The 139,312-nt window shown below is 50.8% G+C and overlaps 4 protein-coding genes, 1 long non-coding RNA gene and 3 other non-coding genes across 18 annotated transcripts; 1 reads left to right on the top strand and 7 right to left on the bottom strand.

The window, feature by feature from the left end:
* Positions 1-9,734: 9,734 nt before the first annotated feature.
* On the bottom strand, positions 9,735-25,622 carry MYO1G (myosin IG). Its single transcript, XM_043873108.1, has 22 exons — positions 25,396-25,622; positions 23,721-23,929; positions 23,453-23,546; positions 22,488-22,653; positions 22,161-22,214; positions 21,437-21,532; positions 21,067-21,186; positions 19,714-19,938; positions 19,473-19,618; positions 18,662-18,776; positions 18,327-18,497; positions 18,058-18,128; positions 16,601-16,675; positions 16,283-16,415; positions 15,343-15,509; positions 14,727-14,934; positions 12,971-13,194; positions 12,250-12,394; positions 11,456-11,560; positions 11,138-11,251; positions 10,051-10,205; positions 9,735-9,969 (listed from the first exon to the last, which is right to left on the bottom strand). Exons 1-22 carry the CDS (start codon positions 25,488-25,490, stop codon positions 9,813-9,815), a joined length of 3,045 nt encoding a protein of 1,014 aa, XP_043729043.1. The 5' UTR covers positions 25,491-25,622; the 3' UTR covers positions 9,735-9,812.
* Positions 25,623-28,348: 2,726 nt separating this feature from the next.
* On the bottom strand, positions 28,349-31,434 carry LOC122674641. 2 transcript variants are annotated; one of them, XR_006335012.1, is made up of 4 exons: positions 31,298-31,434; positions 29,381-29,470; positions 28,853-28,975; positions 28,349-28,539 (listed from the first exon to the last, which is right to left on the bottom strand). It is a non-coding gene; the product is annotated as an uncharacterized LOC122674641 (long non-coding RNA). The 2 variants fall into 2 exon arrangements; XR_006335011.1 differs by having other exon boundaries at positions 28,853-28,972.
* On the bottom strand, positions 30,381-30,512 carry LOC122674989. The gene has a single exon (XR_006335146.1). It is a non-coding gene; the product is annotated as a small nucleolar RNA SNORA9 (small nucleolar RNA).
* A 7,708-nt stretch (positions 31,435-39,142) lies between the features above and the next one.
* On the top strand, positions 39,143-90,634 carry CCM2 (CCM2 scaffold protein). 8 transcript variants are annotated; one of them, XM_043872014.1, is made up of 15 exons: positions 39,196-39,332; positions 39,819-39,911; positions 40,453-40,509; positions 40,601-40,688; positions 41,738-41,801; positions 55,147-55,302; positions 61,050-61,223; positions 80,884-80,967; positions 81,460-81,643; positions 85,495-85,631; positions 86,477-86,612; positions 87,897-87,954; positions 88,279-88,417; positions 89,090-89,228; positions 90,121-90,634. In XM_043872014.1, the coding sequence occupies exons 6-15, from the start codon at positions 55,204-55,206 to the stop codon at positions 90,399-90,401; spliced, it is 1,431 nt and encodes a 476-aa protein (XP_043727949.1). In that variant the 5' UTR covers positions 39,196-39,332; positions 39,819-39,911; positions 40,453-40,509; positions 40,601-40,688; positions 41,738-41,801; positions 55,147-55,203; the 3' UTR covers positions 90,402-90,634. The 8 variants fall into 8 exon arrangements, with proteins under 8 accessions (XP_043727952.1, XP_043727955.1, XP_043727947.1 ...); XM_043872013.1 differs by lacking the exon at positions 40,601-40,688; XM_043872015.1 differs by lacking the exons at positions 40,453-40,509; positions 40,601-40,688.
* Positions 90,598-103,111, bottom strand: NACAD (NAC alpha domain containing). Of its 3 annotated transcripts, none has more exons than XM_043872009.1 (8): positions 102,208-103,111; positions 93,643-100,101; positions 93,386-93,510; positions 93,242-93,316; positions 92,695-92,841; positions 92,474-92,617; positions 92,245-92,367; positions 90,598-92,156 (listed from the first exon to the last, which is right to left on the bottom strand). In XM_043872009.1, the coding sequence occupies exons 1-8, from the start codon at positions 102,272-102,274 to the stop codon at positions 92,142-92,144; spliced, it is 7,155 nt and encodes a 2,384-aa protein (XP_043727944.1). In that variant the 5' UTR covers positions 102,275-103,111; the 3' UTR covers positions 90,598-92,141. The 3 variants fall into 3 exon arrangements, with proteins under 3 accessions (XP_043727944.1, XP_043727946.1, XP_043727945.1); XM_043872011.1 differs by having other exon boundaries at positions 93,398-93,510; XM_043872010.1 differs by having other exon boundaries at positions 92,245-92,370; positions 92,471-92,617; positions 93,398-93,510; positions 102,208-103,110.
* A 2,551-nt stretch (positions 103,112-105,662) lies between these two features.
* Positions 105,663-116,830, bottom strand: TBRG4 (transforming growth factor beta regulator 4). Its single transcript, XM_043872696.1, has 11 exons — positions 116,680-116,830; positions 114,682-115,146; positions 112,575-112,898; positions 111,798-111,969; positions 111,363-111,520; positions 110,651-110,761; positions 109,545-109,689; positions 108,941-109,189; positions 108,683-108,794; positions 108,454-108,568; positions 105,663-107,847 (listed from the first exon to the last, which is right to left on the bottom strand). The coding sequence occupies exons 2-11, from the start codon at positions 115,093-115,095 to the stop codon at positions 107,746-107,748; spliced, it is 1,902 nt and encodes a 633-aa protein (XP_043728631.1). The 5' UTR covers positions 115,096-115,146; positions 116,680-116,830; the 3' UTR covers positions 105,663-107,745.
* On the bottom strand, positions 111,615-111,749 carry LOC122674985. Its single transcript, XR_006335143.1, has one exon. It is a non-coding gene; the product is annotated as a small nucleolar RNA SNORA5 (small nucleolar RNA).
* LOC122674986 lies at positions 112,137-112,272 on the bottom strand. Its single transcript, XR_006335144.1, has one exon. It is a non-coding gene; the product is annotated as a small nucleolar RNA SNORA5 (small nucleolar RNA).
* Positions 116,831-139,312: the final 22,482 nt, after the last annotated feature.

Here is a 139,312-nt window from a genome sequence, read left to right as displayed (position 1 = left end):
CTTCCTAAGTAGTTTATTCTCTTTCGTGATATTGCATATCATTTGCTCTACCACTGTATATGAAGGCTGTTTGTGATTTGTGTATGTGAAGGCTATTATGCATTTCTCTGTGTTAATCTTATATCCTCTCACCATAGTGAATTCTTATATTGTCTCAGTTAAGATTTATCATTGCATCTCTAAACACAGTCTTGATCCTAAACTAACCTTAATTCTAATCCAACCTTCAACACTAAAACTCAATTTAACCCTAAATCTAACCTTAATTTTTTTAAAGGTACATTTTGTTGTTTTAAAAAATTTTTCTGTCTTTATTTATTTTAGCAGTGCTGGGTCTTTGCTGCTGCGCACTGGCTTTCTCTACCTATGGCAAACAGGGGCTACTCTTCACTGTGGTGCTCAGGGCACCTCTTGTTGCAGAGCACAAGCTCTAGGCACATGGGCTTCAGTGGTTTCATCACGCGGGCTTAGTAGCTGTGGCGCACAGGCTTAGTTGCTCCACAGCATATGGAATCTTCCCAGACCAGGGATCAAATCTGTGTCCCCTGCATTAGCAGGCAGATTCTTTTTTTTTTTTTTTTTTTAGCAGGCAGATTCTTATCCACTTTACAACTAGGGAAGTCCTAACCTTAATTCTAAACCTAGCCCTAACCTGAAAGTGAAAGTCACTCAGTTGTGTCCGACTCTTTGCGACCCCAATGGACTATACAGTCTGTGGAATTCTCTAGGCCAGAATACTGGAGTGGGTAGCCTTTCCCTCCTCCAGGGTTTCTTCCCAACCCAGGGATCAAACCCAGGTCTCCCACATTGCAGGCGTATTCTTTACCAGCTGAGCCACAAGGGAAGCAACCTTAAACTTAACCCTAATGCTGAACCAAACTTCAACCCTAAACTTTTACCACCCTAGCACTAAGACTTACCCCGTACCTAATGGTAACTAGCATTAACCCAAAAGTTAAGGCTGTCATTAACTCTAAATTTCATTCCTACCCTTAATCATAAATCTAACTATAACTATGACCCTGATTCCAGCCTAATTTAACTCTGACTTGAACTCTAACCCTAATTCAGGCTTGGAACCTACCACTCACAGTAGATGAAACATTGCCTTCCTGGGACTTCCCTTTTCAATGAGGGCACATGAGTACTATCTCTGGTCAGAACTAAGATCCCACATGCTGCTGGGCCACTAAGCCTGTGGGCCACAACTAGAGAAAGCCCTCACTCTGCAACGAAGACCTAGGGCAGCCAAAAAAAAAGAGAAACATAACATTCCCTCAAACCGAGTCCTAATCCTAAAGCTCTCTCTAATCCCTGGCCTTAATAGGCCCTCCCCGCCCCTAAAATTACCTTAATCCTAACAGTAGCTTCCTCGCTCTTATGTGAGTCTAACATTACCTCTAGTACTGACCACAGCCCACCCCTAACCCTAACCCTAAGCAGTCAACCATTCCAAACCCTGAGACTAACTAAGGCTGAATGTTTGTGTGTCCCCCAAACCCACATGTTGAAGTGCCAGTTTCCACTGTGGCTGTATTTAGAGATGGGCCTTTACAAACGTAGTGAAGGTTAATAAAAGTAAAATGTTAGTCTTGTCTGACTCTTTGCGATCCCTTTAATTGTAGCCCACCAGGCTCCTCTGTCCATGGAATCCTCCAGTCAAGAATTCTGCAGTGGGTTGCCATGCCCTCCTCCAGGGGCTCTTCCTGACCCAGGGATCGAACCCATGCCCCCTGTATTGCAGGCAGATTCTTTACCGTCTGAGCCACCAGGGAAGCCCGAGGGTTAACAACGCTATAAATAAGTAAGTGTGGGCCCTGTTCCAGTAGAACTACAGCTAAAACAAACTCCAACCCTAAAGTTAAGTTAACCCCAAGCCCAGTGCCGCCTCTAGCACTAAATTTATCCTTAAACCTAATACTACTCCAACAGGAAACTTAACTCTTTTACTCTCAATTTTGATTTGAATAAATAATCCAACTCAAATCTCTGTCACTATGTTTATATTCCACTATGTCATAAGACGAAAAAACCATGCTGATAGGCACATTTCCCCCTAACCTTCTGTAAATGCTGAAATTCTAAGTAGAAGCCATGTGATGGTTTTCGGAGAGACTGGTGCTCCTTCCAGGAAGGCTCCCTGTCTGATACTCTGATCCCATTACCAGATCTTTGTGTGATCTTTCTTTGGAACCCCTGCCAGAGTGCACACAGAGGTGACTTGAGTTTTGGGGACTGATTCATACTAATAAAAATCTAACAGGTAAATGTATAAATCAAATCGCTGGCCTTTTAATTTACTAGGTTCCATTTTCCAGTGGGGTTGCCCATTTACTAGTGATTGGAATAGTCGTGGCTACCCTTCACGAGACCATTGCTAAAAAGTGTCTTTGGAAGACTGCTCTATGTGACCACTGCCCCACTGTTTTGATTCTTGTGTTCAGATGTCCCCTGGACTTGAGGCAAGGGTCCCCACAGCCGAGGACATGCCGATTAGCACCAGCCAATGAGAGACTGAATATACAGACAATAGCCATGCTGTTTATAAAAACAGTCCTCTCACCCACAAGCCGCAGTGGTCAGCCAAGGGAGTCGGCTGCTAAGTCAGACTTGAAGGAAGCCAGCCTACTGTCTCTAGGGACAACCCAGGAAGCTAAACAATAACCCCTGTAATGATTGGCCCCAAATGGCCAGCACTTTGTCAATAACTGACAGCTTATTTCTGTCCCTATTTCCAACTCAGGACCAAGCAGAGAAAGCCAAGCATATGCCCCCTCCCCCAAACCAATCACATGAGATGTCCCCTTCCAGTGATGGTGCCTCTAGCTTCCCCAGGACCCCAGCTGCCACCGGGGCACACCTGCACCCCTTTCTCCCCCAGGAAGCGTGCCCACTCCCTTGCTGGCCCATGAGCCTCTGCCAGACCAAGTGATGAGGGCGACTTCCTCAGTACAGGCAGATCTGAACACACACCTCTGCCCTCCTCCTCTGGTTGGGCTTTGGGTATTTGCACCCCAATCAAGGTCTTGCCATCTTCCCAGCCAACAAGAGGCTCAGGCAATGGCACAAGCCCAGTCCCTGGCCAGGGGTTCCTGGGAGAGATTTTCTCCTTGACTAAAGGCTTCAGGGTGGGCACACCCTCACTCCCTGTGAGCACTGAGGCTTGAGTAATGCATCTTGGGGGCTGAATCAGACGCCCGTCAGACAGGCTGCCAGTACTGGGTTCTTGTTGCCGAAACTCTTCCAAGACTCTGGAAAGACTACGCCTCTCCTATGAACACTTACTTATTTCCAGACAAGACCTGAGTCACCCTGACGGCCTTGTGTCCCCAGGCCTCCGCTCCACTCTGGCCTCTAACTCCATCATCCTCTCTCCTGTCCCTTCCAGCCTGTGTTGCCCGTCACCAGCTTCAATCCCAACACTTATGGGGTTTTCAGATCCCTGAACTACTCCTTGCCCTGGCCTCTCCCCTCCATGTCCAGCCTGCCATTCAGACCAAGCCTCTCTCAGCTCTCTGGTCCCCTCGGTTCCACATGGGGTCATGACAGCCAGCTGGTGCGGCCCATGCTGCTTTGGGGAGGAATCCAGCCTGCCTGACTGCAGGGCGAGAGCAGGAGAGTGGAGGGTTTCTGTCCTGCTTTCTTCACTTGGGAACTGTATGGACTGCTTGATGGCATGTTTTTGACCCTGGGAAACTGAGGGCAGAGTGATGGGTGGAGTTGGGAAAGTGGGTTTGGGGCCGTGACTGCACAGTGCTGTGATGGGGACCTTTGCATCATGCCCTTTCTCCACCTGTAGCATCGTTCGACTGTTTGCTCAGCTCAGTGAAGATTTAAACAGAACAGATGGTCTGCTCGTTCAGATTTGGTTTCTGGAATATTCTGTCTTTTTGCAGGCCAGAAGGGTATTTTTCCCTCAAGCAAAAGTAAAAAGCATAGTCTGCCAACTAACCTTGGGGGAGAAAAGAACAGGGCACAGCTCTGGCAAACCAGACAGTGGAGTGCCTTCACATAGGGAGCTGCCCTCACCCCATCCTGCATCTCATCTCTGGGCTGCCTCCATCAAGACCCCGTGCTGAAACCCTGGGCATCTGCAAGAGGCTCTCAGGGAAGGTGTCAGGGGGTTGACAACACTGGCTTCGCTTCATGGATCTCATAGCAGCCTGCCCAGGGCCCTGCCAGTCAGGCCAGCTCAGGTTGGTGATATTTATTGTGGAAATCGGGAGAAAAATGAAAAGCACCTGCAAAAATAAGCTAGAAATCACCTATAATCCCAATAGCCAGACCCAAGCACCCTTAACGTTTTGGTATCTCCTCCCATCTTTTTCTACACAAGAGACACAAAGACAGCGCATATTATTCTATCATAACAAATGTGGACCACCCCCTCCCTGGCTCCGGCTCTACCATCTCTTACTATTCCTGATCCATCTCACTGGCCCAAGGCCTTGCCTGGGCTCCCGGGAGGGAAGCTGTGGGGGGTGCCTGCAGCGGCTGGAGGACTCTCAGAGATGGGATGGCAGACCTAGGAACACTAATCATCCTACCTGGGATCAAAACAGAGCTTCTAGAAGATACTGCTGCATTCTCAAGCATGGGGGCTGAGCACACTTCCTGGTGTGGGCAAAGTTTCATCCCTTCTGGGGCTCAGGAGGGGGCGGTAAGATCACCCATTACCTGTGCCCACCTGCAAGACCACATACACCTGCATGACCTGCTGTCCAGACAGACCTCTGGGTTTCCACTCCACATGGCTGGCGAGGGGTCTTGGTGAACAGGGGCCAGACCCAGCTGCTCCTGGCTTGGAGAAGCACCGCAGTGACCACCAGGGAAGGGTCAACAGCCCACACATCATCTCACAGCACACACCTTTCTGAGATAAATGGTGCTCACATGAGTCCACCTCTCCCCGCAGACTCGTGAGGCAGAACACCAGCTCTCAATTTATTAGGGAAACACTCAGGTTAGGCATTCACCCAGAATCAGGATGAGGTTCATTGAATCAGATTGAGCTGAGAAGTTGGTCTCTCCTAGTACTTCAGACACACATTTGTTGATGTGCTCCCTCCCAATAGTCAGTGTAACTCTGGTTTTAGCCTATGCACGATATAAAACAGGGACTTGCCCAATGGCTCAGTGGGTAAAGAATCTGCCTGCAATGCAGGAGACACAGGAGACGTGGATTTGATCCCTGGGTCGGGAAGATCCCCTGGAGAAGAAAATGACAACCCACTCCAGTATTGTTGCCTGGAAAATCCCATAGACAGAGGAACCTGGTGGGTTATAGTCCATGAGGTTGCAAAGAGTCGGACATAACTGAGCACATAAACTCATTACTCATTAATATAAAACAATGAAACCTTATATTGTTGCTTATTTTAAAAGTGGCAGAGGGACTTCTCTGGTGGTACAGTGGATAAGAATCTGCCTGCCAATGCAGGGGGCACAGGTTTGATCCCTGGTCGAGGAAGATTCCACATGCCAAGGAACAACTAAGCCCATGTCCCACAACTACTGAGCCTGTGTGCTGCCACTGCTGAAGTCTGTGTCCACCAGAGCCCATGCTCTGCAACAAGAGAAGCCACCACAGTGAGAAACCTGTGCACCACAATGAACAGTAACTAGAGAAAGTCTGCATGCAACAACGAAGACCAATTAATTAATTTTTAAAAAGTAGCAGAGTATCTGGAATATATAAAGAACTCCTACAACTCAATAATCAAAGACAAGTAACTCAATTTAAAAATGGGCAAAAGGGACTTCCTGGTAGACCAGTAGTTAACACTGCACTCTTCTACTGCAGGTGGTGCTGGTTTGATCCCTGTTAGGGGAACTACAATCCTGAATGTTATGTAGTACAGCCAAAAAAGAAAAGGACCAAAAACTTGAAGAAACATTTCTGCAAACAAAGTACACAAATGGCCATAAGCACATGAAAGTTGCCCAATATTATCAGTCACGAGGGAAATGCAAATGAAAACCTCAGTGAGACATCACTTCACACTCTTCATGATGGCTGTTAAACACAGAAAATAACAAATGTTGGGGTTTCCCTGGTGGTCCAGTGGTTAAGAATCTGCCTTGCAATGCAAGGGACACTGCTCTGGGTTTGATCACTGGTCTGGGAAGATCCCACATGCTGTGGGGCAACATGTGCGCATGTGCCACAACTAGTGAGTCTGCACTCTGAAGCCCTGAGCTGCAACTTCTGAGCCCACATGCCACAACTACTGAAGCCTATGTGCCTAGAGTCTGTACTCCACCAGAGAAACCACAGCAATGAGAGGCCCAAGCACTGCAACTAGAATAGCCCCGGCTCACCACAGCTAGAGAAAGCCCGTGAGCAGCAAGATCTAAACACCAAAAATCAAATAAATGCATATTAAAAAAAAAATCTGGGACTTCCCTAGTGGTCCAGTGGCTAAGATTCTGAGCTCCCAATGCAGGGGACCCAGGTTTGACCCCTGGTCAGGAAACTAGATCCCACATGCAGCAACTAAGAACCAGTGCAGCCAAATAAATGAATAAATATTAAAAAAGAAAAATTCTCAAGTGTCTGAGCTACTTTGTTAAAAAAAAAAAAAAAAGAAAATAACAGATGTTGACAAGGATGAGGAGAAACTAGAACCCTTATACTCATTGGTGGTGGGAATGTAAACTGGTGCAGTCACTTTGGAACCATTAGGGGTTCTTCAAGAATGTTAAACTTAGAGTTACTGTTTGACCCAGCAATCCCACGCCTAGGTACATATGAAGAGAACTGAAAACCTATATCCACACAAAAACTTGTGCACAATTACTCATAATAGACAACCAAATGTCCATCAACTGACTAACAGATGAACAAAATGCAGTATATACTAACAATAGAATATTATTTGTCTGTAAAAGAATAACGTACTGGAACTTCCCTGGTAGTCCAGTGGCTAAGACTTTGTGCTTCCAATATAGGGGGACTGGGTTCAATTCCTGGTCAGGGAAACAGATCCCACATGCAGCAGCTAAGACCCCATGCAGCCAAATAAATAAATATTTTTAATTAAAAAAAAAAAGAATGAAGTACTGACATGATACAATGTTACAATATGGCTGGATTTTGAAGACATTATGCTAAGTGAAAGAAACCAGACAAATGAGATTAGATATTGTACAATTCCACTTATGTGAACTGTCTAGAATAAACCAAATCTATAGACACAAAAAGTAGGTTAGTGGTTGCCAGAGGCTGGGGAGAAGGGAATGGGCATGACTGCTAGTGGGCGGCAGCTCCTGTTTGGCATGATGAGAAGTTCTAATATTAGATGACGGTGCTGGCTGGTTGCACAACCTTGTGAATATACTAAAAATCCCTGAATGCCCCAAATCAAAGTGGTGAGTTTTGTGGTGTGTGAATTATATGTCAATCGGAAAAAAAGTGGCAGAAGTGTATGCAAGGTTAATTGAAAGAATTAACTCTAAGCATTTTTTGAGGGGAGACCAATATAACTTCAAATTTTGAAAAAGAAAAGAAAAATGGCCACCTTAATGGTTCTGTTTCCTTGTCTGCCAAATGGAGATCACCTTTTCTGCTCCTGGGGTTGTGAAGGGGCCAGACACACTGAGGGAAGCCACTGATCGAGCCACGTACGAGATGTTCCTGTCCCTGCATCCGGATAAGGCTCACCCCTGCGTGCTGGGCATCTTCCCCACAGCCTCATGTAGTCCTCCAGACAACCTGAGAAGGAGGTTCTAGCAGACTCACTCTGATGACAGAAGATGTGAGGGCGGTATCCATGCCTGGGGAACACGATTCTAACAGAAAGAGCCGAACCTGATGCTGCTCTGTGGAACTTTGGGGTGGATGCTCCAGACCCTCACCTCAGCGTCTTCTCAGGGAATGGCCCTCAGAGCCAGCAGGTTTGTTTTGTGGGAACATGGCCCTTCTGGGCAACAAAACTCTTTTTCGTGAACATGTCCCATCCTCTGTGGGAAACCTCAGCAGGTCAAAACACAAAACTGCGAGAGCAGCCCCTTCTGTGGATGACGGCCCTCCTGAGACAGGAGGGGCTCAGGGGCTCTTGGGACTGACCCCCTCTTGGCAAACCCTCTCCAGACCCAAGCTTAGGTTTGTTTTCATTTTTTCACTGGTGGGGGCTTTCCCTGTCAGGATGCCACTCAGCAAACACCTCCTGTCGTTGGTCAGTGAGTGGTCCCTAAGTGCCCCACCATGACCAGCCCTGAGGACTGACTTGAGCAAACAACAATAAAACCAATGAAGTGTTTGCAGGTGAGCGGGATGCTGCATGAGAGATGCACTGTGTGCATGACTATTTCATGACAAGGTGCTACGCAGAAGGGGGCCAAGGGGGTGGGGCAGGTGGGGTTCTCAAGGCATAGAGAACATGTAGGAGAGGACCTGAGGAATGAGGCTCAAGCAGGTGAAGAGAGGCAATGGGGACACTCTTCCCAGAGGTAAACGCATGTGCAAAGGTCCCAAGGAAGGAGGGGGCTGGGGTCCTGCTGCCTGAAAGGGCTTTGAGCTTGTGGTGGGGATAATTCTGGAAGTCCTATCTGATTAGGATTTGCCATCTTCCTAAGAGCAGTGAGAAGGGGGGCCTCAAACTAGGCAGCATTCTCCACAGACAGCTGGTGGCCACGGGGAATGAGACCACAGGTTAGAATTTGAGAGAAGGTGGAAGTCCAGGGTGATGGCTGATAAGTGTGCTGATCTCAATGTTACTTAAAGGTGGAGACAGTTCACCTTGATGGGGGCCCCAAATAATCAATGGAGGTGAAGGTAGGCTGCAGGTTTATGGTGTGAGCCTTGGGGCAGGTGCCTGCCCTAAGACAAGAATGCTGGAGGGAAGGAGCCAGCTTAGCCATCAGCACTGGGGAGAGACTCTGGAGTAGGCCATGTGGGGGCTTTGGGGGGCCTCAAGTCTGGGTTCCGAATCAAGCTGCTCTTCCAGGTCAGGAGCAGACAGACACAGACCTGCATGGCAGGGAGGTTACCCCACCCACCTCCAGGAGAGGAGAGGTGTGACAAGGGGAAGCCTTAGTAAGTTCTGAGCCCTTCCATGACACAGCCAGAGTCCACAGCAAACAGAGGTCAACCTCTGTCCACACCAGTGGATCACAATTAAACAAGGATTCCCCCCAAATCAGAGTGGCCCAGGAAGAGGAAGGGAGCAGCTGTGAGAGCAGAGAGGCCACCTATCGAGAGAGGAGAAGGTCTGGGGCTGGAGAAGGGCTGGAAGGGGAGGGGCTGGAGAACTGGGATGAAGGGCTGGGGGGCAGGAGGGTGGGGAGGACCCAAGGGGCTGGGGAGGGGATCTGCTGGTCAGAGCAGGTAGAGGTGTATCCACTCTAACCTTCCCTGGGTTGGCTTCCTGGAGAAGCCCGGGCACAGGGATGCCCTCCCAGACTCTGGAAGGTCCTGGCTCCCAGCATCCCAGATGTAGGGTTCTCAGGGCCTGGGATGGCCACACTCAGCACCGACACAGACAGCAGCTGGGACAGTGTGTTCTCTGCCCAAGCCCTGCCCCCAAGACAGCCCTGGGACCCTCAAGCTTCCCCAGTGGCCCAGTAGGAACAATGGGCCTACAGGAGTGGGGGAAAGAGAAAGAGACAAGGCTGTGGGGACAGTCAGAAACCCAAGAGGGGCAGCCTCAGATGTAGGGGTCAGCAGAGGACACGGGTGATATTTGCCACATTGGCGGCGGCTGGAGACTGTGTACCCATAGACACAAGCCATGCCCATCACAGACTCAGCATCCTTTATTGCACAGTGAGACTGCGATCTGTCACTGGTGTGGGCGCAGGTGGAGAACCTCTCAGCAACTCGGCCATAGGAGGGTGAAGGCACCACGGCTGCAGCGGAAATCCGGCTCTGGCTGCTCTGATCTGGGCTCCACAGAGACCAGGCGCCGGGCCCCGCGCTGGGTCAGGGGGATGCAATCGGACACACGGACCTCCAGGGCCCGTCCCTCCCTGAAGGAAGGAGGTCAGGGTCAGGATGGGCCAGGTTCCTCAGATAGGCAGCCACCGCCCTGCCCGTGCCCAGGGACTCACCCCTGGCAGTGCGCGGCCAGCACCCCCACCAGCTCCCCGATGCGGTTGTCCAGTGGCGGCTGGGAGCGGTGCAGACACACCACCAGATCATCATAGCCCCGCGCATGCAGCACCACCAGCTGGTCCCGCCCGCTGGTCACGCTCAGCCCAGTCACCTGAGGGGGGCAGGGTCTCAGGGTCAAGGGTGCGGCAGGCCCTCCACCCCAACCCTGCATTCTGGAGGGCCCAGCATCCCAGGAACACATGTCCGCCCTGGTGTCTTCCCCTGCCAGCACTCTGCTCTCTTCAGACAACCTCCTCTAGCTCCAGTCCTCCGTCCTCCCTGCAGACTCTACAGTCCTGCTGTAGAGTTGAGGTCCCCTTCCTCCCTTTCTGGTCCTGCCCATCAAGGAGAGGGTTGGGCAAGGTGCATCGCACAAGAGGACTTTTGCCGTGATGGAATATTCTAGATCTGCGAAGTCTAACATGGCACCATTGCTCACCTATAGCTTTCTAGCACCTGAATGTGCTGGTGCGACTAAGAAGCTAAACTTTCGGTTTTCTTTCCTTGTCAATTGCATTTAAATGATCACATTGGTAGTGGCCATGGTACTAGATGGTCCCTCACCTTGGGAGTTATAAAGACCTCCAGCCTCAATTTCTGCCCTGGGTTGTCCCTTGTCCTGAGGGAGTATGAGCTGTGACTCCAGGGAGTAGGTGGGCCATAGAGCTGGGCAGAGGGGTGAAGGGAAGGGACGGGGTCCCATGGGTGGAAGCCACACACTGCAGCCAGGACCATGTGGTCCAGGTAGGGAGGACCCCCAGGCAGGCTCAGGCGCAGACGTGGGGAAGTGGGGCCGTTTGGCTCTGCCCAAGAGTACAGTAGGAGGTGGGTGAGGAGGCTGAGCATGGAGTTTGAGGCCTTATACCCATGGGCAGGCTGTTCAGTGGCGGTTGAGGGGAAGCTGCCATCTTGAGCCGATGCTGAGTTCTAGATAGCTCTGGTCATCCCAGGGAGGCATGAGGGGAGGGGCCCAGCAGCAGTGCCCAGCAGGACACTGGGCCCGCTGGAGCCTGGCGAATGCCTCTGCCCTCCCACAGGGCTCACCGCATCCAGGGGCACGGCCCGCATCACCCGGTACTGCCGGCCTGGCTCCAGCTTGTAGAGGTGCCGATCTGTGAGCAACAGTGCCCGGTCCCGGCTTTTGTTGAAGCGATTCACCTGCAGGACAGGTGATTTCAGGGTCACTGCCTGGCCTGGGGGGCTCCCCAGTAGGTGTGGCTGGAGGTCTCCCCTCTGTGAAGCCATTCTCTCACTAACTGGGTTGGAGCTGAAGTTTTTGAAGTTCAAGAGTAGTTGTGAAACCTCTTAGCTGGGCCTGGCCCAGGGCTGTCATCAGCCAGCAGCCCTGAACCCACTGCTCACCTTTCGGACGTGGCTGGAGAAGAGCACGGCCCCAAAGCCGTCTTTCTCCCGAAGCGTCTTCAGTCGCTGAGCAAACAGGCCCGAGGCTGTGGGGTTGTCTGTGGCCTGGGGACAGTTGGGGGTTGCTTGGGGTGAGGTCGTGGGACCATGTGTGATTGACCGTGACTCCTGAAGAATCCGCACAGCTATCCTTGACCTCAGAAAACCTTATCAGGTCATGCACGATGACCCGGTGGGCCCAGCCACCACGCTGGGTTCCCTGAGGCCCGCCACACAGCCCTGCAGTCCTAAGGTTCTAGGCACACGTCTGAGTCCTTCACACCCACCCACCCACCTACTCAGGCCAGGCCTGGACGGACACTGAGATGTAAGGGGCTGGGCGGGAACTGGCTTCTTCATGCTACGCCATCCATTTAGGCCAACCTCACACCCCTGAGGCTTCAGTCCCTGCAGAACTGGGGTAGCGGGCCACTCACAGCGCCCGCGGTGGGCCAACGGGAGCCAGGGTGCCAGTCAGGGGGCTGTGCCTAACAAGGGGGCCTGTGCCTGAGAATGGGGGGCTGAGAACATAGGAAAGGGAGTGGGAGTAGGGTAGAGGAGGAGGCTCTCAGTAAAGCCTAGGTCAGCTTGTTCTGAGTGAAAACCCTTAAACTGTGGAGGGAAGGGGCAAGGACACGGGGACAGCCCACAGGACAGCCAGGCCCAGAGACAGGACAGCTAAGGTGGACACAGGCAAGGTCTCAGCCTGGAGCCCCTCCTTGGCAGCCAGCAGCCCCCGCAGCCCCAACACTTACGGAGGACAAGTAGTCCCGGACCCAGGCCCGCCGGCAGCCCCAGTCCTGCCGTAGCTCCTGCAGGGACGCCATGGCAGCCACCTTGGCCTTGATCTGAGCCATGTCTGAAGGGGGGATGTTCTTCACCAGCTGCCGGGCCCGCCACCTGGAGAGGGCCAGGTAGTCAGATGGACCGCTGTGAAGGCCTTAACCCTGCCCACTCCTGGTTCTGCTCCCTTTCCTGAGAACACAGGTTAATGACTTTTCCCATCCTTTACACAATAGGAGAAGGCCAAGCCCCTCAGCCTGGCACTGGCTGCCCTCTGTGTCCCAGCCTCCCTGGTCTCAATGGAAGGTGGCCTCTCCTGCTCTGAGTACACTGGTTGCCCTTCACACCTTGTCCTAAAGAACTCCTACTCAGCCTTCAAAGCCTGGCTCAGTTGCAGAGTTTCCCCCATTTCTAGCTTCAACCCACCACCCACCCTGCAGGGCCCTAGGAAGGAGATAAAGGCCTGCAAGCCCTCTGGATGTCCAGAATGGTGCTGAAGACATTAGGAATCTTCTAGCGGTTGTGAGGTATAGGCTGTCAACTGATGCTCAAAGCCCTCTGTCTTCCTGTTTATCCAATGGGACTGTGTGTCTCTTGGTTGGCTCCGTGGGGTTCAGATGACCTGGTCCAGGTGTTCAATGGGCTCTAGCTGAGCGGAAAAGACCAACAGGGGTGGTGGCGGAGAGCAAGTACCTGGAGAAGAGGGCCTGGCAGATGTCCTGGAAAGGCTGCAGCACCGTGGGCGGTGGGGGCCAGACGAGGTCACGGCCATAGTGCGGGGGCTGCCGCGCGGCCTGGAATCGCCGCTGCAGCTCTGCCAGGTGAGCACGCACCTTGTGCCTCCGGAAGCAGCGCATGATGGTGTAGATGGCCCTGAGTCGCCGGCAGCGCCTCCTAGCCAGCGTGCCCCGCCATGCCTGGGGGGGCCAGTAGGGGGTGGTGCTCCGTTAGGCCGTGCCAGGCCCCTCCTCCCTCACACGTGCTGCTGCGCTCTGCTTAGTCTCCCAGTCGAGCCCCACTCTTTGCGACCCTACGGACCGTAGCCCTCCAAGCTCCTCTGTCCATGGGGATTCTCCAGGCAAGAATACTGGAGTGGGTTGCCGTGCCCTCCTCCAGGGGATCTTCCCAACCCAGGGATTAAACCCAGGTCTCCCACATTGCAGGTGGATTCTTTACTGTCTGAGCCACCAGGGAAGCCCTTCCCTCATATGGGGAGACCCCAAATTGGAGGAGTACCCTGAGAATGTGACCATCAAACCCAGACTGGAGACCCTACAAGGTAAGCAGCCCAATGAACTCACAGATTAAAACCTGACTCGAACAGACTGAGGACATGATTGGGGACATGTGGTTACTGACTGGACAGGACACAGGAAGTCAGTAGCAACTTTCTAAATCCTATTTCTGGGATGGTGTGGTATTGTGTCATGTTCTTAAAAATAACCCCTGTGTGTTAGAGGAGATATCAGAGGTAACAAAATGCAGTGTGTCATCATTCACTGGATTCTGGGTTTTTAAAAGACATAACGGGTCATAGTGGGACCCTTTCGGAAATTTGAATACGGCCTACATGTTAGATATTCAGCTATGTAGGTTATATTTTATCAGTGTTAGTTTTCTTGAATGGGCTAATGTCGGTGTGATTATAAAGGGGAATGTCCTTGTTCTCAGGATACACGCCTGATGAAGGATTTAGGGGTCATTACTTTATGTGGCTAGGGAAAAAATACAAATATATGGGTATCTTTATGTGGATGTGGAGAGAGATAAAGACAGACAGAGATGGGGTGGTGAGCAAGAACACATAACTGTAGCCATCCAGGTGAATGGTACATTGTACGAATCTTTCCAGTTTCTATAGGTTTGAAATGTTTAAAACGTTATGAGAAACAAACAAACAAAAAAAAAACGTTATGAGGAGAGGTGGGAGAGTCCTTATTCTTTGGAAAGGCATAATGAAATGATTATAAATGAAATGATTTGATTCAAAATAACAGGAATGAAGGTGAGGTGTCTACACAAAACCACAGGGGTCATGAGGCAGGGCAGTCAGAGTGTGGGAATTTAGTACACCATTCTGCCTGATTTTCTCCAGGTTTGAAATATTTCAGGATAAATGGAAGAAAGGAAGGGACAGGGAGGAAGTAAAGAAGCCAGATTCCTGATTCTCTTGTTCTGAGCACCTGGGCCTGAGGCTGGTGGCCACAGGACAGAGGTGACCTGAACACAAATCCAAACGTTTTGCTTGTCAGTTTCAATCTCCGTTTGTCACCTGTGAGCAGGGGACTTCTCTAGTACTTGGAACAGTGTCTGTGGTCCCCTCAGTGCACGCACCCCCCCCTCCACCTCGGGTGGTGCACCCCCATCTCTCCCCTACCCCCAAGTAATGCTCAGAGCACTCTCCGGCCCCCCTCCACACCGGCCCTGGCGGGCGTTCAGCCGGCCGCACCTTCTGCAGCAGCAGCACGATGATGGGGATGAGACAGGCGCGGCTCTGCTCCAGCGTGACCAGCGTCCGGGGCGAACGGATGAAGAGCTTGCTGTGGCCAAAGGCCACGTCCCCCTGCAGACCGTGCTGCTCCAGGAGGGCGCCCACGGCCGCCTTATCGGAGCCCAGCAGGTGATTGGGCCACGTGTACTCACAGGTCATCTTGTACCTGTCGCGGCAGGACCGGGCTGTGGGCTCTGGGCCCTGGGGAGGGGCGTGGACCTAAACCCCCATCCTCCTCCCCTCTCCTCCCCCTGACCCTCTCCCCCTCCCCCCTCCTCCCTCCCACCCTTTCCCCCAAGCCACTCCCACTCCAACTCCAGCTCCCTGCCACGCCCACACCCTCAGTGCCACGCCCACATCCCTCCGTGCCACGCCCACATCAGTCCACCCTGCCCAGCCCCACCCCTTGTGTCATGCGAGGGGCCTCCAAGACTGGCAGTGTCCCTGCGCAGCAGCAGCGTGCAGGCTTCCGCACTGACGTCTGAAAAGCGCTCGTTGCTTTGGGCACCCCCTGCCGGCTGATGGAACTTCTCAAGGACCAGTCCCCCGCCACGGGAGAAGGGGCCGTCTGTACCTGAGCAGGAATCGAGGATAGGGCTGGCGCGAAGCGAAGCCTGCCCTGCGGACCCTCACGTTCTCCAGCAGCCCCAGGTATGCGACCTGGTGGCGACAGTGGCCCTCGTCCAGCTTCCCAGCCACCTTGTCCTCATTGGGCTTGATGCAGCGGACGTAGAAGGGCTCCTGTGGGGACAAAGGACGCTCGGAGAGGCCAGTGTCACAGCCCTACAGTTACCGGACAGGGGCAGCGAGGAGCTCAGGCCTGTCTCTGTCCCTCCCACGCTGCCATCCATAGAACAGAGGCTCTCTCAGGGGGACGGGGAGGCCAGGGGGCCAAGAGCAGGCAGAAGGGCAAGGCCAGCCAGGAGGAGAGTGGGGATGAGGGTATGGTGGGCAGAATGGGACCTGGGAGCTCCAGTGCTGGGTGTGGGCAGGGTGCTGGCCCACATTCAGGTTCTGACAGTGCAGCAGAGCCCCTCAGCCCTTCCTCTTGCCTTCCCAGAGGCCCTGCAGAGTCTCTGGACATTCCACTGTTAGGCTGGCCCTAGCATCCTCCCGCTGCCCTCTCTGACTTTGAGCCCCAATCTCTGCAAGATGTGAGTGCCACTTTCTCGTCTTGGTGGCTCCAGCTTCCAGAAAGCTAATCCTGACTCCAGGCATGACCAGAGCTGGGCCAACTCAAGTTCTGGGTGAGGTCTCCCCTGGCCCATCCCTGAGAAGCAATGGGGCCGGGGGAAGGCTACAAGCATCTTGTGTTTACTCAAGCCTTGGCTCAGCCCAGGGCATCTTAACCTGAGCAGTGGCAGGTCCCTTCCTGCTGGAGGAGGTATGGCTCACAGCAGACAGGAAAGGAACACCTCCTCATGATGCACGGATGCAGTGGGGGACCCAACGTGACATCCAGGCACAGACAGAAGGATCTGGAAGGATCCAGACTCAAGGTGGGGGGGATGTACCTTGGAGGCCAGGTTTTCCACCAGGGCCACCATGGAGTTCTTGAAGAGTGTGCCGGCCGTCAGGGGGCGCTTGGTCACCTCTGTGATGTCCTGCTGCCCATCTGGCCACATGGCCCGCAGGGTGGGATCCGTGCTGTGGACACAGGCCGCATGCCCAGATGCCCTCCAGGAGGATAGCCCCCACCCCAGCTCGTCCACGTGTAAAATTCATGACCTTGGGCTGTGAGGGTCAGACGGAGTGTCTGAAGGCCCTTCCAGCCAGAGTGCCTGGCCTTCACCGTCTGGCGCCCACACCCGTGCCCAGAGAGCCCCCCTCACCTGTTGTATAGCAGCCGCTTGAAGTCCTGAAAGAGGAAGTCTCTGTTCTTATCAATGAAGCCCTCCACAGAGTACCTGGGGGAGGGCCGGGGGAGGGCCAGTGAGGAGACCAGGGGCTTCTGACCCCCCTAGCCTGCCCCTCCCCCTCCCTCCACCTGGTCAGCCTCCCTTCCTTTCTCCTCATGTGCTCCTCTTCCTTCCCCTCTCCTGCCTGCTTTCCCTCTCGTCATATAAGACCTCTTCCCTCAGGAGTTTCTCTCTTGAAAGATGAGTTGCATTATGCCCACGGAGACAAATGTCACATCACTGAATCCTAGCTTTAGCACATACATGCTGTGTGACCTGGGACAAGTGACTTAAACTCTCTGTGCCTCAGTAGACATCACACCCTCAGAACAGTGCCTACTGAGTTTCCATAAATAAATGTCAGCGATTGCAGTTACAACCAGGAACTCCTGAGTCATTGGTCTGTTTGGCTCCTTGGCCTGGAGAACCTCAGATTCATCATTCTAGCCTTTGCTAGAAAGCTCAGTGCCAAAATCTTGGCTTCATTTGCAGTTCCTAGAAAGTCTCAGGGCCATAGGATCTGACTTCTGGCAGCTTTGTCTTTTCGATTCTATTTCTTCTCCTCATGAAGGATACGTGGGACACTTGTGCCTCTCTCTGTGAGTTACCTCAGATCCAATTCCGGGTGAGGTGTGTGACAGGGGAATTAATAATAATCATGGTCACTTCTGGAAGACACTAGGGACTTTGGTGCTCAGTGTGTGGCCTGAGGACTGGCCATGTCCACCTGGCCTGGGAGCTCATTAGAAACACATCATCTGGCCTCTCTGCTCCTCCTCGCTGACAAAGGGTGACAAGAAATGGCCCCAGGGCTTCCCTGATGGCTCAGTGATAAAGAATCTGCCTGCCAATGCAGGGGACATCGGTTTAGTCCCTGGTCTGGGAAGATCCCACACGCCGCAGAGCAACTAAATCTGTGCTGCACAACTGTTGAGCCTGGGAGCCGCAGCTACTGAAGCCTGTGAGCCCTAGAGCCTGTGCTCTGCAACAAGAGAAGCCACCACAATGAGAAGCCCACGCACTGAAACTAGAGAGTATCCCCCGCTCTCTGCAACTAGAGAAACGTCCACCAAGCAATGAAAATCCAGCACAGCCAATAAATAAAGAAATAAATAATTTTTTTTAAAATAAAAGAACTGGCACTGGGCTCAGAACAGAGGTCCCACCCTAGCTGCACCTCGGAATCTCCAGCCCCTCTACCAGAAATTGGCTTTTTCTTTTTTAAAGCTGCCCAGAAGATTCTAGGATGCAGCCAGGGCTAAGAATCACTATCTTAAAAGCCCCACTTGACACTTCTCATTTGTGAATCTGGTGAAGAGCATATTTCCAGTGTCTTAAAAAGGGGAGGGGCGGTGGGGGGGAAAACCAGATGCCCAGTGGGGGGCCCTTACGTGACATCCCCTGCATAGTGCTTGATCCGGAAGTCTCGGCCAAACTCCATGGTCTTGTCTGTGGGGCAGAGCTATGGATGGGGACAGCCAAGGTCAAGACCTAGAAGGTGTGGGGGGGATCTGGGGGAGAAGGGGGAGACATCCCTGCAGAGGAGGCTGAGCCACCACCAAGACCCCCCGCCCACCCAAGACAGGCAGTGTGGCACTGTGGGCCGCCTGCCAGTGCCAGGACCAGCTGGAGGGGCACAGGGTGGGGGCCGCAGGGGCACCTGGCGGCTGGTATAGTGGGGGTGGTGGCGGTGGTGTGTGTCCAGCGTCTGCAGGAAGATCCGGTCGGTGATGGGGCCCGCGGTGCTGCAGGCCTCATCCAGCACGGCCAGGATGCCGCGGTGGGGCCGCTCCACCAGGTCCACGATGGTGGCGTTGTTGAAGTACTCCACCTGCGGCAGGCAAGCAGGGCAGCTCCCGAGCCCCGTCCGCCAGCCTCCTGCCCGTGTTCCTGCCCGGTGTCCACATCTCGCAGCCCTCCTCCGCACACCCGCCGGCCCAGCACCACCGCCCCCGACCCCGGGACCCGCGGGTGCAGGGAGGGCCGGGCACCCACGGTCTGCCAGGCGATGCCCTCCCGCTCGTATTCCTCCTGCTCCTGCTTCAGGATGAGCTGGATGAAGAGCTGCTGCAGCTTCTCATTACAGTAATTGATGCAGAACTGCTCAAAGCTGGGGGAGGGGTGGGTGGAAGGGCCGTTCAGAGTCACGCCTCGACCACCCACTCTAAGGCTCTGGCTCGGTGGAGAGTGAGTGCAACCAATAGCAGCTGTGCTGTGCTGTGCTTAGTCGCTCAGTCCTGTCTGACTCTTTGTGACCCCGTGGACTGTAGCCTGCCAGGCTCCTCTGTCCATGGTATTCTCCAGGCAAGAATATTGGAGTGGGTTGCTATGCTCTCCTCCAGGGGATATTCCCAACCTAGGGATCAAACCCAGGTCTTCCACATTGGAGGAGGATTCTTTACCATCTGAGCCACCAGGGAAGCCCAGTGAATAACAGGGTTCCCCCCAAATAGATGCCCTGAAGATTGCCTGAGGGGTCTGGAACCAGGCACCCCAAGTGGCCTCCCAGTAGGGGTGCATCTCCCACTCTGGGCTGCTCTTTTACCTGGTTGCTACCCCCCAGCCCACCCAGCACACACACCCTGAAGTGGATTGGGGAGTCCTGTGAGGGGAAGTAAGCCAAGGTCTTGCCATCCCAGGCACCAGTGGGTGGTGGCACAGCTGAAGCAGGCTTGAAGACATGAGCCTAGGGGCCAAGGACCAACCATGATGGACACTGGGCATCCTGTTCCTCTGCCCGAGCTCCCCAGGACTAACAGTTGTGGTGAGGGGTCAGAGTGTGGGATGTGGTGGCGTGGCTACCCACCTATTGACAGGGAACACCTCAAAGCCATAGATGTCCAGCACACCGATGACCGTGTCCTTGCCGTCACGCCGTGGGTCCCGGTCCCGGGGTTCCATGACACGATTGATCCGGTCCACCACCCACTCAAATAGTCGCTGGTACACTGCCTGGGGAGAGGCAAAGAGCCAGCTGCTTCTGATTGCCTCTGGCCTTGTCTTCTCCAGGAAGGCCTCCGGGGTTCCCCACCCACCCCCTAGAATACCTTGGCACAGGCATCCCGGGCATAGCTGGCCTCGGCCGCAGTGTGGCCCTTCTCAATGACCTCCCTGCCTCCGGAGGCCACAGTGCGAGCTAGTAGGCAGCGCAGCACTAGCTCCCGGGGTGTGGCCGTCAGCTCAGCCACGTGGTCCACCAGCACTTCCTCAGTCACCGCCAGGCGCCCCTGCTCCAGGCTGTCCTCCTCCAGCTCCACGAACTCAATGTTTCCCTGGTGATGGTAAACCATCAAGAGTCAGGCTCTGTGTCTCAGAGGAGCCTGTACACTCATGTCCAGGGAAGGGAAGGCAGGGGCATGGGGAGCGGCTCCTGGAGCACACCCGAGCCTTCCCCAAGGCTTCCCACTGGAAATGTCATGTGAGTGGTCCCACCGTGTCCTCCTGTAGCTGGTTATGTGCTGCCCATATCTCATGTTTCCTCAGAGAGAGCAGAGGCTCAGAGTCACTGAGTAACCTGCCCAAAGTCACTCAACTCTTAGGTGACAGAAGCAAGAGCCAGGTCTGCATGTTTGTTGTCGGTCGCTAAGTTGTGTCTGACTCTTTGCAACGCCATGGACTGCAGCATGCCAGGCTTCCCTGTCCTTCTCCATCTCCCAGAGTTTACTCAAACTCATGTCCATTGAGTCGATGATGCCATCCAACTATCTCATCCTCTATTGTCCCCTTCTCCTCCTGCCCTCAGTCTTTGCCAGCATCAGGATCTTTTCCAACGAGTTGGCTCTTTGCATCAAGTGGCCAAAGTATTGGAGCTTCAGCTTCAACATTAGTGCTTCCAATGAAAATTCAGAGTTGATTTCCTTTAGGATTGATTGGTTTGATCTCCTTGCAGTCCAAGGCACTCTCAAGACCAGCAGTTCAGTTTGAAAGCATCAGTTTTTTTGGTGCTTAGCCTTCTTTATGGTTCAACTTTCACATCTGTATGTGGCTACTGGAAAAACTATAGCTTTGACTAGATAGACCTTTGTCGCAAAGTGGTATCTCTGCTTTTTAATATGCTGTCTAGGTTTGTCATAGCTTTTCTTTCAAGGAGCAAGCATCTTTTAATTTCATGGCTGTAGTCACTGTCTGCAGTAATTTTGGAGCTCAAGAAAATAAAAATCTGCCACTGTTTCCATTTTATTGAGCCCAAACTGCCCTTACCTGCTAAGTACAGGCTAATCTACCAGACATGGACCAGGCATATTATGGGAACCCATAATCGAAACAATCTGGGTTTCAGCAGAGGGTGGAGTGGGCCAGTTACGCCACTGGGTTGCTAGAGGTCAGTCTTCCCCTGCAGGGGAGGTGCCCAGTCAGGCACCACATGGGTAAATGGCCACAGTGCCCACAGGCAGGCTCACCAGGTGCAGTATAGCGGCCAGGATCCGGTGCACAGAGGCCACCTCCTCAGGACTGAAGCCGATCACCTGCATGGCCTCCGTCACCGCCTGGTGGTGGCTCTTCTCGTCGATGTCCAGGACCTGGGGGAGAAAGGGCTCAGCACACCACTGCCACGCTGAACCTCAACTCCTCTGCCCCAGTGCACTTGCTCGCCATTGCACCCCTTCCCCACGCTGAGCCCTGATTCCTCCAACTGAAAGCCTGCAGAATCAGGCCCCACCAGTCCCGCTGAGCCATTCACACCACCCTGGGCCCAGCTGAAGCCACTGTTCACCAGCCCCAGAGTCCTGGGACTGGGAGTGAGAGCCTGGGCTCCCTGCCCCCACTCACATTGAGCCCCGCCCCTTGGCGGGTGAAATTATACAGTGCAGGGTTTCTCTGCAGGTGCAGTTCTTGCAGCTCCTTGTCCTCACAGCCCCGTAGCACCTGGAGGACCCAGACATCCCTCTGTTAGGCTCCTGAGCTCCAAAAGACTCCCCCCGCATACACCCTACCTGGAAACAGATGGCGCCCTTCAACCACTGCTGACCCAACGAATGCATGACATGAGTCAGCATGGTGATGGTGTGGACAGTGCCTGAGCCCAGGGAGAACCCACTTCTAGGTCAGACATGTAGATCCTGAACAAGTCTGATGAGAACCCACTCGATGTGGTGTAGACACCACTAGAATCCAGGGAGATCCCATTTTGGTGTCAGACACTGTGTAGAAACTGCCTGTGTCCTGGGAGGACCTACTTCAGTGATCAGACATCTGTAGGTATGGCCAGTGTCTAGGCACCCACTTTGTTGAGTCAGAAATGATGTAGATACCACCTCCAAGTCCAAGGAGATCCCACCTCAGTGGGTCAGACATGGTGTTAACATCACCTGAGTTCTCAGTGGGTCTCACCCAGTGTAGACACTACCAGTGCCCAGAAACCACCTCAGTGTCAGACACAGTGTAGACACTGCCCTGCCCAGGTCCAGGGAGACCCCACGTCAGGGTCAGATGAGGTACACACACTGCCATATCCAGAGAATTCCCAGCCCAGTAGGGGTGGGGGATGGCTCACCTGGTAGAAAGCGTGGAAGTTCCTTTCACCTACGTGCTGCTTAAGGACCCGAGACTGTGGAGAAAGGAACAGCTGGACTCATGCCTGGGACTGGCCCCATCCCAGGGACCTGTCCCAGAGCCCCCAGGACAGGGCAGGTAGGGGGTGGTGGTGGACCTGGCTATGGAGGAGCCCTGCCCTGTGAACCTGAGACATCAGAGAAGGTATGTTCCTGCCTCCAGGGCGCCAGGGCTGGGAGACTCAGCAGGGTGGGACAGCTCTGCCGGGTCCCCCTGAGGGAGGCCAGTGTGCAGCCCACCTGCCTGGGGTCTTGGTAGCAGGGCCCACCTTCTCCAGCAGGTAGCTGTGGATGTGTCCCCCCACGGGGTCTCCTTTGAAGTCAAAGTTGATGTCCATGTACTTGCCAAAGCGGCTAGAGTTGTGATTGCGGTTGGTGCGAGCATTGCCGAAGGCCTCCAGCACGCATGTGGACTTGAGCAGCACGTCCTTGACCCTGTGTGGGGTGGATAGGTGGAGGGGCCAGGACTATAACATGAAGACCTTGCACTCGGGACTGTGTCCCCGTCCAGGATCACTGCCTGAGGCTTCCCAATCACAGGAGGAGAGGGAGTCTGAGGGCCTGGTCTCACCCTGCGCTGCCCCTTGCAGGTGCTTGACTCTGAGATGCTGGGAAAGGCACCTGCCAGGCACTCACGCTGGGTCTCCTGTAAAGCCTTGAGCCTTGAAAGGCGTTGGCCCTGCCTTCCCAGACCAAAGCTGTAGCCCGGTGAGGAGCTGGATCTGGACACTTGGCGCTGCCAGGCACGTGTGCTTGGGAATTTCCATTGCTGTTGCCACCCCACTCCTACCCCGAACCCCACCTTACCCCACCTTAACAGGAAGAGGCAGGGCTCTCACACAGGAAGCTGCTCCCACAGATCCCTGTTGGTGAGCTGCTGGCAGGTAGATGGGTCCTGGTTTCTGGGTTTCTGGCCCAGCCCTGACACTGGCCTGGCATCCAGGGCTTTTCTTATGGGCAGCCAACCTCTCTGCTTCCGTTGGGTCCCCGTGAGGGGCCAGTACCTGTCTGTTGGCCCTCTACACCTCCTCCCTTTCCCGTCCCTAGGGGAAGGGCACCCCCATGCTGGGCCTCGCCTCTCCTAGGGTAGAGAGGTCCTAGATGAGGGTCACTTGGAGTCTTACTGACAGCCTCTGAACTTGGCCTCAGCTGGGCTCCACTGTGTTTCTTGTCCTCCATCAGGCACAAGACACAGGCCAGCTCTTCCCTACCACCCCCGCCTCACTGCCCTCACCTCTCCACCTCGGCCCTCTGGCTTGGGTTGGTAACGGCTGCGATGTATTGCATGATGTGCTTACTGGCTTCTGTCTTCCCTGCCCCACTCTCTCCTGCCAACAACAGATGGACAGTCAGAATTTTTGGCTGCTCCCCCTTAGCCAGCAACCTGTGCCCACCCGTACTCCCAGGCACTCCAACTACCACACCATCATTGACAAATGAAAACACTGGGACCCAGGAAGGCTGTGAGCCTGCACCTGGGCCCCCGAATGCTAGGCAGGTACCTGAAATAACAATGCAGGTGTCCCTGGACCGCCGCTTCATCGCCCTGTAGGCGGCATTGGCCACAGCGTACAGGTGGGGTGGCCTCTCATAGAGCTCGCGGCCCTGGTACCTGGCGATGGCTTCCGGCCCGTACAGGGGCAGCTCCTGGTAGGGGTTCACAGACACCAGCACCTCACCGATGTATGTGTAGATGCGGCCTTTCTCGAACCTGGCACAGGCAGGGCAGGGCCTCAGTGTTCAGGGCCAAGGGGACACACACCTAGGTCCCGGGGCATTGGGCCAAGGTGGGAAGCCTTGGGGCCCTGGCCCACCCCAGGACTGAGGGCAGAGAAGCGCGTGGCGGGGAAGTGGTGGGGTTGACTTGAGTCTGCCGGTGCCGTCTTGCTGGGAGCCCCACCCACACACAAGGTAGTGTTGGGATCTAAGCTGCTCTCCATGGGGTGGAGTCACAGGAATCCTGACTCTCTGTTTTATCAAGGGACTGATTTGCCCAAGGCCACACTGGGCCAGGCAGAACCGGCAGCTTAGGCGATGGGGTTGAGCTTGGGGAGGGGATGGGGGTGGGAGGAGGAGGGAGGGAGTTGTTTCCGTCTCAAGACCTGGGCGGGGACGGAGTAGCAGAAGCAGGACCCGCCCAGCCCCACCCAGGCGGCAGGGACTGGGAGGCCCTGGGTGGGTGCCTGGGGCAGCAGTGCCGCCAGCCTCCCCCTGCACTTCCTCAGACCTCTCGACCCTTGACGTGAACCGAGTCACCCACGAGGGTGCCTGTGTCTCCTGACCCTTCTGCCCTGGGAGGAGCCCTAGCCCGCCTGCTCCCCGTGGTGTCTGGGACCCGCCCTGCCCCTGACTGCCGGTCCCGGGTTCCCCTTCCTCCACTGCTTCGGACACAGGAGTTCTCCGGCTTGGCTCCTTGCACACCCAGGACCTGCTGGAGACAGACTCTCCATCTGCAAGCTCTGCGGCCCTGGGTTCAGGGTCCCAGTGTTAATATGGTGATGGTAGTACCTATCTCAGAAGCTGGTTTGTAATCTGCTTAGTTCTGTGCCTCATACAACAGAGAAGCTCATTTCCGGTCTGACTCTCCATCCCACAGCCCTGGCCTTGACTCAGGGCTGGTGGTGTCTGACTTCAGCCATCTGGGCTCAGAGGGACCTGTCCCTAGGCTCTGCACAGGGGGTTACCATCAGCTCCTCGTGGCTGTCCAGGGATGAAGCCAGCTCCTGCTGCCATCCCTCGTCACCACCAGCTCCTCCCTGCCCTCTGCCGTCCGGCAAATAGGGCCCCGTGTCACCTCTGCCAGCCACACCCTGAAGCACCCCACATGTCCCCTTGAGAGTGTCATCTCAGTTTGCCCACCTGCACCCCAGGGAGCTACCTGACCACTTCCCTTTGAGCCCCCAGGGCTCAGCACAGCCTCACCAGGAAGATGCAGTGGCCACTCAGCCCAGACGCCTGGCACCTGCCTGCCCCTGCCAAGAGGAAGGCTCAGGAGATACCTGGGCTGTGTGGGGGGCGCGGGCCTGGGGAGCTTGCTCTAGCATTGGCTGACTGTCCTGGTCCTGAGGGGACAGTCCTCCCAGCCCCGCATCTCCCTGCGGTCACCCAGATGGTGGGCTGATGGAGACCAGTTGGGGATGGGGACGGGGAGAAGGGGAGCCCATGCCCTGGGTCTACCTGAGTTTCAGATTCTCCATGAAGTCTTCCATGGTCACCTGGTCCAAAAGCACAAAGTCGGGCTTGCCGCACTCAGGGCCTTCATCGTCCTCCATCCTGCCGGCGCGAGAAGCACCCAGGCCAGGTTGCCCCAACCTTCCTGTGCAGAGCGGCTGAGGGGAGGGGTGCTCTCGCACAGGCCCAGCCCTCCCTGCCCGCAGCCTCCCCGCCTGCCGCCCCAGCAGTGTGGTGAAGTAGGAAGTGGGTTCTTCTGGCTCCGGGAAGGGGTTGCCCTCCCCACTTGCTGTCCCCTCCCAAGGGGCTCTGACCCCTGCTTCCTGGTTCCCTCCCCTCCGGGCGTGCCTAACGGTTGAGGTTGAGGCGGTCAAGGAAACTCCGACCCTCTGTGATCTCACCCTCACCCCAAGCAGAGGAGCCTCTGCAGTCCCCGGCCCTGCTGGTCACTTGTGGGACCCTGAGGAGAGATTTCTTGATGTGGTCCTGGCTACAAAACTCTTGTGTGTCTGTCAACTCGGACCTCAACTCTAGATGGATTTTAGGGTAGGCACATTGTACCTTGAGAAAAAGCCAAAGAATGCTGTGATACCCAGGCCTTCAGGGCAGAAACCTAGGCAGTAATCCTTCAACTTGTTTGAGACCACACCAGGATAAATGACAAATGACAAATGACAAAGCCAGCTTCACGACATACCCCGCCACGACCAGGGGCCTGATGTTTTGGGTTCATCATGCTGATACTCAGTCTTCCAGGCTTCTGGATGCTTCCTGGGAGGGTCCTGTGTCCTTGAGGCCCACCTGCCTGTCCCTCTAGTAGTAAGGACAGGAACTGCTCCAGGCCCCCCGTCCCACCTCGGTCCTCACCTCACAGAGGTGTGGCCTCACTTTGCTCTATAGACCACGCAGCACCTTTAGAAGTGGCCAGACTGGCCAGCTCAGATTTTGACCACATGGCGTCTGGATTAGGGTTGGGGAGGGGACAGTTCTCATCTCTCCCCTCACACGGGGAGGACGTTTCCCAAATTTCAGTCATCTCTCTACTACCTTTGGGATTCTGTACTCAAAGAACTAGTTTATTTTGAAATATTGCTTGATATGTAAGGCTTTTTTCTCTTCAAATACCTTAAAATGACTCAATAGATGTGAGTTTGAGTAGACTCCAGGAGATAGTGAAGGACAGGGAAGCCTGGTATGCTGCAGTCCATGGGGTCGCACAGTCAGACATGACTTAGTGACTGAATTAACAACATCAAAATTGTAAAGTGCTAATTTTCAAATGCCTGAAAAAACCAAGCCTCGCATTATTACGCACCACTGTTCTGAGGGGACCCTTCTGTTAGGATCAGGCTTTGATTCCACCCTGTGCCAGGCCTGGAGCTTCTTTTGAGCAAAGTCTCCTCAGGTTTTATCCTCCCAGTCTCTTAAAAACACCCTCTTCATCCCCTGCCTCTTGGGCTGGTGCTTTTGAAGGGTTTTCCAAACCGAAGTTCAGGAGTATCTGGGGAGTTCTCACAGAGCCTCAAGGTTTCACTTCCCCAAGTTTTGGGCCTCCCCAACCTCCTGGGCCAGGGTTTACATTAAATTAACACGCATAAAAAATGATATGGTTGTTCCAGTGAAACTCGAGACACTGAAACCTGAACTTGATAAAATTTTCATGTCACAGAATAGTTTTCCCATGTAAAGATGTCAAGATTGTTCTTAGGTTGGGGATTGGCCCGTGGGTGGAGCTTGCCAGATCCTACTGCTGTGACCCTGAACTGCAATCATGATTACTGTCTCCACTCTGACAACTCGCAAAAGGGCTTCCCACTCAGTACCTCGTTTATCTCACGAGGCTAATGACAGCACACCAAAACTCCTTTCCCCTCCTGAATCTGGCTGGACCTCCGGGTCTGCTGGCCCCTGCCTCTTCTCAGGCAGGGAAAGCGGCAGCCCTATTTGCCACTTCCCAGGGGAAGGGTGTGACAAGCTGGGGCAGTTGACTAGCTAACAGGTGGGTGAGGAAGGACAGCTGGGAGGGGCTCCTGGGGGCTGAGGGTTAACAGTTTCACTGGTTATCTAGGTCAATTTCAGGATGCCGCCCTCTATCCAGTCCCTTCAATGACCCCCACTCTGGCTCCCCTTACTGGTGCCATTGACCTATGTAGCAGGACTCCAGTTCCTGTTTCTTAGCTCTCCTACACAGCTGTACCCATTTTAGGATTTGCTTTTACTTTTGCCTTGTCTCAGAGCACACTAGTTTTGAGTTAGTTGCAGGGAAAGGTCCATCCAAGGGCCCTGGAACCGCCCACATCCGCAAAGGCCACATGACCCAGCCTGAGGGTGCTTGTGAGGAGTTGCTACCTCTCACCAGGGAGGATGTCAGCAGGGTTTCCCCTGGTATGCGGTTCTGAGGTGTGAGGCTTTCTGCCTCTGCCCTCCTCAGGCTGTAGCTGCAGTGACTCAGGGTGAAGGAATCTTTGGGTACTTTTCCATTCATGACATCAGTAACAAACTGAACGTAAACGTGGCTTACTTAACTTTTTCTGGCTCAATCAGCCTTGGCCTAACCTGCTGACATTCCTTGAAGAGATCACCAAAAACAAGCTAAACAGGCTTCCATTACAAAACAGTTTATGAGATGAAAAAGATCTTGAGGATGGAGCAACTCATCCTAAAAGTATCAATCCACATGCTGGGGTCTCAATACTTCGGTGTGTAACCAAGTCTGACCCACACTGGTGTAGAGAACAAGAGCCAGAGAACCCTATTAAGTCAGTGGAACCCACTCTGGGATCTCAAGGTACAGCTCTTGATGACAGGTCCTAGTGCTCTATCAATCACTCTGCAGTCTCAAAAGCAATGGGAATGAGAGACACCTCAGGGGCTCCTCAAATTTGGCTGAAACTCCTTCAGGAAGGGCAGGGCCCTCCTCTTTGTATCTAACACACAAAAAAGAAACAGAGGCTGGGCGGAATTACAAATTTTAAACTGTTTTATTAAACATCGCTTTTTATTCAGGAGATGTCAGAGCGGCCTGGGTCCCAATGTATAGTGAAGATCCTTGTTCTGGAAGCAGACAATATGGCATCCAAACCTGGGGTCAGAGGAGGTCAGTCAGATGTACACATGTCAGCTGGGCCAAGAACCAGAAATTCCTGACTCCTGGAAGGGGAACAAGTGAGGATTTAAACTTCTTCAGAAAACTGGTGCAAAGGCCTGGGTTCAAATTCTGCTGCACCTTCACCAGGTGCATCAATGTGGGCAAGCCACCACCTCAGTTCCCACTTTTTCAACTGTTAAAACAAGCTGGAAACAGCATGGAGGCCTATTGTAAAAATACCTGTTGTAAAAATAAAGTGATATAAGGATATGGCCAGGGATTATTGAATTAAGTGGATGGTTTTGAACCTCTTGGCAGGGAGACCTACAGCAAATGAACAGAAATGATCTGCTAGGACAGACCCGGCATACTTACCACTGCGGATTCCCTGGAAGAATCTATCATCCACAGAAGGAATAACCTCTCAAGTCTCTTCTAGTTCTCTCATCCTGGGATGTCTGCTGCTGAAGCTGGAGCAGGAACACAGTGCAGAGCCTGCTGGGTTGGGGGGCAGTGCCTGTCAGGAACTGTGAAGGATCTGATATACCCACAACCAAAGGCAGGTGACAAAGTAGCCTGTCAGTTACACGGATGCTGGTAGGAGTTGCTTATTCACCACAGCAACATCTAGAGCGTCGGTGTTCTCCAACCGGCCCCATTTCCCACAGGTGACACAGGGGAGCCAGGAGGCACCTGCACATGCAGTGGGCTGCATCACAGAACAGGCTCTCTGAGCACAGGAAAGCCAAATCCTTTACGTCGGACAGAAAGCGTGCCTGCTGTCTGCCCTGGAGGCACTACGTCAGATGTCCCAAGGCTGGCTGTTACCTGAGTATCTTTGAAAATAAAGTCAAAAGGCAGCTAGAATCTCACTCTTGAGGACTGCAGAGACATGAGACTCACCTAGAAGTGCCTCAGACAGCAACTTCAGGAGACGGGCGTGTTCAACGTTTGCACTGAAGAGACGGATCCAAATTTGCTAGAAGCTTTGACCTTCAGGGGAGAAGGTGTGGTGTGATCTCACTGTCCAGGAGCACAGGAGCTCTGCTATGACCATGCTGGCCGCTCTCTCCATCCTGGTGTATCTGTGCCTGGACCCTACAGCCCTCACACCAATGGCATTTCCCTCCAATCCAAACTTCCTACCCATTTCTGGATTTCATTCCTCTCTCCCTGTCTGGAATTCTGGAAAAGAGCAGACTGTAGGATTGGAGAGGCCTGACTTGCCATTTTCTGGCTAGGAAAGCCGGGCACACAATTCTGACCATGACTCCTTCATCTGCATTGGACCTAAAGCTACCTTATGGTGGTCCTCAAAGATTTAAATAGGATTTACAATTAAGTTGGGCACAAAACATAGTTCAACCAACATTTGTGCCCTCCTAGCCCACGAGGTCTTCCTTTACAATCAATGCATACTGACCTCACCCTCTGTAAGTTCCATGGGCACCCAGCACTGTTGCAGAACTTAGCCTTTGGTTCTATCTTGTTTACCAGCTAATAGTAACACCCTGTATGTCAGTCCCTCAGGGCAGGGCCTATCCCCATTATTTCTTTCTACTCTATATTCCCTGCTGCTGGGCTAACTCCACCTTTAGCACTCCCTCTGAGCTTCATTTTCTTCTGTGAGAGTTTTGTTGGAAAGATAGAATAAAATTTTCAAAGAGCCTGGAACACACCTAACACCCAAAGTCCAAAACAATTTCTGCAAAGATATCAATGTTCTCTAATCTGCATGGTTCAATATAGTAGTCGCTTGCCAAATGTGGCTACTGAGCACCTAAAATATAGGTAGTGTGAAGGAAAAACTGAGTTTTAAATGTAACCATATGTGTCGAGTGGTCACATCAAACAGTACAGGTCTGTGCGCTGCCCAGAATGCCAGATAGGGAAAGGAACAAGCAACTGTCTGAAATTTCTATAACCTTGCTCTGGATGGAGCAGGGCAAGGCCTCAAACCGTTTCGAAATTTTCTTGCAAGCACTGTAGGAATGCACAGGGTCACCGCAGACCCAAGCACGCTGGAGGCTTGCGGCCCACATTCCTTCAAGTTCCTAAAGCTCTGGGCAGACAGCAGTACTTTCACTTAGCACCAGCCTGCACCAGAACCTGGAAGAGATCATGAGGTTGAATTAAGCCTACTTGGGTTTCTACGGACACAAATAGACCCACAGTAGGGAAGAACAGACGAGGGACAACAATCTTTTCTGGCTCAGAGAGTGAGGGAAACGGTCCTGGGGGAGGCAACCTGACAGAACAGGGTTAACTTTAACTTCATTTCTTACGAGCCTATAAATATCCTCACCATCACATCATTAAACAAAATAGCTCTGTCTTCCATATTCTCGGTATTTTTCTTTTTTCACTATTCAGAGAATACTTAGGAACTGCAGACCAAAAACAGGGACCCACTTCTGGGAGCGGGGGGCTGGGCCGGGGTAGCGTCACTTACCAGCACATCTTAGAGGAGCTCCGCTGCGGAGCAGCCGAGGGTCGTCCACCTGGAGGGGGCACACGGTCAGCTAGAGGCAGGTCTCGTATCGCCTCCCTAGTTCTCGCCCCTTGGGAGGTCATACCCAAAACCTTATTCCTCCCGGCGCCGCCCGCCAAGCCCGCACGTATACTCCGAACAAGACTCGAAGATCGGTTAGAGTCCCCCTGCAAACGCGGGATCGAACCGCCAGGGCCGAACACCCGGAATGCGCACCGGACCGACGGGCCCAAGCGCTGGACAACTTGGGGAGAGCGCGCCAGCTCCCACTGAGTCCAGCGCCCGGCAAGTCACACCCTAGCAGGGCCTCCAGCCTCCACGATCCTCACCTGTACTTAGCAGGTCGCAGGCACCACCTGGGACCCTCGATGGCAGTGGATGGTAACAACATCCAGGAGCACCCTTACCACCGCAATCACACTTGCCTGCAGTAGCGCACATTCTACTTGCGTCACCACGCTTCCCGCCCGCAGTGGTAGGTGCATCACGTGACCCGCGGTCCTGCGCGGCGCCAGGAGATGACGTCACGAGAGCGCCGGAGCGAGGCGGGGTGTGCTTTAGCTGCTCCTTTCGGCTGAATTGAGAAGTGGATGGGAGGCTCACCGCCTTACTGCTACCTCGGGGCGGAGACTGAGGGAAGCGGGCTTCGTAAAGGAACAGGAGTACCAGAGCCGGCGGGGAGAGGGGCGCGGGCAGGCTGGTGCAGGCCAAAGGCAGCACACAACTCAAGATTATGTTTCAAAGGACCTGGGAACCCTCTTTCTGAAATATTGTCAAGGGACTGAAACTCTGATCTCCTTGTGTCTTGGAAGGTTAAGAGCCCACTTGTCGCCTGACTTCAAATTGCATAACCTGCCTAGGGTAACGGGTTATGTGCTCTTAGCTATATAGAAGAGTAGGATTTCTATGTTTGCATTTTTCTTCATTGTGATGCGCATCACATTCTGGTTTAATACTTACCCGATAATAAAATTGTTTTCTTTCTCTTCTAACTTTGTGGAGAGGTTCTCTGAGTTGAGAGGAAATTTTGTTTTTTGTGTGTGTATTTTTTGACTGTACTGCGCAGCTTGTGGGATCCTAGTTCCTCCACCAGGGACTGAACCCCGGCCCACAGCAGTGAAAGCACATGAGTCCTAACCACTGGACTGCTGGAGAATTCAGCAAGTATTTCTGCCACACTGGCTGAGAAAAGCACATTGGAAATTACTGAGACTAGCAAGGGCGTGGCTTGTTGGAGATACAGTAAGTACTAATGGGGTTTTAAGAGTCTTCTACATAAGGAGATGCATGAGAACTACATACTCAAGTCTTGAACATTAGGCTAGGAAAGCAAGAACTTGGTTCTGTAAAGAAAAGCAAGCAATACTGAAAACTCATATTTTATGTATGTCTGCATGCTAAGTAGATTCAGTTATGTCTGGCTTTTTTCGACCCCATGGACTGCAGCCCGCCAGGCTCCTCTGTCCATGGGATTCTCCCGGCAAGAGTACTGGAGTGGGTTGCCATGCCTACCTCCAGGGGATCCTCCCAACGCAGGGTTCAAACCAGTGTCTCTTACAGCCCCTGCATTGGCAGGAGGGTTTGGGGGAGTGGCGGGGTGGGGTGAATCTTTACTGCTAAAGTTACCTGGGAAGCCCTTTTTTATGTCTAGTACCTAGTAAATATATTCAATTTGACTTGGAGAATTTTGAGCATTACTTTGCTAGCGTGTGAAATGAGTGCAATTGTGCGGTAGTTTGAGCATTCTTTGACATTGCCTTTCTTTGGGATTGGAATGAAAACTGACCTTTTCCAGGCCTGTGGCCACTGCTGAGTTTTCCAAATTTTCTGGCACATTGAGTGCAGCTCTCACAGCATCATCTTTTAGGATTTGAAATAGCTCAACTGGAATTCCATCACCTCCACTAGCTTTGTTCATAGTGATGCTTCGTAAGGCCCACCTGACTTTCACATTCCAGGATGTCTGGCTCTAGGTGAGTGATCACACACACCATCGTGATCATCTGGGTCATGAGATCTTTTTTGTATAGTTCTGTGTATTCTTGCCACCTCTCCTTAGTATCTTCTGCTTCTGTTAAGTCCATAACATTTCTGTCCTTTATTGTGGCCATCTTTGCATGAAATGTTCCCTTGGTATCTCTAATTTTCTTGAAGAGATCTCTAGTCTTTCTTTTCCTCTATTTCTTTGCATTGATTGCTGAGGAAGGCTTTCTTATCTCTCCTTGCTATTCTTTGGAACTCTGCATTCAAATAGGTTTATCTTTCCTTTTCTCCTTTGCCTTTAGCTTCTTTTCTCAGCTATTTGTAAGGCCTCTTCAGACAACCATTTTGCCTTTTTGCATTACTTTTTCTTGGGGATGGTCTTGATCACTGCCTCCTGTACAATGTCACAAACCTCCATCCATAGTTCTTTAGGCACTCTATTTATCAGATCTAAGCCCTTGAATCTATTTGACACATCCACATCCACTGTATAATCACAATGGATTTGATTTAGGTCATACCTGAATGGTCTAGTGCTTTTCCCCACTTTCTTCAATTTAAGTCTAAATTTGGCAATAAGGAGTTCCTGATCTGAGCCACAGTCATCTCCCGGTTTTGAGCAAATGCTCAAAATTCTCCAAGCCAGGCTTCAACAGTATGTGAACTGTGAACTTCCAGATGCTCAAGCTGGATTTAGAAAAGGCAGAGGAACCAGAGATCAAATTGCCAACATCTGTTGGATCATCAAAAAAGTAAGAGAGTTCCAGAAAAACATCTACTTCTGCTTTATTGATGACACCAAAGCCTTTGACTGTGTGGATCACAACAAACTGGAAAATTCTTAAAGAGATGGGAATTACAGACCACCTTACCTGCCTCCTGAGAAATCTGTATGCAGGTCAAGAAGCAACAGTTGGAACTGGACATGGAACAAAAGACTGGTTCCAAATGGGAAAGGAGTACTTCAAGGCTATATATTGTCACCCTGCTTATTTAATTTATATGCAGAGTACATCATGTGAAAAGCCAGGCTGGATGAAGCACAAGCTAGAATCAAGATTGCCAGAAGAAACAGTAATAACCTCAGATTCACAGATGACACCACCCTTATGTCAGAAAGTGAAGAAGAACTAAAGAGCATCTTAATGAAAGTGAAAGAGGAGACTGAAAAAGCTGGCTTAAAATTCCACATTCAGAAAACTAAGATCATGGCATCCGGTCCCATCACTTCATGGCAAATAGAAACAATGGAAAACAATAGAGAAACAATGGAGAAACAATGGAAAAAGTGAGAGATTTATTTTTGAGGGCTCCAGAATCATTGCAGATGGTGACTGCAGCCATGAAATTAAAAGATGCTTGCTCCTTGGATAAAAAGCTATGACCAGCCTAGACAGCATACTAAAGAGCAGAGACATTATTTTGCTAACAAAGGTCCATCTAGTAAAAGCTATGGTTTTTCCAGTAGTCATGTATGGATGTGAGAGTTGGACTATAAAGAAAGCTGAGTGCCAAAAAATTGATGCTTTTGAAGTGTGGTGTTGGAGAACACTCTTGAGAGTCCCTTGGACTGCAAGGAGATCAAACCAGTCCATCCTAAAGGAAAACAGTCGTGAATGTTAATTGGAAGGACTGATGTTGAAGCTGAAACTCCAATATTTTGGCCACCTGATGTGAAGAACTGACTTATTGGTAAAGACTGTGATGCTGGGAAAGATTGAAGGTGGGAGGAGAAGGCGATGACACAGGATGAGATGGTTGGATGGCATCATTGACTCGATGGACATGAGTTTGAGTAAGCTCTGGGAGTTGGTGATGGACAGGGAAGCCTGGCATGTTGCAGTCCATGGGGTCGCAAAGAGTAGGGCACGACTGAGCAACTAAACTGAACTGATGATATTCAGTTTATAGTATTCAAATCCCATTATTTCGTTAAATGTCATGTGACAGAGTAGGAACATGGTTACTTTCTGCTAACATGGAAAGTAAGTGTGAAAAATGTGTAAGCATTAGTTGCTCTGTCATGTCTGATTCTGCGACCCCATGGACTATAGCCTGCTGGGCTCCTCTGTCTGTGGACTTCTCCAGGCAAGAATTATGGAGTTCGTAGCCATTCCGTTCTCCAGAGGATATTCCTGACCAGGTGAGATCCAGGTCTCCTGCACTGCAGGCAGATTCTTTACTGTCTGAGCCACCAGGGAAGCCCCAACATGGAAATTAACCTACAGAAGTTAAATGGCTTGCTGAAGATCTCACAGAAGGCTAGGGCTTGATACAGGTTGTTTAAGCTCAGAATTTACTGCTCTCCATTCTCTCATTAGCTCCATGTTACTCTGCCGTGAGATAATCAAAGAGAACCAGGGAAGTAAATGGTTATGAAGGGTCAGAGTATGGATGTGAGAGTGGGTGTGTTTGTGTGTGTGTGTGTGTGTACGTGTGTGTGTATGACCAAAAATGGTGGACTTGCCAAGGACTGAAATAATTTTTTTTTCTGAAATGATAACCAACAAAAGTCACTAGAAAGGGCAAGATGCTCCAAGTAATAAAAAATGATACCAAAACATTAAAAACCACACAATCAAAGCTCAACTTCCTTATACAAGGAGGCTGCATGAGACTGGCTCAAAGAGAGACAGACCTATGAGCAATATCTTAACTACTTCAAATATTGAAAAGAACTTTTTCTAAAACCACATCTCCAGACTTTCCCAACGGTCCAGTGGTTAAGAATCTGCTCGCCAATTCAGGAGACAGAAATTTGATCCCTGGTCCTGGAAGATTCCACATGCAGTGGGGCAACTAAACCTAAGCTGCACAGCTACTAAGCACACACACGAGGGCCCATGAGCCACAACTACTGAAGCCTTTGTGCCTTAGAGCCTGTGTTCCCCAACAAGAGAAGTCACCACAGTGAGAAGCCCAATTGCTGCAACTAGAGAGTAGGCCACACTCACGGCAACTAGAGAATGCTGGCACACAGCAACTAAGACCCAGCACATCCAAAAACAAATAAAAATAAAACCACATTTCCGAATAGTAACTTCTTTATTCTTCCAAATCAATTGGGATGTATGCCTGGAAATAAAGTTAGTGATTTGGCTCTGAAAGAATATATAGAGAGTAACAACCACCTGGAGACTTCACTGGTGGTCCAGTAGTTGACTCCACGCTTCCACTGCAGGAGGCCTGGGTTTGATCCCTGCTCAGGGAACTAAATCCCACATGCTGCAACTAAGACCTGGCACAGCCAAACTAACAACCCTGAAAAAACAATAAGGAATCTGTCTTCCTGAGTTTTGTGAGCCATTCTAACATTATTTGCATTCAAGGAGTGGATCCTGGGAACCTCCAATTTATAGCTGGTTGGTCAGAAGTACAAGTAACAATATGGATTTTTAATTGTCATCTGAAGTGGGATGCAGGGCAGTCTTGTGGAACTGAGCCCTTTACCAGTGAGATCCAATGGTATCTACAGGTTGCTATATCAGAATTGATTTAATATAGGACAGATAGCTGGTGTCAAAAAATTGGTGTGGGAAAAAAGCCCACACATCTGGTGTCAGAAGTGTGAGTATGGTAGTGTGAAAGCAAGGGAGAAATATAGGAATTGAGTGAGATTTTCCTAACATTAGGTTAAGGGAAGTTTTAGTAGGGTTATTGACAGCATTATAGCAGGATGAGTATGCAAAGGTACATTAGTGGAAGATCTAAAATATCAGGCCTCTTTTCAGTGAATGGTGGGGGAATAACCACTGAATGCATTGCATTATTTGTGTCTGTGAATGTGGGAAGCTAAATTATTGCCGGAGGGAGATTGAAAAGTCATTTCCCACACTTCGGCTTTATGTGCCAAAGGGACTGGAATACCTAATACCTTTAGGGAGTACTAGAGACCACTCATTTCTTTGGTATCTTTATCAAATAGGGTTCAATCAGGAGATAGAAACAGTGTAGGAAACATTTACTATAAAGAATTATTAAGTATAACAGAAAATTAGGGTAACAAGGGAATCGGTATTAAGCGTGAAAAGAACTCTGAATACAAGAATAGTAGATACAAGGAGCAACTACTGTACTGAAGGCTACTGCAGGGAACACAGGCTCTTCCTTCCCCTGGGGCTGAGGTCCAGACTTTGTCAGAGATAGGATAGCTACAGCTCACCGAATGGCAGAGAGGTGCTGGCAAAGCTTGCTGAAGTGAACCCTCTACTGCAGTGGCCCCCAACCTTTTTGGCACAGCACCAAGGACCAACTTCGTGGAAGGCAATTTTTCCACGGGCATGGTAGCTGGGATGGTTCAGGCAGTACTGTGAGCAATGGGGAGCCATGGGGAAGGTAGATGAAGCTTGGCTTGCTGGCCCGCTGGTCACCCCCTGATGTGTGATGGCTTCGTTGCTAACAGGCCTCCCAGAGGATTGGGGACCCCTGCTCTAGAGTGCAGGGAAAACTGTTCTTGGAGGGGGTCTTGCTGACCACTCCGGATATAAAACTTCTCAAGATGAGTGCTGAAGGAATCTGCCGGCTGCTGGGTGTTGCTGGCAGGCCCCCACTGCAGAGTCAAGTGCTTGGGAGAACCCAGAATAGGAGAAACTACCCCTGACGTAGGAAGGTGCACGCTTCAGAAGCCTCTTTAAGCATGTGCCTGCCAAGAAAACTCACTGAATCTAGGTAACAAAGCCCCTTCCCTCTCACACTGCCTCCAAGCAGTTTCTCCTGGCAAAGCTTCATACTGGGTTACTTGGCAAAGGACTAATGCTCAAAAGGCCAAACTCCATCCTGCGATGAGAATTGAGAGTGAATGTGAAGCTGAGAGATAATCTACTGACTGCTGCCACAGGAGGCAATACTCATAAAAAAGATCAGTTGAGGCAATTAGCGGTTTGTTTCGTGTGAGTTTACATGCTACCTGTGCTGCAAGGTTCTTACTGGCAGCTTAGTCGTGGCAAAAGAGTGGGCCTGCTGCAGCTAACTCCAATTTGCAGTGTACTTTTTGGCCAAACCAATCCGTCCGGATCTCATTGTAAAAGTACTTCTAGGTGACTGGTTAAAGTTCGAAGAACTGTGGTGTTGGAGAAGACTCTTGAGAGTCCCTTGGACTGCAAGGAGATCCAATCAGTCCATCCTGAAGGAGATCAGTCCTGGGTGTTCATTGGAAGGACTGATGCTGAAGCTGAAACTCCAATACTTTGGCCACCTCATGCGAAGAGTTGACTCATTGGAAAAGACCTTGATGCTGGGAGGGATTGGGGGCAGGAGGAGAAGGGGACGACAGAGGATGAGATGGCTGGATGGCATCACCGACTCGATGGGCATGAGTTTGAGTAAACTCCGGGAGTTTGTGACGGACTGGGAGGCCTGGCGTGCTGCAGTTCATGGGGTCGCAAAGAGTCGGATACGACTGAGCGACTGGAATGAATTGAACTGAACTGAACTTCTAGGTGACTGGTTAAAGTTCGAAGTTTTATTCTGTAGGGTCCGGACGTGTTCTGTTGCATTGAAACTTTCCTGACGGGTTTGTATAGGAAGTCTGGAACATAGGAAGTCTTCCTAGTGCCTGCAGGAATGGCAAGTAAAGGGAGAAAAGAAAAGGGAGAGGTCCTGCGCCCCTCGCCCAGGCCCGGCTCCTCCAGCAGGCCCAGCTTTTGGCTTCCCGCCTTCCCCGTTCCGCAAGCCCCGCCCTTCTATCCCCACCGCCCTCTCCGCCGGTCCCGCCCCTTCGTCAGCTCCGCCTTCCCCTCCCACAGGCCCCCTCCCATGGCCCCACGCCCTACCTTCTTCCTGCGCTTTACCTTCCCCACAGGTCCCACCCATCCCGCCAGCCCCGCCCTCCGTTTCCTGTCGGCCCGAGCTCCCGCTCCCTGAGCGCGAGGCAGGCTGGGAAGTTGGCTGCCGTAAAGATGGCGGCAGACTTGAAAAGCTGGAGGCGCTCCCGTAGCTCTGAGGGGCAGGAGGACGGGCTGAAGGCGGGGCAGGCGCGCTCCGGCCCTCCCAGACGGGCGTGGGGGGGTGGTGGGTAGGGGCGCGACAGACGCGCTCCCGCGTCCTGAAGGGGCGGGGAGGGCAGGCTAGTTCTCGGCGGCTCTGAAGGGTTGGAGGCGGGGCGTGTGGGCCGAAGGGGCGTGCGCGCACGGGGCGGGGCGTATTCGCGGGGGCGGGGCCGCGCCCTCGGCCCGGAAGTGCGGGGTGTGGGGTGCAGGGCGCGGACGGCCCCTGGCGGCCACGGGCGGCGACTGCGGCCGGGCGAGCGGCGCAGGACCGGCGGTGGCCGCGGGGCCAGGGCGAGCATGTAGCGGCAGCGGGCGGCGCGGCGCTCCCGGGGCGGGCCAGGCCGCGGGGGCCGCTCGCGGAGACATGGAGGAAGAGGGCAAGAAGGGCAAGAAGGTGAGCCTTCAGAGCGCGTCCGCCCGAAGGCTGAGCCGGGGGCGTGCTGGACCCCAGACCTAGGCAGGCGGAAGGCTGAGGGGCTGGGGCTGGGCGGGGAAGGGCTCGGGGGACATGGGAGGGTCCCTCGGGGCTGCCCGTCGGTCGGCCGGTATGGGGCGTGGGAAAGTCTGACTTGGGAGGTCCGTGGAGGGGAGTTCTGATTTAGGTTCGGTGTGGGGAGGTCTAGGACGGGAGTCCGGCGTGGGAAGGCCCGGCACGGGGAAGTCCGAGGTGGGAGTCCGGCGTGGGGAGGCCCCAGGTTGGAAGTCCGGCGTTGGGAGGCCCGGAGGCTCACTCTGTTGGAGGTGAGCGTGGTGGGCACGCCCGGGCCCCCAGGTGAACGGCGCACGGTCGGGCCCGGGACAGGGTCGCTGGAGTCAGTCTCCGCGCTGGAGTAGGAGACGAGCCCCTGGACAATGGGTTTAGGTGGTCTTTTGCCTGCAGGGCGCGCGGGGGAGGAAGGAGCCACGCCTTTCCGCCCCTTCCGGTCAGTGACTCTCCCCCAAACCTAGGCTCTCCACATGGCCTTCCCGGCGGGTGAGTGACCAGGGGCTGCAGAGCAGCTGGCCCCGGTTATGGGCCAGAAAGTTTTCTAGGGTCAGTGTCTTTGAGAAAATGGGGTGTAAGGTTAACGTAGAGACATTTGCTGCTTAGTTGACTTCATTATTGGCGTATCAAGTAAAAACAAAAACTGCTTCATGATACAGCCCGTTCACGCTTCTGCCGGCGCGGGCTGAGTTTTGCTCTACCTGGTACCAGCTGAGCGATTTCAGTTACATTTGGCAGTTGGATTTAGGACATAGTTCAAGAGGCTCCTTAGTCTGTGTACTTTTTAAACTGTCTTTAATTACAGGCTCGAGTAATTGATAAAGAAACTCAACATTTCAAGGAGACAAATAACCACATGGGATAAGCTATCATTGAAATGAAAAGTGGATTTCAATGAAATGTATCTTTCTTAAGTACAGGCTTTATAATCCCAAGTGTCTTACTTGTTATTTTCATTTTTACGTATGTGCACTTTTATGCACAAGTTTAAAACAGACCTTTATAAATCTTTTGATTTTCTGCTCTTCAGAGCCAGCTGTGTCCTTCAGTTGAGGATTACTCATCACAAGGGGCCCCATTTCAAAAGGTATTTCAAATGAAGTGCAGCCAGATGGTCTTCAGGAGATTGTGTTCTGCTTCTCTCACTTTATTTACTCATTGTTTTGTTACGTTTTTAGCACACCTGTCTAAATTGAAGTGCGGTATCAGTTGCAGTTACCCGCAAAGTTGGCTTAAGTCTGGAAAACAACCCAAGAAAGTGATTCTGTAAGCAATTGACCACAGAGGGATGCTGCCCACCAAAAAGGGAAAAATCTGAATTTAATGTTTCTACCAAAGCTGGTAGAAGGCTCCGTAAGAAGTGCAGTCAGTTGCATCCTTCCCTGTCACAGATAGGCAGGTGGGCCAGGACCCTATAGGAGAAGGCCTGTCACCAGCACTCTTGGCTGCCAGCATTCTATAGATTAGCTGGCTCAGTTCTAGAAGAGGACCAATCCTAGCCACATGGTATCTTCCACAGTCAGTCCAAACGGTGTCTGCTAAGGAGAATTATTCATTTCAAGTGGGTACTAGCCTGTCTGTGACAGGGAAGGATGAGAATGACTGAATTTTTTCTAGAACTTTCTACCAGCTCTGGAAGAAATATTTGAATATTCAGCATATTGAGAGAGACAGAAGTGGTAAGACACTCCTGAGTTTTAGGAATAGAAGTAAAAAAAACCAGTGAAACTCACGAATTTTATCATTGGAGGCAATGGAAAGATTAAAGCCTAGAGAAGATTAATACATTACATTGTTTATTAAAGGAGATAGTCTGTTATTACATAGTTGCCTAAGCCAGGAGTTTTGTGTTTTCTCTGTATTTTGCCACTGCCCTAGCCCATTTTCCCACAGGCAGACTAGACAGAAGGCTCTGAGGCATAGATTCCTATCCAGGCCACGACTTAGCACACTTTATCTCTTACTCTCAGCCAATTGCAAGCCACCAGAACCTTCCTGCTCTCTCTCCCATTCAGTGTGAGGTCACATACAACTCAGTTTGATGCTTAAGTTATTCTCATTATGCTAAGTTAACCAGAGCGCTCTATTTTAAAGCTTCAACACAAATTCAAGCTAAAGCAGCAAATAAAGACTTAATAGTTTTATGAAAGTAGCATTTGGACATTTAAATTCTCTTTGCACGTTAGCTTCCTCAAAAAGTGCAGATTTAAACCTTAAAAAATGTGCACTGTAGGCTTTTCAGGTCTTCAGATGCTTGTCTCGGTGTTCTGTCGAGCAGTTATTCAGGCTTGTTCTAACGTGGCCTATTTCCTCAGGACAGGACTCATCGAGCTGCCAGAGAACCAGTAGACCAGAGTGGATTTCATATAAAGTGTGCAGGTACAGCCCTGTCCTTTCTCAGGCTACCCTGGCACATATGATGAGGATGACTTGAGCCAGTAATGCCCGGTAGAAGGCGCTGGGTGATGGGGTGTGGGAGGAGCTGGTGGGGAGTTGGGGAGGCCTGAGGGATAAGCATGTGGATAGAGAGGTCCACCAGCTGCCAGAGGCCTGGGACCCGGGGAGTGGGAGTGACCACGGAAGTCCCTCTCCTGCCTAAATGTCCCCAGAGTGACTGGTACCTTTCAGACCACAAGTCCTGCTTGAGGGTTTGGAGAATAAGGCTGCCTCCTTATAGAACAGACCCAAGATCCATGAATTTTGATACTATTCTGTCAAGATGTAATTCTTTTTTGTAGGAAACTTGGGTGTACATCTGAGTTGTATTGTGGGCCTTTTAATAAAAACACTTGACTCAGATGAGGATCACAGCCCTTGGGAAGACATAGTTGTGGAAAGTCACTGTTGGCCCTCAGCCATGTTCAGGTCCTGGTTTCTGCTGCTTCTGCTGCTGTTGGGTCTGAGGTCCCATGATTTCAGCCTGAATGACGTTAAATCTTTTTCCATTTATCCATTTTATTTGTATTCTTTAAAAAAAAAATTATAAAGTACCCTAGAAATATAGGACTTGGTGTAAGTGATAATGAAGGTACTATTAACTTTGTCAGGTGTAATGTTTGTATTATGTTTTATCAAGTTCTGAACTGATAGATGCATACACTGAGATACTTATAGGTGAAATAAGATGACTTCTGAGATTTGCTTTGCTCAGACTAGAGAGAAAAGAGGGGAGATAGCTGAATGCTTTGGCAGTGGGTATTCATTATTTGTTATTCTGCCTACTTCTGTGAATTTTTGAAGTTTCCGTATAAGAAGTGGGGAGAAAAAATTCCTCTCTGTTGTGGGTCCCTAGTTATCAGCTCATGTACTTGCCAAGTCATCCCCTGGCTAATGTCTATGAGGAACTCTGAGCTTGCGCTAGACTAGCCCTCAGGCAGCCGTATGTTCTCCACAGGTATGTGTGGGTATGTGTAAGTGTTTGTATGGCTGAAATGAAAGTTTAAAGAAACAATTCTAACTATAAGCAGTGCACTCTCGCTTTTTTTTGAACTGCTGGTCATGGCCTAGTAAATTGCTTTTATAACTAAATTGATTCTATAGGTGTCCCAGTGATAATATGGGTTAACAGAGTGACTTTGGGCCTCTATACCTTGTTTTGTTTTCTCTCGAATAGTTGCCACAGGGATTCTTGGGTGGCATTTTGGCGCCCTGGGCTGAGGAGGCCAGAAGACCACTGCAGGAGGTATCTGGTGGGGACCAGATGTCAGGCCATCAGTAGATGAGTCCAGAATAACTGGCAAACATGGGTCTCATTCCTTTTCCAGTTTGGATAATTAACATTTATATAGTATCATGTATTTATTATTTTTTTGCATTAGGAACTTAGATTCCCTGTTCTTCTTCAGTCAGATTGATAATCCACTGACCGTGATAGTTTAGACTCAGAAAGCTCATCAGAATCTTAGTAGTACTTTTCTGTTTCTGCTCTGATCATCATTTGAGAGGAAGATAGTAAAGGAAGACATTTCTGTGACAAGTCTACAAAGGAACTGCTTTGGAATGAGAAGGGATGTCAGTATTCTACCCTGTGTAGTCAAGGACAAGTGCCTTCTGTCCCCTATAGGTTTGGTCACTGCAGTTACTGTGGTCTTTTGTTTCTTCATTTCTGTCAGCAGTAATAACCCAGCTGCCCCATCTTCATCACCACCCGGGTGTGACTCAGTTAAGTACTATAGATTTAGCTGATCTGTGTGAAATCATCCTGTTTATATATTTGAGTGCCTGTTTCATGCTTAGTGCAGTGAGAAGGGCTGAAGACATTGCATTTTGTTTGCAGAGTAAGCTCTTCACACCACGTTAGAGAATGAGAGAGGGCCAGTGCCATTATATCAGGAGAGACACAGGCATCTGCTAATTCCCCTGGGGGACCATGTATGTGATATGCAGAAGCAGGAGAGGTGCTGGGAGGGCTTGGCGCCCAGGGCATGGGAGGGTGGAGTTTGGTTTTGGTCCTAGGTACAGCTGAAGCCATTGGGGGTTTTCATTCATTCCTTTAAGAACTGTTCATTGCCATTGACTTTGCGCTGGGTGCAGATGCTAAGGAGACACAGGAGCTCTGTGGCCACAGAGCTTGAAGGGAAGCTCAGTGGACAGACGAGGACGGATTTTAACGAGTGTGATTTGATAAGAGTGAATAAGGAAACATTTTTGTTATGAAGACATCAAGTACAAGTATAGAGAAAGTCTTCTAACAGAGCCCCTGTCCCTCAATGTCAAGTATCATCAGTGCATGGGCAGCTTGTTTCAGGTACACTTTTTCCTCATCCACCCCTGCCCCCGAGCTGTTAGGGGCTGAACTGTATCCCCCCCCCGCCCCCCCAGTTCATGTGGTGAAGCCCTGACCCCCAGTACCTCAGAATGGGTATGCATTTAGAGAAGGGCTTTTAAAGAGGTAATTAAAGGTAAATGAGGTCACTAGGATGGACCCTAATCCCATGTGACTGATATCTTTGTAAGAAGCAGCAGTTTGGACACAGGGACACCAGGGATGTGCATTCAGTAGAAAGATGACCTGAGGATCAGGGAGAAGATGAGCATGTCCAAGCTGAGAAAGAGGCCCCAGGAGAAACCAGCCCTGCTGACACCTTGGTCTCGGACGCGCAGCCTCCAGAACTGGGAGAAATATCTGTTGTTGAAGCCACCAGGTCTGTGGTGCTTTGTTCAGGCAGACTAAGACAGTGGGCTATTTTGAAGCTGACCCTGAACATCAGGTTGATGTGCTGAGTCTGGTGTAGTCAGTCCTGTGCTAGGGTGGTTTTGGTGGGGCCCTGTGTCAATCTAGCCCGGAGGTTCTGGGGACCTGGTCTCCACTGTAATCTTAGACATGGACGAGCTGCTTTAAGAAGCGGGATCACATAAAACAAAACAAAACAAAAGAAGCGGGATCACCTGCATGTGCTCTGGGCCACAAACTGCCCACTCTGTGGTCATGTGGCCTTGGGTCTACAGCAGGGCGTGGGCCTGAACCATGTTGCCCAGCCTCCACGCCATCATCCTGACTGGTGATTTTTGTGGGCCCTCTCACTACTCCTTTTGCTCTTTCTTATCTCTCAGTCCTAGGCCAGTGGCTCTTCTGCAAATGAGGCGCTCAGTTTTAACAGTTACGCAGTTGAGAGTTTAGATTTGGATTTGTCAATTTAGCAGGAATAAAAAGGACATTTTTTTCTTAGGTCTGTGCCAGTGCCAAAAATGTTGCAGTTTTTCCTCCTAAGTGTGCCTGAACAGTAGCAGTTTTCTGCTGGATTGTGTTAAGAGTTAGGTGATTTGATCACAGGCATTAGATGTGTACAGTGCCATGAAAATAATCCTCTTTAGTGAGTGCAGTAGGAAGTTGGAGTTTGGGCTTTTGTTCGAGGCTTAGGATGGTGAACTGCAGTGTGTATCTTGTAACCCAGGAGGTGGAATGAATAGTTGAATTCTGAAAGTGAGAAAAATGGTCAGTCTGACCCTGTTGTGTTACTGTTCTTCGGTAAAGCCTGTTGTGGGAGTCACCTGCTCGGGCTGGGGTATGTTGTTTCACCTGTGTTGTTACCTGTGACTCTGAGAGGAAGAGAGACTTTTATTTGAATCTTTTATTCTTCATTCTATGGTTTGAAATTACACACACTATTTTCCCCAGATATATAATATGCTTCCATGTGTTGTTACAGTAACTCTACAGTCAGGTGTGGTTTGGAATATTTCATTTTCCTTTTGCTGTTTACACGGGGGGGATACAGTTTTGTTAATTAAATGCCTTGGACAGACCTGTATGTTAGGTATGTTATCCTCCTTGTCACATGTCAGGAAATGTTCTGGGACCGACTGTGTCTTAAGTGTTTTATTACAGCTGGTGGACATGTCACTCTTCAGTTTTGTTCTGAGATATGCACAGTGTCTGAAGCAGACCTGCCCATGGTAATCTGATGTCAGACCTTTTTCAGCTCTGTTCTGAGGCTCCTTTTCCCAAATAATCGTGCATCTTCAGTCCCATTTCTCAAAAGGGAGTATGCAGCCATAGTCTGCTTCCTCCCCATGCCCCCCCGAAACATTTTAAAGGGTTTAAATTTTTATTATGTATTTATTTATTTGGCTACACTGAATCTGAAATCTTCACTATGGCATGTGAGATCTAGTTCCTTGACTAGTGATTGAACCCAGGCCCCCTGCATTGGGAGCATGAAACCTTAGCCACAGAATCACCAGGGAAGTCTCTACCCAAGCATTTTATTATGAAAAGTTTTGAATACACCAAAGTTGCAAGAATTTTATAGCAAATACGCATATATACACTGCCTAGATTCTGCCATTAATGTTGGCTGTATTTGTTTTATTCCATATCTACCCATCTTTTCATCCTTCTACCCATCCATCAACCCATTTTCTTTTTCTGATGCATTTCAAAGTAAATTGCAGACATCAGTTCACTATGATCTAAACACTTCAGTGTACATATCGTTAGAGTTCAATATTTGTTTACAATTTTCTTTTGCTGTAGAATTTATGTATGGTGAAGTGTAGACATCTTAAATGTACATTAGCTAGGGACTTCCCTGGTGGTCCAGTGGTTAAGAATCTGCCTTCCAATGCATGGGATACGTCTACTTCTGCTTCATTAACTGCTAAAACCTTTGACTGTATGGATCACAACAAATTGTGGAAAATTCTTAAAGAGATGGGAATTGCAGACCACCTTACCTGCCTCCTGAGAAACCTGTGTTCAGGTCAAGAAGCAACAGTAGGAACTGGACATGGAACAACAGACTGGTTCCAAATTGGGAAAGGAGTACATCAAGGCTGTATATTGTCACCTTGCTTATTTAACTTATATGCAGAGTACATCATGTGAAAAGCCAGGCTGGATGAAGCACAAGCTGGAATCAAGATTGCCTGGGAAAAACATCAGTAACCTCAGATATGCAGATGACACCATCATTATGGCAGAAAGTGAAGAGAACTAAAGAGCCTCCTGGTGAAAGTGAAAGAGGAGAGCGAAAAAGCTGGCTTAAAACTCGACATTCAAAAAACAAAGATCATGGCATCCGGTCCCATCACTTCATGGCAGATGGATGGGGAAACAATGGAAACAGTGACAGAATTTATTTTCTTGGGCTCCAAAATCATTGCGGATGGTGACTGCAGACTTGAAATTAAAAGACTCTTGCTCCTTCGAAGGAAAGCTGTGACAAACCTAGACATCATGTTAAAAACAGAGACATCACTTTGCCAGTAAAGGTCCGTCTAGTCAGAGCTATGGTTTTTCCAGTAGTCAGGTATAGATGTGAGAACTGGACCATAAAGAAGGTTGAGCACCAAAAATTGATTCTTTGGAACTGTGATACTGAAGAAGACAATTGAGGGTCCCTTGGACTGCAAGGAGATCAAACCAGTCCATCCTGAAGGAAATCTGTCCTGAATATTCATTGGAATATTGAATGGAATGCTGAAGCTGAAGCTGAAGCTCCAATATTGTGGCCATCTGATAAGAGAAGCTAACTCACTGGAAAAGACACTATACTGAGAAAGATTGGAGGCAAGAGGAGAAGGGTGAGACAAAGGATGAGATGATTGAATGGCATCACTGACTCAGTGGACATGAGTTGGAGCAAACTTCGAGATAGTGAAGGACAGGGAAGCCTGGTGTGCTGCAGTTCATGGGAGTTGCAAAGAGTCAGACACAACTTAATGACTGAACAACAACATCAGTATTCTATTTTACATATATACCACAATTTGATTCCTGTCACCTTTGGTGGACATTTAGGTTCTTTTTGGTTTTGTATTATAATGAAAAGCTTCTATGAACATCTGTGAATGACTCATTGTGTGGACGTATGTTGTCATTTCTCTTCCCCAGATAGCTAATAATGGACTTGCCCAGTTATATGGGAACTATATGTTTAACTTTATAAAACACTGCCAAGCCATTTCCTACTGAATTTTTGTCTGCTAATTCTGTCAGTTGTTGAGAGAAAGGAGAGAGAGGGTGTTAAAATCTCCAGTTATTGTTTTAGATTTGCTTGTTTCTCCCTGTAGTTCTGTTTATTTTAGCTTTGTGTATTTTTGAAACTCTTCTTATGTATATGCATATATAGGATTACTGTGTCTTGAAATGGTTTTTTTTTTCGTTATGAAATGACCATCTTTATTTCTGGTAATCCTTTTTTTGAAATCTCTTTGGTCTGATACTAATATAGCCACACTGGCTGCATGTTTGCACTCTGTGTCTTTCTCTGTTTAAATTTTCGGCTGCTCTGGGTCTCCTTCGCGGTGCGTGGGCTTTTCTAGTTGTGGTGCACAGGCTTAGTTGCCCCAGGACATGTGGGATCTTAGTTCCCCAGCTAGGAATCAGCCCGTGTCCCCTGCATGGCAAAGTGGATTCTTTTTTTTTTTTGCAAAGTGGATTCTTAACCACTGAACCATCAGAGAAGTCCCCCAGAGCTGTGTTTTTATCATAATTACCAGAGGCAGAAAAACCCATTGCTGCACATTCTGTTGGTGGTATTTTATCACCTGGAATACTCTGGGTAGAAGACATTCCATAGCCATGAATTTCCCAGAGTACAAAACACCTGCTTGGGAAATCCTTATTTCCAGAGACTCCCCGGTGCCACATCCCTCTTGGGTCTGCCGCCTCTGTCTGCCTCATCTCGTTGAACGCCCACTTTCAGCAGTAGAGTGTTGTGTTCTTGCCTCTCTGTCTTTTTCCTTCCATTTTTGGATCTCAGATACAGAGGAATAAGTTAATCATACATATGGTTGGTTCCTGCCAGGCCTATCTGGTGCTTTCTCTTGGTTTTATTTCTTCCCTTATTTGCTCTTTTTCTTTGAAACCCAGTCCTCACTCCTCTTTCATACCCCTCCTTTATTGGCAACCATCCTTACTTATTTTACTCGGGTCCTTTTGTTTGTGTGTGCCCTTGTAAAATGTGTGCTGTTTTGATGTGTGTTGTTTAAGAATCTCTTTATTTTGACATAATTTCAGAACTAAGGAAAACTGCAGAACTCGCTTGGGAACTCCTGTGAACCCTTACAGAGTTAGTGCTGCGGTGGCGGCTGTCGGTGTGCTATGACTCCCACAAGAATGAAGCTCCGGCGTCATTCCGCATGTGCTGGCTTTGGGTGGCTGATGGAGAGTTCAGACAGTAAAGACCTACTGCTCACTTTGCCAGGTGCAGGCAGACTGACTTTTGTTTTCTTCCTAGAGGGCACAGCTTTCTTCTGGAAGGCCCTGGTAGTGTCCGAGGCGGGAGTCAGGGAGCTACCTATTGTAGCAACACGTTCAGGCCTGGTTGCCATGCTGGGTCAAGTGGGTGCAGTGACCCTGCTGTTTGAGAGCTCCATAAACCAGAGGCTTCTGTTACCCTGACTGGGTGGAGCCTTGAGCCCAGACTTGGGATCAGTAGTGTGTCTTGGTCCTTTAGGGCTGCTAGCCACTCTTGCCATGCAGGGTCACCTACACCAATCTCCAGGCCCTCACATCAGCTTCTCTCTCAGTTACGTGGGTCATTGAAAACAGCTAGTGCAGCTCAAACGGATAAACCACAGTCAGTGTTCAGTTCAGCAACACAGGAATGTGTAGGCCATGGGGGATCAGGCTCCTCAACCTTGTCCTCCTCCCGACAGACCTCCCCGACTAGGTCCCACATCCCAGCCTGGGCTCTTGTATCAGTAGCCATCTCCTCCCACCCAGTTGCTCCACAGCCTCCCTAGCCAGCTTGGCTTTTCTCTTTGTTCTGTTGGAACTCCAGCCTATAATAGAATGTCCTATTTATGATGACAAATACATACTTTAGGGTTAAAATTAACAAAAACATCCAGGGAATTCCTTGGTGGTCCAGTGACTAAGACTTCAGGCTTTCACTGCCAAGGGCACAGGTTCAGTCCCTGGTAGGGGAACTAAGATCTCTATAAGAGAAACTCCTGAAACATACAAACATGACCTTAAAGGAGTGGAAGACACTTTGTATTTGGGTAAATAACGGCGTCCTGACTGTATCAGCTCTCCTTGAGTTAATTTTTAATGTGATCCCAATAAATATACCTTTGGACTCTTTAATGGAGGGACATCACTTGACTTAAAGCTCATTTGTGTTATGAACAGGCAAGAACGATCTCTGAAAAAGAAGAAAAGCAAGGGAACAACCCCAGATTGGGTCATGCTGTCATCCCTCTGATTAAAGCTGTGGGGTTGTCCTGGAATAAGCTGCAGGAAGTGGAGAAAATACAGAAACAGACCTCACTCCGTGGGGAACCTAAGAGCACAGTAAAATGTCATTTTGAAGTGGTGGGGATATTGACTGATGGGTGGTACTAGGGTAACTGGTTGTATGGAAAGGGATAAAAGCAGATCCATCCTTCCTACACTAGAGTGAACAAAGGTGGTTCAGAGATTTAAGTAAAAGCAAAAATGATTAAGCCATAAAGGTACTAGGCAAAAAGATGGGTGAATTCTTCAGTGATGTGGGAGCTGTGGGACCTTTCATTATTCAAAATTCAGAGCAGTGAGGGGAAAACGCAGATCTGATAACATAAGCATAAAGTAAAAATGCTTCCCAGGTGACTCAGTGGTAAATAATCTGCAGGCAATGCAGGCGACCCAGGTTCCATCCCAGGTTGGGAAGATCCCCTGGAAAAGGAAATAGTCAACTCCCTCCAGTACTCTTGCCAGGAAAATCCCATGGACAGAGGAGCCTGGCGGGCTATGGCCCATGGGGTCGCAAACAAGTTGAATGTGACTTAGCGACTAAACAACAAGCAAAGTAAAAAGACAACAAATTAAGAAAAATATTTGCAACTTACAAAACAAAAAGTAATTACTCCCTGTGTAAGGTGCTTCTAAAAATAGGGAAGACAAAAACAGGACCTGATAAGAAAAAACAAGTCGAGAGAATAAAGACTGAAAAAGGAATGTAAATGGCTTTTAAATGTGTGAAAAGGCAACTGAGACTCTTGCATAATGAGAGAAATGTAAATTAAGACCAAAGAAAACAAAGAATGAGCTACTCCTTTTCACCTTTCAGGCCAGCAGAAATCCCTGCTTGGTCACGCATGAGGAACTGACCAGCACAGCCCTGACACCTTGTAAGGGGCAATGCCTGGCTGAACTAAGGTGCCCTGAATGACCCAGCATCTCACTCCCAGAAACCTCGAAGGAAGCATTGGCAAAAACATGAAGCAGTTTGTGTACCAAGCTGTTCCTTTTGGCCACTTCCCACCCCTGGGATACAGGCTCACGAAACTGTTACATCCTCATTGCAGGGTGGGAGGCAGCGTGGAGCCTTGTGCTTGGGTGTGGATCTGAATGCTCTGCTGCTTAGATGGTTATCTAGTGGGGAGGGGTTGGTCTCTTAGCGTGGGCCTTGTGAGTTTGAAACCATGTTATGTTTTACAATATTACAAGTTGAATCCAAACATTTTAAAAAATAAAGTCACTTAAAAAAATCAAAAGCGAAGTATAAAAATAGCAAAACCAAACAAGACGGAACCCCACAGAGAGGAATTATTTCACTTAATTAAATGATAGAAATTTGACAGCAGGCCGGCAGTGGGACATGCACTAAGGACGTAAAAAGTCACAAATTGTTTTCAGTAATCATTTTATTAGTAATAGTGGTGGTGGTGGTTTAGTCACTAAGTTGTGTTCGACTCTTGAGACCCTAGGCCCTGTTGTCTGCCAGGCTTCTCTCTGCATGGGATTTTCCAGGCAAGAATACTGGAGTGGGTTGCCATTTCCTTCTCCAGGCAATCTTCCCGACCCAGGGATTGAACCCCAGTCTCCTGCACTGCAGGCAGATTCTTACCCACTAAGCTACCAGGGAAATATAATACTGATATTGTTATTTTGCAGCTCTTAACAATTGTGTTAGGATTTGTGGAACATAGTTACATTAGCAACATTATTCTCTGACTTTCATCCTAGGAGGATTGGGTAGGTGCAGAGAATACCAAGGAAGACAATCAATAACCCTATAATCCTAAATTTGAATTCTATAAACTCTGGAAGTTTTTCTCTTAAACACAAGATGCTTATTTCCTCGCTGTCTCTGGCACAGAGCCCCGGGAGGCAGCAGCACCTTCAGTGAGTGGTGGTGGGCCTGAGGTAGCTCTTTGCTCTGGGAGCAGCAGTGCCCATCGGAATAGTGGCAGATTCCACTATGCCACTCATAGTGGCGGGAGAGGTCGCCACTGGCCTGGGGTGTCCTGGAGCATCCATGAGAAGATGACGAAAAAAGTTGGCTTAAAACTCAACATTCAGAAAACTAAGATCATGGCTTTCATTCCCATCACTTCATGGCAAATAGATGGGGAAACAATGGAAACAGTGAGAGACTAATTTTCTGGGCTCCAAAATCACTGCAGATGGTGACTGCAGCTAAGAAATTAACAGATACTTGCTCCTTGGAAGAAAAGCTATGAGCAACCTAGACAGCATATTAAAAAGCAGAGACAATACTTTGCCAGCAAAGGTCGAGGTAGTCAAAGCTATGATTTTTCCAGTAGTCATGTATGGATGTGAGAGTTGGACTATAAAGAAAGCTGAGTACCGAAGAATTGATGCTTTTGAAGTGTGGTGTTGGAGAAGACTCTTGAGAGTCCCTTGGACTGCAAGGAGATCCAACCAGTCCATCCTAAAGGAAATCAGTCCTGAATATTCATTGGAAGGACTGATGCTGAAGCTGAAACTCCAATACTTTGGCCACCTGATGCGAAGAACTGACTTATTGGTAAAGACTGTGATGCTGGGAAAGATTGAAGGTGGGAGGAGAAGGGGATGACAGAGGATGAGATGGTTGGATGGCATCACCAACTCGATGGACATAGGTTTGAGCAGTCTGTGGGAGTTGGTGATGGACAGGGAAGCCTGGCGTGCTGCAGTCCATGGGGTTGCAAAGAGGCAGACACGACTGAGTAACTGAACTGAACATACCGTTCACCTTGGGTGGTTCCAGGGAACCAGCATTGCTGTGAAAGCTACGGCCAAAGAGAAAGGATGATGCATTTAACTTTTCTGAATGATTGGTACCTTGGGGTGACCAAAAAGTCAAGGAGGGAAAAGGCATCTTTATGTAAATATTTCTGCTAATAGAGGAAGAAGGAATGGCGGAATTAGACTGTTGAAAAATATCATATCCAAATATGAGGCAAAGGGGCCAGTCCATGGCCATCTGAGGCAGGTCACTGCCCCGTATCATGTGCCCTCTGATGGAAGCGTTCTTGCAAAAAACATCACACTTGAGTTAGATAGAGCCTCGCAGTTTGTAGGAAATGCCCCTCCCTCTCCCTCAGCTGCATTTATGAATGCTGTTCTCCTCAAATGCCTCTAAACCCTCTAGAATTTAAGCGCCTGTCCAGGCTCTCATTTGCCCTCTGTGCTCCCTGGCCTCTCTCTTCTGTGTTCACCCTGGTGATCATTGCATCTGTGAGAGCAGAACAGGTAGGCTTACATGTGCAGCTGGTTGGTTTCCTTTAGTTTCCTCTGTTTCCCTAGGTGGGGCAGCTTTGGGGCCTCAGAAGGGTTGTGTGTGCATGCAGGGGGACCTCTTGGGGAGCAGGCAGCGGACTCAGGCCCCACAGTTAGCCGAGATGAGGCATGGGGACCGCTCTGCATCCTGAGGTCTTTGTATATCACTCTTGATTCCCTTCCCCTCAGGACCACCTGGTCCTGCTTTGTGGGGACAGCTTTTAGAAAGAAGGAGAAATCGGAGCCCAGATGGTACCTGCAGTGCCCTGTGTCTCTAAAGAGTACAGTACCAGACAGTACCAGATGTTTGCTCAAACAAATCTAGAGCGGTACTGCTTTCCCGGTTTACTGTATTTTCTACATCTGCAGCATGTGTGGTAGTAATTAAGACATGAAATGACTCTTCTGAACCAGTCTTTTCAGAATCTAGATATATTAAACTTTGTTGCAGTTTAAATTGAACCATATGAAATAGTCATTTTTATGGGCAGAAAACTACTGAAAATTAGCACTTTGACTTGATCAAATCTAATTTGGCCACCTGATGTGAAGAACTGACTCATTTTGAAAAGACTCTGATGCTGGGAAAGATTGAAGGCCAGAGAAGACGGCAGAGGATGAGATGGTTGGATGGCATCACTGACTCAATCGACATGTGTTTGAGTCAACTCTGGGAGTTGGTGATGGACAGGGAGGCCTGGCGTGCTGCAGTCCATGGGGTCACAATGAGTTGGACACGACTGAGTGACTGAACTGAACTGAATCTAATGTTAATAAATCTAATATTAGTAAAATTGTATTACATTTGTTATGTTTTGAGTTGTGATTATATGTGGTCACTCTAATTAACCAGAATGGTTAATTAAGTAGCTGCTTCTCTTTGCAGCCATTTTGGACTATACAGTGAGTGTAAGAATCTTCACCATCGACAAACCCAGTTTCCCCTTTTCAGGATCAGATTTGACCCTGAAGAAGTTAAAGTGAGCTTGCTCAGGGACATATTCTTTAGTTTCAGTTGTATCTTAAACTCAAGAGTCCTGGAAGCAGGTAGAGGCTTTTGTAGGCTGAGGGTCATGGAGGTGTGCTCTGTCCAGGCCCTGTGGACTGCTCTGCCCCAAAGCAGATGCCAGCCGGCCTGAAACAGGCAAGTTGGCCGCTCCCGCTGCGTCAGGGACACTGCGTGGTCAGGAGGGGGAGCCCCAACAGTGCTCTCAGCTTGCTCGCTCATTCTTTCTAACTCTGGTTTGGTTTTGCAGAATGGTCAAACTTCCAAAATAATGTCCTTTAGCTGATTATACCATATTGGCTGGAAATATGGGGAGGCCACCCATGGACTCTACATGCTAGAGATAGTAGGGAAGGTGTGCTGGTTTTAGAAAGATGTATTTGGTTTAGTAAGACGATGTGCTGGTTAATTTAGAAGATGTGCTGGTTTAGCAAGAAGATGTAATGGTTTACTTAGACGGACTGGTTTAGTAAGATGGACTGGTTAAATTAGAAAAATCCACTGGTTTAGTTAGAAGATGTTCTGGTTTAGTAAGAAGATGCACTGGTTTAGTTAGAAGATGTGGTTCAGTAAGAAGGTGTGCAGCACTGGTTTATATGAAGATGTGTGGGTTTTCTTCGCATCTTTTTGTGCACGCAGCCTGTTTGGATTTTGTCAGCAGTTTCAGGGTGTTGCCTGCCTCTTAAACTTTTTCAAAAAACTAAACAGCTTCAGTGGGGTTTGCAGAAGGAAGCTGTGGTTTCTGGTCTTCCTGTTCATTCACATGTTTTTTTCAGAGGGAGGGCGAACATCTGACCATATTTTTCAACCAGATCAGAAGTGAACAGAGGAGAATGCACAGTAACTGTCGGCAGAGGGGGAGGAACCAGAATCCCCCCAGAGAAATTCCTCCTCAGACAGACTTTCCGACAGGGTGTCCCATGGAGAACGAGGTAGGTGCAAACCCAGTGTGGAAAGAGCTATCTAGAATGACTATTGGGTCCTGTGACCTTCACTTTGGGAGCATGGGGTGGAGGGTTCCTGCTGGCTTCCGGGTCTGAGAACCGGTGGCTGGTGAGCGAGATGAGGAGCTTTTTGTAGGTGGTTGGGTTTGTCCGTCTTCGCCTAAGGAGTAAAAGATTGTGGGTGTCAGGTCTGCTGTGGATTTATAGTCAGTCAGGACCCAAGATCTGAGTTCGAAAATGATTTAGGGAAAAGGTCAGGAAAGACTGCAGTCACAGTCATGGACTCGTGCCTGAGTTTCATTTGTGACACCCAAGGGAGGACGAAGGGGCTGTGTGCCCAGCCGAAGTGGTTTTGGCCGCCCTTGGAGGGTCAGACGCTGGGTGTCAGTGGAGCCAGCCACCACAGTGGAGGGCAGGTTCACGCCCAGACCTGAGATGGGGAACTTGAGTCTGTAAGGAGGTCCTGGGGCACTGGCTGTGTCCTGTTCTTTATTTGGGACTCCGAGGCACCTAAGAAAAGCTCTTTTTCTGTTGGTAGGTGCTGAAGTACTTAACTTTTTAAATTTGTTGATTTGTATTACAGGGAGTGGTAGAAGGTGGTTGGAGTTAAGATAGGCAATGTTGCGATGCAGTTTTAAACAGTGGTACTTATAGGAGAGGATTTGTGGGGGTGCCTTGCGCACCTAGGCAGGTCTGAACCTGGGTGGAGTAGCCGCTGCCTTGCCCAGCTGAACAGAACTGTGGCTCTGCCCAGCCCACCCTCTGGCCTTGGTGTCACCCCTGGCCTTGTCCTGTAGCCCTGTGGAGCCGGAGCCCTGCCGAGCCGCTGTCTTCTCTCTCCCTTAGCAGAAGGGGCCCTGGGGTGGGGACAGGGGTCCTTCAAGGTATAGCCCAAGTGTTGGGCACAGGCTCGATGCCCATTAGACATATGCTGAATGCCCAACTGAAGGACCCCAGGGCCTTGCTTGTGAAGCCTCTGTTCGGGGCAGTTCTGTGTTATATACTAAAGGGGTAAATAAGGCTTCCTGAGCACTGTGCTGGGGCATTCGAGGTTCTCAGCACGGGTTTCCTTCCTTCACTGCCACACACTTTCTCCAGAATGTGCTGAGTTGTGAGTTGTGCCTGAAGAGCAAGTTGGTAGGTGTTTTCACCTTATCATTCCTTTCGGTCCCCAAGTATAGGCCGCTGTTCCAGGAGTGGTTGTGCTGCTTCCTCAGCACATGCATTTCTTACTGTAAGTTAATAAACAGACGCCCTGACAGAGAACGTAGCCTCTGAGGATTTGTTTAGGAGATGCAGATACTAGAGCCTCGTCACCTCAAGTGAGATTCTAGGCCAGGCTTTAATCTAACAATACCCAAAGCCAGCCTGACCCTGGAGCCCTCCTCTAGGAAAGTACTAAGTGGACCAGAGTCAGTTGTGTGTGTTTAACTAAAAGCTACATTTGAGATTTCCAAGTTCAAAAGTTGTTTCAAGCATAAGATGGAAAATACTGCAAGAAAAGTTTAAAAAAAAAAAAACCTTAAAAAAAAAAAATACCTGTTTGTTTATTTGGCTGTACCAGATCTTCGTTGCAGTGTGTGGGATCTAGTTCCCTGACAAGGGATCGAACCCGGGCCCCATGCATGGGGAGCGTGGAGTCTTAGCCCCTAACCCCCAGGGAAGTCTTTGCAAAGAGTATTGTAAGGCTCAGGGATCACTTGGGAGCTAGTTCTGGGAAGCAGCGTGTGTTGCACGTGTGAAGTTTGCATGAAGCCTACGTCCCCTCCCTGGCTCTGTGCCTTGGACCCTTAGCCAGTTCCTTTCAACACTCAGGGCCCTGTTTCTTCACAAGAGACTCGGACACAGATGCACTCTGGGTGGCATCAGTGCTGGGGCACCATTCACCAAGAGAAGCTGCGCTTCGTGTTGTGCTCATTCCAGGGGCTCTTTCTTCCATCTTTTGGGTCGAAGATTATAAGATCGTTTTGGTGATGATGAACATGAGTGCTCAATAAAAATACCTGTTGAATGAAGAGTAAACAATTGCACAGGCTAAAACCATTTTTTAAAACTATATTGATTTGGAGGCCATTCCAATGAATTAAAGAATCCACAGTCATTTAATGGAGTCCTGATTCTGTGTGTCAAGAGTATTTTTAATTGTTTGTCAGTGTATTCTTTTTTTAAGCAACTTATTGACCAGAGACGTGTTAATATGTCTTTTGTTACCTGAATGTTATTGACCAGAGACATCTCAGCTTTCACTTACATAACAAATCACTGGCCACAGGTGTTAGTTTCTGCAAAAATCTCGTGGTCAATAATGTATTAACTGGAGCTTTCTTTTACATTTCATGTTTAAAAGCACCGTTAGTTCCAAAACCCTGAGGTGCCGTCTTGTTCACTCTGTTTCTGGAAAAGCTGAGGGGTCCCCACCATGCCTGCCATACCCCAACTCCCAGCCGGTTGTACTTTCTAGCTCCTGCAGTGGGAGCTGGGCACGCATCTCCTGCGTCACATGCCTGCTCTTTTTGGGCGGAGCAGCTGCCCCCATTCTGCGCTGAAATGGGGCGAGGCAGCAGAGGAACACTGCAGGTTTGCTAGGGTGTCTTGCTTTACATAATGGTTACAACATTCCACTTTCTAGGAAGGCTCAGCCACCGGTGAAACTTCTTTGGGACACTAAGAAAAAGCACATGGTGCCTTGTGTATGCAAGGCTAAGGACTCAGTTCGGGAAGCTGTGTCTGATTGCCAGTCAGTTAGGCCACGTTCACGCTCGGCCAGGTGGTCTGGTGTGTGGCTCCCTTTGCTAGCCTCTGCTAGCCTGTGAGCAGTGGAGGTCTGGCACCACGCTCCATCACAGGGTATGCCTTGTTGCCAGGGTAGCTCCTTTAAATACAGGACATTTTGGCACTGAAGCACACCTTTGAGGCACCTGCCTAGCAGTTCTCATCGTGGGTTTAGTCCCTGTTCATCTGCTGTGGGCTTGGTGGTGACTGCCTTGAGGGTGGGAATTCTGTCTCATGCCTCCACAGCACCTTTCCGATGCCTGGCTGGCAGAGGCACCAGACCCCTTCCTTAACCAGTTTTATTGCTCCCCTGTGGGGTGCTGGGTCCCAAGAGGTAAAGGCAGAGGAAGGCGGAGTGGGGCTCAGCATAGGGAGAGCTGATCCTCGAGCAGCAGGGGGCATCTGCGGTGGGCCGTCCTGGTTTCTTCGGCCGGCAGAGTGTCTCCTTAAGGTGGGTTGCAGGTCTTGGGCTCTGGGTCCTTTCCAACACAGACTGTGACTTTATGACCTGTCCCTCATTGTTAAAACAGCAGTGTGGGTTGCGTGTGGTGTGTGGCCCTGGTGGTGTGGCTGACCTTGGCAGAACCTCTCACCTCCGAATTGGTTTCCTGTTGCTCCCAGATGTAGAGGAGTAGTAAGGTGGAACATCAGATAGATTGAACTGAGCTGTTTTCACTTACCGTCAGATTCAGGATCAACCACGTCTGTGTCCCCACTGGTTAGGACCTGAGAGAGTGACTTCTGTGAGGTTAGCAGGCAGAAATGGTGTAGGGACAGATGTTTACTCTGGCCAGTTTCGGACATAGGTCATCTCTGTAACGTTGTGTTACATGCCTTGGTATTTCCACAGCCCTAGGGCAGTGCCTTGTACATCATAGGAGCTGGGAGGCTGTCAGCACATACACAGTCAGGCAGAACAGGATTGAAGCGTCATCTGTGTGGGATGCCAGCCAGAGATGGAATCACAGTTCAGTATGGCCTGGCCTGGCCTGCCACAGTCACGCTGGTGAAATGTGATATTTACATTACTCCATTCCCAGCTTGCCTTTCAATGTAAAGTTTACTATCAGTGCTTGAGTGGGAAATTGTGGGTGACCGTTTCCCACCATTTCCATGTGAGCCCTGCATGGCAACAACCTGATCCAGACCCCGCCTCCCACCCCTGAATTTCACCTGAAGGGCCCCACCTTCTTTTCTTCCACTCTCCTAAGTTGTGCTGGGGCTGACAGTGCCTGTGGAAGGGAGGAAAAAGAAACCTGAGAGGACCAGGAGGGCGGTCTGTCTGAGAGCTGGGGTCAGCCATCATGGGCTCCTCCAAGGGGCACCCTCTGTCCACTCTGCAGTTCTGAGACGGTGGAGATGATGCTGTCCATGTGATGATGGTATTGATTATCTTGTCCATGGCTTAAGTGTAAGCAGCTGTAGATGAGAACTATATCCTTAAAATAACATTTTGAACGATTTCACATGTAAACAAAAAGTAAATGAAGGCCCACATGTACGTTGTCATGATCATTACTAGCCCCGTGGGCCTCATATCAGCATTATTTTACACCCACCCCATCCCACACCCAGCATGAAGCGCTGAGGGGCTGCACTGGGGTGTGGAGCAGCAACTAGGCGGATATCCGGCACAAGGAAGGGGTACTCCAGGATTACTCCTGTGGTGGATCAGAGGAGTAAAAGGCAGATATCCAGAGGTCAAGTACTCACGGGTAATGAGCACAGACCAAGGAGCAGAGGAGAAAAGCCAGACTGGCTAGAAGAAGAATGCTGGGGTTCACTTTGTAGAGGATGTCTTTTATGTGGGGTGGCCTTTGTAGCTGAGTGTCTCAGTGGGTGTGGGGCAGGCCCTGCAGGATCTCCCGGGAGGCCCCCAAGGCCTCACCTGCTTTAGTGGGGGGAGTCACTGCCCCTCTCCACCCTCCATCTGTGAGACTGTCGGGTTGACGAGGCACCTCACAGAATCATTGGCAATGTGGCATTCTTTTGGGTGGGATATGGCGGGTGGCTGGTTTTCCCATGCAGAGGAGAAACGGAAACAAGAGCTTTTAGTGCATGTTTGGTGACATGTACATTGGTCAGAGGTACCCCTGCTGTGGGTCCCGCCCAGGCAGGCAAGCTGCAGCATCGTAGACAGGACAACGAAAGGTGACTTCTCCATCTGGGATGGGCCACCAGCTCTGGGTTTTGCTCCTGTGTTCAGTGACATTTCCCTGCCAGGTCTGCACGCTGGTGTGTTGTCTCTGCTTTCATGTTCCTTTGGGTGACTGGAAGTGGTCACCTCCCAAGAGCCCTTCGGAACTGCTGGGAGGGGCTCCAGGCCTTTTTCTGGGCCCGCAGGCGAGGCTGACTTCATTCTACCTGACCTCCCTGGTTCTTGCTCTGCAGGTTTACTTTGATTGCAAGATTGGCCTCCAGGCCGGTCTAGACACTGACTTGGGGGTGAAGTTGCTCACCCAGGTGTTGGTCAGCGTCCTGAGCCCCCGAGGCCCGGGCAGAGGTGGGGGACAGTGGAGCACAGGCCACACTTTCACAGGAGAGCGTAGAGCTGGCCTTGTGACTGTTGACTGCATTTTCTGTTGATGCCGCAGCCCTGGGCACACCTCCCCACCTTCTCCGAAGACTGCAGTGAAATGACCCAGCAGAGCCGGGATGGGTGGAGCAATGCGACATTTTTTGTCTTGTGGGGGAATCTCCCCTTCCTGCCCTCTTTTCGTCTCCTGAGTTTACTCGCCTTGAGAACTGTCCTTTGAATCTTCTAAGAGTCTGTGAACAGGTGAGGGACAAGCCCCTCTGTACCTGAGGCAGCCCTCAGCCCGGCCCACCCTGGCAGCAATGGCCAGCCCTTGCCTGCTCGGGGACTGTGGCAGTGGCTTGGGCCACTTCTGCTTGTTAGCCGTGGGTACACCACCAAGCCTTTGTGAATAATGAACTCCAACCATTGCCGTTTCTGCCTGCAGCCTGGAATTGTGTCGCCGTTTAAACGAGTATTCCTAAAAGGTGAAAAGAGTAGAGATAAGAAAGCCCATGAGAAGGTGACAGAGAGGCGCCCTCTGCACACTGTGGTGCTGTCCCTGCCCGAGCGCGTCGAGCCCGACAGACTGCTGAGCGACTATATCGAGAAGGAGGTGAAGGTAAGTCCACGGCCGCAGGACACACCTTGCCTGTCGCCAGCAAAGGCTCTCAGTGCACCACGCGCTGCGGTCTGGGACCCGTCCCCACGTGCACCTTGGCTGACCCCCACGCGGGGGTGCACCTGTTGCAGTATGTCTGATACCTGGGTGCCCAATCCCCAGATTGCTGTTTTCTGGCCTCATTTCTGGTTTTCTTTCCGGGAGCAAGCCGCCTCCTTACTCGTAAAGCCTGGCCGTGTGTTTCAGTTCCTTGGTAAAGGCTGAGAGCTGTCCCACGTGTCATTGTCACAGCCTAGGACACAGGCTTCTGAATCCTGTCAGAGACTGTGCCTGCTTGTGGATTAACATGACGTGCACTGCTGTATTTTTAGTGCTTCCCCTAAACAGTGGAGTGAGAAGAAATGAACAAAAAGGTATAAAACTATGCGGGCAGAGAGGATGGGAAAGGGTGCAGCAGTAACGAGCGAGTCCTGTAAACTTGCAGGAGCTGATGAAGGTGGGCTAGTGAGTTCACAGAGCCCTCGGAGCTGGACTCTCGTCCCTCAGATGCAGAGCCGTCCAGCTGGTCTCGGGGGTGTGTGGGGATGTGGGGAGGCACCGAGCATGTTGTGAACGTGCGGAGGGATCTGCTTTCACCTGGCATGGTGGGAAGTGGGAGGTCTCCCTGGTGGAGACATAGCACTAGAGGGACTTTAGACATGGGGGCACCTGGCCCAGAGGAGGGTGGGGAGAGACCCAGTGTGAAGACGAGCAGATTGAGTCAAAACCTGTGTCTGGAACGGTGAGAATCACCAACCCCGTTTCCCTCAAGCTTTCAGAAGGCCTGCAGCCTTCAGAAGGGTGCTTTTATGTGGAAGCCATGCAGCCCACAGAAGTGTTTGCTCAAGTGACCCTGCTGTGACCACCCCGCCAGCCTGAAAGAAGCCGACGCTCTGCAGCTCTGCCCGTGCTCATGGATTCTGTCATGGGCAGCCAAGGAGAAGTACATGTTTGAGGAAAACATGTAACCTAGGGACAGAGCCCAGCACAAACACAAGATGTAAACGTGAATGCAGTGGCAACAATGCAGAAACTGGAGGAAAAAGAAAAGTATGTGATATTGTCAGAAAGATAAGAAATACTGTTAACTGTGAGATAATAGGAAAACAGATGGAGATAAGAGCTTTTGGAATTAATATCTTAATTATATATCATAAACAGTTCTTTAGAGGGGTCAAAAGGTAAAGCAAATCATCCAGAAAGGATAATCAAAAGACAAAGTAAACAAAAATGAGAGAGAGAAAAAAAAAAATTATAGAATCTATCCAGGAGGTTTAGCAGCTGACTCATGAGAAGAAGGAATGGAGGAGAGTGGGAGGAAGTTGTTAAGACAGCAAGGGCATTTTGCAGAATTCACCAACAGACGTGACTCTCAGATTGAAAGGGTCCCTTTCTGGTCGTAATAGCTAGACAAATCAGCACTCTAGAACATGAGCCTGCAGAACCCATTCTGACGAGGTTCCTGGGGGATGTACTGCCTTAGTGCACAAGGATGCACCAGGAGAATGGAGAACACAGGTCCAGAACTGGAGTTTAGGCACAGGGAGGAGCAGAAGGAATTCTCAGGACAGGAATCTGGGAAACAGACCAGAGCAGCTTTGGGAGAACAGAGCGTGGATGGTTTTATATATGGGGGTAGAAGCTGCTGACGAATTGGGAACACAGACTGTGCATTGGAAACAAAGCAAGTGAAAGGGTAGGTGTATATTACACCATGAAAATTTAAAGTTTGGGGGACTTCCCTGGTGGTCCAGTGGTTAAGAATCCACGTGCCAGTCCAGAGGATATGGATTTGAACCCTAGTCCGGGAGGATTCCATGTGCAATGGAGCAACTAAGCTGATGTGCCGCAACTGCTGAAGCCTGAACTCCAGCACCTGTGCTCTGCAACAAGAGGAACCACCACAGTGAGAAGCCCAGGCACTGCAATGAAGAGTAGCCCCTGCTGACTGCAACTGGAGAAAGCCCTTGCAGCAACAAAGACCCACTGCAGCCATAAATAAATAAGCAAAATAATTTTTTGGAAAATAAAGTTTGGGGACTTCTGCTTCCAGGAAGATGGAGTCAACATTTTCCCATTAAGTACAACTAAAAATCCTGGACGTTGTATATGTAACAACTATAAGAAGACTGAAAGGTAGAGAGATGGCAGAGCAGACCTCAGGACCCAAGCTGCGACCCAGTGGTGAGTTCCCCAGTTCTGTTTTCCCTCAAACTTGGAGCTGAAGAAGCTGGCAAACAAGAACCAACAAAATTCACTCCCTCTGGCCAAAAGACCAAGAAAGGGATGGCTTAGCAGGATAGAAAATGTTTAACAGTACCTGCTCAGTTCCAACCAAAGGTGACTAAAAAAACCTATGGCCCCACCACTGCTTCTGCTTGGAAAGGCCAGGTGGGGACCAGAACCCACCCCAGAGGAGGCTGAGTAAGGAGCAGAGACTTTTATCCCTGATGAATGCCTAGTGGAACTGAGGTGTCTGTGGAGACGCAGGGAGCCTGGAATTCTGCCCTCAGACAGCAGTGACACACCCCGCCCCTCCTGTCAGTGGGGGCCACTTGGGGAGCTGGAATGCCAACTGTGTCCAGCAGGGAAGACGAGCCCCCCACTCAGGTGGTAGCAGGGGCCAGTGGGGAGGCAGCCCTGCCACCTGTGCTCCTTCCTGCTGTGGAACAGAACAGATTTTCTGACATTTGTGTCATCAGACTCCTGGAGGGAGAAGAGATGGCTGGCTGGGGTGGGGTGGGGAGAGCTGGAAAATGATAAAAATAGTCATGGTTGAAATTTCTCTGATTTGGTAAAGAGACAGACAGAGATTCAAGAAGTTGAGTGAACCAACAGAATAAACCCAAAGCAGTGCACACTAAGACATGTCATAGTGAAATTTCTGAAAAGTGATGACAGAGTCATGAAAGCAGTGAGAAGGAACACTTTACCCATGGGGAAGACAAAGACAGCAGACTTCTCACCAGGGCCAGAAGGAGGTGACTGCCATCCTTCAAATGCTCGGAGACAAAGGCTGATGAGAGGGCTCTAAAGACGACTCTCACCCTCAAACAGCAGCCAAGAGATGGGCTGGTTTCTTGAAGGGCACAGACTACCACAGGTCACTAGTAAATAGGTCACTTGAAGAGCCCTATAACTATTAAAGTAGTTTAATATCTAATTTGAAAACACCCGTAAAAAACTTCGCCAGGCTCAGGTGGTTTCTGGAAAATTGTGTCAAGCGTTTAAAGAGTTAACAGGCTGCACAATCTTCCAGAAAAACAAGAACAGAGGGAACACTTTTTAGCTTGTTTTCGAAGGTTAAATAAATTGCAGATATGAATACAGTTACTTAGGTATAAATCTAATGAAACATGTTAGAGTTCGTATGCTGGAAGCTACACAACACTGATGAAAGAATCAAAGATCTGAATAGATGGAGAGATAGACCATGTTCATGGTTTGGGAGATTCAGCCTAGTTAGCATGTCAGTTTTCCCCAAACTGATATATAGGTTTGATACAATTCCTATCAAAATTCCAACAAGATATTTTACAGATATGGACAAGAGTATTCTAAAATTTATATAGAAAGGTTTAGAAAAAGAAGAGAAAAATGAGAGCAGTCAGTTCACCTGATTTCAGGATGTACTTTAGAGCTTCAGCAATGAAGACTGTGTGGTAGCATCAGAGGGATCAGCACAGTAATCAGTGGAACAGTATCATGAACCCAGAAACAGACCCTCACAAATACACCCAACTGATTGTTGACAGAGGTGCAAAGGCAAGTCCGTGGAGGAAGGGCTGTCTTCTTAGCAAATGGTGCTGGAGCCAATGGACCCCCATGGGCAGAAAAATGAACTACACTCTAAACCCCACATCTTACACAAAAATTAACTCAAAGTGAATAATGGAATTAAAGGTAAAATGTAAAGCTATAACACTTTTAGGGGAGAACACACGAGGAAATCTTCAGGACCCAGAGTAGGCAGAGTCCTTAGACTTGACACCAAAAAGGGAACAATTGGTAAACTGGACTTCATAAAATTTAAAAACTTGTGTTCTGCCAAAGGATCCATCAGGAGAGTGAAAAGACGAGCTAAACACTGGGAGAAGATATTTGCAAGCCGCTTATCAGCTAAAGGTCTTTTATCTAGAATATGTAAAGAACTCTCAAAGCCTAATAATAGAAAAGCAAATAATCTGATTAGAACACGGGCAAAAGTCATGAAGAAATGTTTCATACAAAAGAAGGTATTCAGATGGCAATAAGCACATGAAGATGTTCAGCATCACTAGCCATTAGGGAAGTGCAAATTAAGATACAGCGAGACATCATTGCATACCTACCAGAATCACTAAAGTTAAAACATTAGTGAGAATACCAAGTGCTGGTGAGGGTGGGGAGGATCACTTTTGCTTGGCTGGTGGGGTGTAAAATGGTGCAGCTGTACTGGAAAACAGTTGGGCAGGTTCTTAAAGACTAAACCTGCAACTGCCATGTGACCTGGCAGTTGCACTCTGAGTATTTCTCCCAGAGAAATGAAAATTTAAGTCGACACAAAACGTGTACATGAATATTAAAAGCCACTTTATTCATAATAGCCAGAAACTGGAAATACCCAGATGTCCTTCAATAAGTAGATGGTTAAACAAGTGATGGACAGCCATACTGTGGGACCCTACTCAGCTGTAAAAAGGTGAGAATTACTGATTCCTTCAACAGATTCCAGGAATCTGCAGAGAATTAAGCTCAGTGGAAAAAAAGCCAATCCCCAAAGTTATATACTGTATGATTTCCTTTTATAACATTCTTGGTATGACAGTTATTGAAATGGAGAACAGAGAGGACTTGGTAGGGTTTAAGGAGGAGACCAGGTGGGTGGGAAGTGGGTATGCCTGCAAAAGAGAAATGGGAGGGACCTGGTGATGGAATGTTCTGTAAGTTGACCGTGTAGTCAGTATCCCGGTTGTGGTCCTGTGTGATCACAGGATGTTTACCTTAGGGTGTGACAAGGTGTGGTGTACAGTGGATCTCTGTGTATTCTTTCTTAGAACTGCATGTGATTTATAATTATCTTAAAGGTTTAAAAAAATGAAAGGTTATGCATAAAGGTGTGATTTCAGTATGTCTTGGCACAGTCATGAAGTAGAATTATACATAACAGAATGATATAAGCGCCAGGTAATGTTAGGTAGTAGATAATCTAAACTGTGAGAGGAAAGGAAGACGTGGGAGTGGTGGTAGACAAGAGGTGACTCTTTCTTTGCCATAACTGGAAATCCACCAGCTTCTGTCTTAAATTGACGAATCAGGCAGTAGCAACGTAAAACCTTTATTTAGAAAGTTAGTCCTAGATCCAGAAGACCCAGAGTTGCTGCCCCTAGGCAGTAGTGTATAGAGTTGCCTGGATTGGGGCCAGATTGTTTGTTAATAAACACTTTGGGGGACTGTGTAACCTTTTTTTAAACTTTGTAAATGTATTACTTTGATAAAGTAAAAGCCTTGACAGCAACACAACCTGCTAGTGGTGAGGAAACTTTTTCTCCCACATACTGGAGTGTGGTTCCTTATGGAAAGTATTTTGTATTTAGAATGAACATTACTAACATGAAAGTGAGAGGCACATGGTAGTAGCTTTCTCTGTGTTGAATGCTTACTGTGTACAGCCACACTGTTTACCATTTTAACTCTTTTTCTGCTTGAATCCCTACCCTGCCTTTTTAAAGCAGAAGCATCCTTCCTCTAGTTGCCATCCCAAGCTGACATTTGTCCTGGAGGAACACAGTGCAGTGCAGGCTTGGGCCTTGTGAACTCACACTCTGGCTTTGAATTCTTGGGCCAGCAGCGGGTACTCACATGTGTGATACCAAACCCAAACCCAGGATGCTTCCCGCACCCCACCCCGGGATGCTTCTTGATGAAGCCTCTGGAAGCATCATCAAACATCTTGATTTCTTAATATGTCTTACTTATTGTATTTTTAAAAGTTAAATATATAAGTTGTGGACGTGATGCAAAATTTAGATGGTGAGGAGATTCCTGGTGAAAAGAGGTTCCCTAGTTTCCACCCCCACCCCCACCTCACCAGAAGGAATTCCTGGCATCAGTTTCTTGTGTGCCCCTTCAAGGGGGATTTGTCCGTACACAAGATCACATGTGTGTGTGTCCCCAAATGATTACCTAGTGGGTACTTTGCACCTTGTTGTTTACAGGCAACAATATATTGTGACATACCTTGGAAGGTTGGGGCCCATAAAGCTGCCTTGTCCATTTCGCTGGCTGTGTAGTATTCCATTATTTAGCTGAACCATATTTTTGTGTAACCAGTGATCTGTTCATACATATTTGTCTGTGTTACACGCATTTTACTAACTCTCTAGGATAAATTCCAGAAGTAGAATTTCTGGGTGTAAAGCTTTCTTTCTATTTTGAGAGACATTTCGAGGTTGCCCTTCATGTAAGATTTAAGCTGGTAGACACTGTTGTCAGTCTGGGAGAAATGCCTGTTATCCACACTCTTAAGGAGCCACACAGTGTACATGAAGGCTTTTCGATCTTTGCCAATCTGGTGGTCTTAGTTTGTTTCATCACAGTTCATACTTACAAGTGAAGCTGTATATCTTTTCCCAAGTCAGATCTCGTAAGTGTCTTTCTACAGCTGTTTTCCTGTTGAGTGGTTTGTGGTTTTCCATACATTTTCCCCAGCACTCAGTGTGGTTGGTAAGTTCCCCCTATGCCATGAAGTCAGTTGTTATGTTTTCCCTGTTTGTCTCTCGTTGTTGTTCAGGGATGTCTGCGTTCTCTAAGAAGCAGAGCCTGAAACTGGAGATTGTGTTGGATGATTCAGGCCATGTTCTCAGGAGAAGGGCAGGGAAGGAAGCAAGATGGGACAGAGGAAAAAGATGTATCTGCCCACTTATGGGCATGTAAGGGGCACCTGAAGGCCACACAGGCACCTCTCTTTCCCCAGTATGCAGCAGCTTCCCTACCTCCTCATCATGACCTAGGCCAACCCTACAGAACAATGCCGCCTTTCTCTGCTTGCTTGTCTGTGGTATCAGGAGGAGACTGCAGTTTTAAGTGTAGATCCCTTTTGTTTCCCTTCACAGGAGCATTTTATCAGTAGGGCCAGGCTCTCAGAACCTACAGAGCCAAAAGTTTTAGGGCTGCGGGCACACGTTCCTCAAGTGTGTCTCTTCGGTTGGTGGTGGCCAGAGCCACTTCCACTGCCCTACTTTGGGCCCCCAGACCCATGCGATTTGTACACCGGGGACCAAGCGTGGTCTAATGACTGTTGCATCCAGATGTGCCCTGCATCTCTGAAGAGATGGCGTCCTTTCAGATATCCTTTCTGGATGTGCCCCCAACCCTGAAGAGGACCTTGCTGGCCACCTGGGCCTCTGAGTTTCAACACTGTCTCAGACCCTCTCTCCCACAAACCTTGAACAGATTTTCCTCGAAGTAAGTGATGGAATGGGGTGGTGGGCTGGGACGTCCCTGCAGTCTCAGTGTTGCCAACTCGCTCTCCGGGGGCTTGGTCTCTCCTGCAGGCACTTTCTGAGATGAGTCTGGCTCGGAGATTGCCCCTCTGCATTGGAGCAGTGCACTCAGTGGTGGTGTCCTTCTTTGTATACATCACGCGGGACCCCAGTTGGCTCCCAGCAGCTCTCTTGACACTGGGAACCCCTCTACTCTAGTTGTATCTCTGTAGGGCCTGCATACCAGCCCCGCCCCCCCATTCCCTGCCTTGCCATTTGACCATTTACAGTAAGTCACTGCCCACTGCGGTGAGCACACCTGCCCATGCTCCTGGTGAATAAGTGCTGCCCCCCTGGCTTCTGCTTTCCCAGGGTCGTGTTGTCCCCCTCGCTCCAGGAAAAGTGAAGTGAAAGTCGTGTCTGACTCTTTATGACCCCATGGACTCTACAGTCCATGGAATTCTCCAGGCCAGAGTACTGGAGTGGGTAGCCTTTCCCTTCTCCAGGGGATCTTCCCAACCTAGAGATTGAACCCAGGTCTCCCGCATTGCAGGTGGATTCTTTACCATCTGAGCCACAAGGGAAGCCCAAAGCCTGGTTCTAAAGCACCTCCTCGCTTCACCTCAGGGAACAGCCACCACAGAGCTGCCTGGTGGTGCCAGCATCTCTGCCAGCCCGTTTGTTCCAGCTTGTCCTCGAGAATGGGGTATCTTCCTAGCCCTCCCAAGGAGCAGGGGCGGTCTTGGGGTTCTGTGTCTCACATGGTAGATCCCGTCCGACAGGCCTACCTCTCTGCATCTTTTGAAACCTTTATCCACAGTTCTGCCATCTCCACTGGGTTTAATATAGGCTTTGAGTTTGCTGAGCTAAGCTGTACTAGCAACGAGTGAGAGCTGTGTCCGGGCCCCTGACCGGGGTTAAGGTCTATGGGCAGAGCTCCATAGATGGTGCTTGTCTACATGGAGTGGTAGGGTTCCATCCCCCTCCACCTGGTACCTGCTGCTCCATCAGTGTTCAGACTTCTCCGTTTAGTAGGACCAGCAGGTCCCAGTCCTGCTATGCTGAAATTTGACTTCAGGAACTGGTCTTTTGCTGGGAAGGAAGAGGGCAGACCCCAAGGAGAAGTATTGTCAAGAAAGTTGCCCATCCTGGTGAGGGCTGTGTGTAGTTTGCAAGCAAGGCAGGTGTGTGTGTGTGTAGGTCTCAAGTGCATCTCCCTAGGTGTCCCCCATCCAAGTCTCAGAGGCCCTCCCTCCCATCAGCACCCATGCTCTGCCATAGGAAACTTGTAGGTCAAGGCCAAAGAGGTGGATGTTATGGGGAGGCTGACTTAGGCTTAAGGTACAAATGGACTTTTCTTGTATCTCATTAACAATTGTTTTTGGAAGTGCTTTCGGCTGTTTAGAGCTGAAGTGGTGAGCTCACCAGTATGCTCCTGAGTCAGCTACAGTCTCTATAAGGGCAGCAGAAAGAGCGGTGGGGATAACTGGTGCCCAAGACAGTCCACTTTTGATACCAGGGCTGATTGAGCTGATGTGAGTGCTCGTCAGATGTTCACTTGGTCTCTATTGTCCCATCACATTCATCCCTCTGTAGCAGAGTCCTTGACATTCTAGGATGAGTTCATTGGCACAGCATCTGACACCATGTTACCTCACAGCAGGTGTGGACTGGTCCCTGACGTTGGTGTAGGAGGCACTGCGTGTTGGTCATCACTGGCCAGGGAACTCCCCAGGGCAGTGTCAGATCTGTCCAGAAGGCCCACACTGTCCCATCTCGAGTTCTAGCCAGGATGAGAGCTGCTCATTTCCTTTTTGGTAACATTTGTTTTACTAATACATGTTGTACAGAGAAAAAATCTCAAATGAGTGAGGCCTCACCTCTGTGAAGACAGTAGACTCTTTTTTGGTGATTTGTCAGCCTGAATTTCAAGCATTGTGGCACTTTGAGAAAGATGAGACAGTGGTGGTGACACTGTCCCCCAGGCCATGTAAAGGCAGGGGTAGTTCTTGTGCAGCCCTGCAGACGTAATACCAGGGCATTTTTATATGACCCCAACTTAGTCAGTTTTTTTTTTTTATTAAACTATGTGGATTTAAACAAAACTAACAGTTTTGGATGATGCAAATCTAGAAGTGGTAACTAATATATAGTATAATATGGATTATATTTCAAAAAGCTTTTAGCAAATACAGTTATTGAGTAAAGCTAGGAAAAGATTTTTTCATTGTGGCAAAATATGCATCACATAAAATTAACCATGTTTAAGTGTATATCTTTTTTTTTTTTTAAGTGTATATTTCATTGGTAGTAAGTACATTCATATAGTTGTACAGTCATCACCATCTACTTCCAGATCTTTTTAATCTTCTCAAACTGAAACCCTTCCCATTAAACAATAACTTCCTATTCCCTCAGCTCCTGGCAACCACCATTCTGCTTTCTGTCTCTCTAAATTTGACTCTTCTAGGGATCTCATGTAAGTGGAATCATACAGTATTTGTCTTTTGTGATTGGCTTTAACTACATTTCGTATAATGTGCTCAAGTTTCATCCATGTTGTGGCATGTGTCAGAATTCTTTTTTTTTTGGAGACTAAATGCTATTGCATTGTATATATATTCTCTTGAGCTATCAGTGGGCATTGGTTTGTTTCCACCTTTTGACTGTTCTGAATAATGCTACTGTGAACATGGGTATACAAATGTTTGTTCAGGTCTCTGCTTTAAATTTTTTTTCTTTTTCTAATTGTGTTAAAATATAGCATAAAACATACCATCATAAACATTTTGAAGTGTGCAGTTCAGTGGGATTAGATGCGTGCACATGATTGTGCAGCATCACCACCACCTATCACCGTAACTCTTTTTATCTTGTAAATCCGAAACTATACCCATTAAATAAAAACTTCCCATTCTTTCTTCCCCACAGCCCCTGGCAACCATCTGTCTTTCTGTGTCTGTGAATTTGACTACTCTAGAAACCTCTTATTAGTGGAATCATATGCATTAGTGTTTCTTTGACTTGACTTATTTCACTTAGCATAATATTGTCAGTTTTTACCCATGTTGTAATGTGTTACAGAATTTCCTCCCTTTTTAAGGCTGGACAATATTCTAGTGTATGGATGCACCTCATTTTGCTTATCCATTCATCTGTCAGTGGACACTTGGGTTGCTCCCATGTTGTAGTTATTGTGAATAATGCTGCTATGAACATGGGGGTACAGAAGACTCTTTGAGACCGTGCTTTCAGTTCTTTTGGGGTGTGTGTGTGTGTGTGTGTGTGTGTGTGTGTCTTTTGGTGTGTGTGTGTCTTTTGGTGTGTGTGTGTGTGTGTGTGTGTGTGTGTGTAACACACACCCAGAAGTCTGTCAGTGGACACTTGGGTTGCTCCCATGTTGTAGTTATTGTGAATAATGCTGCTATGAACATGGGGGTACAGAAGACTCTTTGAGACCGTGCTTTCAGTTCTTTTGGGGTGTGTGTGTGTGTGTGTGTGTGTGTGTAACACACACCCAGAAGTGGGGTGTGTGTGTGTGTGTGTGTGTGTGTAACACACACCCAGAAGTGGAATTGCTGGGTCATATGGTAATTCTGTTTTCTAGTCCCATCAACAGTGCACAGGTGGTTCCACTGTCTCTACATCCTCACTAACAACTTGTTGTTTTCTGTGTGTGTGTGTGTTTTAATATTTATTTGGTTGTGCTGGGTCTTAGTTGGGGCACACGGGATCTTTGATTTAAGTTGTGGCCTGCGAACTCTTAGTTGTGGCATGTGGGATCTAGTTCCCCAATCAGGGATTGAACCCGGGCCCCCTGCGTTGGAAGCTTGAAGTCTTTGCCACTGGACCAACAGGGAGGTCCTTTGTTTCTTTGTTTTTGTTTTTCACTAGCTATCCTAATGAGTGTAGGTACTATCTCATTGTTGCTTTGATTGTATGTATTTAGTGACTAGTGATCTTGAGCATTTTTTCATGTGCTCACTGGACATTTGTGTATCTTCTTTGTGGCTTCTCTGGGGGCTCAGTGGTAAAAGAATCTGTCTACCAGTGGAGGAGACATGGGTTTGGTCCCTGGGTCAGGAAGATCCCCTGAAGTAGGAAATGATAACCCACTCCAGTATTCTTGCCTGGAAAACTCCATGGACAGAGGAGCCTGGTGGTCTACAGTCCATGAGGTTGCAGAGTCAGACATAACTGAGTGATTGAGCATGCCCCACACACATATCTTCGTTGGAGAAAAGTCAGTTCAGGTCCTTTGCCCATTTGGCATCAGGTGTCCCTTGTTGAGTTTTAGGAGTTCTCTTGTCAGATAGATGATTTGCAGATATTTTCTTCCATTCTCTTGGTTGCTGTTTTACTCTGGATAGTGTCTCTCAATGTACAAAATTTCAAAGTCTGATTGAACTCCACAGTCTGTTTTTCCCTTTGTTGCCTGTGCCGTTGGTGTCATAACCAAGAAGTCATTGCCAAATCTAACATCACAAAGCTTTTGTCCTATGTTTTCTTCTAAGAGTTTAATGTGTGCTTGGAATTCTTTTACATGTATATCCAGAAGTGGACTTACTGGATCAAAGATTAATTCTATTTTTTATTAAGTTATGACCATACTGTTTTATTTATCGACTGAACCATTTTATATTCCCACCAGCAATGTGCTAGGGTTCCAGTTTCTCCATGTCCTCATCATCGTATTATTTTCTGTTTTGAGAGTAGCCCTTCAGATGGGTGTGAAGTAATACCTCATTGTGGTTTTGATTTGCATTTTCCTAATTACTAGCAATACTGAGAATCCTTTCATGTGTTGGCCATCTGTGTATCTCCTTTGGAGAAATGCCTATTTAAGTCTGTTGCCTATTTTTAATCAGGTTGTTAGTTTTTTGTTGTAGAGTTACAGTTCTTTGTATATTCTGGGTATTAACTTCTTGCCAGATATCTGATTGCAATTATTTTCTCCCATTGGGTAGGTTGCCTTTGCACTCTGTTGATTGTGTCCTTTGATGTACAGAGTTTTAAATTTTGATGAAGTCTGGTTTATCATATTTTTTTTTTTTTTTTACTGCCTATGCTTCCCCCCCACCCCATTAAAAGTTTTTTTAAATTGTGGTAAAATACACATAATGTAAAATTTACCATCTTAACCATTTTTAAGTGTAGAGTTGAATGGTTTTAACATTCACGTTGCTGTGCACCCTTTACCACTGTTCATGTTCAGAATTGTTTTCACCTTGCCACACTGACACTCTGAACCTGTTAAACAGTAACCCCATTTCTCTGTCCCCGCAGCGTCTGGCAACCACCGTTCTGCTTTCTGTCTCTGTGAACTTGACCACTCTAGATACCTCATATAAGAGGAATCATGTAGTGTGTGCCTTTTTGTGCCTGGGTTTATCAGTGTTGTTGGAACAACTGATGTTGAAGCTGAAACTCCAATACTTTGGCCACCTGATGCGAAGAGCTGACTCGTTTGAAAAGACCCTGATGCTGGGAAAGATTGAGGGCAGGAGGAGAAGGGGGCAGCAGAGGATGAGATGGTTGGATGTATCACCAAATCGATGGACATGAGTTTGGGTAAACTCCGGGAGTTGGTGATGGATAGGGAGGCCTGGCATGCTGTGGTTCATGGGGTCACAAAGAGTCAAGACACGACTGAGCAACTGAACTGAACTTATCCACGTTGTAGCATGTGTCAGAATTTCCTTTTTAACAATGAGTAATACCATTGTTTATAACACATTTGGTTTATCCATTCTTCTGTCACGAATTGAGGTGTTTCCATGTTTTGTAACTGCCTGTGCTTTTGGTATCATGGCCAATAAGTTATTGCCACACCTGATGCCGTGAAGCTGTGCTTCTCTTTGTGTTTTCTTCTAAGAGTCTTAGAGTTTTAGGTGTTTGATCCATTTGAGTTAATTTTTGTATATTGTATATAGGTGTTAGGTGAGGGCCCAACTTTATTCTTTTGTTTATGGAATGTTGTTTTCTCAGTACTATTTGTTGAAAAGATTGTCGTTTTCCCATTGAATGGTCTTGGTACCTGTGTCAGAGGTCAACTGATACTGTGTGTGAAGGTTTATTTCTGACTCTCTGTTCTATTTCATTGCTCTGTATGTCTGTCTTTATGCCAGTTCCACACTATTGGTTATTGTGGCTTTGTAGTAAGATTTGAAATCAGGAAGTGTGAGGCTAGATATGCAAGGGCCTGCATGGAAAGACCTCTCTCTGCTAACTGTACATCTGTAGAAATGTTCTGGAATGTTCATTTGTGACAAGCTAAGTATGAGCCAGTAACTAGATGTGCTGCTTATTTATTTCTAAACTGCTCTGTCAGAGGGCTGGATTCTCAGCCCTGTAGAGTTGGGAAATAAATACACAGTTTGAAATGAAGTGAGGTGAAAGTTGCTCAGTCGTGTCTGACTCTTTGTGACCCCATGGACTGTACAGTCCATGGAATTCTCCAGGTCAGAATACTGGAATGGGTAGCCTTTCCCTTCTCCAGGGGATCTTCCCAACCCAGGGATCAAACCTAGGTATCCCGCATTGCAGGTGGATTCTTTACCAGTTGAGCCACAAAGGAATCCCAAGAATACTGGAGTGGGTAGCCTATCCCTTCTCCAGCGGATCTTCCCGACCCAGGAATCAAACTGGGGTCTCCGGCATTGCAGACGGATTCTTTACCAACTGAGCTATCATGGAAGCCCCAATACACAGTTTAGTTTTATTTTCTGTCCCTCACCCCCACCTTAGAAAGGATAAACTCTAAAACTTTTCAGAATAAGTATGCATTTTCTTATGGAGTCCCCCAGCACTCACTGAACAGCTTTTGGAAGCAGCTTTTCTGAAGTTTAGTAGAACTGGCTGTGCTTAGACTCAGCTTGTATCTGCCACTGTGCCCCGTGTCAGCTTCTGCTAGTTCCTCTCCTCTCTGTGCAGTTTTCTCTGTGTGGGCAGGTGGTTGCCAGGCACAGCAGGTGGTGAACCAACTCAAGCCTCTGTGTTTCCCTTCCTTGCATTTGATAATCCCCAGAGTGACCTGCCTGCTTGGTTCCCCAGTCAGAGAGGCCTCTGCAAACAAAGTTTGATTTCTTTCTTCCCAGTCAATACCTTTTATTTCCCTCTCTTGTCCTATTCCATTAGCTAGGACTTCCAATACTGTATTGAAAAGCAGTGGTGAAAGGGGACATCCTTTCCTTATTCTGATCTTAGGCCATCTTAGAACTTCTTGCCATTAAGTATTGATACTAACTGTAAGGATTTTGTATATGCTCCTTATCAGGTTGAGGAAATTCCCCTCTGTTTCTAGTTTGCTGAGTTTTTGTTATGAATGATTATTAGATGTCAATCAGATGCTTTTTCTTCATTTATTTGATATTATGATTTTTCTTCAGCCTGTTAATGTGATAGGCCACATTAAATGATTTTGAATGTAGAGTCAACTTTGCATATCTGGGATAAATACCACTTGCTTTTGGTGTATAACTCTTTTTAAACATTGTTTCAATTGGATTTGCCAATATTTTGTTGAGGATTTTTTTTTATCTCTTTATGAGAAATATTGATCTTTCCTTTCTTACAGTATCTTTGGTTTTGATACTAAGGTAATGCTGCCTCATAGAATGGGCTAGAAAGTATTTTCTCTGTTTTCATTTTCTGGAAGAGTATAGAGACTTGGTATAACTTCTTCCTTAAATATTAAGTCAAATTCATCAGGGAACCTGTCTGGGCCTGATACTTTCTGTTTTAGAAGTTATTATTGATTCAGTTTCTTTAATAGCTCATACCTATTCACATTATCCATTTCTTCTTGTGTGAATTTTGGTAGATTGTGTCTTTGGAGGAATTCCACTGGGATCTGAGAATATACTTTATATGGTTTCTGTTCTCTTAAATTTATTTAGGTGTGCTTTATGGCCCAGAATATGTTCCATCTCGGTGAATGTTCATGTAAACTTGAAAAGAATGTGTATTCTTTTGAATGATGTTGGATAAAGTAGTCTGTTAATGTTAGTTATATCCAGTTGATTGAGAAGGTTGAGTTCACCTTCATCCTTAATCATTTTCTGCCTGCTGGATCTGTCTATTTGTGAGAGGAGATGGGCGTTGAAGTCTTTGATTGTGTTAGTTGATTCATCTGTTTCTCCCTGTAGTTCTCAGTTTTTGCCTCATGTGAATTTTAAGCTCTGTTATTAGGTGCATATACATTAAGGATTGTTATGTCTTAGTGACATGACTTCATTTTTATTTTATGTATATATTTAACACCTCTCTTTAAAGTAGGTTTGTGTAGGCAAAAGATAGTTGTATTTTGAATTTTTTTCCAGTCTGACAGTTTTTGTTTTTTAATTGGTATATTCAGACAGTTCACACTTAAAGTGATATCAGTGCATTAATATTTACCATATTTGTAATTGTTTCCTGTTTGTTGTTCTTGTTCTTTGTTTGGTCTTCCACCCCCTTTTTTTTCCTGGTTGCACTAGGTCTTTGTTGCTTTGTGCAGGCTTTCTCTGGTTGCAGTGAGCAGGGGCTACTCTGCACTGCACTGCTCCTGCTTCTCATTGCAGCAGTTTCTCTTGTTGCGGAGCACAGGCTCTAGGGCGTGCAGGCTTCAGTAGTTGCGGTGCACAGGCTTTAGTAGTTGCGGCTCATGGGCCTTACAGCGCAGGCTCAGTAGTTGTGGCACATGGGCTGAGTTGCTTTGCGGCATGTGGAATCTTCCCAGACCAGGGATTGAACCTGTGTCCCCTGCACTGGCAGGCAAATTTCTATCCACTGCACAACCAGGGAAGTCCCCTTTATATGATTTTATTTGAGCATTTTGTATGATTCCATTGTTTCTCCTTTCTTAGCATATCAGTTTTACTTCTTTATGAATATTTTTAGTCGTTGCCCAGGGGTTTGCAAAATACATTTATATCTAATTTAAATCCATTTTCAAATAACATTACCTTGCTTCACAGGTGGTGCAGGTACCTTATAACCAAATATTTCCAGTTCCTCCCTCTGTCCCATATAATGTATTATCATTCATTTCACTTCACCCTAAGCTATAATCACTGAATACATCTTACAATCTTTGTTTTGAACAAACTGTTATTTCTTAGGTCAATTACAATAAGAAAAGTAGAAGGTATTATTTTACCTTCATATATTTCTTCTTTTAGGTTTTTTCCTTGAAATAGATAAGTTGCTGACCAAATCATTTCCCTTCTCTCCGAATAAGTTCTCATTTCCTGCCAAGTAATCATGAAATCCCCCAATTTTTGTTTGTCTGAGAAAATCTTGATTTCCCCTTCACTTTTGAAGTTTCACCAGATACCGAAGTGTAGGTTGGTGGGTTTTTCTTTCAGTGCTTTAGTATCTCACTCTTCTGTTGCTTGCATGTTTTCTGAGGACAAGTTTGATACAGTTGTTGCTATATTATTATTCCTGCTTCTTCCTAGGTAAGGTGCTCTTTGCTGGTTTCTTGTGGCTTCAGGGTTTTCTCTGTCTTTGATTTTTTTTTGCAGTTTGAATATGATATGCCTAGATGCAGTTTTTTGTTTTTGTTTTTCGTTTTGCTGTTTATCCTGCTTGATGTCCTCTGACCTTACTGGGTCTGTGGTTTTGGTGTTGAGGAAATTCTCACCCATTATTACTTGAGGTATTTCTTGTGTTTCTTTTTTTTTGGCTGTGCCATGCAACTTGTGGGATCTTAGTTCCTCAATCATGGATCAAACCTGGGCCTCCAACAGTAGAAGTGCAGAGTCCTAACCACTGGACCACCAGGGAAGTCCCTTCCTGTGTTTTTTTCCTCTCCTTTTTCTGGCAGTCCCATTGCACGTTTATTATACCTTTTGTAATTTTCTGTTTTTTGAATATTCTGTTCCTTTTTTGTTTGTTTTTTCCTTCTCCACCCCCCCCATTTCCTTTTCAGTTTTGAGAGTTTTTACTGACATATCTCTGAGCTCATTGATTTTTCCCTTGTCTGTGTCCATCTGCTGATGAACCCATCCAAAGCATTCTTCATTTCTGTTGTAATGTTTTTGGTTTTTAACATTTCTCCTCGATTTTTTTATAATTTCCATCTCTTTGTTTACATTGCCCATCAGCTCTTGGATGATGTTCACTTAATTATAACCCTTAGCATATTAATCGTGAAAGTATTAGTCACTCAGTCGTGTCTGACTCTTTGCAACCTCACGGTCTGTAGCCTGCCAAGCTCTTCTGTCCATGGAATTCTCCAGGAAAGAATATTGGAGTGGGTTGCCATTTCCTTCTCCAGGGAATCTTCCCAATCCAGGGATCGAACGTGAGTCTCCCGCGTTACAGGCAGATTTGTTACCATCTGAGCCACCAGGCTGAGTAATTAAGTGTTAGTCACTCAGTTGTGTCCGACTCTTTGCGACCCCATGGACTGTAGCCTGCCACGCTTCTCTGTCCATAGAATTCTCCAGGCAAGAATACTGGAGTTATTAATCATAGATGTTTTAAATTCTTGGTCTGATCACTCCAAAACCTCTGCTGTATCTGAGTTTGATTCTGATGCTTGTCCTGTCTGTTCAGTGTGTTTTTTGCCTTAGCGTGCCTTGTAATTTTTTGTTGAAAGCTGGGTGTGGTGATTCAGGTGAGAGGAGCTGAGGTAAAGAAGTCTTCCGTAAGAGGCTATGTATTTATGTGGCCAGGAATTAGGCTGTGTTTACTGTTGGCTGCAGCTGTGTGCCATTAAAAGGGTCCGATACATGTTATCTCCTGTTGTACAGGCGCCCGTGGATGCAGTGGGGTTGCTGGGGAGGGGAGCGCACTAGCCCTCTGATGAGTAGGTCTCTGTCGTCCAGTGAGCTTGTGCCCCTGGGCTGTGACCGTCACACACACGTCTTATTTAGGAGGGACAGAACTGCTGGGGGGCTGGAGTTGGTATTTACCTTTCCCCAAGTGGGTCAGGCCCTGGTCAAATAGTTTTCCTTGAGAAAAGGCCCTTGTTGAAGAGAGCAAAGTACCAGTCACAGTTGGAAGTGCTTTCTTCCCCCCGCCCCACCAGAAGCTGAAGACAACTTCTGAGAATCCTGGCTAGGGGGGCCTCCTGGAGGTAGAGCTCAAGTAAGCCTGGGACCCGTATGACTGGCCCCAGAGTTGTGTCTTAAGCTCATCCATGCCCTTGGTCAGCCCCCTTCTAGCCCTTGGTCAGCCCACGTCTAGCCCTTGGTCAGCCCCCTTCCGATACGCCTGCCCACCTGCAGCTAGTTTCTCTCTGTGGGCTGTGATTCTCTGTCCCGTGTTGCTCTCTCCAGTTTTGGGGGAAGCAGTTTGTGACCTTACTCTCTGATGGATATGAGAAGACATGTTCATTTGTTCAGCTCTTTTCTTGTGAGAACAGTAGTGACGACTTTACATGTGGAACCAGGTACACAAAGTTCATTGTCATTCTGTTAACAGCAACCTTAAAAATTAGAGTTAGAGGAGCAGAAGTGTCGAGTGTAAGAGATCTAGTCTTGGAGAGGAATCAGTGTAACCCATTAAAGCACATTTAACACCTGTGGTAGTTGGTGGTGATGTGAGCACAACTCACATTGCGTCCGCGCCACACTCAAGACCCTAGTCATTGAGGTTTGTTAGCCAAATGCTTCATGGCCTCCTGTCACTTCTTTTCTCTGTGCTCATCGCTCAGCTGCCTGGCCCTTGATGATTTAATACGTTTCCTTTTTAGCAGATTGTTCAGAGCTATTGTTTGCAGTTTCCAACTGTGATCCGGAAACACAAGCCATTCTTGTCTTATCCTTTTATTTTTTATCTTTTGGCCGCACCATGTGGCTTGTAGGTTTGAACCAGGGTCCCTGCTGTGGAAGCCCAGAGTCCTAACCACTGGACTGCCAGGGAGTTCTCTTATCTGCCTTTTTAGTATACAAATTCCACCAAACTAGTTTTGAGGTGTCCTTTGCAGGACTTTGATGACAACATTGATGCAGTGTGGTGGGAAGTGTGGGAGTATTCTCCTCAGCCAGTAGAAATTTTACTAAAAATTTGGAGCACACTGCCTAGAGGAGGCCCCCACTGTGAGCTGGGACTGCGGCCAGCCAGCCTGTGGTGGGAATATACAAGGCTTTTGCGATGTTCTATGGCCTTTGATGGTGTTGGCTCACCTTCCCTTGCTCATGGCACTTCCTCTCTCCACTTTCTTGCAGTATTTAGGTCAGTTAACGTCCATACCAGGATACCTGAATCCTTCCAGTAGGACCGAAATCCTGCATTTCATAGACAATGCAAAGGTAACCCCATCTGCCTGACTCAGCCTGCTCTACCCCCATCCCTGACCTCTGACCCTCAGCCTGCTCCACCTCCTAACTCTGACCTCTGACCCTTGTTTTCTGATACCAATTCTCGGCCCTCTGACCCTGGGCCCTTATGGCCATGAGGGGTGACCCAATCCCATCATGTTAAGCGTGCACTTGGCCCCTGGCCTTACTTTTCCTCAGTCTGAACATTAACTTTTATTCTCCAGGCTTGCTCCTTGTGGTTTTGGATTGTTTTCAAAATTCACGTTTTCAAGATATCCAAACCACACCCCACAGGTCCAAATCTAAAGGCAGTTCCAGAAGAACCCTCCATGTGGTTTGAACACAGCAGTGTCCTGGGAGCAAGCATGGGAGTGGCGCCCTGCTTGTCAGCACTGGCTGTGTGGGTTGCATGCACCACACATGATGCAGGGTCCCAGGGCAGCCCGTGGCCCTGTGTTTCTGATGCCGTGTGGTTCCTTCCAGAGAGCCCACCAGCTCCCCGGACACCTGACCCAGGAGCATGACGCTGTCATCAGTCTGTCTGCCTACAACGTCAAGCTGGCCTGGAGGGACGGGGAGGACACCATCCTCAGGGTCCCCATCCATGACATTGCTGCCGTGTCCTACGTGCGAGATGACGCCTCACACCTGGTGGTCCTGAAGACAGGTATGACCGGGGGTGGGGCAGGAGAGTCCTTGCCAGAAGCAGCCCCCACCTCTGTCCTGAGGTGTGCGTTGTGGATTTCATGGCACTCTGGAGACAAGTTTCTACAATGTTGGGTCAGCCAACTGCTGCCTGCTGTGCCTGGGAACTAGCCCTCTCTCCAGAGAAGGGCAGTGACCCAGGAGGCTGTGGTCTCTGGGTCCTGAGCTCAACCACTGTCTCGGTGCAACCCCCTTGGGGGATGCTAGAGTGGCCTCTGGCACCCAGCCTGGTAGACACCCTGGGCGCAGGCGGCTCCAGAGGCTGAGGGTGGGGCCTTAGCTCAGCCTAACCAACATTCGGGCCTTCCTGTGGCCACACCGTCTTCCCAGTGCTGGCGGTGTGGGGAGGAGACCAGACCGGCAAGGAGCTCTCGATCTGTGAGACGCTCTGAGCGTGTCCTTGTAGGAGCACCCGAGAGCCGTCAGTCCTGTCACCCGGCCCACTCCCCTCACCTGACGAGGGTACAGTGCCACCTTACTTGGCACTTCCCGACAAGCTTCTGTCAGGGTCTAGAATCTCTGCCCCAGCGTAAGTCCCTGAGAAGTGAGGAGAGCAGTCACGGTTCACTCATTCCGTGCCCTTCCCGGGTGGATTCTCAGGTTGTCACTGTAGCATGGACGCCATCCCTGGGCTCCTTTAGGCACTGGCAGTGGCTGGGTTGCCCCCTGGAGTCGTGCATTTTCAGGGGGCTGGTGGCGGTGTGTGAGGGTGGCCAGCTGGATCGGCCTGGGCCACATACTGTGCTTCAGGCAGTGCAAAGGGAAAGTTGTATTTCTGCTTGAGGTCGGTAGTCCACACGGATCTGAGGGCTTTTTAAGAGCCAGGGCCCTGAGGAGCTTTCTCATTACTGACCCCTTGAGCTTCAAGGAAGTTCATATTAAAGGGCCCGTGAATCTGGTGGGGATGCGGCAGGCCACCTGCACAGGTAATGGGAAGGGTGTGTGAAGGTGGCGGCCGGAGTGTATCATAGCCCCTTGACTTTGTATGGCTGTGGCTTAGTGTCCCCCCACCGTCACACACATACACCACACATACTCGTAGCACCCACCCACATACACTCATTCACATGCACTCACACACTCAGGTCCCACACACACTCACAAATGCTCACTTGTTCTCACACACACACACACACACACACACACACACTCCTGTTCTGTCATACTGCACTTGTGAGCATGGTCCCCTCTGTGCTCTGCTTATTTTTCATTTCCCTTCATTGTGTTCAGTAGTGGTGGTGTTGCTCAATCGCTAAGTCATGTCCGACTCTTTGTGGCCACATGAACTGCAGCACGCCAGGCTTCTCTGTCCATCGCTATCTCCCTGAGTTTCCTCAAACTCATGTCCATTGAATCAGTGATGCCATTCAATCATCTCATCCTCTGTTGCCCCTTCTCCTCTTGCCTTCAGTTTTTCCCAGCATCACTGTCTTTTCCAATGAGTCAGCACTTCACATCAGGTGACTAAAGTATTGGAGCTTCACCCTCAGCATCAGTCCTTCCAATGAATATTCAGGACTGATTTCCTTTAGGATGGACTGGTTGGATCTCCTTGCAGTCCAAGGGACTCTCAAGAGTCTTCTCCAACACCACAGTTCAAAAGCATCAATTTTTCAGCACTCATCTTTCTTTATAGTCCAACTCTCACATGACTACTGGAAAAACCATAGCTTTGACTGTAGAGGCCTTTGTTGTCAAAGTGGTATCTCTACTTTTTAAAACACTGTCTAGGTTTGACATAGCTATTCTTCCAAGGAGCAAGTATCTTTTAATGACAGGCATTATTTTGAACAACACAAAGCTGCCAACTTTTAACCATTTTAATCTCAAAAAAAAAAAATGCAATTTAATATGTCTCAAACTAGTAGAAAGCATGTGGCATGAATGATCTTATTTAGTCTCCACAAGAAACCTGTAAGGAGGATTCTGTTTCCTTCCACCTTCTGGTGGACTCACTGAGAGCAGGTGGGTTGGGTGACTTGGCAGGGTCCCCCGGTTGTTCGATGGTGGCTGATTGATTGAGGAACTGTGTAACTGCTTCCACCAGTGCTGCCCAGCACCATGGTGACTGCTGTTCCCTGCATGGGGACTGTCCCTGCAGGAGGCCCGTGGTATGGGGCCTCCCTGGGGACCAAACAGTGAGGCGAGTGCTTCTGGCTGGGGGCCACAGGCCTTAGGGCTGGTGGGAGGGGAGCTTAACCCTGGGTTTCTTGTGTCCAGAACATTTCTCAGTGTTAATTGTAGAACACATTGTCTGGAAAATGAGTAACCGATTTTCTAAGAGACAGAATGAGCACCACAGGAGAAGGTTTCCAAAAAGAGATGAAAACCAGGACCCCTCAGGGCTTTGAGAGCTTTCCAGTTAAAAGGAGAGTGAACTCCATTCTGTGTTCCGGAGGGACCTCCTCGTTCTAGCAGCTCTTCCTGAGGGAAGTCACCAGCCCCGGGGGCCTCTCAGTCTCTCAGAGGCACTAGTCACAGCAAGTGGCTGTGTCTGAGGTGATGCACGTGGCTGTCCTCAGCACTGGCACTGGCAGTGGTAGCTAACACTTACTGAGTGCCTCCTACACAGGGGCCTGTCTTTTATGCCTCCTCTGGCCTGGGCTGTGCTGGCATTGGGGACAATGTGGTGTCGGGGGTCGGGGTTAGGTCTGGCCGCAGGAGGCCCTGTGTGGCAATCACGGCTTGAGGACATGTCTCATTAAGGGGTGTTTCTGTGGACATGGGAAGGTGGGCAGTGGATCTGAACCGGGACCTGTGGGGACAGCCTGTGGGACTGGGGATGGATGCTGCTGGGCTTGCTGTGCGTGGGTTCGGAGCCACACACCTGATTCCTTGGGAGCAGCCACGGCTGTGAGCCATAAAGCTATTTAAAATGTCCCAGAATATCTTGCCAGTGTGGTCACTGTAGCAGTCACTAGTGAGCAATCTCACAGTATTCTTTGTCCTGACTCTCAGACCCTGTGGGTGCTTTTCATTGGGTCCCAGCTCAGCGCCTGTGGCCCATGGCCGTGGGATGGTACAGTCAGGGTCTGACAGTGGGATTCATGGGGCTCAGCCTCCACATGGGGTGCCACCAGCTCTGTTCTACAGAGCCCTGGTCTTTGCCAGCCCATGCACCCCAGAGTCTGGCTGTTCCTAGCTGGGGTCCTGTCTCAGCACTATCTGAGCTTTGGGTGGTCTCCCTGCTGGGCTGGGCTTGCCCTGAGATATCCTGGCACCAGGGGAGCTCCACCCTTCCCGGGCACTTCCTACTCTCGGGTGTGTCTCCATGGATCTGCCTGGAGCCCGCTTCTGCAGAAGCTTCCCTGGGCCACAGCCCCCACTTCCGGCCTCAGGGATCCCCCTCACGTCCTACGAGACCTTGTGTGTGTGGAGGCGGTGGTGTGTAGTGTTAACAAATAGGCGGGTGCTCTCATGGCTAGATCCCAACCTGGGCTCTGCCCCTCATGCACCCTCGGACGCAGCCCTCTGCCCGCTCTGCCTCAGTTTCCTCTTCTCCTGTCAGGATTGTGTCTTAAGCTTGTCACTAGAACTCTGTGAATACCTTCTTTTGTGTAGATCAGAAGCAGCTAAATATTGGCAGTTTCTGTCTGAGATATTCACTCTGTCTTTGGCAGAGAAGCTAGAAGGTCATGTTAAGGTGATGGCTTTGAGTGGGCAGTGGCAGGGGAGGGTGCTCTTGTGAAGGGAAGATGAGGGCGGGGGCTTTCCTGGCTCGGTCTGTCCCCACCTGAGTCAGGTAGGGGCTGCCCAGAGCCTGCCGTTGAGCTCCCACACCGGCCCTAACCTGCCATGGTGTTGACTTCCCAGCCCAGGACCCCGGCATCTCCCCCAGCCAGAGTTTGTGTGCAGAAAGTTCCCGAGGCCTCACCACAGGCTCCCTGTCGGAGAGCGGAGTGGGGCCTGTAGAGGCATGCTGCCTGGTGATCCTGGCTGCGGAGAGCAAGGTGAGCAGGGTTGGTACCTGGGACCCAGGCCCTTCCCAGCCCCACCCATATCCTGACTCAGCCCCACCCATAGCTTGCCCAGGCTCCACCCATTCCAGCCCCAGCCCCACCCACCACCTGACCCAGGTCCCACTGAGTCCCAGTCTGATACCTCCATGCTGGTTCCTTCTTCTCTTCTTCGTTGGCCCCACCTTTCCCTCCCCCATGTGGGGGCTGTGGTCTTCACACCAAGCTGTGCCATTGGGGAAGACTCTGGGGGAGTGGCTTGAGGCCCACCATAGAGCTGCCAGCCTCAGGGAGCCCCCTGATACCCTTCTGTTTAATTTTCACATCTTTAGTAAGACCAGAGCAGGGATGGTGGTCTTTGGCAGCCTCTGATGAGTCTCCCTCCTCCTCATCACTGCCCACCTTCCACCTGAGTAGTTCTTCCTTCTGGGGCCTCCTCCCTGGCTTGTCCCCACTGGGAGCTCCTCCAGATGTTGCCCCCTGTCTCGGGGGAAGAGCCTCCCCAGGTGGGACCCGCGTTGACAGCGCATGTGTGAAGGGTTGTGCGGTGTCAGGAATGCTGTCCATGTGCCCTGGCTCGGATGCTGTCCGCTCTCTGCCCTTTTCCTGAGGCTGTCACGGGTGCTGAGATGGCTGTGGGTGGGAGAGCAGTGCAGGAGGAGGGACAGAGGTGATGCTCCTGCAGGTCCAGAGAGCCTCCTGGGTGTGGGCTGGCATCCTTGTGGCCCTGGTGGGCAGTGGGAGACAGTGGGCCCTGTTTCTAGGTGTTCGTTCTGCATCTGAGGTGTCGGATGCCCAGGAAGCTGCCTGGAAGGCTCAGCCTTGTCCTCCATTGGCAGGTTGCCGCGGAAGAGCTGTGCTCCCTGCTTGGCCAGGTCTTCCAGATCGTGTACACGGAGTCCACCATCGACTTCCTGGACAGAGCCATATTTGATGGGGCCTCGACACCCACCCACCACCTATCCCTTCACAGTGGTACGTGAGCAACTGGGCTCCCTCTCCCCTTCCCACCAGGGCTCTGCTGCAAGCTCCTGCCAGAATAGCACTTTGGTGGCCACCGTCCAGGGCAGAGTTTGAGTCAGCACCCTTCATTCCCAGACTTCACTGTTCACGTGTTCTCCCCACTCCCTCCTTTAGGCCCCCTGGTGGCTTCCTGCATAACTCTGGGGGCCAAGAACACTTACTTTGGAACCACTGGTGGCTAAAGTCACTGTACCAAACTTAAAAGTGAGGGCTGGGAGGGGCTCCCTGCACCATGGGTGTGGGGCCCCTTCCAGGGTGCAGGCTGCCCAGGGCAGGGTGGGGGCGGCGGCTGGAAGAGCACAGAGCCCAAAGGTGGTGCAGGGGGACTGGCGCTCAGAGCACCAGGGAGTGTTTCTGGGAATTGTAAGCTCACAGCACGCTTCGTTTACATGTAGCCCACTGAAGCTCAGTCTTGTAAACACCAGGAGCATCGACTTTTCAAATAAATAGTTTATTGAGGATCCGTGGCTTCTGTCAGGGGAACAGGAAGAAAGATATTGGAGACAGCTCAGTGGTAGCCTCCAGGGCTGGAGGCCGCTGGTCTCTCTGTGGAGAGGAGTGCAGCCCCACACCCTCCAGTGCAGCTCACACATCCCCGTGAACAGCACAGAACCCTCTGCATGTAAACACGAATCTGCAGGGGTGCTTTGATGAAGGGCTGGTTCCCTGGCTGTGTCCTCATCTCGCTGTTTGTGCTGTAGCTGCTTGCAGCCCCACAAAGATAGCCTGGTGAGGCTGGTAGTCTGTCCTCATGGGCAGGTGGGAAGGTTGAGGCCCCAGTGGGCGGCAGGTGGTTTACTGAGCTATAGTTAAACATTCAGCTTTAGTGTGGTTGCTTTGGCCCTTGCATTTTTTTTTAAAAAATATACTGTTGTACTAAAAGATACACACAAATCGAAAGTATACAGCTGAATGAGTTTTCACAAAGTAGACAGGGATGTTCACTGTCTACTGATGAAGCGTCTCTTGTTCTGGCCACTGGGGAGCTTGCTTCAGCCCCGCCACTTGGCACATCTTCAGGGACCAGAGCATTGTCCTGGCTCCTGTCCCGACCCACGGCAGGTGGTGCATCTCAGGAGAAGCAGGTGTAGGTGCAGCCCAAAGGGTGCACCCCAGGGGCCTGGGTGGCTCCCCACCGCCAGGGCTCTGCCTCTTCTGCTTAGCACGTGGTTACTGGGCTCAGGGCCCCCTCCCCCACATAACCAGAAGCTTCTGTGTTCTATATTTCCTGCACAGATGACTCTTCCACAAAGGTGGACATGAAGGAGCCATATGAGACGGAAGCCAGCACTTTGTGAGTACCCCTACCTGGGTCTCAGTGCTGCCCATAAAGCTGCCCGGCCCCACCTCCCTTCCCCAGCTTCAGGAGTCTCCCAGTGCATCGGCTCCTTGGGTCACGCTAGTGCTGTCATCGCCCCACTGAGACCCTGCTAGGCTGCTGGCCCCTTCTGGGTCCTTCCCTGCACATGCCCTTCTCTGTCTTTCCCCGAGCACCTCCTCCGTGACAGGCCTCCTGTTTGTCTCAGCCCCTGGCTCTCACTGGACCCCTGGGGGTGAGGGTGAGGCCCGGGGCAGGGCTCGGGGGCCGCCCACTCACATCCTGGCTTGTGCCTTGCAGCTCCTTCCCCGAGTGTGCACATGCAGGCGGCGTCTCGCCCTTGTCCTTCTGCATGCAGACAGCACCCCATGCCAAGACGGTTAGCGAGAGTGAGCTGAGCGCCACGGCTGCGGAGCTTCTGCAGGACTACATGCTCACGGTACGCCGCCTGCTACTTGCCCACCAAGGTCAGAAGATGCTGGCCCCGCCGGCAAGCCCGTGCGCAGTGCCTACGGGCTAGGAGCTCCCTGGAGGAGGTGGGAGGAAGGCTTGCTTCTCCGTGGGTGGAGCTGGGGGGAGCAGGGATGCCTTGCTTACAACTGGGCCTCAAAGTCTTTCCTACCAGGTCAGTTTTTGGAAAGAGCATGAGGTGGCCAAGGCCTGAGTGTGGGGCTGCTCTGGCCTCTGGGGCTGAACCACAGACCTGTCTCTGGGTCTCCGGTGGGGAATGGTGGCATGGGTTGCAGGTCATTCCCTAGAAGGGCCAGATGGGCCTTATCGCTCAGCAGACTTTTCCCCTGTTCCTCGACTTCACGTCATTAAAAACTTGGTCAATACACCGAATATCACTCTGGGCTCTGTGTGCAGTTCCGTGGCTCCTGGCAGTGGTGTCAGACATGCGCCCTCCACCCACTGATGGCCAGCCAGGCCAGCCAGGTGGCAGGTTAAAGCAGATGGCGTGGGCTGGTCTCGGAGGCACTGGTGTGGGGGCCTCGGTGCTGGTGTGGGGTTCCCCTCCCTCCTGCTGACCCTCCAGCAGGGGTCAAGCTGGGCGTGGGCAGGGTGGAGGCAGCGCCGGTCACACCCTGCCGCGGGCCTGCTCTCTCGGCAGCTGCGCACCAAGCTGTCGTCACAGGAGATCCAGCAGTTCGCGGCGCTGCTGCACGAGTACCGGGACGGGGCCTCCGTGCACGAGTTCTGCATCAACCTGCGGCAGCTCTACGGGGACAGCCGCAAGTTCCTGCTGCTCGGTGAGCGACTCTGGGGACCCTGCCCCTGGGGAGCCAGACTCGGGGTGAGCTGGGCACTGCATGCCTGGCAAGGGCTGAGGGAGGCTCTTCAGAGGAAGTTGGTGCAGGGACAGGTTTGGGGGAGTAGGCAGGAGCTTGCTGGGCGGAGGAGTGATGACGCCATTCCCAGTGAAAAGCAGCCTTAGCTGAGGCCCCGAGAGGAGAGCCTGCAGAGTCAGCAGGGCGGGCGGGTACTCAGGGCCTGCCACAGACAGCCAGATGCAGCCCTGGATGTGTGTCCACATGCAGAAACACAGTGGAGCGACTGCTTTCCCTATGCCGATCCCAGAGAACCTGGCTGGTGGAGGCTCCCAGGTCCTGGGCTCTGCCCCCAACAATGCAAGGAGGGTGCTCTGCTGATGGGGTGGGGGTGGAGGTGAAGGGCTGAGGGCAGACCTGCATCCAGTCTGATCTCTTGCTGACTCCATAGGCCCCTTGGAGTCAGCCCAAGCCAAGCCTGGGGTCCAAGGCCTGTTTCATATTGTCCTCACATCAGAGTAGGTTTTCTCACACCTACTTTCCAGGAAGTAGGTGGTCACTTGGGAGCTGGGCAGTGGGGCCTGGTGCTTGGAGCCTGGTTTCAGCCTCCCCTGCGCCCTCTCCTCTCCTATGTTTGGAAACCTGTGAAGTGGGGCTTTCCTGAGGACCGAGGGGAGTGATATAAGAGTGTGGCTTCTGGCCTGCACCAGCCCTGTTGCCAAGGCAGGGCCAGTCCACAGCACTTGTCAGGATTGGGGCAGACACATGGGGCAGGTGGGGTGGGTTTATCCAGGCCGTGGGCCCCCTGGGACAGGCACACATGTGCTTTCAGCAAGAGGCTTGGCTTAGGGTCAGGTGGGCCATGTGTCTGCAGGTCTGCGGCCCTTCATCCCTGAGAAAGACAGCCAGCACTTCGAGAACTTCTTGGAGACCATTGGGGTGAAGGATGGCCGTGGAATCATCACAGACAGCTTCGGCAGGTACCGCCGGGCCACGAGCTCCACCTCCACCTCCACCTCCAATGGGAACAGGGCCGCAGGCAGCTCTGACGACCAGTCCGCGCCCTCGGAAGGGGATGAGTGGGACCGCATGATCTCGGACATCAGCAATGACATCGAGGCGCTGGGCTGCAGCATGGACCAGGACTCAGCCTGATGGCACCGGGGCCCTTGCCAGTCGCCCTCCTGGTCCCCGGACACAGGTGGCTCTACTGTGAAGGAGGCACCCCCATGCCGGGGCAGAAATTCAAGCTGCACCCACCTGCATGCCACCCTGCCTCGGGAGGGGTCCTGTCAGCCAGACCCTGGACAGCTGTCATTTTGCACACGACGTTTCTATTGAAACTCTCAGAGACCTTAAAAGAAGTTTACTGCAATGTGAATAATTTATCTCTGGTTGCCATTGTGTTTCTGCTCCAGTGGGATAAGAGCTGGGGACTCCTGTCTGGCCTCTGTCTCAGACCCACACGCCCTGGCGGGGCACGGTGGACTGAGCACTTGTGCCCGACACCTCCAGGGAGGGCCTGATTTGGGTGTGGACACAGGGTAGGGAGCAGGTGTCCTGACCACACGTGGACATGAGCACTGGGCTCTCGGAGGGGCTCGCTGTCCTGCAGCCCTTTATCCGTGCCCGTGACCCCAGGCCCATTCACCGTCATGGTGGTTCACAGCAAACCTGCACACCACGTCTTCACCAGAAGTGCCATCCTCACCCTGAGAGCATGGAGTCTTGGAGCCCAGGGTCCCTGGTTGTCAGGGAGGCCAGTGGGGGCCCGTCAAACCCCTTGGCCTTGGTCCCCCCTGGGCGGGGCCCCTCCTGTGCCCTTGGGACATGGGAAGGCCATGGGGGTGACCTCGGGGCCGTCAGCCTGGAGGCTGGGGCCTGGCACTGCAGTGCAGGTGCGGGGAGGCCCAGCTCTGGGACTCCCTCCTCACCCCCAAGATACCTCCACACCTTGAGGCTCCTGACTGCATATGCAAGAAGCCCTGGGCTCAGCAGGGTGGGTACTTGAGCCCCCGGGAGGGAGGACAGGGATGTGGGCTCGCTGTCCAGCCCTGTGGGAACCAGGCAGGGGTCTGCAGTCCCCTAGTCTCCCTACCGCTGACAAGGGGCAGGACTGGAGGAGGGATCTCAGACCTCATTCTGGCTCTGGCGGACCAGGTGCTGGCTGTGGGCCCGGGCTGGGCAGAGCTAAGGGAGACAGTTGGTAGATGCCGTCTCTAGGTGTGTGTGCAAATCAACCTGCCCTGGAAGCATCTGAACAGCTAAAGATAGCCACGTGGGCCAGGGGCCATCCCTTCCATAGCCCACCCTGTGCTTGTGAACAGTGGGGACCTTGTGTCCCATGAGCCTTCTGTGACGGTCGGGACTGCTGCTCTTCCCCAGGGGCTCCACCCACATGTGGTCCCTCACTCAGTGGTCTCCCTCTTTTGTCCTGGGACATCACCCCCACCCTGTGGGTCCCGGGACTTTGTAGGAGAGAGAGGACAGGGAGAGGATGGTGACTTTTAGAGTTGGGCCACAGGGAGGGGCCAGGAACTTCGGGAGATTGTGCTCTTCGCCTGAGCAGACACTACTTCCCGCAGCTCCCCCAGCTTGGGGGCCCCTGCATCTGGGGAGTTCCTTCCAGAAACTGTTATTCCCAGGCCCATGCCTTGGGCCACAGCCAAGTGACTGGACTGTCCACAATCCCTGGACAAGGTGGATTCCCTGGGACGCGGGGGAGGGACCACCACCCTCCTTAGGACCTGTGTGGCTTCAGGAAGTGTCTGCACACCTCCTGCAATCTGTTTAGCCAGAGCCTGTGCTGGAGGAGCAGAGAGGCGATGAAGGGACACCACTTTATTGAGCAGCAGAGCTAGGGGGCAGGGGTGGAGCCGGGTCTCTGGTCAGCAACTACATTGTCAGCTCCTGTGAGAATTGTAGAAAGAGAGGGTCATATTGGGGACAGGCCCTGGCAGACAGCAGCAGGGCATTTGTGAAGGGGCCAGCCACTCACCATGATGGCATTGACGATGTCACTCTGGTTGTCCCTCAGGGCCCGCACGGCCTTGGCCCTTGACACGTTGGCCTGCGCCATCACCAGCTCGATATCGCGCAACTCCAGTCCTGCCTCATCCACCTGGAGCGGGATGTGCAGGGAGGTGCTGCAGTGGCCTGCTCCCCCAGGGAGAGGACCCCAGGCCAAGCTGCCCCCTCCGCGAGGGGCCTGGGCCCCGAGGTCTCACCTCCTCCTCCTCCTCCTCCTCCTGCTCGCACTCAGGTCTCGCCCTCGGCCCAGGCGCTGACTCGGGCACCAGGGCAGAGGGCTCCGAGGGCACCTTGAACTTCTCGGCCGCAGCCCTGTGCACCTGCTGCGACAGGTCCTCGATCTGCAGCACAGAGGTCCGCTGTCAGCCAAGCCTGCGCCCCAGACGCCCACCCCGTGCCCCTGGCCAGCCGCTCAGACCTTGGCCTCGCCGAAAACCACGTAGGTGTCTGAGGCTGGGCTCTTAAAGACGTCAGGCTTGGCAATGACAAAGAGGATGTTCTTGGACTTCTGGATGGTGATCCTGGTGACCCCCTGGATCTGTCGTAAGCCCAGCTTGGACATCGCCTGGAAGCACAATGGTCTCAGACCTGGGCATGGGCCCCAAAGTTCCCAGACGGGGGTTGGGGGAGAGGAACAAGTCCCGGGGAGACGGTCCACCGCCAGGGGCACAAGGGCTCCACCACCCACCCTCTGTGGAGGCTCCCAGGTGGCTCCCTGTGTGAGCACGTAGGATGTCGGACTCAGGCTATGAGTCTGTTTCAACTGACAGCCCGGCCCCAGTCACTTCACCCAAGGCATCCAGTTATTCCCTTTATCCCAGGGCCCCTATCGGTGGGATTCATCAGCCATGGGGTGGGAAAGGGTCCTCTTACACTGCCAGCCCCACTCTCGGGGTGGCTGGGGTTGTCTGGTCAGCCTGGTCCCTCCTGGAGGGAGCAGGGTCCCAGACGTCTGCCCAGCCCACCTTTCGGGCCTTCTTCTCACTGCGACTCTGCTTGGCTTTGGCGACTGTCTCCTCGCTCCCGCTGCCGGCTGGGGCCTGGAGAAGAAAGGGGGTCTGAGCACCCGAGGGCAGGGCATGGAGCCCTCCCCTGGGCGCACAACCTGCCTTTTCGGGCACCTGGGCTGGGCACTGTGCGGTCTGCGGTCCTGGGAGGTCCTGCTCCTCCAGCTCGGCTGATGACTCCCCGTGGCTGTCCGAGTGCTGGCCGGAGCCCAGAGCGCGGGGCGAGTCTGAGGAAGGGGAGTGTGAGGATGGCCTGCCCTTCTTGCAGGCACGGGGCGAGCAGCGCTGGCATCCCTGCCCAGCCCTCTGCCCCCTGGGTCCCTGGCTCAGGACAGCACTGCCACCTGCATCCCACTCACCTTCCTCCAGACTGTCGCCGTCATCCTGCTCAGTGGCTGGGAGCGCTCGAGGGCCGGCTGGGCTCCGGGGCCCGGGGCCCGGAGGCACTTGGCGAGGGGGTGAGAGCCTCGAGGCCGGGTCTTTGGCATGGGTACCCCTCTTGGGGGCTGCCTTGGGGCTGAGGAGGGTGGGGTGGGGTGGGAGGCTGACCTGCCCAGCCCCAGGGGGGGTTGTGATCCCTGAGGAGGCAGCCACCGCCCGCTGGGCTCTTGGCCGAGGTGGTGGGTGGCCCGGAGAGCCCAGGGGCTCTGCGCCCTCCACCAAGTCTTCCCGGGGGCCCCGGCAAGGGCAGGGGGCAGGGGATGCCAGGGGGGTTGGGACTGCCTCCATGAGGGCACCAGGAGCAGGGGGCTCAGGGCTCTGGATCCTGTCTTGGGGTGTACTGGGCAGGCCCCCTATGGGGCTTTCTGGAGGCTGCAGTGGGGAGGGGCCAAGGACTCCAAGTGCTGCCTGGGCCTGCTCTCCCCTGCCTGGGCCCAGCACAGGCTTTGACTGCCTCAAGGGCAGTGGAGATGTTGGGGCAGGATCTTTGGCACAGTGCCCTCCCAGCCTGGGCACAGCTCTTGAAGGAGACTCTGAGCAGGAGCCCAGCCCAGCCTCTGAGCCCACAGCCATGGGAAGCCTGTGCCCAAGAGTGGCCCTTCCCTCCTCCACTGGGCTTGGGGGCCCCAACTGGCCAACCTCCAGGCTGGCAGTGGGACACACCCCTGGGCCATGAACCACTGGCTTTAGGGCTTCATGCCCCTGGTGCTCAGCCCCCAGGGCTTTCTTTGGGAGTGAACTAGACTCAGCTCCATCACCCCCATGTGCACAGACATCATGAAAGGCTTCCTGCTCAGGTGCCAAAATGCCCTTGGCTACTTCCTCCCCACTGGAGTCAGGCTTTGGGGGACCTTGGACAGCTGTGAAAGGCTCAGGTATGTCTGGGATCTCTGTGGCAGGCTTGGAGGGGCCTGCATCTCCCTCCAAGGGTGTCCGAGCATCTGCAGGTAGGTCTGGGCCACCCAGATGTATCTGATCCAAGGCCAGAGAGTCTGAGCCTCCAGTGTGGTCTGGGTCTCTTTGCTCAGGCGCTGGCCTTAGTCCCAGGGTCTTGCTTCCTTTCCTACGGGCTGCAGTGACTGTGGGTTCTGTCCCTTGGGTACAGCCTGCGTCAGTCATAAGGGCCTGAGGGCTGGCACTGGTGGCAGATACTTGACTGGAGGGGAGACCTGCATCCTGCAGGAGTGAGGATGCTGTCAGGTCTTCTTCTGACTGGGGCTCTGAGCTGGCCTCGGAGGCAGATCCCTGGACCAAGGGGAGACCGGCATCCTGCAGGGGTGAGGATGCTGTCAGGTCTTCTTCTGACTGGGGCTCTGAGCTGGCCTCAGAGGCAGATCCCTGGACCAAGGGGAGACCTGCGTCCTGCAGGGGCAGGGATGCTGTCAGATCCTCTTCTTCTGACTGGGGCTCAGGGCTGGCCTCGGAGGCAGATCCCTGGACCAAGGGGAGACCTGCGTCCTCCAGGGGCAGGGATGCTGTCAGGTCCTCTTCTTCTGACTGGGACTCTGAGCTGGCCTCAGAGGCAGATCCCTGGACCAAGGGGAGACCTGCATCCTGCAGGGGTGAGGATGCTCTTAGGTCTTCTTCTGACTGGGGCTCTGAGCTGGCCTCGGAGGCAGATCCCTGGACCAAGGGGAGACCTGCACCCTGCAGGGGTGGAGAGGCTGTCAGATCCTCTTCTGACTGGGGCTCTGAGCTGGCCTCAGAGGCAGATCCCTGGACCAAGGGCAGATCTGCATCCTGCAGGGGCAGGGATGCTGTCAGGTCCTCTTCTTCTGACTGGTGCTCCAGGCTGGCCTCGGAGGCAGATCCCTGGACCAAGGGCAGGCCTGCGTCCTGCAAGGGTGGGGATGCTGTCAGGTCCTCTTCTTCTGACTGGTGCTCCAGGCTGGCCTCGGAGGCAGATCCCTGGACCAAGGGCAGGCCTGCGTCCTGCAAGGGTGGGGATGCTGTCAGGTCCTCTTCTTCTGACTGGTGCTCCAGGCTGGCCTCGGAGGCAGATCCCTGGACCAAGGGCAGGCCTGCGTCCTGCAAGGGTGGGGATGCTGTCAGGTCCTCTTCTTCTGACTGGTGCTCCAGGCTGGCCTCGGAGGCAGATCCCTGGACCAAGGGCAGGCCTGCGTCCTGCAGGGGTGGGGATGCTGTCAGGTCCTCTTCTTCTGACTGGTGCTCCAGGCTGGCCTCGGAGGCAGATCCCTGGACCAAGGGCAGGCCTGCGTCCTGCAGGGGTGGGGATGCTATCAGGTCCTCTTCTTCTGACTGGTGCTCCAGGCTGGCCTCGGAGGCAGATCCCTGGACCAAGGACAGACCTGCATCCTGCAGGGGCGGGGATACTGTCAGGTCCTCTTCTGACTGGGGCTCTGAGCTGGCCTCGGAGGCAGATCCCTGGGCCAAGGGCAGATCTGCATCCTGCAGGGGCAGGGATGTTGTCAGGTCCTCTTCTTCTGACTGGTGCTCCAGGCTGGCCTCAGAGGCAGATCCCTGGACCAAGGGCAGGCCTGCATCCTGCAGGGGCAGGGATGCTGTCAGGTCCTCTTCTTCTGACTGGGGCTCAGGGCTGACCTCGGAGGCAGATCCCTGGACCAAGGGGAGACCTGTGTCCTGCAGGGGCGGGGATACTGTCAGGTCCTCTTCTGACTGGGGCTCTGAGCTGGCCTCGGAGGCAGATCCCTGGACCAAGGGGAGACCAGTGTCCTGCAGAGGCGGGGATGCTGTCAGGTCCTCTTCTGACTGGGGCTCCAGGCTGGCCTCAGAGATAGATCCCTGGGCCAAGGGGACACCAGCATCCTGCAGGGGTGTGGATGCCCTTAGATCGTCTTCTTCTGATTGGGGCTCAGGGCTGGCTTCGGAGGCAGATCCCTGGACCAAGGGGAGACCTGTGTCCTGCAGGGGTGGGGACACTGTCACTTCTTCTTCTGACTGGGGTTCAGGGCTGGCCTCGGAGGCAGATCCCTGGACCAAGTGGAGACCCGCTTCCTGCAGGGGCGGGGATGCTGTCAGATCTTCTGACTGGGGCTCAGGGCTGACCTCAGATGCAGATCCCTGGGCCAAGGGGAGACCTGCATCCTGCAGGGGTGAGGATGCTGTCAGGTCCTCTTCTTCTGACTGGGGCTCAGGGCTGACCTCGGAGGCAGATCCCTGGGCCAAGGGGAGATCTGCATCCTGCAGGGGTAAGGATACTGTCAGATCTTCTTCTGACTGGGGCTCAGGGCTGACCTCGGAGGCAGATCCCTGCACCAAGGGGAGACCAGCATCCTGCAGGGGTGGGGATGCTGTCAGGTCCTCTTCTTCTGACTGGGGCTCAGGGCTGGCCTTGGAGGCAGATCCATGGACCAAGTGGAGACCTGTGTCCTGCAGGGGTGGGGATACTGTCAGGTCCTCCTCGGACTGGGGTTCCAGGCTGGCCTCAGAGGAAAATTCCTGGACCAAGGGGAGATCTGCATCCTTCAGGGGTAAGGATACTGTCAGATCTTCTTCTGACTGGGGCTCAGGGCTGGCCTCAGAGGAAAATTCCTGGACCAAGGGGAGATCTGCATCCTTCAGGGGTAAGGATACTGTCAGGTCCTCTTCTTCTGACTGGGGCTCAGGGCTGGCCTCAGAGGCAGATCCCTGGACCAAGGGGAGACTTGCGTACTGCAGGGGTGGGGAGGTTGTCAGGTCCTCTTCTTCTGACTCGGGCTCAGGGCTTGTCTCAGAGGCAGATTCGTGGACCAAGGGAAGTCCTGCCTCCTGTAGGGGTGAGGATGTTTTCAGATCTTCTTCTGACTGGTGCTCAGGGCTGGCCTCAGAAGCAGATCCTTGGACCAAGGGGAAACCTGCATCCTGCAGGGGTAGGGAGGCTGTGCGATCTTCTTCTTCTGACTGGGGCTCCAGGCTGGCCTCGGAGGCAGATCCCTGGACCAAGGGGAGACCTGCATCTTTCAGGGTTGAGGATGCTGTCAGGTTCTCTTCTGACTGGGGCTCTGGGCTGGCCTCAGAGACAGATCCCTGGACCAAGGGGAGACCTGCGTCCTGCAGGGGTGGGGATGCCGTCATGTCCTCTTCTGACTGGGGCTCAGGGCTGACCTCAGAGACAGATCCCTGGACCAAGCAGAGACCTGCATCCTGCAGGGGTGAGGATGCTCTTAGATCTTCTTCTTCTGACTGGGGTTCAGGGCTGGCCTCAGAAGCAGATCCCTGGACCAAGGGGAGACCTGCATCCTGCAGGGGTGAGGATGCTGTTAGATTTTCTTCTTCTGACTGGGGCTCAGGGCTGGCCTTGGAGGCAGATCCCTGGACCAAGGGCAGACCTTCATCCTTCAGAGGTAAGGATGCTGTCAGATCTTCTTCTGACTGGCGCTCCAGGCTGGCCTCAGAGGCAGATCCCTGGACCAAGGGGAGACCTTCATCCTTCAGGGGTAAGGATGCTGTCAGATCTTCTGACTGGGGCTCAGGGATGGGCTCGGAGGCAGGTCCCTGGACTAAGGGGAGACCTGCATCCTGCAGGGGCACAGATGCTGTCAGGTCCTCTTCTTCTGATTGGGGCTCAGGGCTGACCTCAGATACAGATCCCTGGACCAAGGGGAGACCTGCATCCTGCAGGGGTGAGGATGCTGTCAGATCTTCTCCTGACTGGGGCTCAGGGCTGACCTCAGAGGCAGATCCCTGGACCAAAGGGAGACCTGCATCCTGGAGGGGTGAGGATGCTGTCAGGTCCTCTTCTTCCAGATGGGGCTCAGGGCTGGTCTTGGAGGCAGATTCCTGGGCCAAGGGGAAACCTGCGTCCTGCAGATGTGGGAATGCTGCTGGATCCACTTCTGGCTGGGGTTCAGGGCTGGTTGCAGTGGCAAACTCCTGGCCTGTGTCTTCCTTCAGGGTTTGCAGAGAGTTGAGGTCTGCTTCTCCCTTCAAAATCCAGGGCTCTGGGCCTAAAGTAGCAGTGTCTCCCTCCTGCAGAGGCTGAGATGGGACTGGGGCAACAGGTACTGGTCCCATGGTGAAGCCTGGCTCTTCTCCCTGGGCCTGAGGGCTCACCCCAGTGAAGTCCAGAGATTCCTGTGGGATGTGAGGGGCCATAGCAGCAGAAGACACCTGGGCTGCAGCGGGACCCACCCTCATTATCTCGGAGATGGGTTCTTGACTCTTGGCAGCCTGGCCAGCCTCTCCCTCGGACACCCCAAGAGCAAGCTCTGGGCCCCAGGAGGCAGCCTCCCCAGGGCTGTCCTGGAGCAATGTGGTGGGCTGTGCGTGGGGCTCTCCGCTGTACAGCCTGTCATCATCAGCCCCCGTGTAGGAGGCCAAGTCGGGGTCAGAGGAGGCAGCTGAAGTGTCATCCCGGAAGGCGAAGGCCTCGTCCACGCCCTCGGTGATGGACAGGTCGGACAGCGACTGCAGAGAGGATGCAAATGTGCTATCATCCTCGCCCTCCCCGGCTAGGTCCCCTCTGGGGAGGGGGACCTCCTGCTCCTCTTCGTGCTCCTCCTCCTCCACTTCCTCCTCCTCGTGGGGCAGGGGTGTCACCTCCACCGCCTCCACCTGGAAAATCAGGCTGCCCTGGAAGGGCAGGAGGTAAGCAGGGATCATCGGGTCATTGGCCAAGAAGTCCAGCTCGAAGAAGTGGCCCTCCTGACCCCAGGAAGAGCTGCTGTCTGCCGAGAGGCTGGACTCTGGGGATGAGCTGTCCGGGGTCCCGGCAGGGGGCAGCTCCCTCTCATCGACCACAGACCCAGGTGGAGAGAAGCCCCAGCCTGAGGGTACATCCAGCCCTTCGGCCAGGGCCTGCAGGCTCAGGGAGCAGGATGGGGATGAGGCCCAGCTGTCCCCGTCTGCTGTGATGTATGAGCCAGTAGGCGAGGCTGGCGGCGAGTCCCCTAGCTCAGCCTGGGCATCCTGGGCGTCCCTGTGGGGCCCGGGGCCAGGGAGCAGGGTGGAGGCTGTCTTGGTGGGGGTGGAGGGAGGCGTGAAGTAGGAATCGGGGTCTGGGGAAGGGAAAGGCACAGCAGGGTCACCCTGAGAACACAACTCGGGGGGTGGGTTCAGGTTAGCATGCCCACCCTCCCAGTCCCTGAGCTCCGGCACAGTTGCCCTGGGCAGTGGGGCTGCCTGGCGCGTCTCCTCGCCCATTACAATCCGGGGCTCCAGGGAGGCTGGGAGAGGACCTTCAGTAGTAGGCCGAACCTCGGCAGGCCCTGGGCTGGGGCCGCCCTCTGCCTGGACCGCCCAGGCTGAGGGGGCGCGGCCTGGCCCTGCATCCCAGCTGGCTCCCTCAGGCGGGGGCCGGGCACCAGGCTTGCCGTGCAGGAACGCGAGAGCCAGGGTGCTGGGCCCAGATGTCAGGGCACAGTGCTCCAGCCGGTCCCCCTTTGGGGTGGTAGCCGCAGCCGCATCACAGGACAGATCTGTGGAGACAGAAGGGCGTGAGAAGGGCAGGCATCTTCCCTGAGAGGCAGCTCCCTGGCTGCAGCTGCCCGTCCCTCAGGCAAGAGTTGAGCAGAGGACCGGGGGCCCACGAGGCTGGGTGTCTGCTGAAAAGCGAGGTCAGGAGAAGGAAAGGGTATTGCTGTGCCCGAGGGATGATTTCCAAGAGTTCTGACCATGGCGAGCAGCCTGGGGTCTGGCTTTCCTCCAAGATGCTCGTTAAAGATGAGACCAGCTCCTGTCTCTTAGGACACTAACTTGCTGACTCCAGGCACGTAATCTGTGCCGCCTCAGCCGGGCTTGCCAAGAAAGGTCTGCTCATGACCTCCTAGGTCGGTGGGCCCCCAGGGAGCAGGAAGTCTGCCCTCCACTCAGCTCTGGAACATTCCAGATCTCACACTTGCTGTGAAGTGGGAGTCTTGCTTCTCTGCCTTGTCTCTCTCCTTTCCCTGCTGCCTACACCTGAGGATGACCTGTCAGGGTCTCACTGGGCTCCGCTGCCCCACATCTATTTCCAGAGTTGGCACACGTGAGAGGGAAAGCAGGGGCCACGGTGTGCTGCCCTCAGGCAGGACATCCCAGCTCACTGCTGGCTCGGTGATGGCCAATTGTGGAGCACAGAGGGGCCCCGCCCTACCCCATAAACAGCTCTGAGGGGCTGTGGGCTCTTGGGGCTCTGAGTGCATTCGGCTGAGTTGCCAGCAGCAGCCACCCCCACAAAGCTGAGGCTCATTTGTGTGGGTCCCATGGCAGCAGATAGGGACTGCCCAGCTCCGGCCATGTTCTCTGGAGGCTTCCACATTCACCCATGACCACCCACAAGTACATCTCCTGTGCTTCAGCTTTCTGTCTGCAGAGTGGAGGTGAAGCTTAGGGCAGCCCCCTCCCCAGGCTCTGCCCATCTGCTGCAGCGGTGGCAGAACCCTGGGCCCTTGGGCCACACTACTGGGGTGCTGGCGAGGCCAGAGGGTCCTGAGAAGAGAGTCCTTTGGGTCCACGGGAGTGTGATGAACACCTAAACCCTGGAGGTGGGTGTGGCCGGCGGGGCTGGGTGCTGGAGACCAGGCTCTTGGCACGGGCCTGGTAGGGTACCCCTGTGCACCCTCACTGGACTCCAGGACCCCGAGACAGGCTGAGGGTGGGGTTGGGCACCAAGAGGACAGAGGAAGGGAAGCCAAAGGTCAAAGATTTTTGTGCCTCATTCAAGGCTGTTAAACAGTCCAAGCAGAGACAGCCCCGACCCACTTTACTGGACCCAGAGGGAGGCCGGGCCCTTGGGCCCAGTATGGGTTTCATCACCAGGGGACTTCTCACCCACAGCAAGGTGCCCTTCGCCCTCCCAGAGCCACATATGGCTGACCTGCCCAGTGGCCATCCTGGCTGGTCTTCCCGGGCCTAAGGCAGATCCCCTCCAACACTTGCTCCCTAAGTCTCTCCAAGGATTTGGGCTTGCACTCAGGGCCTATGCTCCCCAAGCCTTGCTCCCCCAGGGCCTCCCACCTTCCAGCCCTCGGGCTTCCCCAGGGTCCAGCTCCAGCCCTGTCCCTCCCTCCAGAGCCAGAACCAGTCGCCTGCCCAGAGGCAGCTCTCAAGCATGGGGGGTGGGGTGGGGGTGGGGGTGGAGGGGGATGGGGAGTGGGGAGGGCAGGCGCCCCGCGAATCCGCATCCCCAGTGGCTGGGGTGCAGGTGACAACCCACGCTGCAGGGGCCGTGAGGCCCATTCCCCGCCACCTCTCATACAATGGGGCGCGGCGGGGGACGCCGACCGGAGCTGGGAAGCTCACGCCTTCAAGTCGCTTTTGGCTCCAGGAGGACATCTAATCCACCCCGCCCTTCCCTGCGGTCCTGAGTAGGGGCCAGGGTTGGGCTACGTTGGGCTAGGACTGGGGACCAAGGAAGGGGACAGGGCGGGGATGGAGAAGGGACGGGAACGGAGAGAGGGCGGGGAGGGGGGCGCGAGGAGAAAATGGGACGGAGATGGTTGAGGGACAGGGTCGGAGAGGGAGAGGGGTAGAGACGGGAGGGACGAAGAGAGGGGCTGGCGGAGACACACGCAGGCGGGAGGGAGAGCGCGCCGCGGCCTCACCTGTGCGGGGTCCCGGCCCGCCCGCCTCCGGCAGCAGCAGCTCGGCGCGGGCAGCCTCCCCGGGCATGGCCTGGCCGTACGCCCGTCCTTCCGTCTCCTGTCTGTCCGTGAGTCCGTCCCGCGGAGCCTGCGCGGCCACCGCCCCTCGGCCGGGGGGTGAAAGGGGTCAGTGGATGACGTCAGCGCCGCCCCGCCCGCCCAGCGCCCCGAGTGAGCGAGTGAGCTTGCGCGGGCGCGCCAGGCACTGCGGTGTGCCGGGAGCGCAGGGGGTGGGACAGCCTCCCTCCCTCCCTCCCTCCCCATACCCCACCCCGACTGCACTCTCCTCCCGCGGTCCGCGGCCCCGCCTTTCCCGCAGCATCCCAGCCCTTGACCCCCCTCCTCTCCACTAACGGGAGAGGGGTTCAGGGCCAGTCGGAGGTATCACCCCTTAGTCGGGTCGGGAAGAGGCAGAAGGTCGTCAGAATTCGGGGTGCGGGGCCGGGGAGGGTGTTGGGGATTCTGGGGGACCGGCGCTTTGGGGGTGGCGGCGCCATAGGCCCCCTGCTCGAACACCCGGCTCCCAGCTGCCTGGGCAGGGGTCCTCATCCTAGCCCGGTGCCTCCATCCAAGAGGTGAGCTGGCGCCGCAGCTCTTCGCTGATTGGTCGGTCCTCGCACGTCGGTCTCCGTGGCAACCGCCTCCTGGCTCTATGGCAACCAGAGCCGGCAGGCAGGAGCGCATCAGGGAAAGCAGCCCCAGCGGAGCCCCGGGTTGACTGGTCCCCGGGGTTCCCCGCAGCTCAGCGCTGTCCCATCCTTCAGCTCTTGGGCAATGGAAGGAAGACGGAGAAGCTTGCCTTCCTCCATTCTCAGCAGACGTCCCTGCCACACCCCCAAGGTTGCAAACCCTCCCTGAGCTTTCCGGAGATGTGCCCTTGCTTCCACACAGGCCCTCCTGCACTCAGATTCACCGAGCATCCGCCCCGTGCCAGGCTCTGGGAGACAGTTGAACATTGTCACCACCCCAGAGCTAGACGGGGGCGGGGGTAGGCAATCAGAACAGCCATTGTTGTGGGGGAGTCTCCTCCATCCTCAATCTTCTGTTGGCTCTACCGCGGAGCCCATGGAGCCAGCGGCTGCCTGCTGGGCATCTCCCCAACACACCAGGCACCAGACCCATCATGTTCCAATCTAAGACCTGCATCTTGCATCCCTCTCAGTCGCTGGCAATCTGTCCAGCTATCCACCGATAGGGAGCTCCTGTTCTTTGTCCCTTTTCTCCACACCCATCTTCATCCTCACCTCCTAAGAGTTTCTAAGTTGCCTCTTCCAGAGAATTCCCTAGTGGCCCAGTGATTAGGCCTCTTTTTTTTAAGCAGTGCTTTCACTGCTGGGGCCCGAGTTCAATCCCTTGTGGGGGAACTAAGATCTCACAAGCTGCATCACAGCCAACAACAAAAACACTTGCTTCTTCCTATGGCCTCTCTCTCATCGCCTTAGCCGAGTCCTTCGTAAGTCTTCAGTAAAGATGTAGGAAATTAGAGACCACCAGAACTAAACTAAGACAAAAAGAGAAAGGTGAGCTGGGGAGGGACCCCAGGATTGGAGGAACAGCAGAGCAGCCTACTCAACAGAAGGGGAGAGAGAGCCTGGCATTTCCTGTCATCACCAGCTACTACATACTGGGAGGAGGACCCTCATATGAACTGAAGCCTGTGACAACTCTAGGAAGTGTGGCAGAACTGATATTGAAGATCAAGGAGAAGCCTCCTAAGGGGCCAAGGGAAGCCATCCCTCCCCACCTCATGCACCCCCTCTCTGGCTCTTACCCCCCACCCGACTTTCTGGGGGCCACTGGCAAAGGAAATTGCACCACAGCAGGCTTTCAGCCCAGCAAGCTGGGTTCCCCCCACCCCCTACAAAGTCACAGGATGGTCCAGCCCAGAAAGTGCCTCAAACCCATTCAAGAGCATCAGCAGAGCTGTGGCAGGAGACCGACACAGTGCTGCGAGTCATGAGAACCACAGGCCACGTAGCCAAGGACTACCCAACAATAAGGAAAATTACAGAATAAGAAACACAGAACTGAAGTAAATGAAAATAAAAATATTAAATTATGTGGTCTGCAGGTAGAAGTGCTGAGAGGGACATTTATAGCGCATTGGAAGAGAGGAAAGGTCTCAGTCAATCATCAAAGTTCCTACCTCAGGAAACTAGGAAAAGGACAAAATCAACTAAACTCAGCAGTAAGAAGGAAACAGAGCCAAGAGCAGAAATCAATGAAACAGAAAACAGGAAAACAGGGGAAGGAATCAATGAAACAAACAAACAAAAAAAACAATAGTTCTTTGAAAAATCAGTAAAATTGCAAATTGGGACAAAAATAGAGAAGACACAAATGACCAGTATGCCATGGGGGCTATGATGGTTAATTTTATGTGTTAGCTTGACTGGGCTTAGGGATGCCCAGATAGTGGATTAAATGCTATTTCTGGGTGTGTATGCAAGGACATCTCTGGAGATGAGCATGACTCAGTAGACTAGATTCGGCCTCACCAGTGCAGGGTGGGGATCAACCAATCAGTTGCTGGGGGGAGGGAGGGTAGGGGCAGAGAAAAACAAAAAGGCAAAGTGTGAATTCACTCTCTCGAGCTGGGATGTCCACCTCTGACCCTCGAACACTGGAGCTCCTGGTTCTCCAGCCTTTGGCCTCCAGGGCCACCAGTGACACCACAGCCCCACCTGCCACCCTTCCACATTCTCGGGTCTTTGTACTTGAACTGAATTTATACCAGTGGCTATGGCTTTCCTGGTTCTTCAGCTTGAGAACAGCCAATTGTGGAACTCCTTGGTCTCCGTAACTGCAGAGCCAATTCCTATAATAAATCTCTTATGTTTATCTCTCTCATATATTCTGTTGGTTGGTTCTCTGGAGAATGCTAATAACAGGGCTAACACTCTGGAGCCTGAAGACATTACAAGGACATCAAGGGAATGCTACAAACAACTTAATGCTCATAAATTCAACAACTTTGAAGAAATGGACAATTACTTGAAAATTAATATCTACCAAAAATTCAAACAAGATGAAATAGGTAACACGAATAGTCCTAAAACCATGAAAGAAACTGAATCTGTAACTTAAAAAAGCTTTTCCCAAGAAGGCTTCAGGTGCAGATAGTTTTATTTGAGTTCCATGAAGTATTTAAAGTAGTTCAGTTCAGTCAGTCATGTCTGACTCTTTGCGACCCCATGGACTGCAGCACGCCAGACTTCCCTGTCCATCACCAACTCCCAAAGCTTGCTCAAACTCATGTTTAAACGAGTAGTTAATTCAACTCATTTAAAGTAGAATTAACATCAATTTTGGACAATCTCTTTCACCCAAATTTGGAACTTTTGTTTCAAAGGACACCATCAAGAAAGTGGAAATACAGTCCACAAAATGGGAGAAAGTATTTGCAAGTCCTCTGATAAGAGATTTGTTTCTAAATATATAAAGAACTCCTACAACTCGGTAAGACAACCTAGTTAAAAACTGGACAAAGGGTTTGAACAGGTGTGTCTCCAAAAATTACATGTAAATAGGCCATAAGCACATGAAAAGACACCATTAGTCATAATGGAAAAATGAAAATCAAAGCCACAGTGAGATACCACCTTATACCCACCAAGATGACTAGAAGTCAGGTTAAGTGTTCCATATCCCTAGCCATTAGGCAAATGCAAGTAAAAAGATGACTCCACACCCATCGGAACTGCTCCGGCTTGAGAACGCCATAGGCTGGCAGGGACGTGAACTTCATGGCTTCCCACACTGTTGGTGGGAATGTAACGTGGTGCAGAACCTTTGGGAAACCCTGTGGCGATTTCTTAAGAAGCATATAAATCCCTTATGACCCAGCAGCTGTACTCACAGGCACTTGTCCCAGAGAAATGAAAACTTGGGTTTACACAAACACCCACACATGGGACTGAACCACAGTCTAACAGCAATAACAAGGAAGGACCTACCGGATCAAACTCCAGAGAACTGTGCCTATGAAGAAATCCAATTTCCAAACTTCATATACTACATTCCTGTACGGAACATTCTCCATATACTACATCATTCCTGTACGGAACATTCTCCAAGTAACAAAATAGAAATGGAGGACATGTTGGTAGCTACCGGTTGGCTCAAGGCCAAGGGGGTAGGTATGAATATAAAGGGCAACATGAGGTGTCCTGGTGGTGATGCAGGTGTCCTGCGCATGGACTTTTATTCTTGTCAGTCAGTATCCTGGTGTGATATGTGCCCATCACCTTTGAGGAAACTGGCAGAGGGCACAGGAAGCACTGTGTAGTTTCTCTCAGCTGCAGGCAATCTGAAAAAGTATCTCAACTACAAGCCACAGATCCCGAATGGTGAACATGAGCTTTCCTTTGTGGGTGCTCCCAGAGGTCCCCAAAACTGGCTCAGCACCCCTGATGCTTGTCCATCCTGGCCCTTCACTTTGGTATACTCTTCTCCACTCCCTCACTTTGTCTGGGCTCTGAGTCACCGGCTTCAAAAAGCCATCTTGGCTGTTTTGTTCTCTGGGCCAAGAACCTCAGCCAGCCTGTTCCGAGTGCCAAGCACCCACATCCTGTGAGCTAATAACCCAAAGCTTGTGTGACTTGCTTTCTGAGGGACCACTTTGGAGGGAGTGGGGATGAGTTGAAAGCGGGGCCCAGAGAAGCCAGATGGCCCTTCTCTGCTCAGCTCCACAGCAAAGTCTCTTATGACGGACTAGAAGCTAGAAAGCCTTTATTTTGGCTTTGGTACTTGGCTTGTGGGATTTTAGTTCCCCAACCAGGGATTGAACCTGGGCCCCCAGCAGTGGAAGCAAGGAGTCTTAAGCCCTACACTGCCGGGGAAGTCCTTGTAACGCTGCTGCTGATGTGGTGAAGGGGGCTCTGGGCTCCTTAGGCAGATGGTTACCACAGCGGCGGCACACCACCATGGCACTCTGGTCCAGGTGTAAGGACAGCAAGGGGTCTCTTCTGGCCCTGCAGTGTCAGTCAAGTACACTCCTTTCTTCTTCTCAGAGCCAGTGCCTCCTGAGGGACTGGCACTTATACCACATGGCAGCACAGGCCGCCAGGGTGCCCCACTCACCCAAGACCATCGGATGGGAGGGGACCTCCCAGGATGCCATGCACTGAAAACCCAACTGGCCTCCCCGGGAAGGTCCTCACATGCTGACGTTCAGAACTCCAGGACTCAGCCTGTACGGGGGCTGACTGCAGGCTTCCGAGCAACAGGCCAGCCGTGCACAAATGTATATGAGAGGGATCCTCTGTGGGTGGCAGAGAAGCCGGGATAGTTGGGCAGTTGATTAAGAATTTATTACTCATGAGAGAATGACCTGCTACTCAGAGATGCTGGCCACCGGCCCACTTCCCCACTTCCAACGCCAAGGTCCTGCACTGAGGTCTGTCCTAGAGCATGCCACCTCTTGCCCACCCAGTGCCCATGGCTAGGCCTCTGGAGAAGTCCGGCCCCCTGGGCACACAGTCCTTGCTATGGGGCAGGTCATTTGGCCAGCTCCTCTGCCACGGCTTTGCGCATCTTGTCCTTGAGATAGGCGCTCTTCTGCCATTCAGACTTGAGTTCCATCCACTCATAGTATGGGACCTGGGGGAGGTAGTGGAAATGAGTCAGGGCAGGTGAGACCCCCGTCATGCCTCCCGCCCTGCGCATCACACCCCTGGCCCCCAAATCCTGAAGGAAGAAGCCTATGGAGCGAGAGCAGAATGGGTGGGCAAGAGACCCCCACTTGGTCAGTGCTCAGAGCTGCAGGGACCCATGAGTAAACGGGACCAAGAGCAGCTTCGAGATTTTAAAAGCTGTATCAAAGGCAAAAGAAAACACTCAATAATGAGCCACTTGTGCATTTTCTGGCCCCACATAGGACTGCCTGCTCTCTGGTGCAGATGTCTCCATGTTGAGAACCTGGGACCAGGCCCGGGGCTGGACCTTAGCACAGAGCCCCGCGTGAGGCACAGGTCAGCATGAGGCCCTGGGCACTGGGTTTGTCTTACCTCTTCCTCTCAGAAACCCTGGCTGTGGAGACGGGAACAGCAGCAGACACTTACAAGCTGTGTGATGTTGGGAAAAACCTAACACCCTTCTAAGTTCCTCTTTTCTCATGTGTGAAGGGGGAACCCCAACATGGGCGACCTCAAGAGCTGGGGTCCGACACTGGCTCCCATCAGCCAGCTGGGACTAGAAGATACTCACGTCGACCAGCAGGAAGCCAGCGGCCAGCAGGTGGCGCCGGGCCAGCACGAAGCGCCCCAGCAAGTCTTTGCTTCGGCTGTTGAAGTTGGGGAACTCCCAGCGAAGGAAGGCTAGCCTGGAAGGGGAGACGGGGTCCTGTGGATGCTGACAGCTCCCTCAGGCCTTTGGAGGGAAGAGGGAATGCCAGAACCAAATGCACACGGCCCCCAAGGGTGGTGTGGCCACCTACCTCTTGGCCCCAGGGGGGAGTGGCTGGCTGCCAGAGGAGGGGGCGAGATGGGGGGCCACAAAGTCCCTCAGGGGCAGGAGTTGGCTCTCGGTGTCGAGCAGTACCTCAGCATCTGAGGAGGGCACAGAATTAAAATGTGGTGGGGACCATCCCTCAGAGATCAATTGGGCTTATAGCCCCTGCCCTTACAAGGGATGAACTGACACCCTGGGGAGCAGACGGGATTTGCGGGGAGGCAAGGGGACGATGGGTCCTCACCCAGAACCCAGCCATACTGCGTGGCCACCATGAAGCTGCCCTTGTCGGCACTCCCCAGCAGCCCCTTCAACGTCTCCTGCAGCTCCTTCTGCAATGGGGTCATCTTCTGTTCAAGGGCCGAGGGACTGGGGACCAAGGCTGAGGTAGGCAGAAGGGGTCCTGTGTATTCAGGGTGCTGCTCCAGCTGGGCAGTGGCATTGATATGCAGCAGCTTCTGGAAGGTGCTTTGATCCTTTGAGGACTTGCCACCTAAGGGGAGATGATGGAGTGAGAAAAGAGGGCCAGGAGGACCGGGATGGAGGGACACAGGGGCCAGGTGGGAGAGTCGGCGGCACCCTCCCCCACACCCAAGTCTCACCCTGGACTCTGGGTCAGGAGCAGCAGAAAGAGGGTCTGCCGGTCACCCACTAGGAGTGGACAGAGAAGGAGCAGATGCTGGGTGCGCCCTGGCCTGCCCCATCTTCCCAATGCTGAGTGGAGCCCAAGGCTGACAACCAGGCAGCCATCCCAGCTGCAGTGGTCCCTGGGGTGAGGTGGGGGAGGGGGCACGCGCGGTGGGCTCGCCATCACTCAGGAGAGGGAGGGATGCCCCCCCACCGCTCACCTAGAAACTGGGCGTGAAATTCAGGGCGGAGCACAGCCTGCAGCTCGGCCTCCTGCACCTGCTGCAGCACACACAGGGCCCACACCACGTCCACCTGCAGGGCTGGCTCCAGGCCCACCAGCTCTGACCCCAGCTTCTCATGCACCTGGGCGAGGACAGCGCGGGGTGGGGAAAGCAGGTTTTGCTCAGTGGCCACAGGCATCCCTGGGCGGGCAGCAGCTGGAGCTGCCCTATGACCTGGACATGCTGAGGCCCAAGGGGGTGAGGCAGGTAACCTTGACCGAGGCACTCTTGGTCAGGATTGGGGGACCCCTGGTGGCAGGTACCAGAAATCCTCCTCATCCCTTAGTTCCAATCTGGACAGCAGCTGGGCTACCCCTACTGCCCCCTCCTCCCACCCACTAGCAAGAACCTATGCACAAAACCATGCCACCAGCACAGGGGAGGTGTTTCTGGCCCCAAGAGCTGGAGATTATGAAAGGGGAAGCAGCTGGCCGGCTGGGGGAACACCCACTGTGGGGGCCCGGGGTCATACCCAGTTCACTCATTGGATGCTCTCACCCTGGCAACTGGATTGAGTCTCTGAGCCCCAACAGGGCATTAAGGGAACACCAGGAAGTAAGATAGCCCACAGCTTCCCTGGTGGCGCCAACAGTAAAGAATCTGATTGCAAGGTGGGAGACCCAGGTTTGATCACTAGGTCGGGAAGATTCCCTAGAGAAGGGCATGGCAACCCATTCTAGTACCAGAAACCCATTCTAGCCTGGAGAATTTCATGGACAGAGGAGCCTTGTGGGCTACAGTCAATGGGGTCACAAAGAGCTGGACATGACTGAGGGACTAACACACACACAGGAAGTAAGAACAGGGGTCCCCCAGCCTCACTACCAGTGAGCCACTGGATGCCTTCCTGGTTCTTGGCTGCCATGTCCCCAGACAACCCCTGGGGTGTATGGCTCCAGCCGGCTCCTTCCACACTCCCACCAGGCTTTCTTCCTTTCTGCCTCCCTACCTGGGACCCCGCAGTACAAATCCAGCCTCTTCCCTCCCTCCCCCTCAGCCCTACGCTGCTCCGAGCATAGCAGCAGAGGGTGCGAAGACCGTACCAGGCTGAAGAATGGATCCTCCCGCTCTGGACGGAAGTTCACACGGGCGAAAGCCAGCAGCATGTTGCACAGGTGTGGCAGAGTGATGCTCTGGGCTCTGTCCAAGACGTGCTGGGCCAATCAGGGAGGACAGAAAGGCAGGATGAGAGGGGCCTGATGGTATGCAGACCTGGCCCTCCCCCAGAACCCATGCGCTTCCAGCCCAAAGTGGGTAATTTACACAGGGCAATGGGCAGAGGGCTAGTGCTGTCCTCCCCGAGGCAATCATACACACATAAAAGGTCCCTGACAACAGCTTCAGAAATACTCTTCAGCTTATAGACAACCTGCGGCACCTAAATCTCAATGCAAACATTCTCTTTCTTCACAACGCCATTTTGTAGCTGTTGGAAGTTTAGGGAGAGTTTTGAGTGGATTCTTGGCTTTCCTATCTGCACTGCTCCCCGCACAGTCACCCAAAGACACACACAGTCTGTCACCTACAAAGTTTCGTGAAATAATGAAGAAAGCCGTTTCAACTTCACTTTCTTTCACAACTGAGTCATACTGCTTCTCTCCAAAGAAACTGGAGTAAGGACTCCATATCTGCCACTAGGAAGTGTTCTGGACTGGCTGAGCCTCCCTGATGAAATGCCCAGGGAGCGTGTCTAAGCAGGGGGTCAGGCAAGGAGGGCCCTCAGAACCGAGGCCTGACGTCTGCACCCGAGCTCACCTGGACGAAGGCCTCAAACAGGGGCAGGTTGAGCCACTTAAGGAAGGCGAAGGACTTGGTGCAGCGGGCTACCTCGCTGGACGTCATGCTTGGCGTGTGGGGCAGCAAGTCGGCTGCCAGGCGCTGGAACACCTGGGTCTGGTGGAAGCCGAGTTTGCCTTGGGGACAGAGCCTGAGATTTAACTGGTAAGAAGTGGCAGGCTGCCCTCAGGCCCACCCTACCACCCACCCCGGTCTCAAGGAGTAAGAGCTTGGTGTCTGTAACCAAATTTATCCCTGAGGCCTAGCACAGAGGATCAGGGCCCATGAGTCACAGTGTTTCTGTAGCAGCCTTCTGGGCCACTGCCTGCCACGGGTGAGGTAGGCACCGAATTTGACACAGCTGCGGCCAGAACCCTCCCCCTCCCAGCCTCACCCCTCGTGCATAGGGCTCACCATAGGCATAGGCCAGGTCCAGGAGGATGCTTTTAGTCAAGGGGAATGGCTTCTGGACCAGGTGGTAAGAGATGGCCCGCAGCAAGGGCACCGATCTCCGGTTCTGAGCCGCCAAGGTCACCAGCACCTTCCGCAGCTCCTCAGGGCCAAACTGCTCCACCAGCTCCAGGCACTGTCAACCACAGCCGGCAGGGGTCAGCTTGATGGCCTGAGGGCCAGGGGTCCCATGCAGTGCAGGCCCTGCGAGACAGCAACTAGGCCTGAGCTTACTAAACACAAGCCCCATCAGTGCAGGGCCTGCCTCTGCTCCTACTCCAGGGAGTCCCCAGACCGGGGATGCCGTGTCCGTAGCCAAACTTATCCCCAGGTCCCAGGGCAGGGGACCCAGGGCCCATGAGCTGCGGAGCTTGCTGTGGCAGTCATCCGGGCCAGCCCCTGCTACCACGGGAACAGGACTGAATTTGACTTGACTGCGGGGCTGAGGCAGGGGTAGAGCAGGGGGCGGCAGGTGTGATGTCTCTAGGAAGCATTAACCGAAGCTGAGCCAGTGGGGTGGCTGAGGCCACACTGCAGGAGCTACTGGCCATGCTGTTTCCAGGTCATGTGCCAGAGGCAATTCTGGAGGAACTACAATCTTGTTCAGGCTCTGCAACCCCCTGGATTCTTGAAGGAACCAGTGGGCACAAAGTGCTGCCTGTAGCCACCTAAAGTACCAGTCCTGCCAGTGCCATGCCCCAGACTATGGACAGAAGTCACAAGGCTCTTGTCCCTTAGTACCTTGTCTTCCAGGCGGTTCATCAGAGACTCCGAAAGATGCCCAGTTTTCATCATCATGGCCACCACCGTGCGTTTGTCTTCAATTTCTGCCCAGCGCCGCTCAAGGTGCACAAGCAGCTCAGCCAGCAGCTCCTGGGAGCCCTGCTCCTGCATGTAGGTGGCGCTGGACTCGGCCAGGAAGGCCAGATGCTTGTACCTGAGCCTGCGCATGCGCCAGCGGACCTCCTGCTCCACTGACCGCAGCTCCTTGGAGGTGGCGGGGAGCCCCAGTGCGTAGAGGCTCCGGAGCAGCTTCACAAGGGTCCCATGCCAGATTACAGTTATCTAGGTGGGGGCGCGGGGGGAGACACACACAGGCAAAGTCACACCTGGGACCTTATTGATCCTGTCATGGAGCAGGCCAAGGCTCTGAGCTGGAGCCTGCCTCCCGAGAACCAGTCATTTTAATGTAGGCATTTCTACTGGGCACACCAAGCTTCTCCTTAATAGCCTGTCTGGACCTGTTTTCTGCCCACAGCACTCCCTCCTCCTCCAGCTCCATTTCTGAACAAGGGTGACCCAGCCATTCCCTGCAGGGTCTGCTTCCAGGCCTCAGAGAAATATGAGCCCCTCTCTGGCCCAGACCCCACCCTCACGGAAGGCAGTATGTGGTACATGAGAATGGCTCTGTTGTCGGTAAGGCTAAGGCTGTTAACACTGCCGTTCTTCAAGTCTCCAGACTCTTCTGTGAAATGGGGCTGCACTGCCAAGAAGGGGAACTGAAATCATACACATGAGGTGAGGGGCAAACAGAAAAGCAGTTGTGTGAAGGGCTGGGCAGAAGGACAAAAGTATGGGGGATTCCCTGGCAGGGCAGTGGTTAGGACTCCAGGCTTTTACTGCCAGGGTCCAGGGTTCAATCCCTGGTGGGGGATCAACAATCCCACAGCCATGGTGAGGGGGGGAAAAAAGAAAAGTATGAATTTGATCTCAGCATCACATGAGCCTTCAGTGACTTCTGCTGTTTCTGCAGAATTCCCAGACAGTAGGAGGACTCTTAAAAGAAAGCTTGATCAGTTTCTATTTCTAAATGCTAGTTCATTACTGGCTTATCATTTTGCTACAATGTTTAGTCTGTCTCTAAAGCTTTTGTGTAAAAGGTTTAAAAAATAACGACTAGAATGATAGTCTTAGAACAAGAAGGGATCTAATTAAGATAATTTATATGAACTATATTCTCAGTAAGAAAAAAATCTGTACTGTGACCCCAACACATAGGCTCATAGTACAGATCTGTCTTGTAACTAAAGACAAAAACTTCCATGAAACAATACTTCCCTTACTATCTGTGAACTGTTTCCAATATTACTCTATTTCCACATCCACTATACTCTCATAACCTGCAGCTGAAAAAACTCATTTAACTCGACCCCTCCCTTGAGCCGTGAGTCTCTTCGTCACCCCTGACAAGCGGACATGGCCTTGCCTTTCCAGAGCAGCCAGGTTGAGGGTCTCTACCTCTTTTCTATGTCATAGGCCCTTCGGCTCCAGACCCCAGGGTGCCTGAAGTCCGCATGGAGTCCTTCTTCACACCGAACAGGAACTGGGTTGAGTTCTTCCTGCACCCACCCCTGGCACACACAAGTCCCTTCTCTCCATGTTCCTCCTCTAAGGATCTGACTGGCTGGGATAACACCCATGGTCAGTTCCAAGTTTCTGAGATCCTCTCCTAGTCACCCTTCATCTCCTCCAGTTTCAAGAGTGTGTCCCCTGTCAGCCAGACACAGAGGAGGGGCCACATCAGTCAAGACTGCGTGGTGAGGGGGAGGCCCCCGATGCACTGAGAAAAACCAGGCTCAATCCTTTTGTTTGTATTTACTGTGTCTGGGCTGCCTATAAGATGAGGACAGCAATATTCACCTAACAGAGCTGTCATGAGGCTTAACAGAAGTGAAAGCACATTAAAGTATTCTGGAAACTATAAAATGAAAAAATACCACAGGACGTGGATGGACTCGGCACACAGCAGAGTTTCTGTCTATACTGGGAGAGTGACTGGACGCTTTGGACTCCGTGGCCTCTGCTATATTCTGCTTGCTGAACCTGCAGAAAAGGCTCCAGAACCCACCTGGCTGTTGACAAGATGGAGAAGTTGCCAAAAGCGAGCATCCTGTATGAGTGTGGCTTTGTCTTTTGGCTTCTCAGAGAGTAGGCGAGAGAGCTGGATAAGCGCGAGGGCGGCGTGGTTCTGCTGCAGACAGTGACCACCCCCCAGAAGCTCCAGGAGCTCCTCGGGCTGGGTGGCCTTCTCGATGAGCTGCTCCACCTCCTGGCGCCCAGGATAGGGAGCAAACACCTGTTCCTTCTCCACAAGCTCTGACAAGGGACCTGGGAGGCGGGAGCTGGGCGAGGTAGCTGAGGAAGTCAGCGGCTTCTGGGTTCCCTGGGGGAGTCTCAGCTGGCTGACGGGGGACACAGCAGGGGCCAGGCGGGTGGCCTCCCTTAGGAGGCATGTGCATCGCCTCACCAGTCGAGCGGCCATGGTGGCCCGGGCGGCAGCGAGGGGAGCCTCCTAGCAAGTGACTCCAAAGCCCTGAAGAGGAAAAGAAGAAAGGGGTGGTACAGGGGCAGTTCCCGGTTCACAAACACAACAGAAGAACCCAACAAATGCAAGGGAGCCACAGCCACACTCTCCCTAGGCCAGCCCAAACTCCTCCTGACTGACCACCCACAGGCAAAGGCATGTTCTGAAGCAAAAGTCTCCGAGGGCTTTTGTTTCAGGGCAGAATGTAACCCAACCCTGAAACTCAGGAGCATTACAGTCTGGGTTGGAGGGCTTCTAGTCCTGGCTGTGGAATTACCTAGAAATGGTTCAACACTTCAGAACCCCAGGCCTGGTCCAAGACCTCTTGAGTAGGAGTTTCTGCAAGCAGGGTTTGAATAGCATTCCACCCGCTCCCCGCCACCCCCTCTCTCTTTTAAAAAGTTTTAAAAGTACCCAGGATTAAAAAATTATTGGCTTACAGAGAAAATGAGACAGAATATTTTAAATTAGATTACTCCTAGAAAATCCTGGACATATAATCCATATATACATCCCACAGCTTCTGTGGATGTATTTTTAATAACTTTATAGACATGTGAGTGAGCCTTCCCAAACCAACTCGCACTATTACATCACTAATCTACTAAACACACATACAACCCTTCTGAGAGCAAAATCCCTGAACCAATCATAAAAAGCAGTTCACAACATGGCACAGAATTATTTTCCCAGTTTTACCTTTTCTTCCCCTCTGGAGCACACTCCCTCATTCTCAACAGGCCTTGCACTTTCATTACATCTGGGCAGGGCAGGGCAAGGCCTGCTGCCTCATTTTTTTTACCCGCCATCATAGGGCTCAGGAAATCAGCCTCCATCTTTCCGCACTCAGATAAAACGTTACCTCCTCCCAAAATGTTATACACCAGATGCTACTGCTTTTTAACAACTCTGCCTCGCGCACTAGCGTGATTAAACGACCTAGGTAAGACAGACCACCTGCACACGATAAAAGGTTAACCCGGGCTCCGTTCTGCCAAAGCAGAGAGCGTGTTTGACCTTAGACTTCCCAGAACTTGGTCAGGAACATTTTAACATGAACTGACTGTTGCAGCTGTAAAAAGTTTAGACTCACTGTACACAAAACAAAGAGGCTCAGGGAGGAGAAATATTGGCCCAAGGGCAACATCCATATACATCCACAAAGCCCCAGCGGCGGGGAAGCACTGGAAACGATCCCTACTAAAGACAGTCCTACGAGCTAGTGAGGAATCGAGTTCAACTCAAAGGGACTTAAGGATCCTTAACACCAACCCGGAAGTTCGGCCCTCAGACGCAGAAAAGGGAATCACCTTTACAAAGAGCACGCAGCGACCGCGCCGAGGGTCAGTGCGGGGATCGTAGGCCGTCACGCGGGACCTCAGAAAAGGGGCGCGTGCGCACGAGCAGGCACTGCTTTAAACCGGACCCGGCCCCTGCCACCCACCCCGATCCACTGCGTCCCAGTGCGCCCTCCAGGTCTCCTCTCCCAGCCATGACCCCAGGTCTTCAGGACCCCATTTCCCCCCTGGTCCCGATACGTACGGCGCCACCGCCACCGCCGCTACCGCGAACTCCGCCGCTGACCTCCATGCGCCCCAGTACTGCCCTCGGTCCACGCTGCGCGGCGCGCTCGTTTACGTCACTCGGAGCGCCGCAGGAAGCGAGGCTCGCCGCCTGCCGCCCGGCCGGAAGTCGTTGCCGGTTCCTTTTTCCGGCCGGGTGCCATCTTTGCTGAGATCGGGAACTAGGTGGTGGGAAGTGAATTGAGATGTGTTGAGCGATTTAGGAAAAAATGGAAGGGGGAAAAACATAAAAGTGTCCAGAAACGGAGGCTGGGGGGCTTGATCGCCAGCCTCTGGTTAGTACCTAGCTTTCAAAAGGAGTATAGGAGGCGACCCTTTGTCGTCCGTCGGCTCCCATGTGTCTCTATAAAGAAGCCCCGGCTGTAGACTGTCCAGAAGTGGGCTGGGCTGCGACTCGCTGGGGAGGCCTCTCAGCCTAGGTCTGCGGAAATGTAGGACACCATTTAACCAGATCTTGCGGTTTTTCCAAAAAAGAATGTAGAGTTATGGAATTGTATGTGCAATCTCTTGGTTTTTAAGTGTTTCCCTTTAATTACAAAAGAAACTGCCGGGTAAGCCAAGCAAGATATATTTGAGGTCTGTGGACTTGATTAATTTTTTTCCTGCACAAATTTCTATTTCCATGGAATTAGGAACTGCTTTTTGGGGGTTTGATTAAGGTTTCATGTATTTATCACAAATTCTCCAAATCCGTCACAGCTTCAGAGTCTAAATCGCTCAAGATGTTCTGACACTTAAGATAGGTCACCAGGTTAATATTACCGAAGGAGTCTCTTTTTTGAGGCTTATGACCTCCAGTGTGGATTATCACCGCTATGCTCTCAGAGCAGGTGTCATCCTGGGTCTGTCTCCCTTTACCATGTGCTCGGTTCCTTTTGCTTCCCTTGATGCTTGCTTTCTTATTTCCTGTCCTTTACCTTATTTCTTGGTTTATGCCCTTGTTTGGGTGGAGCACATCCTCCAGTACTTCTAGGAGAAATGATGCCAAGGAGGTTAGGTATTTAAAGGCCTAGCAGATCTAAAATGTATTTTTTGTATCCTGCTTGATGGTAGTTCTACTGGCTACTGTATTTTAGAAATCATTTCCTGGTTTTGAAAGCTTAGTCTGTGAGCCTCTAGCTTTCATGCTTCTGGTGTTTGTGAGGAGTCTAGAAGGTGTATATGAGATGTTTTGTTCACATGCCCTCCTTCCCTTCTTCCTTCCTATCCTTCCATCGTTTTTTGTTTTTTTTTTTTTCAAATTTCTAAAAGTTTGTGTCTTCTCATTATGCGTAGGGTTATGATATTTCACAGTGATGTTACTTGGTGTGAGTCTATGTCTTATTGACTGAGCACAAGAAGAGCCTTCAATCTAAAAACTCATTTTCTCAGTCGTGAAACTTGTTATGTATTTTGTTGAATATTTCCTTTCCTCTGCTTTCTCTGGTTTCTCTTTCTGAAACACCTAGATTTGAATATTGGCTTTTCTGGGCTGATATCTGATTTTCTCTAGCTTTCCCATCTTACCTCTTCTACTCCTCATCTTTTTATATGTGTTTATGCTCTACTTTCTTGGAGATTTCCTCAAGTTGGCTTCCAGCTCTTCTGAAAATTTGATTTCTGCTATCATACTTTTACTTAGCAAAAGCTCCTTTTTGGCTGTTAAATGTTCCTTTTTTATGGTATCTTTTTTTGTTCTTTCGTGATTGCAGTATTTTATCTCTGAGGATTTTTGTGATAAGGATGTTTTCTCTAAGCTTTTCTTCTCTCTGTAGAGTTGCTGTTCTTTTTTCCTTTTGTTGGTATTCATATTTGGTTTTTATCCTCAGATATCTACTTATATTTAAATATAGTAAGAAGGAACTCTCATCCCTTGTTGGTGGGAGTGTAAAAAAGTACAGCTACTTTCAAAGACAGTTTAGTAGTTTCTTATAAAACAAAACATACTCTTACCGTGTTCAGTGAACTGAATGTTTATGTCCCCGCCTGCCCCACCCCACTTCCCCGGTTCATGTGTTGAAACCTATTGCCCATGGTGTTGGTATTAGGAGGTTGGGGCCTTTGGGAGGTGATTAGGTAATGAGAGTGGTGGCTTTGTATTGGGATTAAGTTCTGTTATGAAAGAGACCCCAGAGAGCTTCCTTGGTCCTTCCACCATGGAGAACATAGTGTGTGTGTGTGTGTGTGTGTGTGTGTGTGTGTGTGTGTGTGTGTGTGTGTGTGTGTGTGTGTGTGTGTGTGTGTGTGTGTGTGTGTGTGTGTGTGTGTGTGTGTGTGTGTGTGTGTGTGTGTGTGTGTGTGTGTGTGTGTACACACATACAGGTACTCAGTTATGTCTGACTCTTTGCAACCCTATGGACTGTAGCCCTCCAAGCTCCTCTGTCCGTGAGATTTTCCAGGCAAGAATATTGGAGTAGGTTGTCATTTCCTCCTGAGGGGATCTTCCTGGCCTAGGGTCTGAACCCACTTCTCCCACATTGCCAGTGGATTCTTTACTGCTGAGCCATTGGGGAAGCCCAGGAGAACACAGTAAGTCTACAATACAGAAGAGAGCACTCACCCAACTGTGCTAATGCCTAATCTTGAACCTACAGCCTCCAGAACTATGAGAAACAAATTCTTGTTTTTGGGCCACAGAATGTATGGTATTTTTGTTTCAGTGGCCCTAATGGACTAATACAATCCAGCAACTGTGCTCCTTGTTATTTACCCGAAGGAGTTGAATACTTATATCTACACAAAACCTGCACATAGATGTTTATAGCAAATTTATTCATTATTGTCCAAACTTGGAAGCAGTCAAGATGTCCTTCAAGGACCTCTTTGGTGGTCCAGTGGCTAAGATTCTGCCTTCCCAATGCAGGCGGCCCCAGTTTGATCCCTGGTCACGGGACTATATTGCACATGCTGCAACCAAGACCTGGTGCAAATAACTATTTTAAAAAAAATATATCCTAAATAAACTGATAAATTCAGACAGTGAATATTTTTCAGTGTTAAAAAGAAATGAGCTATTAAACCATGAAAAGAAATGGAGGAAACTTAACATGCAAGTTACTGAGTGAAAGAAGCCAATCTGAAAAGGCTGTGTACTGTATGATCCCAACTATAAGACATTCTGGGAAAGGCAGAATTATGGAGACAGTAAAAAGGTCAACGGTTGAGGGGAAGGAAGGATCACTAGGTGGAGCACAGATTTTTAGGGCCCTCCAAATTATATGATACAATAATGGTGGATACGTGTTACATACTTGCCTAACCCATAGAGTTCAACAATAAAAGTGACCCCTAATGTAAACCGTGGTCTTTGAATGATAATAATGTGTTGATGTAGATTCATTGATAATACATGTATCACTCAGGAGGGTATGTGTGTGTATGTGTTTGAGGGTTATATGGGAACTCCTGTACTTTTCACTCAATTTTGCTATGAAGTTAAAACTTCTTTAAAAAAAACAAAGAATACTAATTAGAAAAAAGAAATGAAAATCTGATTCACATAAGGACATACATGAATCTCAAATATGTCGAATCAAAAAACTCATAACAATAAAATGCAATAACCCAGTTTAAATATGGCCAAAAAATTTGAATTGACATTTCTCCAAAGAAAATACACGAGTATCCATAAACAAATGAAAAGATTAGGAAAATGCAAATGAAAATCACAGCTGCTTCATATCTATGTAGGATGGCTGAAGTTAAAAACCCAGAAAATAACAAGTTTTGGTGAAGGTATGAAGAAATTGGAATATGTATCCATTGTTGGTGGGTGTATAAGTGATGCAGCTTTGGAAAACAGTTTGGCATTTCCTCAAAACAGAATTACTCTGTGACTCCTTAGTATGTAGGAAATGGAAAACGTCAACACCAAAACCTGTATGCAAATGTTCATGCAAGTATTACTCATAAAACCCAAAAAGTATAAACAGCCCATATGATGACCAAAGGATGAGTGAACAAAATATGGTATATTCATAAAATAGAATATTAGTCAGCCAAAATTAATGTAGATGAAACTTTAAAACATTATGTTATGTGAAAGAAGTGTGAATGAAGAATGTTCCCTGCTGTATCAGTGAACAAAGGATTCTGCAGCCATCAAGCCACTACAGCTGTGTGCCTCCCACCCCACCCCCCATGCTCAAGGAACTCAAGTTGGAGACAAATGGGCTGCCCTGGGCTGCCTGGCTCTCAGCTGCTATAGCCACCCCCCAATGATGCAATGAGTCCTAAGCGGACTCAAAATGGGAAAGACCGGGATACTGGCCCTAAATAATTAAGGTGCATATCAAAGAAGTGATTTCAATGAGCCCAGACTCTTGCATCTTCCCATACATAGAATCTAGCACTAAACTAATTAACTTGAGATGCCAGGTTTTTAATTAACAGTAACCTTTTGATGTTCTGACTAGATAGTTTTTGTTACAAAACTCCTATATTCCTGACTCCTCTTTTACCTCTTCAGAGTCATCCTCAGAGCAATCTGAGAGTCTGCTCCTCTAGTCTTGAAATCCTCAGAAAGTCCACCAAATAAAACAGAATTCTCATCTTTTAGGCTGTGCATTTTTTTTTTTCAGTCAACAGAAGCCAGTCAGATGAGACTATATATTATGTCTTCATTTATATGTAATGTCCTGAAGAGGCAAGTCCATAGACTCAAAAGTAGATGAATGATTTCCAGGGGTTGGGGAGATGGTGGAGGTGGTGATCTGGGTGGTGGTTGGGGAGTGGTGGTGATGTAAAAAGGGGAGTAATGGGTATGGGATTTCTTTTTGGAGTGGTGAAAATAATTTGGAATTGAATTAACTGGATATATAACAAGTCACTGAGTTCACATTAAAGAATGAATTTTATGTTAGGTGAATTATACCTCATTAAAGCTGTTATATTAAGAAAAAAAGAACAGTGGGCTGAAAAGAAGGAACTCTAGCACATGAGTAGAACAGATTGGAACAATAGTAGAATAACCTTGCCATCAGGCCATTTTGTTGGGTAACTACTGCTGCCATCTTTTTAGGTCTTCCCTCTTGGGCTGGTGAGGTTTTGCAGAGGCATTTCCAGAGTTGCCAACATTTTGGGAGCCTGGTTGAGGAGGACAGTAGGGTGATGAGCCTTCTGCCCTTGTGAATCCTGAGCACTGCCAGCTGCCATGGCCCCACACCCCATGGAATGACTTGTCCAACCTTCCCTTTTGCCCTTCCTTCCACCATGTTCATTCTACCTTTCCATCTCCCCCACCCCTTGCCCGTTTTCCCACCTCACACAGCCTTCCACCTTGTCCACCAGCAAGTCCTGAGAGCCCTCCCGGTGCGGGGTGGAGAGGTGCACAGTACAGTATGCAGCATGGAGTCTAGGGGTGGCCGCCCGTGGGCCAGGTGCCGAGCTGCACTAACAGGGCCCTTCTCACATTCTCTCCTGGCTTCCCCCTGGGCTCCTGCTCGGGGCTGTTGGCACTGAGGACCTGTGTAGCAGGGGACAGCCTCTCCAGGCAAGGTAGGGGTGGTGAAACTGTGGGAGGGCCAGGGGATCAGCCTAGTAGGGAGCTCTGGGGTGCGCTGCTGTGAGCAAACCTTGAGAGGTGGTGGATGGGGAGAGAATCCCCTCACAGCCTCTGGTTCCCTCTAGGAAGGATGTTCAACTCCCAAAGTGACTGTATTAAAATATAGTGTGTTAATAGAAAATCTGAGATGATTCCCAGTGAAGATAGTTTATTACAGTTCCCAAGAGAAGGAGATACATCACTCCATGAAGGACCACAGGGGGAAGTGAGGGTCTGCCAGGAGATGGGGGGTGGAGTCCAGGAGAGGGGAGAAATTGGCAGGAGCCTTTACTGTGGTTTCCTTGGGAGGAGCGGGAGAATCAGGATGAGCAGGCTTAGGACTGGCTTGTGTGAATAATGTCAGTGTGCACTGGGGTGTGGGGGCTGCCCCTAGTCATCTGGTCCCTGACGTTGCACTGGGAAAGTGACCTGGAGTATAAGACCTCCATAAAGGAGGTGGTGGTCTCTGGATTGGTTAATTTGCACACCCAAGGAGGGAGGTGGGGGAGGCAGGAGGGAGCCAGCATGTCATCGAGGTGTCCAGTATATGCCTGTAGGACAGGTGTTAAAGTATCAAGGTTATAGAAGCTGTGGTTAATGAAATGACTGGGGTGTGATGAGTGTTCTCTACAGGGGAGGAGTCCCCAGCATGGAGATGAGAGGCTGGTTTAATGTGGGAGACCTGGGTTTGATCCCTGGGTTGGGAAGATCCCCTGGAGAAGGGAAAGGCTACCCACTCCAGTATTCTAGCCTGGAGAATTCCATGAAGTATATGGTCCATGGGGGTCACAAAGACTCGGACATGACTGAGCGACTTTCACTTTCAGTCTAAACACAAGTCAGGGTGGACTAGGGACTGTCTAGGTTGGGCGCAGATCTGTCAGAGATCATTCAGGGCTCACCTCTCTTCTCAGAAGCTCTTCCAGCACCTGCCCAGCACAGGCAGGGGTGGGGGAGTGTGTGCCCCTGTCCTCCAGCTCCTGGACGGGGCTCCCAGGAGGCGTAGGTCACTGCATTGTGAGCCCCTTTGTGTGGCGGGCGTGGCTCCCCCAGGACCTGCAGACCCCTTTCTCACGTGGTGGAGTGGCCCTGTACCTGCCCAGCACTCAGGCCTCCCTCTGTGCATCCTCTTTACACCTCCTCAGAGAGGGTCTCCCCTCCTCTCCCGAGCTGTGCTCCTGGCTGTGCGTTACCCAACCCGGGACCTTCCAACGTGGCCTCCTGCGCAGTCCTCCCTGCACCTGGTCTCCAATGTGCCCCAGACTTGGGAAGACCAGACTTCTTTTTTACTTCCCCTGGGAGTGGAAACACAGAATTCCAGACTTCTGGAATTGGAGTCTGCATTTTGGTAAGATTCCTGGAAATCAGGAAGCCCTGCAGCCTCACCTCTTGACTTCCCGGAGCTGGTGGAAGGCCCCACAGGTCCTTCTGACCCAGTAGGTCTGGGTGGAGCTGTCCAACACCCCAGGTGACGGTGCTGCCTTTTTGGGACAGCACTTTGGGAACCGCCCTAAACTGGCTGTACTTTGAGCCACCTGAGGTGGCAAACTGGTCTAGGTATTTACTCTGGCTGGACAGACAGAAAGGGGCTCATGGGGAGGTGCCGAAAACTAGGCTGCACACGCAGAAACTAAATCTGGTCTTTGGCCCTGGCACACGGTTTCAAAAATTCTTCAAATTTCCTGAGTGAAAGAGATAGAAGTCTTTTGTTGTTTGTAAAGAGTCCCCTTTCTGTATCTGTGTGCGTGCATGCTCAGTCGTGTCCAACCTTTTGTGACCCCATGGACTGTAGCCTGCCAGGCTCCTCTGTCCATGGGATTGTCCAAGCAAGAATGCTGGAGTGGGTTGCCGTTTCCTCTTCCAGGGCATCTTCCCAACCCAGGGATTGAACCCAAGTCTCCTGTGTCTCCTTCATTGGCAGACGGATTCTTTACCACTGAGCCACTGGGGAAGCCCTTTTGTACCTGAGTTTACTCTAATGAGATGACTCTTGGCATGGGGGTGCCTAGGTAGCTTGGGAATGGGGCTGGTGGCCAGAGGAAACAACTGTGGGATTTGAGGACTGGGGATTGAGTTAATCACTGATTGCTGGTGATTTTCTCATAGTGTTTTTAATACACATTATGAGAATGAACATATTAAAAATAATAGACATTATTTTTAATAGAGGCTCCTGTACCTTCTCCCCTCCTCACCTTATGTGTCTCTTCCTTTCACTCACTGTTCCTGGTCTGTATCCTCTATAACAGAACTAAAACATAAGCACTTCAGAGTTCTGTGTGTCTTTCTAGCAATTTATTCTATACCTGAGTTTACTCTAATGAGGTGACTCTTGGCGTTCTAGCAATTTGTTCTGTGGGGGTGTGGGAATCCCTGAATTTACAGCCTTGTGGGATGAGCCCTTAATTGTGGGGCCTGACTTGAACCTTGGGTGGTTTTCCCTTTTTATTTTTGGCTGACCCGCACAGCTTCTGAGATTTTAGATCCCAGATCTGGGACGTTGGCAGTGAAACTGAGGAGTCCTAACCACTGGACTGCCAGTGAATTCCCCTCTGGGTGGGTTTGTCAGAACTGAAATGAATTACGGGCCCTCATCGGGTATGGAGTGTACACACTTCACTGGAGGTTCTAAAGCAGGCTGCCAGGGACTTCTCTGTAGTCCTGTGTTTAAGACTTCGTGCTCCCAGTGCAGTGGCCTGGGTTTGATACCTACTCAGGGAACTAAGATCCTGCATGCTGCAACCAAGGCTCAGTGCAGCCAAATGTATATATATATAAACTCCAAAAACCCAGGCTGCCTGGGGAATGGCCTGTAACCCTTTGCCCTCCATGTGCCCCCTGAGCAAGTCAAGGCTAGTGAAGCCTGGTGACCTCTACACCCCAAGTCCTCCGTGCAAGTTCTGTTCCTGTTCTCCAACCTGAGCCCAGAAACACTTCTGCAAGGGGTCAGACCAAGAGCCTGGTGGACAAGTCCCTCTCAGCCCAGAGCCCCAGCTCCCAGCTCCTGGCTCTACCTCCACACACACTCATCACCAGGTGGAACTGCCTGTTTCCAGGAGCTTCCAGTTCTGCTGGGGTGCTCCAGGAGGCAAGGCCTGTGTGCTTCCTCCCTCCCAGCAGGTGCCAAGGACAGACAGAGGACGGAGAGACATGAGGCTGAGTGTGGGTTTTATTAGCAGCAGGTAGGAGGCATCTTGTGCTGTCTGGGTCCAAGAGAGAAGGTTCCAGTTGAGTGGACTCGGACTGTCACTCCTGGCAGCCAGGGGCTCTCAGAGCTGTCCCTCACTGCGAAGGGTCCTCCGCAGGGGACATGGAGGCCTCAGAGGAGGAGGAACACGGCCACGGTGGGGGCAGGGGAGGGAAGGATGCTGTGGGCAATCCAGTGAGCCGTCCACACCCACCATCTCAGACCCTCACCATCACCCATGGGCAGGCAGGCAGCTCACAGCTGGTGGGACTGTTATTTGGGAACCATGTCTTTGGACTCCTAACTCAGAGCTCCTTCCCAGACTAAGTGGCATAGGCACAGACATTGCTGGCGGGCCTAGCTGGACCAAGTACCACCAGGCATGTCTCTCGGTGCCTCTGAGCCCCCTTGGCTGGTCTGAGACCCCCTGTGTGACCAGTGGCTTGAAGGATTTGCAGAAACCTGCCGCTGGTACAACCCTGGTCGTTGGCGTCTGAGCCTCTGCCCTCTTCTTCCTCCTCTTGGGGCGCTGTGGAGGCCCCCAGGTCAGGGGAGGCACAGGGAGAAGCCAAGTCCACCAGCTTCAGGGCGGTGTCCCAGGATGCTCACCCGTCGTGCGGACCATACAGCTCATGGCACACGAGCTGAAGCAGCACTTCAGGTTGTCCCTACACTGGTCGTCCCTGGAGCACTCACTTCTCTCCAAGCAGAGCTTTGGGTCAGTGGGGCCTGCACCTAGGGGCAGCGGCCAGCCTTCAGGACAGGTGCTGGCAGAGAGATGGGCCAGGAGTCACTGCTCACTGGCTCGCTGGGTCCGCCCAGCTGCTGGTCACCAGGATACACTCCCCACCCCCCGCCCCCCACCACCACACACTCCCTTGGTGGCCTGGAGCCTGCAGGGCCCAGGCTAGGAGGGAGACAGCACTCACTGGTACATCATACATCGCTGGGCAGGGCTCTGGTGATGCTGGGAGGAGGAGGGGGAACCTCAGCTGGGCCTCAGGTCAGTCCAGCTAGTGAAGCCCTGTTACGGCCGGGCTGAGTTCATGGGGCCACTGGGAGGTTCACTGAGAGAGGGCTTTGGAGTGCAGGGCTGAGGGGACCCTTGACAAAGCTGGGCCCTCCCTTCCTCCAGTTTATGGGGCTCCGCTGGGGCGCAGGGTTGGAGGCCTTACCCATGAGGGGGACCACACAGGACCGGCTGCAGGGACTCCTGGCGCAGCACTTGGTTCCCTGGGGACAGCTCTCATCGTTGACACAGGAGGCAGTGAAGGAATCTTTCTCCGAGGAGCTGAGCTCTGGGCACACAGCCTGACCTGCACACAGAATGGGCCGGGGGTGAGGGTCGGGGTGAGGGTGGCTGGATCCCTCCTCCCACCTCCCCTCGGCTCCTCAGGGAAAACGCAAGGTGGGGCAAAGCAAAACCCACGGGGAGCCCAGTCCCCAGCATTCCAATGCTCTGCTTCTAGAGCAGGAAAAAAGGAAAAAACTGCCAGAAATGTGATCCGGCTGACAAAAGCATAAGTCAGCGGTGAAAATTAGGAAACAAGGCTGGAGGCCCACTGCAGGGGGTAGAGTTAAGCCTCTGAGGGGCCAGGACAGGCTCTCTCCAAGACCAGTTAAGTGCCCAGTCACATTTCACCCTGGGACATGGCCTCGGCCCTGCAGTTCTAGGCCTCCAGCTCACGGGCATTTCTGGGCAGCACCCTGTTTTTCCATCGTTACTGGCCCTCCCCAGGGTAGCCTTCCCCGTTCTTTCCTCTGGTCTCAGTCACCAAACTGCCAGATCTGGAAGTGTTTTGGGGCACACCTGCAGTGGAGGGAGAACAGGATGACCCTCCTGAGCCTACCTGGCAAGCTGAGGGCAGGGCCAGGGAGAGTAGTGTCAGAGCCAGGGCGGCAAGACACCGCGTGGTGGCAGGTGGCAGGTGGCGGCTCGTGGCCCTGGGGCACCTTTAAAGGATGTGGTGGGAGGAGGACCATGGCGGGGCTGGCGCTGGCCCAGTGGGGCCGAGGGGCTTCCGGTTTGGACAGACCTTAGACTGGGCAGTCACTGCCTTGGGCCACATTTGTAAATAAAAAAAGAATTCCTAATGTGGTGTACCATTTTTTTTTTTTCCACTTTGAAAGTAATGCATGCTTACTGTGAGAATTTTTTTTTTCATTTATTTTTATTAGTTGGAGGCTAATTACTTTACTGTGAGAATTAAGAAAATGAAGGGCAGAAGGAAGAAGAAATATCCACCATGACACAACACGGTGTTGTTTTCTGTGGTCACAGAGGGGCCCTTCAGGGACAGGGAGTGACCGGTCCAGTTCAACACATGGTCCACAGGTGATGGAGAAGGAGAAGGAACCCAGGGGCGGGGTTATCTGGGAGGGCGTTGTCTTTCTCCCATGGTGTCTTTTTGTCTTTTCCTGAATGTTTTACAGCAAGAAGGACAGACAGAAGGAAGAAATACGATCTTGTGTTTATAGGCTGCATGCTCTGTGAGGAGAAAGTTGGGGATCCAAGAAAGGGAGGGGCAAGTTCAGTGTCGGGGCTGTTTCCTCGCAGGGTGGACACTGGGAAGGCTCTTCCCAGAAGGGCCCCTCCTGGGCCCTGAGAGCGGGGCTGGGGTGGGGCAGGATGAACACCCAGGTGATGCGCCCCTCCTTCTCTGGGGAAACTTCCTGCATCCTTCTGCCTGAGGGCCTGGACAGGAAAGGTGGCCTTGGCGTGACCACACGTGCTGATGGTCAGTGCCCACCCCTGGTCCAGGCTGCACTCCTCTGCCTGGCCCATGGCCTCGTGACCTTTAACACAGAGCCCCTCAATGCTTCCTGGGTGCTCACATTTCCAGACGTTCTAGCCCAGGACACCCTGCCCCTTCGACAGGCAGCTCAGGTCCCCGTGGCTCTCCCTGCCCCAGGCCTTGTGTAACACTGTCTTGGCCGCTACAACCCCTCAGCAGGGTTCTCGGACCTCCGCCCAGGCCCTTCCTGCGGTGACCAGTGCCAATCTTTGGGGATGGGGGTCTGAGGTCGTGGCCACTGGTGACTTGCTACCTCCTGGTGCCTCTCCACACTGGCAGCTCACAAAACGTTTCCCTTTCAGCTGTTTCCCTCCTGCAGCCTGAGAAGAATGCAGTGCACAGGCCAGAGGGGGCTCTGAGGTTCAGAGAAATGAGGGGTGGCCAGGCCAGGGCCACTCGCTGCCTGGCCCTGCTAGCCTTTCTCTCCCCGTTCTCTATCTCTCCCTCTGCACCACGGCTGGGAGGATTCACGCTCCTCCTTGCTCAGATACTGGGTCTGAGGCCAGGCTGACGACACCAGGAACTCAGGCCATGGGGCCGTGTCCTCACACTGCGTTGCCGGCCTCTGACTCCCTGGGACATAGTCTATGAGACCTGCAGTCACAGGTTTACAAGCCCTGGAGCCTTCTTCCCTGACCATAGGACTGGCCACATCCTGTGTGGGGTGCTTTGTTCAACAAGCAAGAAAAAATTGTTGGTAAGGATACTAAACATAAAGTGAAAGTTGCTTAGTCGTGTCTGACTCTTTGCGACTCCATGAACCGCAGCACACCAGGCCTCCCTGTCCATCACCAACTCCTGGAGTCCACCCAAACCCATGTCCATTGAGTCAGTGATGCCATCCAACCATCTCATCCTCTGTCATCTTCTTCTCCTCCTGCCCTCAATCTTTCCCAGCATCAAGGTTTTTTCAAATGAGTCAGCTCTTCGCATCAGGTGACCAAAGTATTAGAGTTGCAGCTTCAACATCAGTCCTTCCAGTGAACACCCAGGACTGATCTCCTTTAGGATGGACCGGTTGGATCTCCTTGCAGTCCAAGGGACTTTCAAGAGTCTTCTCCAACACCACCGTTCAAAAGCATCAATTCTTCGGCACTCAGCTTTCTTCACAGTCCAACTCTCATGTCCATACATGAACACTGGAAAAACCATAGCTTTGACTAGGCGGCCCTATGTTGTCAAAGTAATGTCTCTGCTTTTTAATATGCTGTCTAGGTTGGTCACAACTTTCCTTCCAAGGAGTAAGCGTATTTTAATTTCATGGCTGCAGTCACCATCTGCAGTGATTTTGGAGCCCAGAAAAAAATAAAGTCAGCCGTTGTTTCCATTGTTTCCCCATCTATTTGCCATGAAGTGATGGGACCAGATGCCATGATCTTAGTTTTCTGAATGTTAAGCTTTAAGCCAACTTTTTCACTCTCCTCTTTCACTTTCATCAAGAGACTCTTTAGTTCTTCTTCACTTTCTGCCATAAGGGTGGTGTCATCTGCATATCTGAGGTTATTGATATTTCTTCCGGCAATCTTGATTCCAGCTTGTGCTTCCTCCAGCCCAGCATTTCTCATGATATACTCTGCATATAAATTAAATAAGCAGGATTACAATATACAGCTTTGATGTACTCCTTTTCCTATTTGGAACCAGTCTGTTGTTCCATGTCCAGTTCTGACTGTTGCTTCCTGACCTGCATATAGGTTTCAGAAGAGGCAAGTCAGGTGGTCTGGTATTCCTGTCTCTTTTAGAATTTTCCACAGTTTATTGTGATCCACACAGTCAAAGGCTTTGGCATAGTCAATAAAGCAGAAATAGATGTTTTTCTGGAACTCTCATGCTTTTTCGATGATCCAATTCTCCAGGCCAGAATATTGGAGTGGGTAGCCTTTCCCTTCTCCAGGAGATCTTCCCAATCCAGGGATTGAACCCAGGTCTCCTGCATTGCAGGTGGGTTCTTTACCAGCTGAGCCACAAGGGAAGGCTTTCCTCTTTTCCATGTCTTTCTTTTGTTTTAAAAATTGTCACTCTAGGGACTTTTCTGGCTGTCCAATGGTTAAGAATCTTCCTTGCAATGCAGGGGAGAGAGGTTCTATCCCTGGTCCAGGAACTAGGATCCCACATGCCTTGGAGCAACTAAGCATGCATGCTGCAACTACTGAGCCCATGCACCACAGTTAGAGTCCATGCACAGCAACAAAGATCTGCATGCTGCTGCTAAGACCTAAGGCAGTCAAATAAATATTATAAATGTCACTCCAGTTAAATCAAAAATTAAATGTTTACATTATTAGTGTGAATATTACCACTCCTCTTTATATTGTGCAATGCCAGTTTAAATGCGAACACAAGAGCATTTGACTCTTATGTGGAATCACCAAAATCACACCCTTCATGTCCCTGGCTGGAATGGGCATGTGTAGTTCATTCTGCACAAAACTCACTCAGCTGCTTTGTCTTCATATTTTTTTTCACATTTCCTTTTATTTTCAGATTCACTCTTGTTCTGAGGAATCCATTTCCTTGGAAGCACTATTGTTTTCCTGACACAATGAGCTGGTTGACTGCTTTTGTCAGACTGGACTCTCCATCAACAAAACCACTTTAACTCGTGATGGTCCTGACCACGCCCAAAGGCAGGCCAGACGCTGCCTGGAGGTCTGGTTTGCTTCTATGGCCACTCATTTCTAGGTATATTTTTATACTAGTGAGGATCAAATATTTTATTTTTATAAAAATATAAATTCTCTATTTTTATCTTATTTTATTTTTTTGTGTGTGTTAGTTGCTCAGTCATGTCCAACTCTTTGCAACCCCATGGAATGTAGCCCGCCAGGCTCCTCTGTCAGTGGAATTCTCCAGGCAAGAATACTGGGAACAACATATTAAAAAAATCATACACCATGACCAAATGGGCTTTATCCCAGGAATGCAAGGATTCTTTAATATCCACAAATCAATCAATGTAATACACCACGTTAACAAATTGAAAGATAAAAACCATATGATTATCTCAATAGATGCAGAGAAAGCCTTTGACAAAATTCAACACCCATTTATGATTAAAACTCTCCAGAAAGCAGGAATAGAAGGAACATACCTCAACATAATAAAAGCTATATATGACAAACCCACAGCAAGCATTACCCTCAATGGTGAAAAATTGAAAGCATTTCCCCTGAAATCAGGAACAAGACAAGGGTGCCCACTCTCACCACTACTATTCAACATAGTTTTGGAAGTTTTGGCCACAGCAATCAGAGCAGAAAAAGAAGTAAAAGGAATCCAGATAGGAAAAGAAGAAGTGAAACTCTGGCTGTTTGCAGATGACATGATCCTCTAGATAGAAAACCCTAAAGACTCTACCAGAAAATTACTAGAACTAATCAACGAATATAGTAAAGTTGCAGGATATAAAATTAACACACAGAAATCCCTTGCATTCCTATATACTAATAATGAGAAAACAGAAAGAGAAATTAAGGAAACAATACCATTCACCATTGCAACAAAAAGAATAAAATACTTAGGAATATATCTACCTAAAGAAACAAAAGACCTATACATAGAAAACTATAAAACACTGATGAAAGAAATCAAAGAGGACACAAACAAATGGAGAAACATACCGTGTTCATGGATTGGAAGAATCAATATTGTCAAAATGGCTATACTACCCAAAGCAATCTATAGATTCAATGCAATCCCTATCAAGCTACCAACGGTATTTTTCACAGAACTAGAACAAATAATTTCACAATTTGTATGGAAATACAAAAAACCTTGAATAGCCAAAGTAATCTTGAGAAAGAAGAATGGAACTGGAGGAATCAACCTGCCTGACTTCAAACTCTACTACAAAGCCACAGTCATCAAGACAGTATGGTACTGGCACAAAGACAGAAATATAGATCAATGGAACAGAATAGAAAGCCCAGAGATGATAAATCCATGAACCTATGGACACCTTATCTTTGACAAAGGAGGCAAGGATATACAATGGAAAAAAGACAACCTCTTTAACAAGTGGTGCTGGGATAACTGGTCAACCCCTTGTAAAAGAATGAAACTAGAACACTTTCTAACACCATACACAAAAATAAACTCAAAATGGATTAAAGATCTAAATGTAAGACCAGAAACTAGAAGACTCCTAGAGGAGAACATAGGCAAAACACTCTCTGACATGAATCACAGCAGGATCCTCTATGACCCACCTCCCAGAATATTGGAAATAAAAGCTAAAATAAACAAATGGGACCTAATGAAACTTAAAAGCTTTTGCACTACAAAGGAAACTATAAGCAAGGTGAAAAGACAGCCCTCAGATTGGGAGAAAATAATAGCAAATGAAGAAACAGACAAAGGATTAATCTCAAAAATATACAAGCAACTCCTGCAGCTCAATTCCAGAAAAATAAATGACCCAATCAAAAAATGGGCCAAAGAACTAAACAGACATTTCTCCAAAGAAGACATACAGATGGCTAACAGACACATGAAAAGATGCTCAACATCACTCATTATCAGAGAAATGCAAATCAAAACCACAATGAGGTACCATTACATGCCAGTCAGGATGGCTGCTATCCAAAAGTCTACAGGCAATAAATGCTGGAGAGGATGTGGAGAAAAGGGAACCCTCTTACACTGTTGGTGGGAATGCAAACTAGTACAGCCGCTATGGAAAACAGTGTGGAGATTTCTTAAAAAACTGGAAATAGAACTGCCATATGACCCAGCAATACCACTTCTGGGCATACACACTGTGGAAACCAGATCTGAAAGAGACACGTGTACCCCAATGTTCATCGCAGCACTGTTTATTATAGCCAGGACATGGAAGCAACCTAGATGCCCATCAGCAGACGAATGGATAAGGAAGCTGTGGTACATATACACCATGGAATATTACTCAGCCATTAAAAAGAATTCATTTGAATCAGTTCTAATGAGATGGATGAAACTGGAGCCCATTATACAGAGTGAAGTAAGCCAGAAAGATAAAGAACATTACAGCATACTAACACATATATATGGAATTTAGAAAGATGGTAATGATAACCCTATATGCAGAGCAGAAAGAGAGACACAGATGTACAGAACAGACTTTTGGACTCTGTGGGAGAAGGCGAGGGCGGGATGTTTTGAGAGAACAGCATGTATATTATCTATAGCAAAACAGATCACCAGCCCAGGTGGGATGCATGAGACAAGCGCTCGGGCCTGGTACACTGGGAAGACCCAGAGGAATTGGGTGGAGAGGGAGGTGGGAGGGGGGATCAGGATGGGGAATACATGTAACTCCATGGCTGATTCACGTCAATGTATGACAAAACCCATTACAATATTGTAAAGTAATTAGCCTCCAACTAATAAAAATAAATGAAAAAAAAAAAAAAAAAAAAAAAAGAATACTGGAGTGGGAAGACTTTCCCTTCTCCAAGGAATCTTCCTGACCCAGGGATTGAACCTAGGTCTCCTGCATTGCCAGCAGATTCTTTACTGTTTGATTCTTTACTTCCCTGTCTTTGAGTCCAGGGAAGACCATTTTTATTTTTCACTGAGATTTACTTCCCATGCCATATAATTCACCCTTTTTAAGTGGTTTTTATATATTAACAGTTTTGCAACCAACTCTTTAATTCTAGACCATTTCATTATTCCTAAAAGAAATACTGTACTCACTAGCTGTTATTTCCTATCCCTCCTCCCCCAAACCCAGCACCTGGCAACCACCAATCTACTTTCTATCTTGTGGATTTGCCTGTTTTGTACATTTAGTATAGATGGAATCATATACTATGTATCCTTTTGTGTCCGGCCTCTTTCAGTGAGCAAAAGATCTTCCAGATGCATCCACATTGTAGTGTGTGTCAGTACTTTCTTCCTTTTTATGGCTAAATGATATTCTACTATGTGGATGGACCACATTTTGTATAACCTTTCACCCCACCAATGGACACCTGGGCTGTTTCTGCTTTTTGGCCATTGTGAGTAACACTGCTGTGAGTATTCATTATTTCACATCATATTTTCACAGTCTGCCCTCATTCCACCTGGCTGACTGGGAGTCTGCCAGTCTGAAGGAGAAGTAGCTCCTTCTGTCTCTCCCTTTTCTCCTCTGTCATTATTTTCTGAGTAACTGTTGGGTCTTGTGGGGAAGAAGCTAGTTAGAAAGAGAAGGTGGGGTTCCTTGGTCTCTTGGGTTTCTTAGAAGCCCCTGCCCTCTCTCAGCATCTGAGGTCTCCTGGGACCCAGGGTGGCCTCTCATCTCCATGTGGGGTCCTGTGGGACATCATGAATGCTGTGTGCACGTAGGGTTGCCAGGCATGGAGGACACACGCATCTCCCTGCCTTCATGCAGGCTCCATGACTTATCAAGTATTCCACTGACTATGGAGTTAGAAAACCTGGGAACACTTTTAAAAAAACATTTTCAAAAACTGAAGTATAGTTAATTTACAATGTTGTAAGGAACCCAGGAGAGGAAAGTGAAAAAGTTGACTTAAAACTCAACATTCAGAAAACTAAGATCATGGTATCTGGTCCTATCACCTCATGGCAGATAGATGGAGAAACAATGGAAACAGTGACAGACTTTAATTTTTTGGGCTCCAAAATCACTGCAGAGGTGACGGCAGCCATGAAATTAAAAGACACTTGCTCCTTGGAAGAAAAGTCATGACCAACCTAGACAGCATATTAAAAAGCAGAGACATTACTTTGCCAACAAAGGTCCGTCTAGTCAAAGCTATGGTTTTTCCAGTGTTCATGTATGGATGTGAGAGTTGGACTATAAAGAGAGCTGAGCATGAAGAATTAATGCTTTTGAACTGTGGTATTGGAGAAGACTCTTGAGAGTCCCTTTGATTGCAAGGAGATCCAACCAGTCCATCCCAAAGGGAATCAGTCCTGAATAATCATTGGAAGAACCGATGCTGAAGCTGAAATTCCAATACTTTGGCCACCTGATGCCAAGAACAGACTCATCTGAAAAGACCCTGATGCTGGGAAAGATTGAAGGCGGGAGAAAGGGATGGCAGAGGATGAGATGGTTGGATGGCATCACGAGCTCCATGGACATGAGTTTGAGTAAGCTCTGGGAGTTGGTGATGGACAGGGAGGCCTGGTGTGCTGCAGTCCAGGGGATCACAAAGAGTCGGACAAGACTGAAGGACTGAACTTAACTGACTAAGGCACCCAGAGCTCCTGGGTGCCTGAATTTCTTTTACTGGAGAACAGCTTCCCCAGAACTTGTTAGTTTTAAGTGTAGAGCAAAGTAATTCATTTATACTCACATCCATATTCTTTTTAAGATTCATTTCCTTTATAGATTATTACAAGATATTGAGTATAGTTTCCTGTGTTATATAGTAGGTCCTTGTTTATCTTTTTTATATATAGTAGTGTGTATATGTTAATTCCAAACTCCTAATTTATCTCCCCCCAGTGCTATCCACTATGGTGACCATAAATTTGCTTTCAATGTCTGTGAGTCTAATTTCTGCTTTGTAAATAGGTTCACTTGTGCTGTTTGTTTGAATTCCACAAATAAGTGATATCATATGATATTTGTCTTTGATTTAATTCACTTAATGTGATAATCTCTAGGTCCATTCGTATTGTTACATATGGCGTTATTTCATTCCCTGGGGACGTTATATTCTCCTAAGGGTTTGGGAGTCTGTTGCGTCTCCTTTTTGGGTGAGATGAGTGACCTCGGTGGGTTGGAAGGCCTCTTTCTGTGTTTTTCTCCCTCTGTCTCTGGCTGCCTCTGTCTCACCCTCTCTGCCAAGTCTGGCCTCCTGTGAAAACGTGCCCCTCCGTCCCTCTCCGTCCCCCTTCCCTTCTCTCCTCAGCCCTAACTCCTCCAGTCTCCACCCCCCACCTCCCCGCCAGCCCCTCCGGGTGGGCCCCTTGCCCCCCACCCTACTCCTACTGCTCTGCCTTTTTTGGGGTCACATGTACAACTGACCCTCAGCCCCACTGCCCCAGCCTCTCTGCCTCGCAGGCACAGCAGCCTCTGCTGCGATGGGCACAGACCAGTTGCTGGCTTCTCAGAGCTCCTGGGTGCCCGAATCTCTTCTATTGGGGAACAACATCCCTCCCCCACTCCCAGAGCTTGAAGCCTGGAGCCAGCACTGCCTCCTCCCTTTTGTCCTCCGAAGCCCTCACCCCCGCTCCTGCCTGTCTCTAGGGCTGCTGCCCTGGGAAGGCTCTCCCAGTGCTGGGCTTCTGATGACTGCCTGATTAGAGATGATCTTAGTTATTTGTTGGTTTTTCTGTTCACTTTCTGCTCCTCCTCAGTGTAAGCCTCCTGTGGCCGGGCTCCCTTCTGTCTCACTTATCAAGTGTCCCAGCGTCTGGGACAGCATGCTTTATTCTAGGGGAGCTTCATGGACATGTGGGAGCAGGAGAGGGCTCAGCAGGGCTCCCCTTTCCAGGGAGTTGCCCATGCTGATCTTCCCCACCAGCTGAGCTTTCATCCTATCACGACCCCGCCCTGCCCCCATCTGAAACTCTTCCCACACAGCCTGAAGGGGTGGGGAAGTGCAACCACAGAGTGTGGTTTGAATGCCCTTCCTATGAGTGGCTGAGAGAGAGGTTTGAATGTTCGAGTGGATTGGTGCAGCCCTGGTGACCTTGAACTACTGACTGTTTTCTCTTGGCAGGAGGATGATACCTAGGGGACTGGCTTGTTGTGAAAGCATTTGACGCCCACTTCATAGCACATGAGACGGTATTCCTGTCCTTGACCTCCTCTTATCTTCATGGTCTAGGCTGGGACTTTTGGGTGGTGAGGGCTGTTAGCAGATCACATCTCAGAATGTCTTTTTTAATCAACACAAAGCACTGGCTACAATAAGTCTTGGCTAAGATTTGAAGGCTCAGGGTTTAAGGCCCCCAGGCAAACCCATCATGGGAGGAGTCTGTCCTTGGCAATCAGGCTCTGGTCTCATCAGCTGTGTGACCTCAGAGAGGTCATTTCCTTTCGTTGCTCCTCAGTTCTCCCATCTATGAAACAGAGACAATGACACTGTTTCTCCTCATGGATAAGCATGAGGATTACATGATGTGCTAAGGTAACGAAGGTACCTCTGAACCTAAAAAACTCTACAGATTTCAAATGAGATGATTTAGAAGCTAATATAAAAAATTTAAATTAGAATAATAACATATGCATGTTGTAGAAAACTTGGACAATTCAGAAAAGCATAAAGAAGAAAGAGAAAATCGCAGGTGATCTGTGTCCCAGTGCTTCTCTGTTAATGTCTTGGTTCACCTTCATTTTTTTTTCCTATGTAAGCACCTGTGTATGTACCACATTCTCCCATATAAACACAGACTGTCCACCACTCCTTCTTCCTGCAGACAATCTTGTGTCCCTGGAGCCGGGCTGCAGGCGTGGTATGGTCGCATTTTACCCAGAGCACTCCCACGCCCTCAGGACTTCTGGAAGACACTGTGGTCAGTGCTGGGGCACTTTGAGGAGTTACGAGTCCTTTTGCTTGTCCTCCGGTAGGTGGCGCTATCTCACGTGTTTTTGGTTTCTTTTAGCCGAGCTGCCTCTGGTTCTATTTCAGCGCACTTTCCAACGTCACCATCCCTCTATGAAGTCCACCTCTGTGCCTTTATTGTCGCTTCTTGTGTCTCTGGGGTCATCGCTGCCTTGCTTCTGCCAGAGCTGCTGTCATCCCTAGGGTGGTGGGCTCTTTCCTTGTGTCTGGGATCCCTTGAGACACAGGCTCCACTGTTGGGGGTGGGATGTCTGAAGGGGAGCCGGGGTCCACAGGCACCTCTCCTGTGTGTGGTGGTGTTAGGTTCCTGGACTCCACTACTGCAGATAGGAGTGTATCATGGGCACCTCGGAATCTGGAAGGATGGTGCCCCAGGCCCACTGCCGCTGCTGCCCAGTTACCTGTGGCCACAGGCCAAGTGCAGCTGGAGACCTGAGTTGTGTGTGCGAATGCTCCTGGGTTGTCTGTGGTTGTGGGCTCAGCTGCTGAGGTCAGAAGGCCGGGACTGTGCACATCCACTCCACTGTTTCCACAATTCTGTCTTCCCTATTCCAATCCACCCATCTTTAGATGTACTGTTATGTAGAATTTTCTCTGTCCTGTTGTTTTGGGCCGAGGAATCTTTGTTGAGTTGTGGATGTTTTATTGGGTGTAGACTGAAGGGGAAGGACAAAGGTAGTTTTTCACTCGGCCATGTTTCTGATGTCACTCTTTAACTTTTAAAAAAGGATTTTACAATTACTGCAGGTGGTGCTAGTGGTAAAGAACCCACCTGCCAATTCAGGAAATGCAAGAGATGCAGGTTTGATTCCTGGGTGGGGAAGAGCCCCTAGAGGAGGAAATGGCAACTCACTCTAGTATTCTTGCTTGGAGAATCCCGTTTAACAGAGGAATCTGGCAGGCACATCCTGGGGAACCAGTCCATGGGTTGCAAAGAGTTAGACACGACTGAAGTGACTTAGCATGCACTCAGAATGATTGTAGCAAATTAAAAAAATTTTTGACATCTTCCATGTTCTACTATTTTACCTTAATTAAAAATTTAAAAAGCTGTTTGCACAGCAAAAGAAGAAACCATGCATCTTGCAGAGGTGGGAAGCATGCAGCTAGACCAGAGGAAGGACCAGCATTTGGGCTCTGTCTCTCTGCAGACTTGTGTTCTTCATGGGTCATGCCGCCTGGCAGTTTCATTAAGTTCAGCAAAGACTGTCTGTTCCAGGAACTCAATGGCAAAATGCATTTCCCTAAGTGCGGAGGGAGTGGCTTGGGGCCACCAGATGTCACAGTTGTGACCACAGAGCATCCTAAGCCCAGAAGTGGGGGTGTTGAGGAAGGAGCCAGGGATGGATGCTCAGAGAAGGTAACTCTGGAGCTGGATCTTGGTGGGTGAAATTGGGGGCTGAGCCAGGTGGAGACAGAGCACATCAGGTCAGGGGAGCAGACCTGGAGGAGGGCCCCAGAGGCTAAGTGTGAAGGAAATGGTGGTTTCTAAGAGTAAGAAAAGTCAGCATGCTAAGTGTCCAGCAATAGCACAGAGAAACCTAGACAGGAGCAGAGGCCCCTTCCTGCTAGAGAGG

This window comes from Cervus elaphus, chromosome 18 (genome assembly GCF_910594005.1).
Source record: "Cervus elaphus chromosome 18, mCerEla1.1, whole genome shotgun sequence".
NCBI classification, from domain to species: domain Eukaryota; kingdom Metazoa; phylum Chordata; class Mammalia; order Artiodactyla; family Cervidae; genus Cervus; species Cervus elaphus.
Note: the sequence above shows the minus strand (reverse complement) of the source record. Positions and strands in the feature narration are given on the sequence as shown.

Coding starts and splice junctions, on each gene's coding strand:
- TBRG4 (XM_043872696.1), bottom strand. CDS start 115,095: ATGGCCGCTCGACTGGTGAGGCGATGCACATGCCTCCTAAGGGAGGCC. Junction 111,970..112,574: donor TGAACCGCCTGGAAGACAAG/GTACTAAGGGAC, acceptor TGTGGTTGACAG/TGCCTGGAGCTGGTGGAGCA. Junction 109,690..110,650: donor AGGATCCATTCTTCAGCCTG/GTACGGTCTTCG, acceptor GTCCTCGCCCAG/GTGCATGAGAAGCTGGGGTC.
- MYO1G (XM_043873108.1), bottom strand. CDS start 25,490: ATGGAGGACGATGAAGGCCCTGAGTGCGGCAAGCCCGACTTTGTGCTT. Junction 18,777..19,472: donor GAGGTGTTCCCTGTCAATAG/GTGGGTAGCCAC, acceptor CCCCTCCCCCAG/CTTTGAGCAGTTCTGCATCA. Junction 13,195..14,726: donor TCGTGCTGCTGCTGCAGAAG/GTGCGGCCGGCT, acceptor TGGCCCCCCCAG/GCATGGCGGGGCACGCTGGC.
- CCM2 (XM_043872012.1), top strand. CDS start 39,303: ATGGAGGAAGAGGGCAAGAAGGGCAAGAAG. Junction 86,613..87,896: donor CCACCTATCCCTTCACAGTG/GTACGTGAGCAA, acceptor TTTCCTGCACAG/ATGACTCTTCCACAAAGGTG. Junction 87,955..88,278: donor GAGACGGAAGCCAGCACTTT/GTGAGTACCCCT, acceptor TGTGCCTTGCAG/CTCCTTCCCCGAGTGTGCAC.
- NACAD (XM_043872009.1), bottom strand. CDS start 102,274: ATGCCCGGGGAGGCTGCCCGCGCCGAGCTGCTGCTGCCGGAGGCGGGC. Junction 93,317..93,385: donor CAGCCCAGGTGCCCGAAAAG/GCAGGTTGTGCG, acceptor TTTCTTCTCCAG/GCCCCAGCCGGCAGCGGGAG. Junction 92,368..92,473: donor AGGAGGAGGAGGAGGAGGAG/GTGAGACCTCGG, acceptor ATCCCGCTCCAG/GTGGATGAGGCAGGACTGGA.